Source organism: Vidua chalybeata, chromosome Z (assembly GCF_026979565.1).
Source record: "Vidua chalybeata isolate OUT-0048 chromosome Z, bVidCha1 merged haplotype, whole genome shotgun sequence".
NCBI classification, from domain to species: Eukaryota; Metazoa; Chordata; class Aves; order Passeriformes; family Viduidae; genus Vidua; species Vidua chalybeata.
Window position 1 is genome coordinate 33,204,484 of NC_071570.1, and position 122,982 is coordinate 33,327,465.

Here is a 122,982-nt window from a genome sequence, read left to right on the forward strand (position 1 = left end):
CCAGTCATGTTGACCCTGACCATTTTGAGGGGAAGAAAGGAAAACCAAAGAATTCTAAACTGCGACCTGAAAAGCTTCTACTTAGACTTTTTTTTTCAATAAATATTGAAATATTATGTTAGCTTACATTCCATTTCTCAAGAAAAGCGTAATTGAATAATGAACAGGTAAAAATTTGTTTCTTGAGCTGGCTGGGAAAACTCCTTCTTACAGCATTGCACATGCTCACAAATTATTAAAAAAAAAGTATGTCAGTTACCACATTAGAGCTATCAAGTTTACAGTGTATGAGTCAAAAAACCTAATCCTGATCTGGATTTGAATAATTAACTTCTTCCTGCCTGCAAAATTCCCCTACAGAATCAGCTGGATATAATTTAAAACTTCACATTTTTAAACAATTGTTACATTTGCTCCAGACATGGCTGAATTCAATCATCTGTAAAAGGGACTTCTTACACAGAGAAATGAGACTGAACTTTCTGTCTTCAACTCAGACTTTTTTTCTTAAGGCTGAGGACAAAGAATTGCTGCTTACAGAGAAAAGAATTGTGTGAACACAGATAATAGTTTCCTCTCATCCCCCAGATACAAGGGTCAGCAATTTGTCAAGGATTATATGTCAGATTGTGTTTTTCTTTTCTAACTCAGTGGTTGAACTTGCTGGAAGGAACTCAGCAGGAGCCAGGAACTGCTGCTTCCCAGGGGACAAGATCCCACCACCATACCGTCAATAGGTCATCTCTATGTGAGGTACTAGTTTCACATAATCACAGAATCATTTAGGTTGGAAAATACCTCTAAGATCATCAAATCCAATCTTTGACCGATCACCACTAAGTGTCACGAGCACTAAGTGCCATCTCCAGTCATTTCTTGAACACCTCCAGGAATGGTGACTTCACCATCTCCCTCAACAGTCATCCCAATATTTAATAACCCTTTCCATGAAAAATTTCATCCTGCTGTCCAATCTGAACCAACCTCGGCACAACTTGAGGCCATGTCTTCTCACTGGATGCTTGGGAGAAGGGGCTGACCCCCACCTGGCCACAGGCTCCTTTCAGGCAGTTGTAGAGAGTGATAAGGTCTCCCCTGAGCTTCCTTTTCTCCAGGATAAACACCCCCAACTCCCTCAGCTGCTCCTCACAGGACTTGTGTTCCAGACCCTGCCCCAGCTCCATTGCCCTTCTCTGGACTCACTCCAGCACTTCAATGTTTTTCTTGCAGCAAGGAGCCCAGAACTGGACACAGGACTCGAGGTGTGGCCTCACCAGTGCTGAATACAGCCACCATAAATTCCTAACTCAGGCACTGAGAATAGCACCTTGTTATTCACAGCTTCTTTTTCTCCCGTTTGTACCTGCTCCTAGTACTTCTATCAGTAGCAAGGGTTCCCCCCAATCATAGGCTGTGATACCAATCTATCTAACCAAATTTGCCTCTGGATGGTGAGTCATGCCCTGGACAACACTAAATAAATTCAGAGGCAAAAGTCAGGGGAAAGAAAGGTAGTGGAACAAGATTTAAAGAAGACAGGGCAGGAAAAGGACAGCATGACACTTCAAACACTGCAGGAGATCAGGCAGCTAACAGGTCATTCCTGAGAACACCAAGTGTTCTACAAAACCCTGAGCTGCGAACAATTATCAAAGGAAGGGACTAGGAAGGGTAATGCAAAGGCACTTATAGGATAGCTTTTTTCCAAAAATTCCAAAATTATATATGGAATACAACTTTACACTAAACATGAAATCACTCCAAAGGAGATGGTTGGTTATTATGAATGTATTGCTGTATTTCCAGGCATTAATGGTCATCTAAGTCTGTATAAAGTAGGTATGTTATTAGTGATGCACATTTAAACTTGTAATAAGGTATGCATAAATGTGACATTAAAAAAAATTAAGAGGACATGTTAATACATTTCAGTAATTCTGTAAGTAGTAAATGCATTGGACAGTATATGGGCTAATAGCCTGATCTTTAGTGGTAAGTTATTGATTTCCATAGAATTGTAAAATAATTTAGTAAATAATTTAGAAAGCAAACTCTGCAGGTGCTGTGGTTCTACCTTTCTCTCAAAGCTAGTATTACGCACTTATCAGCTTATGGGGGAACAGTGCACTCAACACATCCAAACATGAGATGATCCAATTACACACTACTGTTTTTCAAAAGTTTAGTTTAAAAGAACCTACATATATTTTCTATACCAACATGTTGCATGTTAACATGTATGCAATTTACTTCATGAAGCTGACTAAAAGAAGCTTGGAGGAGAATATCAACATAATCTGAGAAATTTTCCTCATATCCAATGCATTAGAAGTAATTTATTAATGACTCCTGTTGAATCAAGCTTATCAGGCAATAATTAGTGATATATGAATTTATAAGTATTTCTGAAATACACTTATTCACATGGTTAAAGACTGCATACAAATTATTCTGATAGTAAAATATTTAATGACTTTTCTGATTGGTGAATGAATTATTATTTTAGTTGATATTGATTGTCATGGACAGTCATATAATAAAATTCAAGTAATATGTAATGAACTATAACTTTGGAGGAAATATTAGCAAGCAGTTTCATAAAGGATCTATTTTAAAAAGACACTGAAATATTAAAAGTTTATATCTCTCAGGTTACACTGATGACGATGTGACTTGAACCTGATCTTGAGTATGTAGAACTCTTCAAGAGAATTCTCCTACTGCTTAATTAACTCTAGACAAAATAAGTTTAAGTAAAACCCTAACAGAATGAGTGACAAGTGGCTCCAATTACAGAATAAAAGAAAGGCAAAAGGAAAGAGACAGGAAAGTAAAAAATAAATGAGTAGACAATGACAAAGTAAGGAATGAGGGAGCACTAATCCATGTTTATGCAAATAGTTTGGTGTGTATGTTACATCTCTTACCACTAAAATTTTTCTGCCATTTTCATTTATCTTTCAGGATCTCCGATTCTGGGGAAGATCTACATTTTTTCCATACCTTTATACACCAGCAAGACAATGTACTCTCACTCCAGTCTGGAAAATGTGAGTGAGAGAACAAAACGGAAAAGAAATCACAAAACATAACAAGCTCTGTTTTTAGAAATTAAAGGTTGATTACAAATATTCATGACAGAATTTCAAGTAACAATGACAATTTCTACATTGGGGCCTTGGCTCTAAAAAGAATGCTTCACAGATCAGTGAAGGAGATGCACTCAGACTAGAATTCATATGTCTCTGGATTATCTCCTAAAGCAAGCTTTCAATGCTATTGGCACTATGGAAGAGTTTCAATACTGACAAACTGGGCTTGATTATGCACAACTGCCACCATTCTTGTTTGCTAAATTTTGACTACAAAGCACTTGTTATGCCATGTTGGTAAGGAACTCTGTCACTTTGGATTTTTGGCAGAGTTTGATTTGTTACATAGCTAAGTGATAGTATAAATTGAGAACAAAAGTATTTTTAGGCAATTAACTTTCTCCTAAAATAACTCTTAAAAGGAATTATTTTGACAGACTTATGCTGGAAAGCTTGTAAATACAACAGGTATTCTGCTAAAGGGAGCAGAAATAACAGGAAACAGGAAAATACATGAATGTGAGTTTGGCAATTGCAAAGGACAAAAAGAGCAAGAGGAGATGAAAGGAAAAGAAAAGCTCTTAACAAAAGGTAAAGAATGGTAAATAAGTGGTAGGGTAGTGGAAGAGAAGAAAGATCAGTAATACCAGAAATGTAAAATACAAAGTAGATCCTCAAAGGCAGTGAAACATATGGGGCAAAGATTTTTACCTGTCTCTTTGTAGCATATATGAAGTCACCACATGAATTGGCTAACACAAATCATTACTATTTCTTTGACTCTGTTAGTGAATGTGTAATTTTCTTAGGTACTTTTTCACTCCAGTTATTAATTAGTCTTGTAGCTGATGGGAGCTATACTCTATGTATATATATATATCTAGTATATTGTCTCAGCAATTAGAAATTATTACCAAAAGCCAATATTCTCCTTTGTTCCCTTTAGTTCTGTTGTTTACTTTATGCATGATAGAATTTCATGTAAAAAATCCTACATTACTTTCTGCATCTCTTAGTTGCTTGTTTACACACAAATATACCTGGCATGTTGAATTTTGTAGCTGCTTTTTCAATTTTTCTTATTCTGAGGTGTTCATTTCTTCATCACACAAAGTTGTCACTCTTTCTCACAAAGCATTCATTTTGGTGACATTATCAGTAAAGTACTCAGGGTTGAATGTATTTTACCATGTCTACATTGCTCTGAATAGCATTAGCCAATTTAACAATAAGGCAGCAGTCAGTGAGAGATTATCTAAAACTAACTTAGCTTCAGTGTTAGTGATGAGAATGTACTTCCCTGTGAATTCCAGTCTTTACTTGTAGCAACAGGCTTGAGCCTTTTGTGTTTCCTAACAGTTCAAGCAGAAAACTTGAAACATAATGCTCTTAAGGCCTCTTTTTTAAAACACGTTACTTCAAGACAATTACCTATCTATCACTGCTGATAGGTCTTTTCCTGCCAAACAAGTGGTATCTCACTGTATTGATTTCAGTGGTATAGTGCAGAACACTAGGTATAGCATGGAAAAATACAAAAAGGGCTTGTCAGTAGCTTGCCTGTAGCATATTTGCCCTCTGTAAGCTACATATACACTGTGTCTTAAATATATCTCTACGATCCTTTACTGAGAAGTCAGAAGCTGTAGTATCAGAAAGCCAACATTTCCAACCACAGCTTAACTCATACACACTCTTTTTGTTTAGAGTCATTCTACTGAGACCAGCTCTCATATAGACAAGTTTTAGCCATAGTCTGGAGAGGCTAAGGCTAAATGGAGCAACCACAGTGTGTTGTACAGATTAAGGCATCCCTGTGCTGTGCCTGCTACACTCTGCACTTGAGGGCCAAGAACACAAGCTCTATTTGTGATTCTATACCTTGTATGCCAGTCATCATACAACCTGAAAATGCACATCCATGGTGCTGTTCTGCACCAACTAGAACCTTGTTACAGCCTGCCCAAAACTCAAGGGAAGGCCTGGATAACTATGGCCAGTGCTAATTTGTCTGACTAGAACTATTCCTACACCCACTGGAAAGGACAGAATTGTCACCTGTGTGTTTTTTAAGAGGTCGACATCAGAAAGGAATCCACAATTACATTGATATAAGACAGACTGGCTTCCCATAACAGAGCAGACTGAACAACAGCCTTGGTTTCAGAATGCCTTTTTCTATTGCTAGCATGCTTTTTCCCAGCCCAAATAATTAGGCCCAGTTCAGCTGCTCTTCACACATTATTTTGTGCATATAGTTCAGTACTTTGGCAAAAAATTACTGACTTACATTTTCTGGCATATTTTTTATTGGATAAACTGCTCATGAAAGCCTTTGTAGCCAAGTAGGAAACATAATTCCAGTCAATCTGAGATGTCATTTTCTTCTTAATCGTCTTCTGCTACTCCTAGTTGGGTCTTCTTACTCACTGTCCAAGAGTTCTACCTTAAGAACACATCCACATTCGGGTCTGTGTGTGCAGAATTACTCCAAAGGCATTTTAGCTCCAGCAGCTGCCAAAAGCATACTAAATTCATGGGCAGCTCTCCCATGTGGTGTAAGAGACTGCAGCATAACACCTTCACCTCACCTTAGCTCTGAACAAGCATTTCTTCTCAGTGAATTACATTGCTTGTTCTGACTTAACAATTTTCCATGTTTGATCAATTTAATCCTTTACAGTATTTTTATCTTCACTGAAATTTAATATTTGCTTTCCTTTTTCTGATCTCACCTTTGGTCTTGTTCCTTCAGTGAAGACCAGACCACTTTTCTTCTCATTATCGTACCCACTATCTTTTCATAAAAAACACCCCCTAGCAACATGTTCTATCAGTCAAAGCTTCCAGTCTAGGTCTAAAATGTCATTAGGTCTGTAATTTCCACCACACAAAAACAAGTAGATTGCTAGACACACTCCTCCATTAGATGTGTCATTAATTTAAAGTGGGTTATAACCAATCTCTTTTCTATTCTATGTGCACCTTCATGGTGTTACCACTCTTACTCTTGGGAATCAGAAGGAAAGAACTAGGTCAAGCCTTCTTCAGCAATCCAAAGCTTTCCTATCAAGCATATCATATGTGGAGAAGTCAGCTGTCCCCATTCCTAGGTTCTTCCAATGATCACAAGATTCTCCTGAAGTTCTGAAGTCCTGAAGAAGCTCTACAGACCCTGGCTGAATTTTGCAAGGTCTAGTCCAGAGTTTTATGGTTTCAGGTTTTATGCCCTTTCACTGGACATAGCAATGGTAAGGAATGAGGTCAGTCCTGTTGCAATATGCATCATTCACCCCATTGTAAAGAGATGCCATCATGCATCCAGCTGTACATACGAAGTTGCCATAATGACTGCTTATGGCTCAGTGAACTTTACTCGTTTGTCACACAAATTGCAAACACCTACCTGCTCTCAAAAAATAGCAATATGCTCTCATCACCCTCAAGAGGAAGTAATGAATTATGAAGTCCATTTTTTGCTCCCACTGAGCTACTCGTGTTTTCTAAGTTAAAAGGTTGTAAGTTAAGACTGTAAGTTAAAAGACTTACAAAGCGCTGTAACTGTCACTAAATCATTTCCAGAAGTTACATTAGCCATTTTTCCCCTTGCTGTTATCTCCTCCCTACCTCTTCAGAGGACTTCACCATGACTTTTTGACCTACAAGGCTTCAATGCAACAGTCTGCTACTCTTCTGACTACTCAGGCCAAAGGGCGAAAAAATAAAATTACTCTTCTTCATGTTACAGAATGTCAGACATTGGAGATAATAAATTCAAGCTCAGGAGAAGTGATACAAGCTGCCACAACATTATCACTTTGGCAAGAGGCTTGGATCTTTTACTGAACCTCCCAGGCAAATAGTTCTATATAGTGATTCACCCATCTCACAGAAAGTGTCTTGGCATGGGTCAGAACATTGCTGTTAAAGGGTGGTGCTGTTCAGCTTCTCTCTTACTGTGAGAATCTTTCCCAACATCCCTGTTCTGAGAGTGACACATTACCAAAAAAACAACCCATGTGTAGTCAAGAGTGAGGAATCTTTCCACACCCCTGATGCATCTATAGGATGCTCCATGTCCTTATACCAAGATAATAATATCTTCCAGAAAGATTTTTCTTCTCTATGGCTCACCTATTGTAACATTCAGTAGATTATGTAGACTGCAAATTTTTTCCCAACTTGTTACAAAACCACTGAAAATACAAGTTGGTGTGGTACAAGTTGGTACAAGTTGGTACAACTTGGTTCCTCAGCAATCTCTAACAGCTTCTCCAAAAATATCTCTGCTCCCATGGTTGAACAGCTTTCTATTTTTACCAACAGCAAGATGTTTGTCAAGTGTCAGTGCTCATCTCTACACTTCCAGGCTATCTCCTTCTTTCTGGGACTAAGAAAGCAGAGGATGTGAAGGCATACATCACCAACTGATATCTTAACTGTGTATCATGAGAGCTTGGAAATATCCTATACAGCCCTGATACAATGAACACTATGTTGGAATATAAATTGCAGTGTGAATAAGCAGAGGGTAGTTGATGCAAAGACCTTCCAATTCCTGACAATTGGCTTTCTTTTATTCTTGCCTCATCTATTTATGGAATATATGACCAAACATTTAATTAAATATATAAAATAAACATTTCATATAATGTTTTATTTGGTATGCAGGTTAAAGTTCTAGCTGTCATGAATATTTTTAAAATGTGGTCAGAATTTTTCATTTCTCTCAGTATTTGAAAGTTTAAATAACTGGTGTTTTTGTTACCTATATACCAGTACTATATTGTATACACAGTAGAGTATAAAGCCATATAACAGAAAGGAAGACTAGGAAGCAGTAAATCAAACTAAAGAGTCTTTCCAGGAAATCATCCATGTGCAGAAAAGGCACTTCACAACATGCTTGAATGGCTTAATTCTCTTCTTTACTAGGGATCCCAAATATCCTGATTCTATCCAGTGGCAGTCATAATGCTATTAACTTTTTACCTGCTTGTACCAGAAAGTGGCTGGTGTCTAAGAATAATCAGATTTTGGCAACTGAATTGCTAATGAATAAATGGTACTTTGTGCCAATACAGAAAGATTAAGTACTGTTGCAAACAAATTATTCTGGTTTTTGACACAACTTCAGATATGTGTACATAGTTTTACACCGAGTCCATAGATAGTCTGTGAAATACACAATCTCTTGCTTATTTGAAAAGTTACAATGCATGTCATATGTAAGTGAAGCCTGTCACAGGACTGGTTTTGAAGGGAGATGGAAGGTTGTTCTACAAGTTCTGGCAATATACGAGGAATCGCTTCAGGCTATAGGGTTTCAGAATAAGAATGTCATAAGAGGCTTTCTGTTGGCTGGGGGAGGGAGGAGAGTGAAGAGTCTACTTCTGGAATGTCTGTTTAGCAGCACAACTCAAGTGATCTTACAAGAGATAGAAAATATGCTAAAACAAGAGAAAAACCATTATTTTTTTGGTCCTTCTAGCTACAGCCTGGTTCCAGTTAAAGTTTTGTTGCCCAACACCAACTTTTTGAGGATGCTGAAGCAGGCCTATCATATACACTGAAATTTACCAATTATACAAACTGTACTTGTAGAGTCTCAAACTGTAACCCAGAATCAATTAAACACAAATATACTAACCATTATCTGGCAAGAAAGCAAAAGTGACCAACTGTAATGCTTTTGTCGTACAGAAAAAAAACTGTGAAACTTATTCTGCAGATGCCATTTGTCATGATACCTTAGGAAGGGTTTGAACACCAGAAGTCCTGCAGGAGGAAATGGAAAGGACGGAGACTATTGAGTGCAGAGACCAGCAATGGGTGAAAACAGCAGCATCTACAGTATCTAAAGTTACTAGACAGCATCAGCTGCAAGCAAGGACATAAAGTAATGAATTTAATCTGCAGCCTAGATAAATAGCTATCAGAAATTATGTAAGTACAGACAATTTTGTAGTTAGGAAAGCAGAGCAACTAAATGACTATTTAAAAGTGTCCATCCAGCTTTACTCTGTTACATAAAAAAAATACAGCATTTTCAGAATTAGCAACATTTTTGTTGGCTATTAAGCCATCTGAGACAGTACACCAAGTATAATCACAGACTGGTACTAAACCCATGAGAAACAGACTATGTTCCACTATCTTTTTCCAAAGTTCCAAATCTTGTCTTATTAGGAGCTCATGTCAGTGCCTGAAACAGGGTATTGAACTAGATGGCTTTTTTATCTAGCCAATCTGCCCACTTGTCTAAAGATTTAATTAGTACTGTAATATACCTCATATCCTACTTGAGCCCAAATACAATTTAAGAACTAAAGGGGAAAAACCCCAAAGCATAAGGCAGGAAGAAACTCGGAAATGCATCAGTGATGTCTAGTACTTTCCTCACTAGGAACAGCCTCCTTTGACACTCTTAGCACCAAGGTTGTGGCATGGCACTGAAATGTGTTCTTTCTTACTCATGAACTGGAAAAAAAAATAATCTGGAATGAAGAAAGCATCTTAGAGCATATTATTCGGTCTGATTTACAAAAGTAATTTTTCAGTTGCTGAATGAAGAAATGTCTAAGGATAAGGTGGGTCATGATCGTATTAACGATCTATATTAAGGACTATTCCTTCGCAACCTAGCCTTCCACAAACACCTTTTTCAGGGACTGAAATATCGAGACTGCCCTGGATCTCAGCGCTTTGCTCGCACCGCAGCTGTTGACAAGAGCATTCTCCAGCCGCCCGTACTCCCAAGGGAGTCTTGCGAAACGCCGGGAAGGCCGCTGGCTCCTCAGGCCTGCTCAGGACGACATCCACGCCGGGCCGCTCGCGCAGGCCCGGCCGGTTAAGGGCCAGGAGAAGCTTCCAGAGGCCTGGCGGGCGGCGGCCCGAGTAGGGTCCGGCCGTCCACAGCCGGGCGTCCCGAGGCTGCCGCCCAGATCTAAAACACACCTTGATGGGAGAACCCTGCGAAGGGCGTGGGGCACGACGGACGGGACGGAGCGGTGCGGGAGAAGGACCCCGCCTCCCTCAGGGCCCCACCGCCGCTCCCGCCCCCCGCGCCCCCGGGATCCTGGCACCGGTCGCCGCGTTACGGGAAGCCCCGCCCCTTCCTTCAGGCACGCCTCTTTTAATGACGTCATTGGCACCGCGGGCCAATGGGGGCGTGGGTGGAGGAGGAGGGAAGGGCGCGTGGGGGCTGGGGCGGGGCGGGAGCGTGACCGGGCGCGGGGCCGCGCGTGCGGGACGGCGGCGCGATGGCGCGGGACGGCTGTGTCGATATTTAGGGGCAGGGGCCGCGGAGCGCGGGCGGCGGCGCTGCCGGGTAAGAGCTGGGGTGTGCGGGGCTCCCCTTCCCTTCCACCTCCCCAGCGTCCGCTCCCTGAGGGGCGTCCGCTGGTGGGGACCGTGATGGACCGTCCTTTTCCTCCGGGCCGTGAGCCGCAGGCGGGGGCACCGCGGCGTTCGTTCAGAGCTGACCGGGACACGGGCCGGGGCGGGCGGGTGAACAGCAGTGTTGCGCCACTCGGTTCCCGGGCCGATCGCCCGCCGTGCCCCGCGGCGGTGTCTCGTCTCGTCCAGCCTCCCCTCGCCGGCGCCGGCGGAGCTGCGCGTCGGTGACGCTCAGAGCGCAACATGGCCTCTCCCGGGGGCCTGGGGGTGCCGAGCCGCTCGCGGGGCCGCCCCGCCGGGCCCCATCCGCAACCCTGCCGCCGGCGTGGCGCCGAGGGTCAGGCTGAAGATTATCTGCCCTCTTCCCCAGAGCGGTGGTGGTTAGTGCCGGCCGTCCAAGTTGGCAAAGGTGTCGCGACCCTCGTGGGACTCGCGTCTTTCGGCTTTTTCGATTGTCACGTAAGCGTGGCTGTGCCACCGACACGCATTTCCTTGATGAAGAGATTTGCGTTTTGTTGCCGTCGCCTGGAGTATTCTGCTCTTGTTGCTTGTAGATGGTAAAAAACTGCTGCCATGAAAGATCCGCACACTCTGTCTAATTGCTGGTCCAAGTACTGGAGCGGATTCCCTGAGGAATTAGGGAAGAGTGGGTACAGTGGCCATCTGGTTACTTCCCATGTGGTCCTGAGCGCCAGTCATCCCCTGTAGTAGGGCTCCGATGCTTTCCCTAAAAAAAGAAAAAAAAAATCAGCATCGTTATTTTCATCTCTCGGATGATGAAACTGAGGCACAAAGGAAAGCAGACTGCCAAGTGTTTTGGCAGGATTGAGGGGAATAATTCCCAGTCTCAGTTTTCGTGCTTGTTTTAGGCTGACTAGGGATTTGCCAGCTGGTGGCTGCTTGTTACTGCTGAGGCATTCTGAAGGCATAGTTCTACACATCAGGTAGTAGAACTGTATGGATGATCGATTATAGTTCTGTCATTAGTGATATGTTCGTCACAGAGGGGCAGAGGGGGGAAGGGAATCCATAACCTTCCCAAGAAGTTGGATACTTTTGGGAGTTTAGATATTTTTTCTTACAACCTCTTTTCTGTAGAAATGTAACATTTGTGCTTCCTATGTTCTGTTACTTTCAGAGGCACGTAGAATATACTGTTCAAAGCACGTAACTTCTGAACAGGTTTATCTGTATGTTGGTGTAGCAAAAGAAGAATGTAAGTGTGGATGATGTAAATTTGAGATTACTTCCTAGAAGCTGAGCATTCAAAGTAATTATTTGGATGTTGTTTATCTGTCTGGAAATGTTGTGCTTCAAGTAAAGTCAATAGATAAATACTTCTGGCTGAGGAGAAAGATAGATATGCACATCTGTAAGTGAGTACACCAAGTGGAGATACTGTTCCCATGCTGCTCGTCTGGAGGATTAGCATTAGCACAGTTATATGAAATCAAATCACCTTTTTGGCCATTTTTAAAGCAATTATTCTTGTATTAGCAAGAACTGTCTAGATTAGAGAAGCAGCACTGCTTGTGATCAGTCTGGAAGGTTTGATTTCAAAATGAGAACACTGAGTGCTAAGACATTACTTTGTATAAATTAATTTGATTTTTTGACTTGCTAACTGTGAGAAAATTCTGAAGTATGCCAGAGAAATTGATTTACAGTTTTAAGAAGGTATCAGAAAGAACTCAATTATTGCAGGCAAATATTTGGTGCCTTTAATTAGGTATTTCAGTAATTTTAAGCTTTGTACCTGTTTTGGTTTTCTTTTTTTCAGTATATTTTTGTTCTGACAGTTCTACTAAAAGTGCAAGGATAAGCCTCCTTCTAGAGGCAGAGGAATAAGTACAGTAAAGAAAGTATGTGCTTAGATGGTGAAAGGGATAGGGATGTCATTTGTACATAGAGATTTTAAATACAAAAATGTATTTCAGAATATTCTGTTCATATAACATTACATAATATTCTCAAGTGCTTCTCTTAGAGGTGTCTGGTGTTTTTTGAGTCTCGTAATATTTCCAAGAAGGAAGTAAGCTTGGAGGAAGGAAGGAATCTTAGAGATAAAATACACTTAATTAGAAAGCAGTTACGGTTTGAGTAATCAAAATTCCTTGAGGATAGTTACAGCTTTTAGATGGCTTTAAGTACAGTCTGGCTTGTTATAAAAGCTCAAGCAGCAGCTGGTTCTGTCTGCCTGAGCTATGTGGATTCCTAGTGACAGATTACCTCTTGAATCTGTAAGCATAGGTCTTTGGGTTTTTTTGAGGAATTTCTGGAAATCCATTTTACCGCAACCTTTGGTTTCTTGTGACTGATGCGATAATGAGCCTTAATAGACTGAGCACCTTCCTGTGGTGGTTGTGGTGTTATCTATACTTCCTGACTTCCAAGCTGGCTTTGCTGGCAAGTACATGTTATTTTAGCTATAGTTTCTTAAACTGACATTGTGATTTGTAGGTCACTTGGACAGGAATTGCAGCTTCTCTGAAATGGAGAGGTAACCCATTATATAATGACATAAATCTGTGTTCATTTTGGGGCAGATCTCATGATCTATGAAATAAGATTGATTTTTAAGATTTCTCTCTTGCTCAGAACAAGTATTTGTTTCGTGTGAAAGCCTGATACTTCACGAACTGTTGGTCACAGGTTTATCTTAAAACTCAATACTTGCTACTTTGTACAAATAAGGTTTAATTTTAGAGTTTTTATTAGCTTTTCAGAAACACTGCATGAAGCATCAATTTATGGATCAGGCATAAAGGCTTAGTGCTTTCCTTCCAAAATGGCTGCAGGATGTGAAGAATAATAGAAATCCCATTTGATTTGGAGATTAAATAGGATGATCTCATGGCATGTGAGTTTTTTAAGTCTGTCTTCACAGAAATAATCAGAGCATTTTAACAGTTTTTTTCCTCTTCAAGGTAATTTATTTTCTGTGAGTTAAGGACTGTCATCAGCAGCATTCTAAATTGACCATGTTAGTTTTACTCAATAGTACTTTGATCTTTTGCCACTAAACCATGAGAACAACATGGCAAACTTCTAAAGTCAGTTTCTGTCTCCCTTGCCTCTCCACTTAGTGATCCACAACAACTGCATAGTATAAAGTGTTCGTTTGGCTCTTACACACACTGTACCAGTCAGTAAAACATAAAACTTGGGTTAAGCTGTGCCTGAAAGAAATTGAGTTTTCTGTTGTCTAGACAAACAGCTTAGTCTGACTTAAAATCGTGAATGGTGAACAATTAGAGTTTAGCATTACTGTTGAAAGATAGAAAGCCTATCTTTTAGATAGAAGGCTTGGTGTAGCTTATATGCAGGGTTTCTGCACTGTCTTTGCTTGAGCATTTTTACACACTCAGATAAGAAAACACCAGTTTGCATAGAAGTATTTTCCTCATTCTAATATGAAGTATGGCTCCTTGTTTTGGTTAAGTCCCACTATTTATTTTGGTTTTTTCTTTTCCTTTATGGTTTTCATGTAGGCAGGATGGATGGAAGCATCTAGTGTAACTCTGGATCTTTCCCCTAGAACTAAATTTCAATTAAGAATCAGTCCTGTAAAAGCCAGAGACACTAATGTTTTCAAAAACAGCACACATTAGAAGGGATTGTAATAGCCCCTTTGTGGGTCTAGAGGTGTGTTATTTCAATCTTCTTCAAACCGCATTGATCAGCGGGGGGTGGGGGTAAGTAACATACATCAGAACAGCCGAAAGCAGATATATGTTGAATTGTGGCATGGCTTTGACACAATAGCTTCAGCTACTTGGTTCCTATACTGGAGATCGGTGGCTTTCCACTTAACTCTCTTTTGCAGGTGATGGAGCATGAAACTCCATTCTCTTGCCTTTCAGGAGCTGACTGCAGTGGAATCAAGTAGTATTATTTGTGGAGGCTTATCTGCTCCCTCAAAACAATTGCTAAACTTTCCAAAGTGCAAAGTAGTAGAGATTTGAACTTCAGTCTGTTACATGTGCATGGAACAACTGAAATGTTGTTTTTCAAGTCTGGAGGACAGTTGAATATAGAAATGGCATTGATATGAAAATATAGTTTAATTAAATAATGAATTTAATAAATTTTAATTTCCAGTGAAAAAATCATACTTTAGGGCAAAATGTGATAATTATGTATTACTGTTTACTTATTAAGCTGGCTATTGCTTTTCATTTATTTTTTCAGTTGCTTTGCAGTATGTTTTTAATAGCCTGAGCCATACTTTATAACTGCTTGTGTGAAAATCAGTGAATAGTTTTGTGGAAATATTGTTTGAATTTAATAAATAATGACCCAAAAGAAAACCAGTAACTTTGTAATGGTGTAATAGCTTAGGTGACCCTGCCATTATTCTAAGGTGGCATGAATCATGATGGCAAGTGGGAGAGAAATTAAACAACATTCTAAAACCTTTCCTTTTTACATCTATTTCATTCTTTCCCCTTCAGTGTGAAAGGTGCTTCTGCTATTGTTTTGCAGCTTTTGGCAATTAGCAGTGAAGCAGAGCTCATGCTTCTTCCCACCTGGCTTGTAGTTGCCCTCAGACTTCTGATGAACTTCAGATTTCTGCAACAGAACTTGTTCCGATTAAATAATTTAAATTAATCTTGCTTGAAATAACAGATCCTAAGGTCTATCTGTAGTAGAGCTCAATAGGCTTTGGTTAACAAGCAGTATTCTGGTAAGTGTTAGCACAAGCCTAGTCATTAAAGTAGGTCCCTATGCACTGGTTTTATTTGGTGATTTAAACTAAAAGAGAATATTGTTTAGAATTTGTATTCACCATGCAAATTTATGAAAATTTTTTAAACTACTTGGGTTTTTTTTTAAAAAATGCAGAAATTCATGCGTGGGTAGAAACCTTATTTTTCAGATATTGGACACTTTACTTCCAAAATAAGCAAGAATCAATTGATATCGTTATTTCACTGTATTTGTGTAATAAATATCCAAATACACATTGCATTTAAAGCAGTATAGTGGTTCTTATATCCAGCCCAGTGAGAGTACTTAAGTAGAACACAGAAAAAATGTATAGCTTTTTGGTTCTCAATGCCATATAGCTACAGTCTAATGACAAACAACTTGTTATTTAGCCAAAAAATGAACTAACAAACTTCCAGTGTCAAACAAATGTTTGTTAATATATTTTTCAAGTTTTTCAATCAGCAATGTTCATACTGTGAAGTTTCTATACAAGAATTTTTGGTGGGCTTTGAGTAATGAGCTCACAAGTATAGAAGCAAATGAAGATACTGCTGTGTCATTCTGATCACTTTTTAGTTCTAACTGAAATACATCTAGGTTGGCAAACCCTACAAAGACAGCTATAAATGTTTGCGATCTACTTTCATTTAGTTGTTCCTGTGAATAGACATTTTCTTTACATAACACTGTTTATCTTGATTTGTAAAGAAAAAATGGCTTAGTTGTGTTGATGTGTAAGGAATGAGGTTCTGGCTTGGGGTGATCCATGCTTAAATGTGTGTCTAGTTTTACTTATATATATGTGAAATACCTTGTGTCTGTCACTACTATGAAGTTACATGCAATCAAAGCAAAGTCGTGTTTGCTGTCATAAATTGCAGTTTCTTCTGATAATAGTAAGTGTAGCTTATTAATTTTCCTGTCTGGGGAATACTGTGGAATTCTGTTAAAATTTTTAGCGAGTTTCCTTTTATGGGGCAAAGCTCAGAATACTAGTTTCCAAAGAAATTCTGTCAGGTTAGTGGAAAATAAAACTTCAGAAACAATGTTACTGTAGGCCATCTCACCTCAAATTTTAGTAAACCGAAAGAGCCTATGTTTACTTTCTAGGTGTAAGAATAATATGAAGTCTGCTTCTAGAAATCAGCTTGTGAACTAAATGCCTTATTTCACTAAGCCAGTCTACCTGTTCCTGTTAAGATGCGTAAATGTAGCTAAAAATAATATAGCTCATATGCTTAGTAGAGAGTGGTCACTTGCTTTTGGTAGTTTAAGGATGCTTTAAAACTGTAAGTTGAGAAAACCAGAACACACTTAGTGGCTTCATAACAATGGGGGTGGAAGCTATTGTGTGAATGCTTCAGTATCTCTAAAGTGTTTTCTAGAAATGTCGAAACTTGAGAATGAGTCGGCTCTGTTGCAATACAGAAATAAATAGCGTTATATAATATACTCCAGCTTTTGGGGAATTGCAAGCTCTGTTGTAAAATTTTGAAGAATTAATTAGTGTTTTTTCTATAGTAGACAGCAGTTCTTGATATAGACGCATTGTGCTTTGTAATTCCTGAGTATATTTTAAGTTACTCTTGTGAAAGAGACACGTGGTTTTGTGGCGAGTTGTTCTGAACCTTTTCTGAAGATTTTGTGTCAGTGCCCTTGAAAGTTAGGTACGTATGAAAACCATAATCAGATTCATAGGGTTGTATTTTAAAACCTGAACCACACTGTTACACCTTCTATTCTAACTGAACCTCCTACAGAGTTACCAGTGAAGTTTCTTTTCATGTACAGTGTGAAAACCCAAAGTTGATACATTTCTTAAACTTGTAATTAAATCACCTTTAAACAGCCTCAGTTTTTTTTAAGTAAACATTTGATTTTGTTTTAGCAGTGAGGAAAATGGAAACAATTTGCCCATTCTAACATGAGAAGATACAAACACTTCCAGGAAAATAAATGTGTATATGGGAGAAATTATCTTAGAGCAAATACAAATCTGATTTTGACATTGTTCTAAAGGAAAGAGTAATAGTTTAAATTTAAAAATATATATCTTTCTCTTGTTACAGAAATTATGTGCAGCATGTTTTCTAGGTGGAACTGGGTGGCCTGTGGCTTCTGTCTGTTGTTGAATATTTGTTCTCCTGACGGTAAGAGTTCTGTGTCTGAAATACAAGAGGATATAGAACTAGTTACATTGAATGTTTGAAGCACCTGCTTGCTTTTTGTCTAGATACTTGTTGGATGGGGACAGAAAGTAAGGTGTGTTAGGATAGACACACCCAGTCTTCTAACGCTAGTTCACTACAGCGCAGGTGCACACTTACCCCAATTTTCCTGTGGTAACTTTATTAATAGAAAATACTTTTTTATCATAAGAGTAACCTCAAATATAACAACTTCCTTCTTCAAAAGATAGAAACATGCACCCCTTGACTCTCCTGTCTCTCTTATGTGTCTCTATTTATTAATAGAGCTTTCCTAGCTTGGTGAAATGCTTTTGCAAAGCCTAAAGAACTCTATGCTGATTTTTGCCCTTAAATCTTCATTGTGGTCTACTAATGCATTTCAGTTTTATTATTGTCAGGTAACTACTTAACTTGCTTAGACACATGTAGTGTTTTTAACATTGCACCAGTGATGTATCGGCAATATTGGTTAGGGTATGTTGTGTAGTTCTTAATAAATGTGAAATTTGTTTTCTTTTTAGCATCAGGTGGACTTGTGCAGTCATGTGGTCACATCATCCCGGAGTCACCTGTACTGGCCCTCGGTTCCAATTTCACAGCATTATGCATTCTGAATGAGAGTTGTCTTGACTTTGGCAATATCTATGCCAGTCAGATTATCTGGAAGATTAAAAATAGACTGGTACCTAAAGAACAGTATCGCGAAATAAACAGAACAGTTTCCAGTGTCACATTCAATGACACTTCTTCACTAGCTACTCCTCTGACATGTAACATTTTAGCAGATGGGCAGATTGAACAGAACATTTATGGAATTACAGTTACAGTAGGCTGTGAGTACCATTTTTTTACATTTTATTCTGGTCTTAAGAAAATTGTTTCTGAGAAATGAGAAAATGCAAAAAATAGAAAGTGTGCATATCTTTAGGCAGTTAATTTTTATTCCCTCGGTTCCTGGATAATTGAGTAAAAATATTGTCAAATTACATGCCACCACAGCTGCTCAATATGCACTGAAGAAAGTTTTCTAAAAAGTAGAAAATATTCTGGAGTATTTCAGTGTTGAAATAGGAAAAAATTGAACAATAAAAAGTGGCAGATTTGAATTACAGAATAAAGATGTGGATTTAACTGAAATAGGAAGTAGGAAATTAACTTTTCCTTACTTCTTGATTCTGTATCAGAGTTGGAGGAAATACTTCTAGGTGACATGTTCTGGTTTCATACTAACATTTTGAAAATGTTTTCTTCATTAATGGGCTGAGAAACATTTAGTCCATCTGTATCACTAAAGCTAACCTGAATTGCCTTAAGGATGGAACATATTATTTGGTTTCCTTTACCTCTATACTGAAGAAAGTACTTTTAAGTACTTATAAACTTCATTTATTCTAGAATGATAGCACTTGCATGGTTCAGACCAAATGCTTTTAGACAAGACTGTCTTGAGAAAGTCACATGAATAAATGCTACTTCTTAATTATTTGGTCCTCCTAATAGGCCAGGTGTTATAGTGTCCTGAATATCATATGATATGGCTGATGAATTATGTTGTCTCCTAGTGATGGCAAGCAGTACTGCAGTTGTGAATGATATGCATGCCAAAGGCCTGCTTGAGTTCACAATTCAAAATTATATGCTTCTAACATGACTTACAAAATGCTATCACAAGAAAGTAATGCCTTCCATTTCAGTTTCTGAGGAGTAAATATTCTACCAGAAAAGATAAAATAAAAAAATATTTTTAAAAGGTAAAATACATGGAAAGGTGAGGACAGGTAAATTAAGATTATAAACGTAATGACAATACAGATGACATTCTGCATTTATAATTCATGTTACAAGTCTTGAGATGCATTTTTATTTAAAGCTATTGTATTTTGATACTGTCAATTAAAGAAAACTAAATAATGAGACTAGCAACAGGTTTGAGAAGAATACAATTATTCAGGAAGAAAGCAATAAGGTTCATAAGGTTGTTCTATTGAAATTAGCACTCTGCTTGCAAGCAAAATAAAATTCTCTAAGTACATTATACTGTTGTAAATAGTGATAATATAGGAGGTAGAAACAAATTCATATGCTATAATTTCAGTTTAAGAGGGAAAGAAAATAGTTTTGCTGCATTCTGAAGAAGTTCCTTACACACTACAGTGCATGGATGAAGATCCCTAAGCTTTCTGGGATGGATTTGCAGCTCAGGCATCTTCCATACCTCAGCTGGGGGACAACAGACCTATCAAACGGCTTATAGAGCTCAGATTACTGGCAAAGTCACTATGTGCCAATTCAGTAGTGGTTATTAATTTATTTTTCTTCTGTGTGAATTAAAATATATGTAGACAAGAGATGGTTAATACAAGGTTTCGTGTGTCAGAATGAAAAGTCTTTGTTATTCCTTACTAGCAGGTACTTAATCCTTATACAGCCTACTGTTTGTCAAAGCAGCTATTTAAGCTTCTTTAATTACAGGATTGTATCCAGCACTTTTTGCCACATCCTTTAGAGAAAAATTAATTAAATACTTCTAATGTTCACAGAAATCACTCTAGTGGGACACTTAAAAGGATTCTTGCTGGATTGAAATGTGTGTATAGATTAATTGTTGCTAACTCTTTCTGTGCAGTGGCTCCAGAGAAACCCAAGAACTTAAGTTGCATTGTGCATCAGGTATCAAGATTCACATATGTTATGACTTGTACCTGGAACCCTGGAAGGCATACATTCCTGGATACTCAGTTCAGATTGAGATACAGCTGGTAAGTAGCACTCTGTAGAATATCTAAATAATTCTGAAGAATATTTTTATGCTAAACCAACAGTCCTTGAAATTCCTGGTTCTTTGGGAGAGTTCTTAATATAAGTCCAGTTTTCTGAAACTCTGCGGTCTGTCTGGTATGAGGGGGAAGGGAAGAGTTAAAAAAGTTGGTATTTAAGTAATTCTAAGTCAGATAGAAAATATTAATGCTTTGCAAATTTCCTGATGCCCTCAGAACTATCTAGTGTTAGTGTAGCAGAAGATGGTGAACAGAAATTGTATTGCACCTCTAACACTGTACTCTTGAAATGTATGCAAGTAGCACTGACTACATTTTCTAATGCATTCTACTTACTGGCCATATTGCTTTTGATTAATTGTATCAGTTCTTGTTCTTTTCTTTTTTAAGCCAAGTCGGGTTTTTATACAAATTTATTTACAGTGCTGTAGCTTGTGCTTTTGAAGATATGTGACTGGAAGTCAAGAGATTTTGTTTTGGTTTCAATTCCAATGCAATTATGCATTTGTGGCTGAATAAGCCATTCCCACTTTTTCTTCCCCTCCCTCTGCTTACAAAATTAAGGCAGAGGGGAAACATACAAGATAAACTGATTGCTCACTCTGATCTACTTGAAAATATTCTCTAAAGGAAACCAAACTTACTGCTTTGAATCTTGTTTTTTTCTTTCTCTTTTATTTAGGCCAGAAGAGATCTTTCCTGACTGTATACCAAAAGATGTAAACAATTCTTGCACCATTACTGATATTCAGTTCTTTGTTAATACGGAGATCTGGGTGGAAGCAACAAATGCACTTGGGAAGGCTGAATCTGATCATCTTGTTGTTGATCCCATTGACATTGGTAACCATATGCCCTTTAAAGCTTTAATAGAACATTACTGCTGCTTCTGTGTATATTGCTGAACTGATACGTTAACATTTCCTCACTATGAAAATGGTCACTACATAAGCGTTGTTGACTAGAGCTTGTACTGTGCTGGGCAAAGGTAGAGATGATGAGAGATTTCTTCACAATTCAGATAGCAAGTTTGTGTTGAGTAGTCTTATTTAGAAGATGGTGTAAAGCAGCAGCCATTTTGGGTCCTGAAAGACTTTAATAGTAGTGCTGCAATATAGTGTGCCAGCTTCTAATGGCATGGTAAAGTATAGCTGTGGAGTTAACTTTAACTTCTTCTCTTTTAGTTAAACCACTGTCTCCACAGAATGTATCGCTCACCTCAGGAATACTGCCTACTGTTCTGCAGCTTTGCTGGGAGAATTGGATTTCAGATGCTGTGATGATGCTGAAATTCAATATTCGCTACAGAATTGTTGGCGACACAAACTGGTTGGAGGTAATACCACTAATGTCCCTTGCCATGATTCTGCTGTATTCCAGCCATCTGTCAAACTGGAGTTCCCCCCGTTGCACTTCAGGGCATTCAGTTTCATTTCATTATGTCTTCCATGGCCACCCAAGGAAGTTTATCTGGCCTGTTAGTGGAGGCTGTGATCTAGGTATTTTTTGGCACAGTCTGAGTATGGTGACCTTTTCATATCTTCGTGCACTTTTCTGCTGTCCTCCCTGTCACTGTGCAGTATGTTTATTTTAAATTTTATTTTGCACAATGTGTAAAACATTAATGAATTTCCATCTTCCCATGCATGTGCAAAATGAGTGATCTAAATGTCATTCAAAGATTGGATAAATACTGTATAATGCTGTAATGCTTTTTAGAAATTACTCTACCTCCAGGTGGGCTACAAGAGGTCCAGGCAGGGCCACAGGCTGGGTCAGAGTGGCCCAGTGGAAAAGGACCTGGCAGTGCTGGTGATGGCAGCTGAACATGAGCCAGTGTGTGCCCAGGTAGCCAAGAAGTCCAGTGGCATCCTGGCCTGGATCAGCAATGGTGTGGCCAGCAGGATCAGTGATTTATCCACCTGTATTTGTCACTGGTGAAACCACACCTTGATCCCTGCCCTGTGTGAGGGCCTCAAGTGTGAGGCAGTCAAGAACAGGAAAAATGTAATGAGTTAGCCTTACCTGTAATCTACTATGATATGTTCCTGTTATCAAGAGCTGTGGGTTTTTTTTTCCTTTATAAATCAATATTTATACATCAATCTGTTGACATATTTTTAATAGCTCTTCAGTTTTTCCTTACTTTAAAGCCTTCTCAGAGCAGTAGTACTCCAGCAGAGGTCCAAATGTATTCTCAGTTCTGTGAGTTCTTGGAAGGAAGACTGCTTTTGCTTTTACCAAAATACTCTTTTGGAGCAGGTAGCCTAACACAGCTCCTTGTGACTAATGTGGCTTTAGATGCAGAAACTATTTATTAAGGTCACCTGTATTGATACTTTAAAAGCACTGGCCTGTACAATCTAGTCTGCAACTCCAGGATGGTGTATATGTTGTCCTGATAGAACAATAGGACAAGTTCTTCTGACTGGTCTTGCCCTTTTAACATATGAAAATAAATGAAATAGGTTTTAAGTGAGCTGAACTTGCTTAGCTGTTGTAAAATTGGGCTATTTTGATAATTCTTTACCCTCAGGATTAACCTCTTAAGTGTTCTGCCTTTGTGTATAATCTGTAGTCATTACTGCCAGGGATCCTCACTGTAGAAAGCCCTTAGTTGCTAAGTGGAATAATGTGAAGAGTCAGTGTGTTACCTTTGTGTCCATTATCTTCTCCACCCTGCTTCCCTACATACATACTAAGAATACTTTTCTGGCATTTGATTACTCACCTAAGATTAAATCAAGGAGCTTATGAAAATAATTTATTAACAAAACTATAAACTACTCTAAAACTATTTTCAATTTCACTCAAGAAGTACTGTTCTGGATCAGTGGAAGCAATGATCCTGGACTTTTAACTTCTAGTAACCAATAATTTTGCAATCAATAATCAAGCAGGTTACCTAGAAAAGTTCTGAATTGAGGCAGGGTACTACAGATCAGTAAGCAGCAGAATTATGTTGAAAGGAAGAAGAGTGAAGTAAGCTAATTTTCAAAAGAAAGATAATGAAATTGTCCTGAGGTAGCTGCCTAACTGTTCTAGTGTATGTGTGTTCTTATACCTGGTAAAGACACACAACTGTGACTGAACCTTTACCAGACAATGTTTGAGAATTGAAGTTTTTGGAAATGAGAGGGAAGGAAAGCTTGTTTGTGTTATGTGTGTGTGTGTGTGGTGGGGAGCCTTCTGGATGACTGCTGAAGTAGCACAGAACTCAGCTCTATAGTATTTTGAACACTTTTAAAAATCTTGGTCACGTTTGTAGGTTCCTTCTGAAGATACAGCTTCCACAAGAACTTCATTCAGTGTTCAGGGTCTCAGACCCTACACAGAGTATGCCTTTTCCATTCGTTGCATGAAGGAAGATGGAGTGGGCTACTGGAGTGACTGGAGTGAAGAAAAGACTGGGATGACCATTGAAGATCGTAAGTAGTTTATAAAAGTAGGTCACTGACTTCTCAAGTGTGTGAGTGCTCTGCAGTTTGGCAACGGCCAGCTAAAATGGTGTATCCTTGCTTGAGCTGCTTGCTTGTGTAAGCAACAAAGCTCTCCTGAGTTACTTTCAGCACTGACTGACTAGACCCATGCATTCCAAGGAGCATAAGCATATAGCTTCCTGTTAAGCTAGTGTAGAGGTGCTCCCTGAAAACAGCTAGAACAGCAGCAGGGGAGAAGAGCCTTCTTCACAGAAAACTGTATTCTCAAAGTCTTCTGGAAGAAATCTAGGCTTTATGCTTGGCTTTTTATTCTGAAGGTTATTCTCTGTAACAGAAGTTATCCTGCCTAGAAAAGGTTTTCTTAGAAGACCAAGTGCCTTAGTTTATGAACAACTTGATGTTTAGGAGGCTAGTAAAAGTTACAGGTGAACAATCATGAACAGTGAAGTAACAGAAGATCTTAGTCATACCGGATGCATCGATTTCTTCACAAACTTAATAAAGCAATGATACAAAATAATGTGCATGTGGTAAGTGTAGCCTCTTATGCACTAAAGCATCCAAATAATACTTTGTTGAAACTTAAAAGATGTGTTCATTTTCATTTCTTTTTCACTCTGGTAGCCTGCAAGGTTGGCTTTGTTTCTGGCTTATGCTGGTACTACCCCATAGAGAGCCAGTGTTGTGTACGTGATACTCAGTAGAGGATCTATTCTTAAATTCAATTGCTATAAATAATTTGTTACAGCTATTTAGCTTCAGTGTCAAGCTGATTGGTATTTTTCTGGTTTTTAAATGTGCTTTAGCTTTTCCTGCTTGCACCTTTATAATCTTGTTTCTGTAATATCTTGTATGTCCCATCATATCTTCCAAGGCATGTCTTTTCTGAGCAGTCTGTTCACTGTAGCGTTTCAGTGCACACATCAAGTTAAATTAATACAAGTTCCATTATTAAAACAGATTGGAAATACTTCCTTTTTTATCCTGATTGAATTAATTTGTCATCTTAGATAAAAAATAAGAGGGATTATTGTAGTTTTTGTTTAAAACAAGTAGAGTTTGTATCTGTGATTGCATTGCTTCAGTTCTGTGCAAAATTTACTTTCTCTGGGGGAGATACTGTAAAATATATCAATATTCTAATCTCTGCTTTTCAACTCCTAATGATAGTATGACTTCATTTCCTGTGTTTCCTATCTCAGGCTGAGCAATAATGATTTCAGGACTGCCTGCCTATTTAGATTGCATTGCTGCTGTGCTGTGGTGACTGGCTTTGCAAAAATGTGCTAATATTAAGTACCCATGTCTTACTTTAGCCTCAGAACAAAAGTTTTACAGTAGCAAATGAACATGAGGCACGTCATGTTAGATTCATGATTTCTATTAGGCAAGATGTACAATTGCTTCTCTTTAATTTGAATCAAATTTGGATACTCAAATGAGTAAAAGAGCTCCCTTTTCCTCAATTCATACTTCTCCTCTCACAATGTAAAGCATAAAATATGAGATGCATGCTGTACACTTGGTACTGAAGGGTGTTTGAGGTTAAAAGCCAAAACTTCGTAGTACACTAAATACTATGAAAGAATTCTGAGAAAAAAATAGTCTTAAAAGATTAAAGATGTAATTAATTTTGAGATCAGCTTTCTCTTGGGGCGAAGACCCTCACAAAAGATTGGCCACCTTTTATCGCTTTGTGCAGCATAGTATTGGTTGGTTCATTTTACTTTGAAATGGAATTTGTTATGGAAGCACAACATTTTCATAGTACAGTTGCCAAAATGTGCTGTAGTATTGTAGACAAGTACTGCAGTTCTGTTATAATTTTAGAATCAAGGAGTCTTACTGCCAGGAGAAATTTGTCTCCTTGTTAACTCTTGTGCATTTTTCTTTTTTCAGGTAACTTGATATTGAGGGGTAGGAACAGTGTTGGATGCAGACTGTAGCAAGGTTTGCAGGATCAGGTGTGCAGGACTGTGCCTCTGAACACAGGCTGCACAGTGTAGGTCTGATCATGCCTCACTCAACATTGTCACCTTTAGTCTAATCTTGCAGATGCCCACCATTGTGACTCATACTTCTGTTGATACTGTCCACTTAAAGCAGAACTGGTGTCTTGCTCATCTCTTCAGGAAATTTTCCACTTTATATGTCAAGCATTATTTTCATTGAGAAATCAAGAAATGCTTTTTAATATGCTTTTATTTTTTTAAAGAAAGCAAGCATATAATGATAATCAAAGGATGAATTCAAATAGATTAAATAAAAATGATTCTACTCTCAAGCATTGTTTGTTTCATCAGAACCATCTAAAGGACCACCCATATGGAGGATCATTGATTCATCTCACTCACCAGCTTTCTGGACTGTGCATCTATTATGGAAGGTAAAGCAAATTGAAAAAAAATGAGCATTCTTTTAAAAACATGAGTTTTTAAGTAGAAAAATCTTCCCAATAGCCTTGATAGATGACTGGGATAATATGGGGTTTTTTGATACCAGAAGTGACTTTAGTATTGTTATGATAATAGTTATGAAAAATTAAATGTACACTTGTAATCATTTAACTCACACTCATCTGTGACCTAAAATGCACAGAATATACTCATATTCCTCATTTGTTGTCCTACTGTGGATTTGGAACTGCCACTTGAATAGAGCATAGCTTCATGTAGTGTCTTCTGTAAGCTAAAATGTGGCAACACTGTCTGGACAGTGATACCCCAGCTGCAAAATCCATTAAGTCTTGAGATACTGCGGAGTACAAGGTTATTAAAAACAGCACTGTGCATCTGTGCAGTAAGGCTGCTGTGTCTAACTGGATGATTGGTCCAGCTGGGAAGGGGAATGTGATTATGGTCCCCATATGTAATCACTCCCCAAACCCTGCTTTCTTTTGGTCCATGAACTGTGTCATATTTGTCGTATTAACACAACGAAAGGTGTGAGATCCCTTTTATGTCATTGTGCTGTAAAGTCACATAATTTGGAGGTTTTATCAACAAGTTCTGCAATCCTTACAGAATAGCTTTTATTAAATCACTAGGTATGATCAAAGAGTATTTAAACAAGAAATAGGCTTTGAAAGTGACTGCTTTATAGAAATATGCACAGATTATTTATGTTTTTCTTAAATGTACAGGTATTTGATCTATGGAACTTGCACTGTTCTCATATTTTTTAATTGTACCGTAAGGACAGTAAGGTACATCACATATGTTCAGTATCAGCTTAATCAAAGATGTGTTTCTGACAGGCATTGAAGCCATTTGAAGCCAATGGAGTAATCTTGCAATATGAAGTGACTGTCAGAGATAAATCATCTCTTTCCAGTCCAGTGAAAAAATACAACGTTACCAGCACCAACCATACTTTAGAGCTGCGGGAAGGAACTTATGAAGTAACTCTGGTTGCCCATAACAGTGTTGGGGCATCTCCTCCATCAGTTTTACTTATCCCAGCAAGTAATTCAAAAGGTGAGTGTCCTGGTAATGTCTCTATCAAGTAAATCTGCATGGCCCTTTTTATAAGAAATCTTCAGTGTTGTAAAATAATACCTTTTACATGGGTACATAATTAAAGTATTACTGAATTATCTACAGCCTCATGCTTTTTGTATATACTGCCATTTGTGTGCCAGGGTATATGTGGATTTGTGTATTCACAGTGTCATTTGAAGCTATATGTGTTGTTCTGCTGGGTTTTGATTCTTAGAGCTTCTGTGTACTATATTCCTTGTTGTTTCTTTTCTTAGCATAGCAGGCATTTTTGTGTCTTTCTTAAAAATAAAATCAAAAGGTTGGTATATATTTATATATATAACATTCTGCCATTATTCCTCCTTTAATTTCCTGATCTCCCTCCCATTCCTTTCCTTGTTTGTCCCAGTCTTATTGTCCTACATTTTCAGTATCTTACCTGGTTGTTTTGTCATCTGCTTCCACTATTTCCATATTGTTCATGTTCTTTATGTTCTATTCATTATGCAATAATAGTAAGGACAGGCTGGTTTATCCTTATTTCCAGCCTTTTCTTAGACAATCCGAACACTACTTGTATAGGTAGCAAAAAAAATAGGTATATGAATAGATGCAGGTAAACACCAAAGGAGAGCCACTGGTTCTAAAACTATTAGATTAATTAGTTAAGGGTATAAGGGTATAAATTCAAACAAAGTAGTATTGCAGCCAGGAGGAAGTACTTAATAAGGTATACATGTATGGTATATAAGCATATAATATGTATTACAGAATAAGCTAAGTTGGGAGGGATGCACAGGTATCTTGAAGTCCATCTACTGGCCCAGCACAGGTCACCCCAAGAGTCACACTGTGTGCCAGAGAGCATTGTCCTGCTGTGTCAAACACTACTTGAACTCTGTCAGACTTGGTGCTGTGACCACTTCCTTGGGGAGCCTGTTCAGTGCTCAACCACCCTCTGGGTGAAGAACCTTATCCAGCCTAAACCTCCCCTGACACAACTTCAGGCGAGTCCCTTGGATCCTGTCACTGGGCACTCAGAGAAGGGATCAGTGCCTGCCCCTCCTCTTCCCTTCACAAGGAATTTGTAGCTGCAATGAAGTCTCGCCTCAGTCTCCTCCAGGCTGAACAGACCAAGTGACCTCAGCTGCTCTTCATATGGCTTCCCCTCAAGGCCCTTCTCCATCTTTTTTACCCTCCTTTGGATGCTCACTAATAGTTTAATAACTTGATTATACTGTGGCACCCAAAAGTGCCGCCAGCACTTGAGGTGAAGCTGCCCCAGTGCAGAGCAGAGCAGGACAATCCTCCCTTGCCTGGCTGTGATGCTGTCCCTGATGCCCCCAGGACAGCTTTGGCCCTCCTGGCTGCCAGGGCACTTCTGGCTCATGTTCAGCTTGCCATGGACCAGAGCCCCAGGGCCCCTTCCATGGCACTGCTGTCCAGCCTCTCATTCCCCACTCTGTCTGTACATCCAGGGCTGCCCCATCCCAGGTGCAGAATCTGGCACCAGCCCTTGTTGAAGTTCATACGGTTGGTGATTGCCTGGCCCTCTACTTTGTCAGGGTCTCTCTGCAGGGCCTCCCTGCCTTCAAGGGAGTCAGCAGTTCCTCCCAGATTTGTATCACCTGGGAGCATGCTTAGTGTCCCTTCCAGTCCTAAGTCACTGTCAGGCCACAGGGCTGATGATGGAGCCCTGGGGAATGCCCCTGGAACAGGTCCCAGGTCCCCAGTCTGATGTCACCCCATTCACTGTAACCCTTTGTGCCTGACCCGTGAGCCAGTTGCTCCCCCATCACAGGATGTGTTTATCCAGCTCTGGGCTGGACATTATATATACTATTTACTTCTATATATACACACACTATACATAAAGTATAAGTACTTAGTAAAGTACTTAAGTATAACTGTACACTTGTAAATTCCCATTCTAATTTTGATTTCTCTGTTGAAATAAAGTGTTTTTTCAGAAGAAAGAAACATAGTGTCTGTGTGAATAGAGAAGTTGAGTCTGACTTCCAGTTTTTAAATAGCCTGATACTGCTATTGGATCTCTGATACAAAGATCCATGTGTAAACCTCCAAATTCCAGAAAATGGTACCTGCATTTACTTAAGTTCTGTCAAATAGCTACCATTACCTAAAAGTATCAACATTTGCCAGAACAGCGCCTATCCTGAAAGAATTGTCAATATTGATCACTTTTTCTTTCATTACAGCTCCTGTGAAGAATCTTAGAACATTACCTAAACATGACAAGTTGTGGGTAGGGTGGACTGCTCCTAACAGTTATGTTCTTAAATATGTGATCGAGTGGTGTCTGGTGTCCAGCAGCTCAGACTGCATCATAGAATGGCAGATTGCACTAGGAGATGTTCAAGGAATTGACTTAAAAGGTATTTAGCTCATAAATCTATATATAATTTGTAGGACACACTAATAACCTGCTTAGTGTTTGGAAGATGAGAAACATCCTCACAGTGATTAGAATTTTATGGTAGAACAGGGGTTTAATGCTGAGGGTTTCAATTAGTTTATTGGGAGTGTATGGAAGTATTTGTATATTTTTATCAAATACACAACTGTACGTGATCTTGAATTTTGAAATTTATGTAATGTAACAATAAGGGCTTTACCTCCATTTTGGTTTTAGTATTGTCATTCTTGGAAGCCATTAAAATAGTGAAAAGGCTGAGTTCTTTCAAAATCAAATTCTTTGACTACTCAACTCAAACAGTGAAACTTGATCAGCTTTATTCTTTTGACATTATGATCAGTATCTGAAATCAATAAATTGGGGACTTAATGCTACAGATAAATAAAGGCTTTCTATTTAAAATAAATTTCAAAAAAAAACCCTGACTTCTGTGAAGTCTACTTTTTAAATTTTACATTTGAATGTGAACCATTCCTTTAGTTAATATTTTGAAGCAGTAGTTTTCCTTTAGTTAATATTCTGGAGAAGTGTATCAATGAGCTCTAGAAAATACTCAGCTGCATTAAGTCCAAGTCCTAGTTAAACAGCAAAAACTCAGAAGCCTGTATCTGAAGTAAATAAGAAGGATAGTGAGCAATTTGACTGTCTGTGAAATACGACCTTTTAAATTCCTTTTTTTAGGTATATATTTTTTTATTCCTTTTATTAGGCATAAAGCCTTTCAAGTGTTACTTGATAACTGTGTACCCTCTGTATGCTGATGGTCAGGGAAGTGGACAGTCTGTGAAGGCTTATCTTAAGCAAGATCGTAAGTATAAAATCATCACCTTGAAGCACATACACTGACTCTTTTTGACAAAACAATGAAGAAATCTTTGCTTTAATGTAGACTATGTAATGAAAAATGGTTTAGTACTTGAGGATCGGGTGATATCATTGATCTTTTCCCATCCCATTCTGCTTTTTTACAGGGTTTGGGAACTAGACAGATGGCTGACTATGGCTGGCTCTTTGTTTTTCCAACCTTTATCAGATAATTAGACATGAATTTGTTATTCTAATGATATATTATATATATTATATATTTATAATAGTGATATTTATATGCTGATTTATTTTAAATTTCAAGTGTAAAATCAAGACTTAACTTCATTTGAAGAATCCCATAACTTGCTGATTTTTCTTTTCGTATCTGTTTCTGAATGTTTCTTTTTTAAAACATTTTTGTAGTTTTTATGTTGTTTGAAAACAATATTTCCAGATGAGTTAGTCGAACTATTCCATTGAAGATTTTATGCTGTTACAGTTCAGTGCTTGTTAATATGTTACTTCTGTGAATGCAAGGTTTCCAAGCAGAAACTAATCTTCATCTCCTATTACAGGTCCTTCAAAAGGACCTACTGTTCAGACAAAAAAAGTAGGAAAAGCTGAAGCTGTTTTGACATGGAACCATCTCACAGTTGAGGAACAAAATGGATTTATCCGAAATTACACCATACTTTACAAAACTATTGATGGAAATGAAACAGGTAGTAGAAAACAGAAATGTTTTGTGGCATTGAAGTGTTTCATCTGTCTCTTTCCTGATATTTGTTCCTGAAAAAAAACCACCGAATCAGTTATATCTGACAGTCTGTTCTGAGAATGTAAAGCAGGTGACTGAGCCACAGTTGTCTTCCATACAGAACAGAAAGTTCGTAGTAAAGAATTCAGAACATTCAGTCTGTATATAGCAGGGTACTGAGTTTAGTTTCTGAAAGGTGATTTGTGAGTATTGTGCTCCCATATACAGAATTAAATGATGGTATATCAAGATGATGGAAAAAGTTCAAGATACAAAAGGAGTTGACTGCATTTAATTATGATAAAGCCTTAAGGAAAGGAAGTGGGGAGGAGTTTTTTAATCCTTCTTGAGCTGTAGATCAGTATATTACTGATGTAAATCATCTTGTTTGAAGTAGATCTTAGTACACACTACTACATTCAGTAGTGCGTATGCTTCTGCAGGCATACAGGCAGCTGGCACCAACAAAACTTTAATATTTAGATTTGCTTAAATTGTAAGGGCCAGGTACTTATGTGCATACCTGTGTCTTACTATTCCTAGCCTTGTTTTTTTTTTCTAGTCAGTACTAGCAGTTCCTCATTAGCACTATGTATTTGGCTTACTAGACAGACTTTAAGCCTCAATTGTACTGCTAGTTTAGTTTGTAGGTGCATTCTGGGGAAAAAAAACTTCACAGGAAATGAAATATAGAAAGAGATTAAATCAGATACCTAAACAGAAACAAATTAATCTCAGCATTTTTTATACAAGTTTGCAGTCTTTGACTGTTGTATTTGCTAGCTGCTACATGTTCTATTAAAATTATCTTTCACATCTGAACTCTTGATGTCTTATGTTGCTATCTTTGTGGAGATGTAATTTTTTTGTAGAAAACTAGTATAAATTTCTTCTTCTCTATAGTTGTGACAGTGGATCCTTCCAAGACAGAGTATACCCTTTCCTCTCTAACCAGTGACACACTCTATACTGTGCGGATGATGGCATCCACAGATAATGGAAGCAGGACCGGTCCTGATTTCACATTTACTACACAAAAATTTGGTAAGGCTGAGTGGCATATTGGTAGAAGTAGGAATTAGTGTTGCAACAGTACAGCAGGGCTCTGTGAAAGATGTGGTAGAAGGGGAAGGTGATTTTATTTTAAAGTTTCAGTTACGGTCAGCTTGCAATGTTCATAATACCTGGGTGGCTTGTCTAGTGTTTTTTTACGAAGAGGTAGTTTAGTCAGAATTTTTCTGATTACATAGAGAACAAGATATCCTCTGCAAACCTCATGAATTGCATTTTTTCTGTTATTAGGCATGCTGGTTTGGATGTGTTTTATACTTCAGGTTATATAATGTTTTGCCCTGACCTTTAACGAGTCATTAGGATTTACCCAGTGCCCTTGTCTCTTTTGGTGTCCAGGGGCATCGACCCCTAGTCAGAGTCTTTGTTTTAATCCTGATAAAGTGTGCTGAAGAAGCTGTAGAGATGTGTGCTTGTATCTTAATCTCTGATTTAGGTACCAGTTGGCATATGTCATTCTCAGAGCCCTTTCATGTTCTTTCAGATCACTATGAAAGTTTTTTGCAGTTCTTTACAGAGACTCATTTTGAATAGTTAAATTTATTGTATGTTCAGCTTTAGGGTGCTTCTTATGTGTAAGGGTAACAGCAACATTACTAACTGAATTTAATTGTGGAAGACACTTACTTAAATTTAATGGAGGCTTTTTTTCTGTATAGTGTTGCTCTTCCCTAAGCATTCTCCAAGGTTTACTTAAGAATGTGTGTAACATTGGAAGGAATACATAACAATAATGCAAACTTCGGTGTTTGCAGGCAAAGGAGATCTTCATGTACAGAATAAGCTGATGGATGAGTAGTGACGTTGCTTACTTTACTTATTTGACCATGACTGTGTTATGACAGCCACTGGGGCACTGAAATACCTGGACAGCAGATGAATTGGCAAAGATGTTACTGTCATACCTGCCCAAGCTACAAAATTATTTGCTCTGTCAGTACGACAGCTTCTAGGTCAGCCCACCTTTTTTTGATGCAAAGCACTAGATTGTCACGGCAGAGCTTTTCATGTTTTCACCAGGAGACACTTTTTGTATAGTGAAAAGGTTCTTCTGAATGTGAAGCTTTAAGACTGAGCATTGAGGTATTTCAGTTTCAGGTTCTCCTTAACCTTTTGGAAATATGTACTGCTGTTGAGTTCCTTAAATGCCAAAGTGGGCTATAACTGCTTCTTTCACCTCCTTCAGGAAAAGGAGAAATTGAAGCCATAGTTGTACCTGTGTGTCTAGCATTCCTGTTGATTGTGCTCCTTGGAGTTCTGTTTTGCTTCAACAAACGTGACCTGTAAGTACAAATTAACTCTTCCTCATATTTCTGAGCATAACAGAAATGGCAGTAATTTATACCAACCCAGTTAAGTATTCTTCAGTTAGAGCAGAAAAAAAAGTTAAAACATGCATATATTGATTGGTGTTAAAAACTTCTGTGTTTTCCATGAGAAACCAGGGCCTCTTCTGATACTGTTAATTACACACATACTAAATGTTCTATAGTTCAATACTGCAAGAAAATTAATGCTTTTACTGCTGGACATAGTTAGGATTAGATCTATGTTTCTTAGTCATCCTGTGAGTGGAGTTTTGGTCCCTAGTTTATGAAGATTTGGAAATCTCTTCCTTGTATTTGGGCTATTTAATTACAGCATTAACAAACATGAAGCTTTATGACAAAAATAGGCAGACATCATGATCTCCAGTAACTCTGCCTGTTTACTGACTGCTGGGAAGCAATCTGCCTCCTCCTGCTACCCCACCCCAAAGCTCTTGTCTGTGGCTTTAACCACAGATGTCATTGCTGCAGTGTTTTCCCTGGCAAGGCATAACACCTCTCCTATATCCCCTGTCAACTATCCTTTCTTTCTAATTAAAGGCAGCATTTTATACCCTTTTCCTTTTGACCTCCCTGCTGCTCCTAAAATTAGTTCTTAATGGACATCAGTTAGAAAGCCCATCTTGAATTGTTCTTCAGGAGTTCTCCTTCAGAGAAGGAGGTTTGTTGGATCAGTTTATAAAGAGCAGGATAGGTGCATCAGTTTCAAAGCTGGTTTGGTTGGGGGGGTCATGTATCTACAGAAGCTTCTGGTTTTAAGTAACAGTACATTCTTAAGAGTTAAAAAGCAAGTTTTTCTTCCAGTTTTTTTTTATTATTTTTAATTGTGAAATTAGCTTAGATTTTGACCTTTACAGAGACGTTACAGGTATTCAGAGTTATATTAAAAATAAGCAGGATTGTATTTTCATACTGGCATGCATCATAAACTACCTAAGTAATAGAGTACCATACATTCTAGAGTGCTATAAATTTGAACATCTCTTACTGTTATCATTTGTTGTTTTGTGTTACATTGTTAGCTGCATCTAATGTGTGGAGGAGTTAAGTGCAGTGCTGTGTTTTAAGTAGTACAGTGTCATAGAAAGATGAAAAGTAGCCCAGACAGCATTCCTGTTTGGAATGCAAACTTTCTATGTAAAGGAGTAGTGTCCTGGATTCTGCTGTAGTTGCTGTGAACAGGGAATTTGGGGAGTACATCTTGTGACTTTATTCAATTTTTAATCCTTTACAGAATTAAAAAACATATCTGGCCTATTGTACCTGATCCATCCAAGAGTAACATTGCTCAGTGGTCTCCTCAAGTTCCAGCTAAGGTAATACTCACCTTTCTGCATCCTGTATCTTCATAGTCTGCAACATTTCAGAAAAAATAACCAGTGGGAGTCTTCTGTCTTCTAGCAGACATGGATTTCAAGAAAAAAACCTGAATGTTAAGTTTCACTGACATTGTGATACAATATGATTAGAAGGCTTCATTGCATCTGTAGATCCAGCATTAGATTTACATGGCTCTTAGCACAAATTCAGGGCTTTAAAGTTGTGAGTTTGTTTCAGTTTTACTAGTTGGAATGGTCAAGTACTCATTTCTTTGCTCATTCATGGGATATCAGCATTAAGTAAACAATTCATGATTCCTGTTCTTAAAACCTTGAAGTGATCTTTTTGCACAGTTCAGTCATGAATGAGAGAGAAGACTATAAACAGCTCCTCATGAATGAGAAGATTGCAGCAAAATTTATGCCACATCTGAGGTGAATTACCAGGCAAACTGTTCAACATTTCAACTGTGGCTAATTTCTTTGAAGAAATATTCTGATGTTAAGTACATTATTTGAAGTAATGTATGGTTCTCAGTATAGAATGTCCCTATGCAGCATAGCAAATGCTTCTATGTTTACAGCTCTTAAGAATAATTAAAATGAAAGCAAAGACTTGCTCACACATCCACTATGATTTTAGAATAGCTGCATAATTAAGACATTGTCTTGGAAACAAAGCTGTATCTTTCATTTTTTAACACATGCTTTGGAGATATTGCCGGACTTAGTAAAGAGAAAACTTACATGAGGAAATTCAAAGGCAGTATGAATAAAAATTTATATATTTATTGAGGCTTTTGATTTTTAACATAACCTTCCTCTTAGGCGATATACATCTCTTTCTTTCAGCATAACTTCAGTTCCAAAGATCAGATGTACCCAGAAGGCAGCTTTACAGATGTAAGCGTTGTAGAAATAGAAGCTGACGACAAGAAGTCTTTTTCAGAACAAGATCTAAAACCCTTTGACTTGCTTAAAAAAGAAAAAAGTACTTCAGAAGGGCACAGCAGTGGTATTGGAGGATCCTCGTGCATGTCTTCTCCTAGGCAAAGTGTCTCTGACAGCGATGAAGGTGAAACAACACAGAACACTTCAAGCACTGTACAGTATTCGACTGTAGTGCTTAATGGCTACAGAGACCAGACACCTGTACAAGTCTTTTCAAGGTCTGAGTCAACTCAGCCCCTGCTAGATTCAGAAGAGAGATCAGAGGATCATGCTGGAGGAGCTGACAGTACAGCACAGAGGCAGCAGTATTTCAGACAAAATGGTGGTCAGGATGAAACCAACACGGACAGGCCATGCTTTGAAAGAGCAAAGCAGATTACTCATGCTAATGAGGGAGATCTTGTTGGATTTGTTCAACTGCAGATCTCAGGTCAGAGTTCACAGCCATTGGGCCTTGGGATGGAAAAAAATACCCAGGAAGCTGCTGTATCAAATGTTTTACAGACATGTACTGAAGGGCAAACTGTGAGACCTGAAACAGTGGAAGAAAATCCACTTTCAGTTGATGAAATGCCAAAAAGTTACCTCCCACAGACTGTGAGACAAGGGGGCTATATGCCTCAGTGAGAGAAAAGACTGGCTCTGTTTAGGCCTTCATTAGTGCCTGTTCACATCTTCCCCTGTGTTTCTGATAAAGTAAGCTAGGTATTTTTATCTTACTGCAGATAGAAAAACTGAAATTAAGCAAAGAGTAATTTGACAAAAATATAATAAGAACTGTTTTTGTGGAAAATTTCCAGTCCAGACTTACTGGAGATTTACTTTTATGCACTACATAAAACCTTACACCTGGATAGCTGAACAAGCCTTTGTGCTACATTGGGCATTTTGTATCTCTTCATAACAGAATTTCACACGATTGAAAAGGTCAAGTTTTAAATATCCACATCAGCCAATAGATCTCAGAAGTGTTTCCCAGAAGAAACACTTGGATGCGTGGCAGTGTACAAGCCTAAAAAGCCAGCTCTAGTTGCACAGTGCAGCTTTGTGCAAAAGTAAGACTGAAGCTCAGTATTCTGACATGGAAGAATACTTGTGTGATATACTTTTCAGTAACTTAATTGACTTACTGAATTTTGACTTGGCCCAGTGCCTCAATTTTCAGCTTACCAGACCTGCAAATCATGTTCATCCCTATTTAAAAACATAAAAATTTAAATAGAACTTGCTATGTTGTACAAATAGGAAAGCACCAAGATCACTTGAATCTGAATACTACTGTAGTAACTGATACTTTACCTGCATTTAGATATGTGTACACATGAACTATAGAGTAATTTGGCCTAAAAAATGTGCCTTGCAACTTGACGCACAGTAATTCAGTCTCATATTCAAAAGTTTGGAAATCGGATGACAACACAGATCAGCAGTTATTTAAAGGTTTTGTATCCCAATCACTGTTTGATTATCTAAAACTTCTGTGATCATATCTGCCTTTGTTTAATAAGTGCACCTTTGCTGTGTACAGCTCAAGTAACAAGCTCTAAGCTTTTACCATTTTGCTGAATGTTCAGGAGAAAGGAAATATGACCTTCTTCCTGACAGACTGCAGCTACTAGTGTGCTGTAACCTCACTGCTAATACTGCGGGACATCCTTGAAACTGAAAACAGCCAAAGCATTGAAGTCATTGGTGCTCTTGGAACTAAAACCAAAATCTGTACTCTGAATTTGAACTTTGCTGGTAGTACGCCTCTATTAGCAATCATGAGCCACAAAACACACTTAGGTGATTGTTAAAATTCCTTACATTTTCTTAATGTCTCACTTTTTCCCTGCTCACACAGTATATATGTTTTGAGGAAGCTACATTTCTTGGAAAATTCCTCTACCAGTGTTTAAACAAAAATTAAATTACAGGACAATAAACCCCTTCTCCAGTAATAACCAGAAATTTTATGGTACTCTTAAAGATTTTTTTTTTAATTAATTCTAAATCTAATATAGGCTAGTCAGCTTTCTAATCTGACACTAACAAAAATGTATTTCAAAACACTAAATGCTGTTTTGTGAGACTAAAACAAGTGTTTTATTTCTCCTTCAGCAAAATAACTATGTATTTAAGACCACCTGAAACCTTTTGTGCTGTGACCTCTGGTACTGCTGTTCTGCAGAGCACTTGCTAAAAGCCCTTGAAAGGCCTGTGTCAGTATAATTTCATCTTCCCTTGTCTGCGAGCTTGTGTGGAAGGATGGGTGTACATGTAAATGTTCACGTGTCTTTTGGTTTTGTTATGAAACAATTAAGTGCAAGAGTAAATTTGTAAGATTACCTCTTGAAGTTCAGAATATTTAAAACAGATAAAGAATACAGAGTCTTTAATAACATTTCAGTATTCCACAGTTCCTTTCTCCTGACAGTATTTTTCTTTATTTAGGCACTTTTTTTAAAATTAAAAGGCTATGTTACAGCTTACTATAATTGCACCTTTCTTCAGACCAGTCCTCTTCCTTTTCACCTCACTGCACCCTTAGCACCTTTAAACTCCCTCCTAGAGGGCAAAGGTGTAATAAAAACTGCTGTCATGAGACAGCAGAGAGATCTTTCATTTTTCAGAGGTTGAAGGAGCATTCCTTTTTTGGAACATGTTCCTCTTAGGAAAAAATAGCAGTTACTTTACTGGAGGATGAGTTATCTTCTCTATGCAAACTTAACAGTGACTGTAGAAACCACAGGTAAAAGGGAAAGACGCTGTTGAGCAGTGTGCATGCTAATTAGAACTGTCCAGCAGCCATATGCATTCAATCCATCTTCTCATCTCTGAAATGTTATAGGCCACTACCTGGTTATGTAGTTGTCCTGGTTTAGGGCAAATTTGGGAGGAAACTTCCAAAAGGGTCCCTCTAGAAAGCAAATTCAAGCAGCCCCTCCCCCTACTGGTACAGGGAAAAATTTTCTTTGGAGAAAAGTGGAAAAAAACTTTATTTAACAGGCAAAGCATTCATAAGCATAAAAAATAAATAATATCAAACACTAAAACCTCTCAGTGTTCTGAAGAGATGGCAAATTCAGAAAGTCCTTGTCACGGGATGTATCTTGGCTCATTTGGTCTCTTATCAGTCCCTCCTATGCTGGACAATGCTGTCTCCTGGTCCCCGATAGGCCACAGGTGCGAGCTCCTGGTGTTTTTCTGGGTTTTCAGTCCAGAGCATCTCCAAGAAAAGGAAAAGCCACAATCCAGAGAACTTCTCTGCCCCAGCCAGCTAAAAACTAACTAAAAGCAAAGGAGAGCTGTGAGAAGGTTGCAGGGAATAAGTGCAGTTTGCAGTGCAAACTCTGTGCTTCTTCTCCCCCCCTTAGCTCTCCGAACCAGTCTTAAAGGTGCAGAACTTAACACCCACCATAAATAGAACAGATGACTGGGGATACAAGCATCATAAAGTCACACTAGGGCAGTAGTCTAAACAGTGTTGCAAATGTCCGAATGTTTTCAAGAACATGTTGATGATTTTTTTAAACTATGTTTTTCTGATTCAGTAATATTAAGTTTTGATAGTATATGTTATTTGAGAGAGAATGTCAGGTAGTCCTTAAGTTGCTACTTGCCTTTCTGTAAAGGGAAGGCATTTTCTTGTCAGTTGCTGTTAATTGTGGACTTTTCAAAACTTAACTGATGTTAAACAGCAGCAAGAGATTCTGATTTTTTAAATCTGTGCTAACAAGAATTCTGGCCTGTCATTTCTGGCATCTTTTATTGTTGTTTATGGGCCAGTGGTAATAAAGTCAAAGAATTGAGGGGGTGCTAGAGAAAGTTCTGGCTGGCTGGCAGTGCCCTCTGAGATGGTGCATTTATCTAGGGCTAAAATACTAAAAACTAAGCAGGAGCTCCTAGTGGGTGAACAGCTTGTAGAAGCCACAATACATAAACAACAGATTTACAGCTAGTTCATAAACCTATGTGCCAAATACATTGTGCAGTGTTCAGGGTTTAACAAGATTTTGTACTTTGGACTGTAAAATTCTAATTGTATCAAACAGTTGCATACAGGTTTTTAAGAGTATCTGCAGTGTAATTATAGCAATCCACTGAAATTTTCTGAGCTTGGCCCTAACATAGTAATTAAAGAAAAAGTTTTCTTCCACATCCCCTCCCCTGTTCCTCAATGGCTATTGGTGCACATAACAAAATAAAGGCATTATTAAAGTCATATTTCAGCATAGACACTTTCATGTCCATCTTGATTTCCTGGACTGGAATTTTTCAGGTACAGGTGGAAGAATAGTTGTAAGGACTGTTAATTTGGTGGTGGGTAAGGGAGGCTAGTAGAAATATATTAGCATATTTGAAAAACCTCTTAAATGCAGGCTGGTTAATGCTCCTCTGTTTAAAAGAGAAGTGAATATATTACCTTTTTAGTTCTATTGTGGTGGTTCTGTTAGACCAGGAGATGATTGGTATTGTTTTCTGGAGTGTGTTGGCTCACTTTAAAGGCCGATAGTCTAGGAATATCCTCTCCTGCTGTAGTGAAAATCTTGGGATTGTTTCATGTGTGCTATTGTAGAAAATTAAGCTGCCTGTTACGCCTGTAACATGGCAGTACAAGCACAGCAGAGGAAAAACTTTGTTAAACTTTGTTCTGGAGAGTTTATGACAAGTATGTGCTTGTCTGGTACAGAAGGCTAGCAAAAGCTGGAAAAAACCTTGGCCCTGGGAGGATGAGGAGTTTGCATGCTAGGGCTTAGTCCCACTCTTGGGCTCTGGAGAAGTCCCATAACCTAGGTGGGAGCTTCAGCTTTGTCAGGTGGTTAAAGCATACATCAGTATGATGAATATGTGGGGTCACCACTGCTGATTTAAATTAAGTAATAGTTTAATTAGAGCCAGGTCTCAGATACCCAAGATCTGAAACTCCAAAGACTGTCAGATTGTTAATAGTGTGCCCCATTCCAGGATGTACACATTTTGCATTGTAATTTATGTGCACTAAATGGGACTAAATACACTAGTTTATTTTCCCCATTAGACAGTGGTTGTAGTTGAGATTAACTGTTATTTGAGTACATTCCTTTACTGTGTTAAAAAGTTCTCTTGACTGAGACTGTAAGAGTTCCTTAATCCCCATAACCTTGTCTGTCTGCCAGGGTGGATACATATAGCCATTTTAAATTCCAGGAGTTGCTTGTAATATTATACAGGAGAAGTTTATATAAAAATGTTGAGTCTTCTGTCATGAAACAGCTGTTAGGGAATTGCAGCCAACCCGAGTCTTCAGCTTTGCTTTTGATCCAGAAAACTGCAGTAAAGTGGAGGTATAAGTGCAAAAATCTGGAGGAGATTGAAATTAAGTATCTTGTATTGGATTCGTGAATTTACATTTCTCTTCCTTTAAAGTGAAAGCATCAGTAAAACAAACAAACAAAAAAATATAAAAATCATGTGAATTTGCTTTCACCGTTGTTTCCTTTGTAGGACTTGTGCAATCTGAGCCATTCTTGAAAATAAAAGCAGTGCTGACTTAATGCACAAGGATGCATTTCTAAGCCCACAAGATTTGATAAAACAAATTTAAAATAATAATGAAGGGCCAGATTTCAACAATTGTCTGCTTCCCTGCCTCTTAACTCTAGTGTAGAGAGAGTGTGGGCAGCATGTACCTCCCAGAATGCAGCCTTAGCCAGTACTTGTATTTATTTGCAAAGACAACCTGAAGGGGGATATATGCAATAATGTCATTGCTACTCTGCAGAAGCACAGTAACAATAGATTAAAAACACTTATGGCACAACTGTTGACTGATGGCTGGAAAGCTCCACATCTCCTGCTCAGACTGAAGTGTCAGCTGTTCTTCTCTGGGGATCACGGGCGTGGGAAATGGGCATTCTCTGCAGTGTGAAACAACACCTATCAGTTTTCATATCAAAGCACATTTGTTAATGGATCCAGTCAACTTGCCGTGTTTTTTTAACACACCAGTTTTGTTTACAGTGTCACATCTAGCCTGACACTTTGATACAGCCAGGGATTGTCTAGTAACCAATTGCTTTTATTTGGGGATAAGAAGTTACTGGTCACCCAGTTTGCTGTGCCAATATATGCATCTAGGTGAGCGGAGGTGTGGGACGTGGGAACAGATGTAACAACAAGGAAAGTGCCTTGATGCTGGATTGGATGGCTAGTGAATGTAAGCATTAATTTAAATTTTGCTATGTACTTAAACTAAGTATGGCCGATTAAGCTAGTGGTAATTTGAATGCCAGCTTTAAAGGGCTTGCATACTCTGGCCAGAGGTTAAACTTGTAAATTGCTGCATAAGCTGTCTCTGTATGGAAATGTGTTTTAATATCTGTTCACTGTCTTTATTCTTTTGCAAGCTGCATGTGTATTGTCATATAAAATCTGCTTTCTACAATTTATTTTTATGGTCAGTTTTGAATGGCTTCCTATTTGTTACCTGACTGAGCCTGAATGTTGCATTTCTGTAGTACATAATATGCATAAAAAAACAAACCAAAATTCCATATTTACCTTTTCTGCTGGAGTCAGTGTTTTGTAAGGCTGACCAAGTAGTAACCACAGAAGAAGAGTCCAGGCCACTGCTTCACACGCAAGAAACAGAGAGACATGACCATGACATTTCTGGATAAAAGGCTACCTCACTGCACCTGTGGCCACGTTCAGCAGCAGGTGAATGGTCTTTAGTCCTGCCTTTGTAATTGCTCCTGGAAACAGAAACAATGCTCTCTACCTGCACAGTCTGATTTCCATGAGAGGCATCCCTGACCTGGCTATGTCTGGCACTGCTCTCTGTCTCGTCTGGGTTTAGTTCTTTTGTTTCTCATGGGTTGAAGATCCTCACAGATTTTTATCTCAGTACTAAAAAGTACTAACATATCACAGTACTGAAAAAGCAGAGTTGGGTCTTCAAAGGCTGGTCATCTTCACAAAAGGCTTTAAGGTGGGCAGCTGGGGAAAGACTGCTCCCCCTTCCTGGCTGAAGTCCTCATTTGAATAGATAGACTCAAACTCCTGTAAAGCTGAGGGGGCAGTGGGGTGGGGAAGGGGGTGTTCCATTATATGTCACCAGAAATTATTATTGCCACAGAAGAGCCATCCCAGTGGTGTCATGCATGGGTTAATGCTTGGTGGTGTTAGATGCAAAGACTCCTTTTCCAAAATTTTGGTTTAGTGCATAGTAGTTCACTGACCACTGTTTCACATAAGGCCCTTCACCTTTCTAGAGATGCATAGCATTTTTGTGTGTTCTGCTCCCCTGTGCTCCACACAGCTGATGAGCATTAGTGCAGTTGAGCTGCAGAGGACAAAGAGGACAAAGTGTGTGCAGAAGAGGAGGCAGCAGTTTGTCTTTTACAGGCTGTTCCCTGCTGCCAGAACGAGACAGGAAACATGTACTTGGGCACAGTGTGCTCAGAACACCAGAAGCAGCTCGATTCCTGGAAGGAAACAGTTCTCCATCCCCATGGCAGAGGACAGCACAGTCTGGAGCACAGGAGCAGGAGGTGTGCCTGACCACGGTCTACCTTTGTAGTAGCTAGGTTTGTCCAGCCAGGACTGGTACTGGACAGCAGCACAGCACTTCTGAGAGGTGCATGGGGGCCTTGCCAGCCCTGCCCAGTGCTGGACAATGCGGTTGTAGTGCAGTTACAAGGTCAGAACTGCTTTGTTCTGACCACTGATAATCACAGTAACACTGAACCCCTCTGCAAAATATGTATTTTCCAGTTATTTATGCTATTCATGGCAAAGTGATCAAGTGGCTTTCTGACTTCCCAGCAGACTCCATCTGCACGAAATAACTAGCAGAGCCAAAATATTCCTCCCACTCCCTACAAAATAGCTGGGAAGTTCCTGGATCAGCCAAGGAGGCTGAGCACTAATGACCCATCCGGGAGGCACAGTATGACTTTCCCAATGAGTAATCTGACTCCCAAGCTCGCCTGGAAATGGAAGTGTACTAGTGTACTAGGCGTCGCCCTGGCTTTCCTTTTGTGATGACTCCTGAGTCACACAGCCAGGCTGGGCACTGAGCTGGGTCAGGGGCCAGCAACAAGTTTTCGTGAGAGGACAGCTCTTCAGGAGCCACATAGCTCCAGCAGCTCTCAGCTGGTCTTCTGCTGCTGCTGGCACAGCCTATTATCCAGGCCTGTTACAGCTTCTGGGCACCAGAATCCCAAATAAAGATGCTCAGAGAATGTACCATAAGGCTGTGAGTGCCTAGGGCACTCATTGTTAGGATGTAGCTGAGCAGACACATGCTGGGACCAGCGAGGACCCCCGTCGTGTTGGGGCAGTGGGGCAGCCTGGGCAGCACCTCGGCACCCAGCGCGCTGCAGATTCGCTGCTCTCGGTAGCACAGCACAGCCCAGCACAGCACAGCGCAGGACCGTGCCAGGAGAGGGCAGCACATGTTGCTTGTAATAGCCTGCAGGCTGATTGCTCCAGCACCAGCTCCTGAAAGGTTTAAATATTTATTTTCTAGCAGTTTAGTAAGTCCCCTTGGTTTCTCCCTCTCTCTTTGTGAGCAAAAGCCCTGACCCTTGTTAAGGTTCTCCATCACCCGCAATCCTGAGTCATCAATCTAGGTCATGGGCAGGTTCAGCACTTGCCTGTTGCCAATCAGGTCAGTATCCCAGAGCCCACTTGGCACACCAGGCCCTCGGATGTAGCCTCACAACAGCCGGTCCACATGAAACAGGTCCAGTTACCGGTTCCTTGCCCCCACGGGCCGATGGACCTGCTGATAGATGTGCTGGGATTTGCTGGAAGAGACAGGAAGCCTGTTCTCATGCACTGCTGCAGCCTGAATCACTGCCCTGCTCTGCCCAGATAAGTAATCACCACTTACCCAAGTGCTTTGGGAAAAAACACGAGGCTCCTGAAGATCATTTCTGGACTAAATCTGTGGCAGCATAACTCTTCCTGCTTGAACAGATGCAGCTTTTTCCCGTTTTGAGGAGATGCATCATTGGTAAAAGAACATGCATGGCTGCACATGCACCAAAGACTCCCGGGGACCACCCCACCATGCACACTGCCTGTTTTCAGTACTAAGGCAACTTTCCTAAATGGAGTCACTGTAATGAACTTTAAAACATACTCTCACTGTCCTTTATCATGTATTACACAAAACTTGCTATGTTCAGCCAGACACCTGCAGAGTGTCCCTCCTTCCCTCCCCACCTTCTTCTCTCACACACAAGAGCTTGCCAAATAGCTCTAGAGCAATAGCAGATGTCTCTAGAGCCTGCTCAGGGCACAGCTCTTCTAGCACATCCCCATTATGCTCCATTTGCTGCATGTGTTTTTATTCCTCTGGAGTCTGCTGGATGTCTTCCTTAAGTGAAACTATTAACATTCTTGCATGTGTCAGAAAGCCTCTCCATTTTACTTATTTATATAAGTTAATGCCATTTAGTTAGATAATGCAGAGATCCACATCTGTAAATGGAAGCAAATTGAATAATTTTATGAGTTTGAAGAATAAGAGATCTTTTATCAGCCTTTAAAATTAGGTTGTCTGTAATGCAGGAAAAAGGTCAGACTCTGTGAAAGTGCACCATGTGAAATAACTTAAATAAAAATGTCAGCACAGAAACACCAAAAATATACAAACACTGACAGAGTAGAAATTCCTTTAAAGGCAGTGAAACTCAGACTTGGCCACAGAAACTCAAGTAAACAGATACCTTGCACAACATGTGGCTCTAGAGAGAATCTCTAGTTAGAAAGAAAAAAATCAAAATTAAACCTCAGTCATGGGAAAAGAACAACCACAAGCTGGAGACAAGCTGGAGACAAGCTGGACACAATGCATCCAAGAATTTATCTGAGGAGATGGCAACAAAACAAACCCAAGTCACCATAAAACAAGCAGTGTCGTGAGGGATTTACCCCACACAGCTGTGTTCTTTTCTATATTAGATGCAGCACTGCCAGCTCAGTCCCTGAGGATTGAGCTACCTTGCTGCTACCTTAGATCAGGTCCATATCTACAAATGAGCAGACCTGCTAATAAACGCAAGGCTTAGGTAATTTCACAGCAATTTGTTTGGTAGTTTTGCATTGAAACAGAGGGGTTGGGGAAGTGGGAATGTGCACAGGAAAGGTAAAGAGGGATGAGCTAAGGATGGTGTCAACCCCTATTTGAGCTCAAGCAGCTCCTCTCCTTCTCACCGTAGAGCATCAGAAGATGTAATGGATTATTCCCAGGATTGTCCTCTACTTAATAAAGGCAGTACTTACAGAGAACCAGCCCTGTGTGCTGGAAGAAAGGTGAAAAATAGCAAAATCTAAACTCCTGTGTGTTCCTTTTCACCCAAAATGATTCAACACTTCCCTGCTTCCTTCCTTGCAGATCATATCTTGGGAAACCTTGTCTGGCCCAGGAACTGTAGAAGCCTTTAATCAACTTTAAAGCTTTTGAAACAAGTAAGCTCTCCAGAAAATAAAAGCAAGAGCAGAAGAGAGATGCAGTCCCTAAAGACAAGCAATAATCCAAGCCTCTTTGTGAGCCAAGCTATAAAACAAAACAAAAAAAAATAGCTAGAGATGAAAGCAAATGCATGGAGCACATTTGAAGGAGGTGTAAGGTCATGGGAGAGAGAAGCAGGCAGCAAGGGCATCAAGCCATGAACACAGCTGGATATGAGCATTTCTGGGCAGTATGCTAGTGACAAAAAAGCTTTACATTCAAAGCAAAGACATCATCCCCCACTGTTCATACCTTTTTGTGTTCAGAGGATTTGGAAACATATTTTGTAAATAAAAATATCTGTAGCTCATAAATTATTGATGCTAGCATAAATTCCTACACTAAAAGGGAACAAAACATAACCAAATAGGAAAAAGAAACAAAAACCAAAAAGCCTCCCAACTCACACCCTCTCAGCTAACTTTTTAAGACAGTAACAGAAATAAAGCACAGAGTCCATGTCCAGACTTAGCAGACACTGGCTATGAGAAGATTCACTGCAAAATCACACTGAGCTCATTTGGTATAATAAAGAAATTTCTTACATTAGGACATAATTTGCCGTAGTAACATTTTAAAAAGTCTTTTATGCTCTTTTACTTCAGAACAAAGTGTTCGGTTCAGATCAGTGATGGTCTAAGTGGACATCCAGAGCATTAACTGTGATTATAATCTTATGCTCATTGTGTCTGACATCTCTAGATACTCTTGTATAATATTACTGTGACTATGATAAGTGTTACTTCTTTGTTAAATTCCATTAGACATGCAGTTGCTCATGTAGTAGTGAAAATTCTGCAGAAATTAGCCTTGGCTAGGCTATTACATTCTGAACAGAGCAATGACAAACCCAGGAAATATAAGGCTACTTTTCTAAGAAATAAGTTCTCAGAAACTTCAGTTCTATCAGGTCATACACTGAAACTGAAACAATATACTAGTTGGCTCAGCAGACTTGCTACTCATCAGTGTGGGGTTAAGCAATGCCTGGAAATCAAGGCAACCTAAGAGGCTGAGAAAGATATTGGTAGCAGACATTCAAACTCAAAAGTCTTGACCTCACTACTCAATTGAACTAGTCAATGTTAAAGCAGCATTTTAAAAATATAAACCACCATATTATAGCATAGTTTCTTTGACAGCTTGAATTGGGAAACAAGCCCACTGCAGCCTTAGATGTTCTGTTCTGTTACTGAGCACACATTGGGCAACTCTCCCAGAATCCTCATCCCCCAGTGAATGAGCTGTGGGCTAACCCTCCACCCTCCTCCATGCTCCCAAAGCTCACTTGAATAACCCGAGTAATTCAGGACCCTGGGAAAGGACATCCTTAATCTGTAGTTGGGGCATCTCAGGACAGCCTGTACCCTGGCGTATTAACCTCTCAGGTAAAGTTAGATACATGACTGATTTGAAAGTGCACCCTTTTCTGCCTGGTGAGAGCATTTTCTACACTTGTCTCTTTTAGAGCTGAAGGAAGTACAGCATAGGAATGGTATTATGTCCCCTGAACTCAGTCGTGGAGCATTTGAAAGGGCTGCAGTATTTCAAGACCCTCAGAAGACAACAAACTTCTCAGTAGGTTGAATAGCTTTTCTTTGAAAACTTTAGAGAATAAAGTACTTTGCAAATTTTAAAGCAACAGCCAATTAAAGTAAGGCGCTTCACAAAGCACTCACTTAGCAAACTCCAATTTTAAGTAACGCAGATTTTGAGAAAAGGAAGTTGTGGGGCAGGGGGCTGGGAGGTAGTGGCTTGGTAGCCACTTTGGGGCTGGGCCACAAGCTCCAGTGGGTGGGGGGTGGAGCAGTGGCTGCACCACCTACCCAGAACTTGCCCTGTTCCCTACTCTGAGCATGCACTTCAGTTGTTTTGAGCCATTAGTCTTTTCTCCAGTCTGCTACAAATGGGCAGCACTAAATAATCATGCTGTTTACTTTTCAAGTGTCCTGTTAGGGTACTGATAGGATAAATCTACAGCATAAGTATGCACATCTGTTTCTATTCATGTTTTGATATTCTTGAAAAATCAATATATTTTAAAAATCTTGTTTCACATAAGAATGTGTTAGTCAAACACCTGTTCCAGTTTTTTAATTGTTACTCTTCATATTAATGTTCTGAGTTCAAGAGACCTAGATAAAACAGTAGTTCTTAATTAAATAGTGAGGCAGCAGTAAAATGATTATTTACTCTTGAGAAAAAAACAAAATAATCATTAGAAAGCCTGGTAAAAGAGCAGGCAAATTAGTCCAAGTTCACTTGAGTAATAAATTTTTTGTCAAATACTGAGAAAAAAAATAGGCAAAGTAGAAGAAAGGAAGATGTAACAGATGAAATTGACAATATTTTGCTCAGAGCCTTCTTCATAAATTCTCAGACTGCAAAACACAACATATACACAAGAAGTATTTTGGAATTAATAACAGTATTTTGGAATAAATAAGTCTAATAAACAGTATGACTAAGAACAGGTCATGCTAGAAAAACAATAAAACAATGCTTAATGATTTTTTGTCAGCTCTGTTTACAAATGTCAGCCTTTGTTCACAGGACATATAAATTCCTTTAGTTTTGCAAGGAGGCAAGAGTAGGTAAGAAAGGCAAGGCATTTTCTAGCCTTTCTACAGAAACACCATAAGATGTTTGTATGTTTTACTTCTATTGTGCCAGGAAAGAGAAGAGGCTGCAGTTAACAACTACCTGTACTTGCAATAAGCTCATATTCTTATGGGCTCAAGATTCACCTGCAGTGAGAATATGCCTTGCTTTCTGTTATTAATATGCCAGACATCAACACAGAGCAGTAGAACAAAACTTTCGCTGTCTCTGTAGCAGATTGGTGCAAGAGCAAAGCAACTCAGACATTAGCTTAAATTAGTATCCATTTCATCTGTTTACAAAGAGCTTTCATATAGCCTTAAATAATTTATACTATATAAATTCTGTATTTTTTTCAAGTGACCTTTAGCAGGATATCTTATCTGACTATTTCAGAATAGCTACTAGCAAAAGATAAAATTATTGAATAAATATTCGTAAATTACCTCTTATAATCCTAAGGAGCATGATTTTTTTATTCAAAGCACTGTTTTGTGTGACCACTGAGATTTAGAGTTGCACTGCTTGCTACACAAACTACTTCCCAAACACTGTGGTGTTGAATCTTTGGTATTTTGTACTTTGACATCTAGATAAGCAAAGCTATAATCTTACAACCCAATACATGAAACCCCTCTTACAACAAAGGTCTCTTACTCTAATTCATCAAGGGAGCATTCAAAATTAAAATCTGATAGTTCTTTGAGGTAGAACTTCAATTGACTCATTATCTTTTCTCGTCATATTTCTAATCCCTGACAATGTAAGACCAAAGGATATGGTACTGTTCAACTGCAAAAAAACACCAGATCAAACCTCGCTTTCATGACAACATCACAATGTGTGCACTACAGTTCATCTGAGGCTGCACAGAGCACAGTCTCTGACATCTGTTCCCCCAGCCCTTCAGTGTCATTTTAAAATGTATGATACCTAGCCCAGAATTAATACCCTAAGGTCGCTGTGTTTGCACAGATCTACTCAACTTAACCATGGGAGTTGCTTGCCTAGCACAGATGCAATCACAAGACATCAAAGTTATCATCTTACTACTGATCTTAGCAATTTCCTGTATCATGGGAGTGAGCAATGGATGATATTCCTACCCTGTAGCTCTGGCCTTGAGCTTCCATGTGTCTAGAGTTTCCTGAGAATCCAGACTGTCCGAGTGTTGGTTTTCACTGAACTGTGAATGTAGGGAGCCAGTCACCTCCTCACACACTAAACTCAGCAATGAGGAATATCAATCTAAATCAACAGATACAGCACAAACGTGGCCTAGGTTTCTGGGCAAGAGCCAGGACCTTGTGGGCTCTTATGCCAGACTCCATGCACAATGCAAAACAGAGGATCCCAGCAGTGAAGCAGCCTGTAATGCCATGTGTGCTGGTGAATGACATGATGCAGCCACATAAATCACATAAACTCCTTCCTTCTTTGTGAGCAGTTCTGCACAAAGTAGGTTACTTATGACACCTCATTATGTCTGGGCTCAGGCACGTGCGCACATGGATATGCTCAGGTGTACATAAGCAATTCAACAGCCAGTTTTCAAAGGAATCAGTGTAGTTACATAGATGCATGTATGTATATGCACATGATGTATCTGTATATCTGCATAACTGCATCCCTTCTGATGAAGCTACAGCACCTTGCAGCAGTGACAGGGCCAACTCCTTTCCTTTTCTTAAAAGTCTGCATCTGGAGGTTCTCTGCTTCTGCAAATGCTAGAGAAAGAGAGTGAGTGCATTTCAACTTTCTTTAACTGTGCCTGTGCAACGTATTTTCTTCTCACAGCAAGGATGCATAATATATGGCAACTGAACAGCTCCTCATGTAAGGGAGGACAAGACAGAAGGAGACAAGAATGAAGGGACATTAGAGAGACAAGAAAGAAGTTGGAGGGGAGACCAGATACTAATACAAGTAATGGACAACTAGCTGAAAAGAAGCTCTGAACAAGCAAGAAATGAGTGTGTTCAGTAGGTTAGAACAGCACAGAGGTAATTCTAATGTAATCTTTGTGCTTAGGAATGGTATGCACGGCTGCATTTACAAAAAACTTTGATCAGATTTCAGATCTCATTAAGTTCTCAGCTCCTTTCTGCCCTGAGGAAAAAAGTAACATCAATAAAGTGGATTATGTTTTGAATGTGCCCTCTATAGTCACAGACTTCTTTAGGTTGGAAGGTACCTGTAAGATCATGGAGTCCAACTGTTAACCCAGTACTACCAAGTTCACTACGTAACTATGTCCCCAAGAGCCACACACACTCATATCTTTTAAATAACCCCAGGTTGGTAACTTCAACACTTCCCTGGGCAGCTTAGCCCAGTGCAAGACAAGCCTTTTGGTGGAGAAATTTTTCCTAATATCCAATCTAAACCCATCCTGTCACAACTTGAGGCCATTTCCTCTTATCCTACCATTTGTTCCTTAGGAGAAGAAGCCAACCCCCACCTGGCCACAGGCTCCTTTCAGGCTGTTGTAGAGAGTGATAAGGTCACCCCTGAACCTCCTTTTCTCCGGGATAAACACGCCCAGCTCCCTCAGCTGCTCCTCACAGGACTTGTGCTCTTCCCCAGCTCCATTGCCCTTCTCTGGACTCACTCCAGCTCCTCAGTGTCTTTCTTGCAGTGAGGGGCCCAGAGCTGGACACAGCACTGGAGGTGTGGCCTCACCAGTGCCCAGCACAGGGGGACAATCCCTGCCCTGCTCCTGCTGGCCACACCATTGCTGATCCAGGCCAGGCTGCCATTGGCCTTCTTGGCCACCTGGGCATACCCTGGCTCATGTTCAGCTGCTGTCACCAGCACCCCCAGGTCCTTTTCCATGGGGTAGCTTTCCAGCCACTCTGACCCAAGGCTGTAGTGCTGCCTGGGGTAGCATGCCCAGAGAAACTGACTTTAGTCATGGGGTGGATTGTGGTGGTGCATCCTACCCTTCCTCACCAGCCATGCTATAATCTAAGAAATGCTCATTATTCCTCAGCCTTGACAAACAGCACCTGGGCTGAGCTCCTCTTGATTTTTTCAGACCACTGTCTGCTCCCAGGAATTAGTGCTTATCTAATAAGTACCTGCTTCATTAACAAACTGACTTGGAAACATATTTTTCTTGCCTGAATAACAACCCAAGTGGAATAATACTTTTGTTGTTGAACATTCAAAGGAAGTTACCAACTCAAATTGTGGCTGTAGAGAAATACTATGACTAAAGCCCACTCTCCCTATAAACAGCAGTCCAAAGTGAGAACTCTTCTATATGTATATGAAAATCTAAAATGTCTAAATGGTGCATATTGTATAAGTCAATAACAAAATTTTTACACGTTTTCTCAGTTTTAATTTTTTAATGGTTCACAGTGTTAGTTTGAAAGACAAATTGTAAAAGGCAAGAAAGAGTACAACACTTACTGCAAAATAAACCAAGTACAAGATGCTTTCATTCCAAAGCATGTGCAAAAAGCAGCCTTACTTTCTGGAATATATTGAGCCCACTTCTAGCATTTTGCTTTTTCTGAGAAAATAATGGGGAAGGGAAGCAGAAAAATTAAGAGAGGAAAGCAGACTATCAATAGGGAAGGAAATAAAGTGGGATAAAAAAGAAGGATATACTTATCCTCCAGAACCTAAGAATTGTTACAAGGATAACCTAGCCAAGCCACCCAGCATGAACCTCCCCTTTCTAACGATCCCTTAAAGGTTGCATTATTTTCACTTTTTACCTGTCTCAAACACACAACTCAGAATATGTGGCTTTCATATGGCTGCTAAACAATTCCTAGAAAGGCCCAAAATATCTCTGCATGTGTTTATTTTTATATATTGTGATATTAAAACAAGCACTGGGATTTAAGGAAAAAAAATTGCTGTGATGGAATCAGTGAGTTCTGAGCCTGGGGAGACAACAATGTCACACTGTGAGTGAGAAGTCTAGAACCAACTGAAGAAGCAGAAAAAAAGCACTCACCTAACCAAACCTTTGTCCTAATTTCAGAGTATGACATACCTAAGTGAGCAAGGGCTTATAAAAGCAAACATATATGCATTTCATATTGGAGGTCTGTGGTTGAGAAAGTGATCCAACAAACATGAGAGGTGGAAATCAGTCTTGCTAGCTAAGGAACATTTGCAGAAATTGTTTTCCCATCCTTTCTTGGCAACTAGAGGAACATTGTTCTAAGTTAAAGCAGCTTCCAAACTATAGAAAAAGATCCTAAATGCAAAACTTTACACTGTTTTCACCAAAACAATGCACGTAATAGCCACTGCATCCAGTGAAAGGCTCAGCCTCCTCATTCATGCTTACAATGTATTTTCAATTCTTCTACTCCTCTTCCTGCACAGAAAGGAAACACTTTCTAATCGTATTCACATTTGTCTCTCATTTTTCTATCCCCATAACTCCTGTATCTTTTTTTACCCTGGAAGAAATCTGTAATTGTGTAAACTACAATTCTGTGTAAACAAGACTGATGACATCAAGCCTCTAAACACTGTAAGAATAGCTCGAAGTCTTAAAATTGCCATATACCCCATATGTGTCAAACTGAACACCCTCTTCTAATACAATTCATTTCACTCTCTATCTTTTTAAACCTGTTATTTAGCAGAGTATTTCACTAGGAGTTTTACAATAATGACCTCCTTCTTGTTAAAAAAATTAGTGTGATCAAGTGTTTCACTGCTTAATTACTGATTTGTAAAATGGAAACTATAATTAGATTTATGACTTAACAAAATTATAAAACAAATTACAAAAGTTATATCCTTCATGTAGAAATACCTAATCCTAAATCAATTACCAGAGAATATCTGGGAAGATTTTATAGACTTAGTGTTTTTTCATTATCTCCCTGAAAAATTACTTCCTAACACAGTGTTTATTATAACACAATATGACATATTTAGTTGATTTTTTTTCCAGTTCAAAATATCAAAATCTCAACTGAGAAACACAGTTTTAAACTGAAACAAATTAGAAGCACAGAACAAGAAGGTAGGAAGTTATCCTTCAATAAGCAGTTTTAAGTTTTTGTTTCTCCTGTTTGTTTTTAGGAAACAAACAGAAGAAACAAAAACAAACAGCACAAAATGCTGAGGACTGTTAAAACCACGAGAAAGGAAAGGAAGCAACATAGCAAGCATAACACATTTTCCAAAATAACAGATAACATAGCAAATATACTCTCATTAAAGACAAGAAACTATATGCCAAACTATTAATTCAAGAGTCAGGATACAAATGGACAACTCCTGAAATCTAGAAAATATTTGTAAAACAAGAGGAACATGATATATAACACCAGATGAAAAACAATCAAGGGAAATAAGAACAGGACAGTAGTTCTGCTTCATGTAACTGAAGGAACGATTCAGCAGATTCTGACTCTGTTCAAGTCTGTCCATGTTTCCCCATCAGAGCTGAGCCTTGGGAACTACTTGTGTGGGGAGAAAGAGATGAGCTGCTTGCACTGCTGGATGCTCCTGCAGCATCAGGATTGTTTTAGCAGGTTTGTTTTAGCAGGTTGATACAGGAGAGCTAAGAAGAAATAACAAAATCCATTTCTTTTGTCTCACTACTGGCATGTCTGGTAAAAAAAAAAACAAACCAAAACAAAAAAACAAACCAACAAAAACCTCAAACATCCACACTGAGATTGAACTCTGATGTGTACAACACACAATGTAAAAATTACTTCACAACTATTTGAAGGAAGAGGATGTTCCCGTCCAAATTAACTGAGATCAGCCACCTTAGAACATATGAATGTCTGTGAGCAGCAGTGCCAAGGGATGTCTCACAGGAGGATTTTATGATGAAGTTCTCTCATGCTACTGACCTTTGACCAGCCTGAACATGTCCACTGTTATGTAGGATTGTCCTGGAACATTTGGTTGAATAGGAGATAAGACACTTGACTGGCTTTTGCGTTCTTCCGTACTGTGTTCTGGCAAGCTCTCAGAAACAAGAAATTCCCTTGTTTTAACTGAATTTTTAAGATATGGATTGAACAGTGTTTTTTCACTGAAATCTTCCAGCTTTAAAACTTCCTCATCATCGTTTTCTTCATTTTTAATTGGATTCTGCTGGGATCCACACAAATCATTTGCCACCACTTCTATGGGCTGGACTTCCTTCACTGGTATCAAAGTTGAATGCATTTGACTTCTGGTAAATTGATCAGTAATTATATAAGGCATAGATGGGGGAAAACTTTTAGCAGCTTTGTTCTCTTCATTATGCAGTATCTTTTCATCTCTGTTGGTTATGTCTTTTGTATTAATATCAGTACATTCAGAAACATGGTTTTCATAATTTATTAGTAGTGATCCTTCCCGACTTCCTTCAGGAAAACAATATTCCAAAACATTTATGTCTTCAAAGTCTACAGTCTTAGTCTGAGATGACATTCTCTTCAAAAATGAATTATTCTGTCAAAACAAAGAGATAAATTGGAGAGTTATAAAGGGATAGATAATGTATCAGTTTGGTTTTTAATAAATAAATTATTGCTATTTAAGCTCTGTTTAACTAGCAATTTCAGACTTGCACTAGTAAAGAGTTCACGTGCTTTTCAGATGGGGTGCAGTTACATGTGAATGAGTACTAAAAAAGGCAATGTTATTTTGTCCATTTGCTAAACACTTTCATATTAGGTTTTCTGTACTTAATGAAATAATGAATTTCAGTGAAGGCTCAGAATCAGGTTTGGACTGTGTCCATCTTTTCTCATATAACCAGACATTTTCAAGTAAAAGGTATAAATCCCATCATCCACAAATTACACTTTCGTGTAAACCTGGTAAACTCCACTCCATTCAAATAAACATCTAAACTTTAATAAGGAATAAATATTCAAAAAATAAAAAGACAGAATTGTTAATACAACGATATACCAAATCTTACTGTATGCTACAATACATTTTGTGGAGAAGAGGGGAGGTATGCACGTGTGGAAACCTCAATAGCCTGTGTAAAATTTACTGAAATTAACCATGTCCACCTACCACTTTTTCGCTTTAAAACATTATTTCTCAATATCCTATAAGAACTAGATTAATAAACTTTATGAAGATGCATCTTCTCTATTATTTTGGAATATTACACAGAGCATTTTGTAGCACTTAAGAAGAATGAAACTCAGTAAAGGGGGGGTTTTGATTACTAAAACGACTGCCAGAAAACTATTTCTTGTCTCTCCATTTGATCCCTTTTTTAATGCATAAAATTGCAGCTATTACCACAGATGAAGAAAGTGGCCATTCCACTGCAAGGCTTTCTTCAGGATTTGGTATATCAGGCCAGCAAACCTTTTTAAACCTATAATTGAGAAAGGAATTTTAGCCAAATTATGAAAGAAATAGATTATTAAAAATCAACAAATCACCAGAAATTCCAAATACTGCTGAAGTGTCAAACTTTCAGAAAGGAAGTCTTTTCTACATCAACACAATACTTTTCAATAAAACTGTTTTCCTGTACACTGATTTTTATTACAAAAGATCTCAACAAGACCTCTTGGGTTACAGAGACATTGCAGAAATTATATATTGTATATTATATCATATATTATGTGTTATATTACTCAATTAAATATTATATGAAATAAGAGCATGCCAAAATAAGACGGTATACAAATTCTGTTGCGATCATTTTTCAGGGTGTTTCTTCTGTGAAAATCCACCTCAGGTGACCTTTGTTCAAGGAAAGTGACACTAGCACTATACCACATTAGAGCTACACTGTGTTCCTAAATGAACAGCAGATAAAGGATGCTCATTTATTTAATCACTCATTGACACTGGGCAGAGAGGCAAGGGAATGAAAACCAGTCCTTAGCTTGACTGTCAAATGACAATTTTATCTACATAAGAATATAAACATTCTACTGCATCTCAAAGTATCCTTCAGAATCAAAAAAAAGTTTTTACTGTTGTAAAAATTCCGTGTACTCAACACAGGTGAAGATGTAAAAGGGATGGAAATTACTGCTTCAGTTGTACTTATTATCTGATGCTTCTTCACTTGACAACAGTATTTGTTCCAATAGCTTAGAGTGCACCAAAATAGTTCAGATTTTTAACCTTCTCATCAGCCAAACAATTCAGTCACTTTTCTTGTGAAAATATTTTATAACCTTAAAAAAATCTTACAGTCATCTTTGGAATGTTACTGGATCCCCATGCTCAGAGAAAAACTTTAAAATCTAGGGGACAACTGTGAGATGAACAGATTATGAATCATGTGCAGATACAGATCCATACTCAATGATCAAGCATCCAAATGTTTTCACAGAATGCAACTTCTTGGTTTTTTCCTTACTCCTTTGCAGCTCAAGGGAGGCATCACAAACTAATAAGAGTCATAGTCATAAGTGAGATAAGCAATAGACACTGTGTGAAATATATCCTAGTACCATCCTAGCATATTAAAAATGTCTAGAAAGCTTTATTTCTTGGAATTATTAATTTTTCAGAAACTGACTTTAAGTTTGCTTCCTTCACTTAAATGACCATGGAACTGCAAATGGCATGTACATAGCATTTTACATAAACTGATGCAGGTGATATGTACATCTGTTTCTCTCATTTATTTTGTTTCAATTTACTAAACTTTCTGAAATTAATATTTATTTTTGGACTACAGCACATAAACTGCAGTCAAAGTATAACCTGTACACTTACTTATTTGTTACTTCAATTGCTTGTTTTCTATTTAGACATTGGTTTTGAACACAACAAAGACATTTATAAAATAAGTAAAAATTCCCATTTTACAGGCTAATTTTAAATGGTTGCATTCAGTTTTAGACAGTAGAAAATATACTCACGTGTGTTTTTTCAAAACGCACGTTATCCAAAGGCCTATCAGACACAAAATGCTTATTTCAACAGGTATAGCAATAAAAAAGACATCTTCTTTATCTTTAGACAAAAACAAAGAAATAAAAACCAAAACAAATTAGTCCACATTGTCATTTCTTCAGGTATTCCCTTAAGACAGATAATTTTTAATATCCGAGTCACTGAATTAGCACAATTCTAAAGAGCTCTGTCAAAACTAGCCAAAATTACTCAGAATATTGTAGGGTACCCATTCTGTGATAAGTCAAAAGATGAGTATTTGGAATCCAACAAGGCACAGTTACTGAGCCAGAAAACCAGGTCATGATGAGACTTTTAGGAACAGATTTATCACATTTTAAAATTTCCTTTATTTAACAGAATCACACAGTAATTTATATTGGAGGGGATCTCTGTAGATCACTTCATGCAACTTGAAACCTAGATCAAGCTGCTTAGGGTCATACCATGCCAACCTTTGAAAGCAACCTAGGATGAAGGCTCTACCACTTCTTGGTCATATGTTATTTTACGCTCACCTAAATCCGCTGGTCTGAGCCACTTCTACCAGTTACAAAAAGATAAATAGCAAATTGAGTGCAGAAGATAGATTTTAAATCACACACACACAGACACACACACAAAAAAATACAGTTACTCTGACTGAAACACTGTTCAGATTTCTGAGCTAGTTTCCAAGTACCAGAGTACTGGAGGCATTTAGAAATATACTGAGAACATTCTTCCTGAAGTTGAAATGAGGAGATGTCTGAGCTTCTGATCTGCTGCCTTATACTTTGTCAAATCTGGCTAAAACAAGTAGTACAAAATAGGAAAAGGTATTTCCCTACACACTCACTGACCACAACCTCTGCACTTGTTTACCAGTTAAGCTTATATACCCAAAGAGATGCAACACAATGTGTGGTTACTGTCAATCTGTCAGATGGAAAAGTCTACTTTTTAATGAACTGTTAGGCATCTCATCACATAGCTGATAGCATACACACTGCTGCTTTCACAAATAACCATAGTACTCCACTGCTTTACTGACAAGGAAATAAAGATTTTTGGGGTTGACTTCTAATTCTGAGGGATTTTTTTAGTCTGTGAGATTGTCAGTGAAATTAAGTTCAATTCAACTACTGTTGCAAATTCTTCCTTGTTTAGATCAAGACTACTTAAAAAAACAAACAAAAGTTAACAAATGCCTAGACAACAATGTCCTGTATTTCTTACTTCCAAGTCCATTTTTTAAAATAGAAGTAACCTAGATTATTACTTACCCAATTTTAAAGTCTTGAAGGTTTTTGGCTCTCCAATGGTTCCACCAGCTTTGTTGCTTGCCATGATCTGAACAGTATACTGTGTATTAGCCTGTAAGGGCTTCAGTCTGTATTGTAGAACATCAGAGTTCACTGTTTCATCTTTTTAGGAGAAAATTTATGTAAACACACAAAAGTAATGTTATATCAGGGAACTGTACAATTACTTAGCAACTTCTACAATAACAGATCACAAACTAATTTAAAAGTAACTTGAAATACAAAGCAACCTTACCAGTCCTTTAAAAGACAAAACCTAAATTACTGAACAATATTTATCAATACTACTTAAAAGTTTGAGGCAAAAACCTGAACCATTATGTATTTACTTTTAAAAACAAATACAAATATTTTTGCTAATAAAAAGATAGGTGAACTATGTTCTCCTGCAGATTACTACTGAAAACAGTGCTTTGAGAACTTTATTTCCTCAAAATAGTTGGCTCAGAAATTAAGAACTTCAAATAATTTCTGTAGCTTGTGAAATTCAACTATATTTCTACTATATGCTGTTAGACACTGATCAACCAAAAGAATGTCATCTCTCAGCACTGGAATACCACCCCAGTAAAGTCAAAGGAAAGTCAAAATCAAAAGGAATTTTTTTCCAAGTTTCAAAGTGCTTTTATGAATAGAACTCAGTGTTTCCAATACATTCTCCAGTATTGGAGTTAATGCAATGTGCTTCCCCTTTAAATTTTTTAAGCAGGGTATGAATCCTATGTCTACTAATAGTACCAAATGTATCTGTACATAAGAAATTACAGTCACTAAAATATTTTCTGGTGCATAAAGTCAAAGGCAACTCATTTCCTCAGATAGTTCTCTCAAGAAACACCCAGGAAATAGTTATCCTGCTATACATCCCAAGTTAAAATAAATTGAGTTTCTCTTAAGTCAAGGGTGGGAAAGTGAAGTTCTAGTGCTAGAAGGCCAACAGTGAAGTCACCTTGGCACACACCCCCACATCTTACTATTATCAAGAGCTCATGACATCAGAGAAGCCTCAAAAAACATCAGTATAGGACATTTTGCCATTTAAATTTAACTCCCTTGCATTGGTATTTACAACTAATTCTCTAAAGAAAATAATGGGAAGTCCTAAAAGGGACACAGCCTGCTTTACATTACAAGTAATATGGAGAAATACAGCTCTGTGACATGAGGCTCCATGTCTCACAGATGACTCTGCACAAAACAGTCAGCATTAAATTACTCAGAAACCAACATAATAGGGAAAACTATGTGCAGATGACTAAATATCACAGAAATAATTAGCTTTCTCTTTCACATCTAAAAATTACCAGGAATTGCCCTGGTCTGAACTGGATATCCATAAGAAACAAGCATCACAGGATTTGTAAGTCTGAAAACTTTGCAAAAGAGATCATGTTAGGTGCCTGATAATGATGTCTAAAAAAGGGAGGAAAAAAACCAATTCTGAAGCACTGAATGATCCAACAGCTTTCTTCATAAACTATATAGGAAGAAAAGTTTAGGTGACCCAAACACTTTTCATGAAAGCTTCTGCTGAGATTTAACCTAAAGAAGTTTTGGACAGATACCATTACACTGCCAGATTCTATGGACACTATTCCTGAGGTAGAGATTAGGCGTTTGCTCAAATTTAGGCTATCAGCCTCCAGACCAGAAAAGCAATGGCAAGCACAGAAAATCAAACACATCTGAAGAAACTGATCTAAAATGATGTCCATAGAAACTATTGGCAATTTATTTTACTGTTATTTCCAAATTTGCTTTTAATATAAAATTGACAATAAAAATAGTCTAACAGAAAATTTCCACCATACTTTTCCAGAAGCTGAAGACATATCCTTCCAAGGACATGCATGAAACTTATAAATTCACTGAACCCTCATGATCTATGGCTTTACACAGAATCTGTGATTCTCCAGTATATTTTAGCTCCTCTACTCCTGTCATAACTTTTTTCCTTGACTTTAAAGGTGAATCAAGATAGAAGAAAGATTGAAAATTTCATAACCCTGTTGGAAGTATTGTTGTTTAATGTGTACTTACTCAATTCTTTTCCATCTTCAGGTTTATAAAATATTGTATAGTTAGTGATAAATCCATTTCTTTTAGCCTTTGAAATCTCATTCCATTTTATTGTAACTTCATTTTTCCCCAGAATGCCTGTATCAGCCACAGGTCCTTCTGATGGCTCTACAGAGAAGCATTATGAAATAGCAAAAGTAATAAAATAGTCAGTGTACCACAATGTTATCTGCCTCTGTTATTTTACACATATTAGCAACATTAGGGGAAACATATGCATGAGAAAATATGTAACCTCAGTGCTATGACACAGTCCTTAACTTTTCTCACTCTCTTTAATGTAGGAATTCTTCTGATAAAACTTCCCCTCACATATTCTGGCATTTGCATAGTTTTAGGTGTTACTGTATTCAAATACTTAGACATCACTAAAAGGCTTTATTCTTACAACGTCAGGGAGACATCAAGAGGAAAATTATCCTTTGTGCACTCCTGGAGGAGACTCGGGTGCTAGGCCACTGCCTTTCCAGAAGGTCTCTGGCTGAGCTGGGATTCAAGTGGCATCTCCTGCCCACCCCCCTCCCCAGCATCCCCAGCCTAATCCTCACCACACTAAACAAAGCCTTTCTGCTTACACAATACCACCTCACACACATTGCTCATAACTTTGTGGGGACTTTTTGAAGAAAGAGGTCCCTGTGTTGCAGTTTTAAAATTTCCTTCCCATTCTCTAACAACCTTGAGTGTTGTCACAGCTACCTATAAACACTCAAGGAAAGCACTCAAAACACAGTTCTGACTGTGCTAGTAATTATTACTCAAACATAAAATACTCCATTGCCTCCCCCAGTAATTAATGCTCTTTAGTGGTGCATTGTACTGTGTATGCATGCACATTTGCATAGACACACACACGCCAATCAACATTTTCACATGGAATCTTAAAATTACTGGTAAACTACATTCTTATGGTTGGTTGTACAAATCACTGAATTCACAATAAACTTCTACAAATAAAGAAACTTCACCCCTTCCCCTGCAAAACACTATTTCATCCAAAGTTTCTTTCCAATTACAAACGTCATGTGTTCTTAACATTTTTTATTTGTAAGTCTGCAAATATTTTATTACATTATAAAATCTAACAAAAAGCAGGCTTTTCAAATCAGCCATTTTATTTTATGGGTAGAATTTCCTCATATATTAAGACTGATAAATGTGATCAAGCTTTAAAATCAAGAATATATAAATGAGCTTTTAAACATTAAAAAGATAGCTAGTTCAAAAATACTTTCATGTTTGTAGCTATACTCTTTCCAAATGCTTTGTATACAATATGTAAACTTCACAAAAAATTAGTGGATGCAAGCAGCAATGTACCTGTATCACAAGAACCCTGAAACCTGGGGGTTTTTCACCACCTTCCTCTCCTTTTCAAATAATGATAGTACCAAATCAGTCAAAGATAATACATCCTGAGAAACAGACTACAACACACATTTCACAACATGATTACTTTAAAATACCTACTTTTTTCTTGAGCATAGATTTGTATGTAAGATGGAGCTGCTACATTATTTCCATAAAGAGGATACACCAAGATGTTATAGCATACAAATGGTTTAAAATTTTCTATAAAGGAAAGAAAAGAATATTGACATACAATCTCTATGTGATATTAATACAATGAAAATAGACTAAATCACAAGGCAATTCTAAATATAGTGTTACTGACTATTTGCTTCAACTCCCTAGCAAGCGCAATATGCAATTATTGATTTGAATGCTCATTACTGGCTCCCCAGTAATTACACATTTTTTTTCACAGTAGTATTTGTAAGAGCACATGGTTTCTGGCTCATTTTTCACTAGAAGTGGTTTGAATGGGTAATTATACTTCAGTATCATACAACTTCTCTGTATTAATCCATTTACTCATCTTGAAACTCTCTATGGTTTTAGAAGTCTCTATTTTCAAATAACCAGTATAAAATTACACTTGAAGGTAGCATTTTTAACTTCACATATCTTTATGTTTACTGCTTTGCAGGAGACAACTTTTTCTCATGCATCAGATTAAAAAGCAGTGGAGTCCCCCACTCTTAACACTCAGGACCTGAGGGAATGGCAAGTAACTGTGTCAGGGAGGCTTATGCTGGATATTAGGAAAAGGGTCGTCACCACGTCAGTGGCTGGGCATTGGAACAGGCTCCCCAGGTAAATGGTCACAGCAGCAAGCCTGGTGAAGTTCAAGAAGGGTTTGGACAATGCTCTCAGATACACAGTGTGATTTTTGGGGTCTCCTGTGCAGGGGCCAGGAGTCAGACTTCAGTGATTCTTCTGGGCCACTTACACAACAGAATATTCTATTATTCTAGTACTTCTACAGTGATGTTCTAGTCATGCCAACTGCAGCTCTTCTGACCACCCTGACTCAAGGGCACAATTGTCGCAAGTGAGATCTCTCCAGTAGAATTTTATGTTTCAAGACAAAGTTTCAGCTTCTGGAAATTAAGTTTTGAACTCTGAACAATCCAGGAGCCAAGTAATCACCCACTACTTACAACAACTCACATCAACTCTGAGAGGACATAGCTGTAGCTTTACATACCCTGGAATGAAACCAGTGTAAAGGGATTCCTAGACCATTTCTCTCAAGCTCTGCAGCTTGCTCAGCAAGAATAATGGCTATCAACAGATTCCTGCATTATATCAGCTGTCTGCTGCTCTTGCAGTCCCTTACACCTATTTCAATGGCCATTATATATCCATTATCCCAGCTAGTTTTAGCTAGGGTAGAGTTGATTTTCTTCCCAGTGGCTGGCACGGGCAGTGCTTTGGATTTGTGCTGAACAGAGGGCTGACAATACAGAGATGTTTTTCTTATGGCTGAGCAGGGCTCACACAGAGCCAAGGCCTTTTCTGCTTCTTCTACTGCCATGGTGGTGAGGGGACTGGGAGTGCCTAGGAAGCTGGGAGGACACACAGCCAGGACAGGTGACCCCAGCTGAGCAAAGGGAGATTCCAGACCATGTGACATCATTCTCACTATATAAAGTGGGGGAAGAAGGAAGAAGGGAGGACATTTGGAGTGAGGAGTTTGTCTTCCCAAGTCACCGTTACATGCAGTGGGGGCCCTGCTCTCCTGGAGATGGCTGAACTCCTGCCTGCCCATGGCAAGCAGTGAAGTCATGCCTTGTTTTGCTTTGCTTGTGCGCAGGGCTTTTGTTTTCCCTATTAAACTGCCTCCATCTCAACCCACGAGTCTTCCTGCTTTTACCCTGCTGATTCTCTCCCTGATCTCACTGGCAGGGCAGTGAGTGAGCAATTGCCTGGGCTTGGCTGTTTGCTGGGGTTAAATGACATGAGTCCTTTTTCAGGAGCCAGGCAGCAGTCAAACCATTGAGGTGATGACAGATTTGATTGGTAGGTACTAGGCTGAACTCATAGCTGTTCTTGCTGTTCAGCTAGTGATAAGCAGGCTCCTGCATTTGCCACAGGGCTCGCTTGCCTGCTTGGTATTAGAGTCTAGTTATAGTTAGTGGGCACTTTCTGCTTTTCTTGCTTGCTGTAGTGCTGCACTGCTTGACACCTTACTGATTTGTGCCTGAGAACATTTTGATAACAGCCATGGGGATGTGCCTGGGCTGGCCAGGGCAGTGCTGTTGTTTCTGTGCTGATGTACTGGACAGGCTGGAACTCCAGCATGAACTTGAGTTGAAGGGAATGTGATGCGTGATTGAGTCCACAACAAAGCCTGCAGCCTGTGGAGGACTCCACACTGGAGCAGGTGGAGGCCTGTGACCTCACAGGGGAGCCATACTAGAGCAGTTGTGAGTTACTGCAGCCAGTGGGAAGGACCCATGTCAAAGAAGTTCAGTAAGGACTGTCTCCCATAGGTGGGAACCTACACTGGAACAGGGAATGTAAAGTTTCCTTTGCAACCTTAGTGAAGATCATGGTGAAGCAGGCCATCCCCCTGCAGCCTATGGACAACTATGATGTCCTTTCTCTAAAACACATGAAGGAGCATGAGCTTTTCCCATATTCAATCTTTTTTTTTTGTTGTTCTAGATTTCTCTGATAGAAGAGTCACAACAGTCACAGGCCTCCTCTACTGGTGTAAGATCAAGCCACAGAACTGCTTTAACACAAATTCTCTAGCCTAATCTTATATGAGAGCAAGCACTACCTTGCATGTTGCATGAAAATTTGTAAGACTAAAAAATGCTATTACATTAGTGGCAGAGATTTCAGTGAAGCATGTAATAATACTGTTATATTTAAAAACAGTCTGAGGGAAGCTGAATGAGTTCATCCTTGTTTATTCTTTCCAATCTACCTATAAATACGTGTACATCTGTACATTGTTACAGCTGTGACTGATAAACATACTTTTATTATTTTTCCACTTTGTAGAATTTGACACATATTGCCATGATCTACCAAAAGGGTCCATCTCCAACTCCTCATACCACTCAACCACATATTTGGTTGTTTCTGGTTCAGAGGTTATCCATTGCACCACCACTTCTTCATTTGTTGTAGAGGTCACCACTTTTTCAATCATCTGAGAGGCTAAAAATTTAACAGAAAAGATCAGCAATTTTGTCTTCAAAAATGCTTGAAAAACACATACAGAATTCAAGAACTAGTCTCTCTTTCAGAATCCAAATTTTGTATGTGTAGAACTTTATAAACCAAATTACTACCAATTTTGCAGGTAGCTCATAAGAAATTTTGATTGAGATGACAAAGGCAATAGAACAGGAAAGCAAATCAGCAAGGTCAAGAATGACACTGAAGCAAAGGTGAATTCTGCATCAGCCTGCAGAATAGAGGTAATGTGAGTCTGAGTGAAAACCCAACTTGGCAAAGCAGAGGCAAAAAAAGACCTGATGAAGCGGAGAAAAAAAGAGATGCATCTGGTGGGGGGAAAGCACATCACAGCATGGAAAAATCAGAAAAACCTTTGTGGTGTGATACAAAAGTGGATAGGGAGGTAGTCAGTAACCTTTAGGACAAAATTACATTAAATCTACATATCCAGTTTTCTGATTAGAAATGGAATTTGATTAAGCAGTTCCAGGAGGACACTTGCACTTACATCATGAACAACTCTTTTTGGATGCGATTCAAGTGTGTCAAATACAACCTCTCTGTCAGATTATGGCTGGCAGCAGGATGTTGCAACACATCCTGCAAAGGCTCAAAAGGCTCAAAAGGCTCAAAGCAGTATCAGAATTAAATGTAAGAGCCAGAAAGCAACTCTTGTGCTAGAGCAGACCAGCTTCCTAACCCTGGCAGTGGGTGGGATGGGTACTCTGGGAATGCATATGAAATGAGAATAAACACAAGGCTTCTCTCCCTGCTTCCACTAACACAACTTAAGAGACTTCTATTTATCATATCTTTGAATGATGTTGTTGAACACTCTGCAATAGTGCCCTGTGGTAACCAATCTTCTGAGCTAACAAAGGGATGCAAGAGAATCGGGTAGTATTCCATAAATTTATTTGGGAGGTGGAAAGTTAGGAAAAAATCTAAACCAACCAAAAAAACCCTCAGAAAGTAATACAATAGAAAATCAATAAGACATCACAAGGTATTCATATCTTAACAACTGTATCTCGAAACAAAAGCCCCAACAATAATTGTCTATAACAGAAATATGATACATGATGGCAAAATATGACAAGATATACATAGATACATATGACAGAAGTCCTTAGCACAATTTTGCTTCCACTATATCAAAACTTAAACAGATGTAATGAAAATCACTTTTTCATTAATGAGAAAAATATGACATTGAGAAATCTTACATTTTTCATCAGGGGATGGAATCCTCAAAATAGCTTCAGGAGACTCTCCAGCAGAGTTATAGGCAGTGACAGATATTATATGTGCCTCTTCATTTAAAAATAAGGTAATTTTCTGTTCAGTAGAGTTGTTTGTCCTTTTATGTGCAGCCTTTTTTTCTGGAAAATACTGTATTTTGTAGCCTAGAATTTTCCCAGAAGGCGGAAAGCTTTTTAATGGCTATTAAAAAAATATACAGTAGTAAGTGTTTGGCAGTATTATCTGCACAAGCAAAAATATATGCTGTATTAAAGATCAAATTACAAAACTATTATACTGTATTTAGAAAAGCAAGGTATTTTCTTCAGGCCCATCTTCTGGACAGACAGCCACGACAATTTCCTTGATGGATTTCAAAAGTCAAATGCTGAGATTTGAAATGTAAAGAGCCTTTGGACACTTTACTAGAAGATTAAGGTGAATTTAAAGACAGCTTTGGTAAACTGGATTATTTAAATGCAGTTTAAGGACTTTTAATGAGATTTTCCAGTAATCTGAACACAATTAAATGCTCCCTTTCCACACAGATTAGAAAACTCCATTTGTCTACCATTCAGTAAACAAAAACCTTTTCAATCCTAATTTAGTTCAGTGAGCATTTTTCTTCTGATAACAGCAAATGCCTCTGGCAGTTGTTTGTCCTACAAAACTGAAATACTTAAATATAACATCAGCTACAGGATATCAATATGATTACCAATTCACAAAAAAATGTATATACCTTCCACATAAGATGTACAGATCTATTTCTAGATGAGCGTGAAGACTCAATTACTCTCCACAAATCCACTTTTCCTGAAGGAGCTGTTTAAAGACAAAAAAAAAAAACCACTTGCAATTTATTGCTGTATTAAAAAGATAGTTTAATATGGTGAAAACAATCAAAAGGTTTCTCTAATATGGTGAAAAAAAACCAAAAGGTTTCAAACAGAGTCTAAGAGAAACTTACTAAAAGTAAGTTTTATCTTCTGTAGTGCTATGCCTTTTTTTCCCTAATTAGGTACTTCTTTCTTTCCAAAAGTTTCCTGCTGCTCGCTTTTATTTGTTAAATTATAGTCTACCAGAAGAGACTTTCTAGTCTTGTTTTAAAACTGGCATTTTGATTTCTCTGCTTATAATTTATTTCATTGAACACACATGCTGCACTACTTTTCTGCTACTATCTTACTTTGCATTGTTAAATCTTCATCTACACTCTTAATTTTCCCTCTCTTCAGTGTCTACTCATCTGTTTTCTTCCTTAGTCCTATGTTGTTTGAATCACTTTTCAAATCTCCTCCAATACTTGCTGCTGTCTTTCAGTTTTCCTCTTCTATCTTTAAACAAAATACATATGTTCTGTTTAAGCAACAGGATTCTAAATTCAATAAAGGATCATACACCATAACACAGTTTTTTCCTACTAAATCCTAATACCTCAAACTATAACAGAAGAAAACGTTTACAGGTAGGCAGCTTACCTTTTTCTTCTGTGCTTTCACTTTTCTCTCCACTCCATCCACTCCAAAATGCTGACTCATTATTGACACACCGAATGGCAACAGAATAGTCTGTGGAGTCCCACAGACCTGTGATATTACATGATCCTATATTCTTCTTAGAATTCAGTGAGACATTGACAAATTCCTGGAAATACGTACATGAACTAAAATGATTTGATATGAAATTGAGTGTAGATATATTACTTATTTTCTTAAAAATCCTCAGAAGATGCAGTTTTTGTGTATACCACCTCACTCCTCCAAAACTCAAGATTGCTTGTTTTATACTTCATTTTAGTGCGTAGCACCTTTGTTCCTCCTGTAAAACTCCAGGGTCTGAAAAACTTGATCCCAAACTAGGTCTCTACTGACTGACCTGTCACTTGAACAGTGTGCAGCTCACATGTGATTCTAGAGCAGCTGTGCACAGAAGCTGCTGGAGGAATGCAGTTCCCACTGGTGGGAAGCAAATGGCTATTGCTAAAGCCATTACTACAATAATGTCCCACAACAGCATCCTCGGGGAAGCAGTGATTCCCCCAGTGATTTCTCACAGTTTGTGAGTTAGCTGGGTACTTGTTTCCTGTCTTGTTCATCTTTCCTGAGTTACAAGGCCTTCTAGCTGTTAGCCATACAATAGTGGGGTTGTGGGCTGCCCAGACATTATCAGCATAGGATTAAAATGAAAAGGTAAATGAAAAGACAAAAAAATTCTGGTACTAAGAGGTAAAAACAAGATGAAGCCTGTTAGTGGTGAAGGAAGATGGGAGTATAACAAATAAATTATGTGGTATCTGTTCAGAAAAGTAATGACAATGTGAGTCATTTCTTCATCTTAAAAGGAACCTCAGTCACTTCAACACCCACAACAGGGCTAAAACACAGTGAAGATATTCTTGGCTTCCATCAGTTGAACCTTCAAATGAAAAGTGAATCAGTCTATAACAATGCAGACTGTATTGTAATAACTACAACAAATGCAGGCATCCACTCACATGAACATCATAATGGGAAGTGCACTGCCTAATGTAACTGAAGATTTTAGTCTGTTTTGATCTCAAGAAACTCACTGTCAAAAAAATACCTGCTTCTACAAGAGTGAATTCAGGAGTCTCCAAACCACTGTAGGTGACAGACTCTGCAACAAATCTAAAATTAAAAAGGCTCCAAAACTATTATCAACCTCTGGCAGAATCTGACATAGCAATTGAAACACCTCATACTAGGCTTTAGTTACTTGCCAAAAGGCTGTTAACGATATGGTATTATGATCAGAAACTTAGAAATTTAGTATATGCAAGTACAAAAATATGTCACATGTTTTTCACTCAGTAAAAACAGTTCACACCAAACTATTTATACTATTTTGGTCAGATGACTTTAAAGGCCAAGAAGATATTTGTCTTTTGTGCAAACATTTTTTAGTTAGGGTTTTGTTTGGTTTTTTTTGTTTTGGTTTGGTTTGTTTTTTTGTTGTATTTTTTGTTTGTTTGGTTTTTTGGTTTTTTGTGTTTGTTTTTTTTTTTTTTTTGCATATATGTGCTGACAGAGAAACAGCTCCTATATCTTTTCTAGTCATGGATAGCTCCTGTTTCTTCTGAAATATATGTGTGAAAATGCAGGTGTGAGCTGAGGAAGCAAATGGACATAGGCTGTATTTGATAGCAAAAAAAAAACCAGACGATTTCTAATGTAGGTGCTGAAAACTAGACACAATACACAATAAAGCTGTAGCTCTCCAAGGACTATGAGTTCCTTTCCAAATGCTGAAAACATAAGGACCTCATAGAAGGTGTTACAAGGACACCAGTGCCTTGGCTCCAAAGAGATAAACATCTCAAACAGGTCTTTTAAACAATCAGTAGTTCCATTTCTAACACCCCATCTGGACCTGAGCCATCCTGCCCATCCAATCATCTTGAATCCTGAATCCAAGGACTAGTATGTCATTTTTACAGTAATGATGCTTGAAAATGTAAGAAGGATGCTAGCAAGAAACATCTTTAATATTAGAAATGTTTCTAAAGCTCTGATTACTACTTTGATGAATTTTTCTCTCCCAAAATTATACATGTGCTGCATAAAATAGTAATATCAATATCTCAGTTCAATGAACTTAAGAAAACAATCCAAGTAACTTGGCCAGTTCTTTAATTTGGAAGAAGAAATAGTAAAACTACAAATACAATCCCTTCCATATTGAAGACCATAGGAATAGATAATCTGAAATATACAAATACTGGGGGGTTTACAACCATTCCATTTAAGTGTCAGAAAGACGAACTATGAAAAGAACTTCCCTTATTTTTCATCTTGCAAAATTTGTATTTTCATTCACTTTAAAATAAATTTAACATCATTCCATATTGATCAGATTAAAATACTGTGGTTCTGAGTGAGCCCTGTTTTCAACACCAGAATGCAAGGGAAACACAAAATATTGTTACTGACTGCATGTGTAATCCCTTGGCCAAGGGTCATCCCTCATCCTTCCACAGAGTAATACTGAAAAGCATGATATGTACCAAAACAGATAATGACCAAAAGGAAAAGGACAATTAACCCTAGAAAACCAGACCATGTTCTTAAGATCATGTACCCCTGATAACATTCCACTAAAATAACAAGGTTATTATCATTATTTCAAACAACTTGTTGCCTTTTTTCTACTTAAATTCTTATAATATTAAGAAGTTAGTCACAAAGAAACTGCCATGCAAAAGAAAAATTATGTAACTTACAGTAAAGTTTGAATACAAGTTTCTGTATTGAACCTGGCAAATTATATGTTTTACAGGGATAATCTTCTCAGGCATTTTCCAGGTTACCGTAAGTAACTGCTTTACACCAGGGATTCTTTTAACTGAAAGTATTTCAGGAGGGGCAAATTTCTCTAGAATGAAGAAACAAAAACATTAAGAGAGGAAAATGCTTTTATAAAAGTTCAGGATTTCTCTGTCTGTATTTGTTCCAAGAAGTTAAATCCTTATCCCAATAACACACATCCTATCAGAGTATTCATGTGATGGTTTATTTTATAAACATAATTCTACATATGGGAAATTATCTGTAAGAGAAATTTCACACATAACTGATTTAATTACATGGCATTTTGGACAACCTGGTCTAGTAGAAGGTGTCCCTGCCCACCCAAGCCTTTCTATGATTCTGGGATTCTACTCACAAATCTGCTCTCAAATAGATGTGCAGATGTCTTTCATTTGTATCAGCACTGAAAAATATTACCCAGAGACAGCAGCAGAGAAAACAAATGAAGCAGAGCTGGTATGCCAAAGACAGGACTGAACTACAGATGAGGAAAGAATTCAGCTGAAAATGATCTGAGGGAAAGAGAAGTGTAAAGGAGATGATGGGAAAAGAATGGACTAGCAATGAGAAAATATATATCTGGCATAGAAAGTAATGAGGAGTCACAGTAGATCTGAATACAAGAATAAAGGATGTGACTGATGATGAGTGCTGCAACAGAAAGTTAGTTATAAGGGTTACTGCTTTACTACACCACCAAAATGAACAGAGGAGAAGCACAGGACAGAGGGAGAAGAGGTAGACAAAACATTATTATTGTTCCTGTGTGCAATTATTACTGATCATAGAACAGGTGGCTTTTTTTAGCATTCCTAACCAGAAAGTGGAATAGCAGAGCATATGATGGGTGGTCCTTGAGAAATTATAGTATCACTATCCATTGCAGCCAGGTGTTGCACTTATACTTGGTATCACTCAGAAATGTTAGAGTCCAAGTACCAATTATATTGGTTGACAAAAAGTTGGAATATATGGCCTTTACTTCTCAATAATTAAAAACAGTCATTTATAATGGATATATCAGACATCACCTTAAAGAAATATTGTTGCAGTTAGATGTTGCATAGCATGAAACAACACCCTGTCATTTCTCACCGCCTCACAAGAGGTGGTGAAACTGAGAAAAGAAACTGATGAAAATTACTGCTGTAACACCAACCAGTTGGAAGAATTTTACATGGAAAAGTCATAAATTAAATCTTTACTGATTCTATTTTTTAATTACCTATTTTTTGCAAAGATATAGGGACACACTCTGTTAAGGATGCACCCAAAACATTTTTAGCTTCTACTTGAAAACAAAAATCATTACTATAGTCATTGTCAGGATAAAGAAATGAACACAACTCTGTTGTATTCTGGCAGGATCTGACTGTATCTGGAGAAGTCATCCTAAAAAAGAAAAAAATAAAAGCAGTTAGAAACTAGAGTACTTTCTTAGAATAATTCAAACAAATTGCTATTATTTATATATCTTTGAGGTTGCAAGACTTTTTTACCAGTGAACATTTAGCTGACATGTTTGTGCAAACAAATACCCTTTCCTAATTTCCCTGCCCCCTTGTACCAGTGCTTTTGTGGTCACATGCTAAACTCGGCTAGGGTGATACCTGGATTAAAACTTATGTTTAGATTTGGCTGGAAACAGTTCTGCAATCCAATTCATTTTGTGGTTAATAAAAAGTCTGTGCTTATACAGGAAGGAAAAATACTGAAATGTGCTTTCAATGGCTGTTTTAACTTCTGGCTTCACAAATGCAGCTAAGTTAAAAAATATAGAAACACCAGAAGTAGCTAGAAAGTTCCACATTAAAAAGATGGAAGCCTAAAACGTCAAAGCTAAAATGGAAATAAAATTTAAAAAGTTTTCCTACCCTACAATTTAAATTACAAAGATAGTATACACTAGTGCAATATGAAAAAGTACCCTCCAGAATCTGAATTCCTTCCCATTCTCAAGAATAACTTTAGGCATTTTAGAAGTCTCCTCATGAAACAATATTACCTGGAGTCTTGGTTAGGCAGAAAAAGAGCACTACTAGAAGAAGCACTATGAAGGACAGATTGACAAGTGCATCTGGGACAAATCTGTACTATCACCTTCAAAATCCTATCTGAGATCTGCTTTGAGACAACACTGATTTCACCATTTTCACAGTCACTTATGAAACAGCAAGCTCCTAGCCACCATTTAAAATCTAACTGAAATTGAAAGAACCAAGTATCTGTGCTTCTACACTGGAAAGTATGAGACCATATAATTTGTATTTGTAAATAGAAATCCCCAAGCAATCCAGAAGGACAACTCTGGATTTTTTGACTGAAACTTTATGACTCCAAGGGTCCTTAGGTTAAATACTACTGGAGTCAAGCAGAATACTGCAGTAAAGCAGTAGTGTAATGAATTTTGATGGGAATTTTTTAAAGTAGATGAGGAAGCAGTATTTCTTATGCCCCCAAAGCGAGGTTAGTTCATTACATAGAAAGTTTCTGGGAAACTCTCCCATAAAATGCCTCCATTCACCATTTGTGCATATGGTCACTCAACTTTCAATCTTATTAGTAATGTTACTTCAAAGAACAAGTGAATATCAGCTGTGATATAAATATTTCTCTACTGAATATTGGTTGAGAATGCTTATTTCCTTTATACAGCACACTAAAAAGATATCAGACTGCAAGTATTTTCAACAATTACCAACCCTGAATTAATCAATTTAAATTACTGAGAAATGCCAAGACTCCAAATTCCATGATGATTTAAAGTTTTCTTTAAACAGAAGTCAGGATGAGAGAGGAAGAGGACTGGTTGCCACATCCCAGCAACCCAGTGCCCAGTATATCTAGTACTTACAGTTTTCGGTAAAGAGTATAGTTTGTTGTAAAACTTGTTTCTCTTCCTGCATTCCAGGTACAGGTAAGGTTAACATCATAGAAATAAATGCAAGAAATATTTTCTGGCATGTCTGGACGAACTACAGTGACAAAGGTTAAAAAAAATCCAGTAAAAATATGTAACTTTATGTACACCTGATTTTGTTGGTCAAAAAGCAATTAAGGCAAACTTCATTCAGTGTCCTCATAGCGCTTCATTTTATCATCCCTCACTGCCCTCAGAACTCCTCATAAAACAAAAGTCAAAACCACTCTTTCTTACCCTGAGGAGACAGCAAGATTTTCCCCAACTATTTCTCAGAAATACTGTACTAAGTGTGTCTAAAGGCAGTAACTCTAACTATCATATATCAAACCATTGCATACACTGTCTTGAACATCTAAGCATATGCACACCCTGTCTCCCCTCTGCAACACACCTGTAGTTTCAGGTGAGTCCAGAAAGTAAGAGGAAAACAAAAAAAAACCAGCAAAAGCACAAAAAAAAAGACATTCTGACTGAGAGAACTCTTTTTGGTTCTCTCCCAGAATATCTAATTGTTTACGCTATGAAAAACCCAAATCTGAGAAATCTGCACAGCGTAAAGAGTGCAGAGGACAAGTTCCTGGGAAACAGATCTGTGTGACCCCGAAGAAAGCACTAATTATCTCTCTTTATCTTATAAGCAAGATAGCACAAAGGAAACAATCTTCTGCAATCTCTGTGGTCTGAAGTCATCCATAAAAATGTAACACTAAGAGACTTTTTTGTTACAGCTCAATTTCTTCACTGTTAGAAGAAATTGGAGTAGAAGAGAAATGTGTCCAGTGAAATGAACTGGTTGACAAAGCCCTCTTTTAAAAACAGTATTTTTCTGTCTCATTTAATAGTACTGTCAAAAGATCTTTCCTTTATCAACAAGCTTACAGCACATTAAGCTTTGCAGACATGCAAGACCTTTTGCTGGATTTTTTTCTACAGATGTTTTGGTTTTATTGCTTCTTTATTAGAATGGGACCCCCAGGCATATGTTAGTATACTCTGGACTTAATCTGTTCAATAAATTAGAGAATTCAAATACATATTTTAATGTTCTGCATAAGAAAGCGTAATTATAATTTCTTTAGAAGAGAGGATTAGAAAGGAAATCCTCTCTAGAGAAAGTTGAAGTTGGCTAGGCTAGAAAGAAGACATAACCAAAGGAACAGATCCACTACCTTTGGAACTCAACAAAAACTTCAGCTGTGCATAAGTCAGGGTCAAAGAGGTTACAGACCTGTGTCAGTAAGGAATGCTAGCAATTTCATGCTTTGTTTCAGAAAAAAATACATATGTGTACATATATATATATGTGTGTGTGTGTGTATATGTATAAATACATGTGTTAAATACATGTGTTTTAAAATAACACAACCAAAAGTAGCTTTTTTTAAAGTAAAATTATTATAGTAAGTTGTTAAAAAGAGTTAAGATTATTTTTTCTGCCTTTCTACTTACAGCCAGATTTAACTTCTGTGTGAACTAAAGGTAGTTCCGTGTCCAAGTACTTCATGAAACATTCCACATAAGCTGTGCTGTAAGTGAAATTATAGATGGTTATATTAGATACAGTCTCATTCACAATGTTATAGTTTTCTGGAGCAATGAATTCATCATTCAATTTCCAGATGATGTGGCTTGCATTTCTCTGTGGCATGTAGCTCTTCCTAAGAACACAGGATAGTTCCAGGGAGGATCCTCTTTCAATTTCAGGAGATGAAGGAAAAATGTCAGCATCTCTGATAGAGTTTTCATCTAAAAATAAAATCAAAGACATTACATAGCCATATTCCTCTTAAAATACCAGTGGCAAAATGGTAAGTTGTTTTGTTGTCTACAGATAATTTAATTTTTTTTTTCATACAGAAGTCAAATAAAATGCCCAGTTAGTCATTCAAATCAGACAATCCTGTTTAAAATGCAGTTCACATTAATTACCGTATTACACTAGGTTTTACATTAGAGTGATATTTCAACAACTTCACAGAAATAATGAGGAAGCTTCCACTCAGATTCTTTTCTTCATTTAGGGCTATTAAAAAAGTAAGTCTGGTACTTTAAGCCAGTTTTTTCTAAAACACTTGTATCTGTAAAAGATATGCATGTAATTTACATGTATTTATCATTACTACTTATGATATCCAAAAATATGTTAAACTAATAAGGCTAAAATTTACAATAAGCTGCAATATATTTCAGAACTCTACAAAATTTCATTTGGAGAATGTTACCTTTTCTTATGGCAAGACAGGTGCTAATAATCTAGAAACATACCTGCCACAGAGCTGCAGAACAGGACAAACATCCAAATCAAATTGCTGAACATTTCCTTCTCAGTAAGTATGGGCAGAAAATGCTGTCATAAAATAAAAATTAAAATTACATTTTTTATTTTTAAAAGTAAAGATGCCCTTTTAATACTTTGTTAGCATTTGTGTCAGAGTTAATAATGTTATTCAGCTTTCCTCACTGGTATTCAAGTGAAGTATTGCTTTGTCTAAGTGTTACTTTCCTGAACAATGGAGAAATTTGATGCAGTTTTACTAATACAAGTTGCATGCATTTCCAATAGGAAATAGAAAGATAAGTGTACCTAAAACACTGCTGAGGGCAATCCAATCCACACATGTGTTTAACCTTCCAAGAATCATGGTAAGAAATGTATCTCCATTCACTTGACATTCAGCCTAGTCTTTTCTAAGCAGCTTCATCTAGCAAATTGTTTTGAAAATGAAGGCTCTTGAAGGAGAAGGAATGATCTGCCTAACTTGTTCATCACCTCCTAGAAAAGAAATTGTTCAGGAAGTGAACAACAGTCCAGGTCACCTTTCATCCAAAAGAGGGTGAATTCATATTGGATTTTTCCAGTTTTGCCCCTGACAGCAGACCTGAGTGCAGTCTGCAAAGACAAAAGAAGTCACCTGTCTTTGCCTTTCTTTTTGAAGAACTACTGAACTACTGTGCAGTCAAATAACCTCAGACTCTATGTAAAGAAGGAGGAAAGCAAAGTAGTAGACTGATTTCTTCTAAAAGGACAGGGTTCCTTCCAGAATCTAGAGTTCCATATGAAAATAATTACAAAAATCGTTCTCCTTGCCTTGAGTACTGCTTTTAGCACTTACAGAATCACAGAATGTTTGTTTGGAAGGGACCCCTACAGACTATCTGATCCAAACTTACACAGGGCCTCCTAGAGCCAGCTCCCCAGGACCATGTCCAAACAGCTTTTGAAGATCTCCCATGATGGAGAGTCCACAAACTCCCTGGGTAACCTGCTCCACTACTCACTCACTCTCACAGCAAAAGAAATATTTCCGGATGTTCAGAAGGAACATCCTATGTTTCAGCTTGTGCCTACTGCCTCTGGTCCAATCACTGGGAAGATTCTGGCTCTTTGCACCCTCCCCTCAGGTACCGATGAGACCTCCTCTGAGCTTTCTCTTCTCCAAGCTGAATAGTTCCAGCTCCTATTTGGCAGATGCTTCAGTGCACAAATCATCGTTGCAGCTGTTCCCTGAGCTCTCCCTGGTATGTCCATGTCTCTCTTGCTATCGGGAGTCCAGAACTGGACTAAACACTCCAAGCGTGGGCTCAGCATTGCTGAACAGAGGGACAGGATCACCTCCTGCTGGTTTCAGTCCTGCTGGTTTCAGTCCTAACACAGCTCAGGAAATCAACGTTCTTTGTCACAAGGGCACATTGCTGGCTCATGCTCTATTGGGTGTCAGGGACTGCCAGAGCATTTTCTGCAAAGCTGCCCTCCACCTGGTACTGGTCTAGGGTTGTACCTTCCCAGATGAAGGATTTGGCACTTCTCCTTAATGAACTTCATGTAGTCCCTGCCAGCCCATTGCTCCAGCTTGCCAAGGTTACTGTGGACAGTAGCTGAACCCTCTGGCTTGTTAGTCACCCCTTCCAGTTTTGTTGTCATCAGCAAACTCACTGAAGGCAGGCTCTGCCAGAGCATTCTAATACATAACATTAATGAACATGTTGAATGGGAGAGGATTCAGTATTGCCTGCTGGGGTACATCACCAGTGATTGGCCTCCAGATGGACTTCACCACTGATCACCACCCTGTGGGTCCATTTATTAAGCCAGTTTTCAATTCACCTCACTGCTCATCCAGCCCACGCTTCATCAGCTTGTCTGTAAGAACCCGTCTAACAGTGGCCCAACTCCAGCATGAATGGCAACCCACACTACTCCTTTGGCTAGTAAGTGTAAGATTTGCCTGTAGAAAATAGAGGTGTCCCCTTCACCACATGAGAGCCTAGAGCTCAGTATTCCTACTTCCTGGACAAGTAGTTCTAGTTACTATGCTCATAAGCAACAGGTAGGTATTTTGCAGCTAGTTGGGGTCCATGTTTCACATTAGGTTTTCAGATTTGTCTGGAATTTCAGCTCTCCATCAAACCTGTGTCTCAGGAGAGCTCCAGGTAGGAGGCAAGTACTGTCTCCCTAAAACAGGCACAGCAGTAGCTGTGTAAAGTATCTCATCCTCCCCCAGGTTTAGATAATGCCAGGAAGCAGGAGTGCACCAGGTCACTGGACAGAGATCTAAGTGGGATATAGGCAGTAGGGGTTATGCCTATACAACCTATATAACACCTATGCGGGGTTCTTCCCACAAAAACTTGGATTTGCTAAAAAATTAAACTTTACAGCAATCTAAAAGAGGAAAACATGGTAAAAACAATGCATTAAGCTCAGTTTCTGTCAGAAATCAACTTAAATATTATTTTAAGTTTGTCTTGGGAAGCATTTTATATAGTTTAAGGCTCTGACAGTAAAAAACAGGAGAAAAAATTAAAAGGACATGTGGGATACAAAGAAAAATGAGGAGGGGTTTGTCCAGTGACATACTCCTAAAATATAGCAGTAGCAAGATGTGTACCAACAAGAAACAAAGCCAGTACATAAAGAGAATATATTAGTACGTATTCATGTAGGGTGTATGTTCTTGTTCTCAAAGAAGTAAAGATGAATTACACTATTGATGGCAATAAAAAAAAAAAAATTGTTCCAAGTATTCTGTACCAGCACAACACCAGAAGCTTTTCTCATTGCCCTTGATGTCTCTGGCCAGATTTAATTCCATCAGGACTTTTAGCTTTCCTAACCTGATCCCTGACCGCTCTTTGTATTCCTCCCAGGCTACCTGTCCCTGCTTCCACCCTGTACAGACCTACTTTTTGTGTTTGAGCTCATCCAAGCAGCCCTCCCAGTGTTTTTGACCAACTTCTTCTTTGTTGGAATGCATCAATCTTCCTCAATGCTTGAGGAAGATGATCCTTGAATACTACTCAGCTCTTTTGGGCCCCTCTTCCCTCCAGAGCTTTATCCCATGGTATTCTACCAAGCATGTTCCTGCAGAGGCCGAAGTCTGCTCCCCTGAGTCCAGGATAATGAGCCTATTGTCCTTGCTGCCCTAAGGACCTCAATCAAACTCCAGCATTTCACAGTCATGGCAGCCAAGATTGCGCCTGGGCTTCACCTTCCCACCAGCCCCTCCTTGTTGGTGACAACACAGTCCATCACAGCACTTCTCCTCATTGACTTCACTGTCACTTAGAGAAGGAAGTTACCACCGACACATTCCAAAAATCTCTTGGATTGCCTATGCCCAGCTTTGTTGTCCCTCCAACAGATACTGGCAAGGCTGAAGTCACCCTCATATCTGTCTGTAGAGAGTCTCATCTGCTCAGCCCTCCTGGTCAGGTGGCCTGTAGCAGACCTCTACTGTAATGTCCCCTGTCCTCTGTCCCTTCCCTCCCTTTAACCCTGACCCATCCGCTGTCTGTCAGCTCCTCACCCACCCCAGGCAGAGCGCTGTGCTCTCCAGCTGGTCACTGACATAGAAGGTGACACCATCTCCTCATCTGCCTGCCTGCCCTTCCTAAAGAACCTTTATCCTTCCATTCCAGCACTCCAACCACAGGAACCATCCCACCACACCTCCATTGAGACAAGAAGATCACAGCCCTGCAGGCACCTGTGTGTCTCTAACTCCTTGTTTATTCCCCATAATAAGAGATAGAGCTTCTGCTGATATCCTACATGCAGATTTGCTATTTTTGAGGGGATATGAGACAGAAGAGGCCTCATTTCAGCCAAAATAGTTCTGCATTTTCCATGAATAAAGCAAACAAAATTTTTATCACATTCCTTTAACTAGCTCCAGCAATCCCATACTTTTTTAGGAAGGAAATTAAACTCAGAAGCATTGGCAAATCATGAAAACATTTCTGAATAATGCTTAAGCTGAAAATACCACATACCATGACATATCCCATCACAGTGGAGTACAGAACTGCAAGAACAGGATGACCAAGCTGGCTGCAACGTCAAGTTAGAAGCCTTTGAAAAATTCTAGTTTCACATGCACACCAGAAAGCTTAAATAGTCGAAGATTCCATCCTCACTCAGTGGGTGCTCTTCATCCTGTATCTTTTCCCCCATCTTCTAGTTCTTCTCTAGTACTAAGCCATACAATAAGTCACTTCCACTTGCCAAAATAGCAGAAGACTAAAAAAAGTATTTGTACTACAATAGCAAATGTAAGGCATCTGAGTTGGTGAAACAGAGGAGATAACTGGGGAGAGAGACCTCCATGACTTTTCCCAGATGTGAGCTGTTCATTTGGTTCAATCCTCTTGCTTACACTTTGTTCAGTATCAATTAGCAGCTGTTTATTTGGCATGGCAGCTGGTAGTTACTACTTGCCAGAAACCAAGGTAGTGACTTAGCAGGTCACAATGCTGTTCAAATCTTATGTTCTTGTCAGGACACTGATATATGATATGTGATAAAATAGCTCTTAGGCTGTTTACTGAAGAGGTTGTATATGTAAAAGTGATCAAAGAACATGTCTGAGTGAAAATTGCACCATATATGCATAAGTGTTTCACTTAAAGATGCCTATAAAAGCTATCTTCTTCAAGTGATTAAAAAATTGATTCATCAAAGCAAGACCTTTCCCTATATTGTATTTAAGGCCATTTATTAATTGCCCTTCTTCCCCATTTCAGGACATGAAATGTTTTTCCATTCAGATTCTATTCTAGGATTGCTTTTAACTACATGAACTACATGCCTCTGCATACAGTGTAGATGTTACACCAAGAATAAATAACATGCCACATCTATAAATGTAAAGACAACATGTCATGGAGTCATAAAATCACAGAATGTTAAGGGTTGGAAGCCATCTTAAAGACCATCTAATCCTAACCCTCCTTTCCATGTCCAGGAAAGACATGTCCCAGTACACCAGGTTGCTCAAGGTCTTATCCAACCTGGTCTCAAACACTTCCAGGGACTGGGCATCCACAACTTCCCTGAGCAACTTGTTCCACCACCCTCACAGTAAATAATTTCTTCCCAATACCTAATCTAAATTTCCCCTCTTTCAGTGTGTACCCATTCCTCCTTGCCCTGTCAGTCCTGTTCCTGTCAGAGAATCCCTCTTCAGCTTCCCTGTAGGCCCCTTCAGATACTGGAAGGTGTCTGTGAGGTCTCCACACAAATCCTCTCTTCTCCAGGCTGAACAGCCCCAACTTGCTCAGCCTATCCTCATAGCAGGGGTGCTCCAGCCCTCTTACCAACCTCCTGGCCCTTCTCTGGACTTGTTTTAACAACTCCTTGTCAACGTGCTGGGGACCCCAGGGCTGGATGCAGTGCTCCAGTGGGAGCTCATCAGAGCAGAGCAGAGGGGTAGAACCCCTCTCTCAATCTGCTGGCCAAAGCTGCTTTGGATGCAGCCCAGGATTCCCATGGCTTTCTGGGCTGGGAGCACTCACTGCAGGCTCATGGTGAGTTTTTCATCAGCCACTACCCCCAAGTCCTTCCCCACAGGGCTGCTCTCAGTCACTTCTCTGCCCAGCCTGTGGGTGTGTCTGGGACTGCCCCAGTGCAGGTGTAGGACCTTGCACTTGGCCTTGCTGAACTCCCTGAGGTTTGCATGGTCCCACCTCTCAAGCCTGTCCAGGTCCCTGTCATCCCTTCTCTCCCCTGTGTTGATTGCCCCACCCAGCTCAGTGTCATCAGTAAACTTGCTGAGACTGCCCTCGATCCCACTGTCCACGTCACTGACAAAGATATGGAGCAGTATCAGTGCCAGGACTGACCCCTGAGGGACACCACTCATCACTGCTCTCCATGTGGACAAGGAGCTATGACCACAACTCTTTGTGTGTGGCTATCCAGCCAGCTCTTTATTCATAGTGGTCCATCCATCAAATCCATGTCTCTCCAACATAGAGACAAGGATGGCAAGTGTGACAGCATCAAATTCTTTGCTTAAGTCCAGGTAGACAACGGGAGTTGCTCTGCCCTTGTCCACCAAAGCTGCAGCACCCCATCATAGAAGACCACCAAATTTGCCAGGCAAGGTTTGCCCTGAGTAAAGCCATGTTGACTGTCACCAATCACCTCCTTGTTTTCCATGTGCCTTAGCAAAGTTTCAGGAGAATCTGCTCCATGATCTTTCCTGGCACAGAGAAGAGACTGACTGGTCTGTAGTTCCACGGGGCTTCTGCATTCCCCTTTCTTAAAATGGGGGTTATAGTTCCCTTTTTTCAGTTAACAGGGACTTCATTTGACAGCCACAATTTTTCAAAAAATATGTATAGTGGTTTAGCAGCAGCTTCTGCCATCTCCCTCAGGACCCACAGATGAATCTTATTGGATCCCATAGATTTGCATACATTCAGGTTCCTTAGATGGTCTCAGACTTGATCCTCTCCTACAGTGGGTTTAGGGTCTTCATTCTACCAGTCTCTGCATTTGCCTTTCTTCACTTGATTGACATGCCTGGAACTTTGCTGTTAAAGACTGAGGCACAGAAGTTGTGGAGAACCTCAACGTTCTCTTTGCCCAGGGTATCTATGTCTCCCATTTCCTTTTGAAGAGGGCCTAACCTTTCTCTTCCTTGCAACATATCTGTGGACACAAGGTGCACAGTGCCCAGCACAGGGGGACAATCCCTGCCCTGCTCCTGCTGGCCACACCATTGCTGATCCAGGCCAGGCTGCCATTGGCCTTCTTGGCCACCTGGGCACACCCTGGCTCATGTTCAGCTGCTGTCACCAGCACCCCCAGGGCCTTTCCAGCCACTCTGTCCCAGCCTGTGGCTGTTGTGACCCAAGGGCAGGACCCAGCACTGGCCTTAAGTTGAACCTCACACCATTTGCCTCAGCCCATCAGTGCAGCCTGTCCAGATCCCTCTGCAGAGCCTTCCTGCCCTCCAGCAGACCATCTCCTGCCCAACTTGGTTTCACCTGCAAACTGACTGAGGGTGCCCTTGGATCCCATTGTGAGGATCAGCAACAAAGATCCTGAATAGGATGAGGCCCCATAGTGAGCTCTAGGAAACCTCATTAGCAACCAGCTGCCAACTGGATGTGGCACCACTCAGCACTATTCTTTGTTCCAGTCATCCTCAAGACTTGTTAACATCTTTGCTGGACTGTGACAGGAAATTCTTTCCTGCTAAGTCTGACACTCTTCTAACAACTATGAAGGAAGAAGCTGAATAGACACTCCTTTTATTTAGTCTTTACCACCCATTGCTACAGCTCTCCCATGATGGCTGCCATATGGAGAGACAGACCTTGCCCTATCCACAACCAGCAAATGCTGAAAGACAGAAGCCTAAGCCTCTGCTCTAGCCCATTGGGCCACCCAACTGCAATGTTCTACCAAATGAACCTGGAAAATCAATAACCATGAGTTTTCAGAACTCCAAGATTCAAACCCATCAGCACTTACACAAATCCTAGAGGGAAAGAGAAAGGGAAAATGATTCATATATATACTTCAGCATCCTTTTTGGTAACAGGGTGCATCAGATTCATGATCGGTCGGGACTGCATCAAAGGTGAGTACCAGTGAACATCCAAAGAGGAAAACAGAGGCTTTCCTACACTGGTCAGAGAAGACAATTACATGTAAACATAATGGAAGAAGCAGTAAATTTGAGGGACAGCTAATGGGTTTTCTCAACTCTCTAACTCAGACTTATGCACTGACAAGCCCATCCATGGGAAAAATGGCAGACACTGTGATGAAAGATCCTGGGCACACTGATTTCATAATCCACAGTATTTAAGTGAGCTAAAAATAGTCAGTTGAACCTCAGAGCAGGATGAATAGGATTCATATATTTACCTTTAAATAGAACTTGAATGAAACAGGTGTTAGGTGCACTTTCTTCTGGAAAATAAACCTATATGTGTTTTAAATTATGATGGCCTACCAGAAAACTCAATGGTATCATAACCTACTAACACCATTTAAAGTAAATAAATTCAAGCAATGCACATCTATTCAGAAAACTACTAAGATTTCAGAGATATCTGAAGAAGCCGCATCGTGAGGGTCACAAAATTCTGTATCAACTGTTGACCCCAGAAACTTGTTCTAAAAACACAGTAACATCCAAAAAAAAAAAAAAAAAAGAAAAGAAAAGGAAAAAAAATAGAAAAGGAAAAAAAATCATCATCATGTAAAACAGCTTATTAATTTAAAAACTTCAAACCAACTGGAAACTTAAAAGCAGGAAAGCCATTTTTCCTCTTTCAGTCTCTAAATAGCCAGTGTAGGCACAAAAGGATAAGATACTTTTGTTCCAAAATTCTGAAGGACATAGTGACCAGGAAAAGTCAGTTCTGCTAATAACTGCTGATAATAGTTATTTTGCTTACTATATCCTGGAGTTACAGATGCAAAACATGTTTTGAGAAAGCCTTTTTTTTCTTATAATTCAACACACTGAATATTCATACATTATATTATAAAATACTGTTACATTGAAAATTAAATAAAATTTTTAACTACATGAGCTTGATACTAATAGGAGAAAATAGAATATAACTCATTATTCTCTGAACAAGCATAACAAATAAGTCTCTATATAAATCTAAAGGTATAAAATGCTCAGATAAAAAAACTGCAAAAGAGGTGGTTTTTTACTAATTAATGTATTGTACCTCATAAAAACACCCCAGAATTTTTATGGAAAAAGCTAAAGTTAAAAAACAGAAAACAAGATTTACTTGCTTTAAATATGGGTCAGTTCCTTAATTTCAACTATATGATTGCATCCAATTTGCTAATGCTCACTAAAAGAAAGTTCAGGCCATCATAATCACTAGAATTAAATGTTGGTTATATTACCAGACATAATTTTGCTTTCAGGCACTATCCTCCCCTGTTCTTTTTTCACTGACAGAGGAAAAACAGACAAGCTATGGTTTAAAGAGAGTTCCTGTACAGGACTGGTCTTGGAGTAAACCTCCTTCAGCTCATTGTCTGAGTGACTACAAAGTCTATTTGGGCTGCAAGGGTCTACTTTGAGAGATGATTTTGCATCAGATGTTTCAGCAAGTAAGACATTATTAGACAATGGTTGCCTTCATGCTCATTCTTGGTGGAGAACAAACTGTCTTGGTGAGCAAAATGGATGGGCAGAGTAGGAGGATCCATGCACTGAGCTCTAAAGAAACATAGAGCTCTCACTGAAAAGCGGGTTGCCAGATCAAAATCTTTTACATTTGTCAGATTTAGGTGGCTTCAATCTGTATTGTACAGAATACACACCTGTCAGAAAACCAGAAGGAAGACTCTCTCTACTACTTCAGAGCATTAGTTTACCCTTGCCAGTCTTGTCTTTCAAACTAAGAGTAGAACTAGAAATAAAACACACATCTACTTAAATAATGTTAATAAAACATATTTTGGAAGAAAGAAAATATTTTTCTGGACTGTTCTGGAATCAACTACAGCCTCAAAATACAGAATATAGTTATAATCTCTGTACTACTGCAGTGCTGCAAGTAGAAGAACAACAACACAGTGCAGGTAATGCCATGCTCCACACACATGAGAAGGCAAAAGAACAAAAAAAGCACAAAACTTCACTTCCATACTTTCTTCACACTCAAAAAAGATGGCCACGACCCTGAAATGTACCTGTACATGTAATATATTAAATGTCTGAAAAAGATATTTAATCATGTATTTTAGAAAACATTAAAACTCAGACTCATTGCAGCACCATAACCCTGCTGCTTCAGATCAGCTCCTAACTGTTTATATCCTGCTTTTCTTTACAATCTATACTGCAAACTTTATTAACAATACTTTTGTATCTTAGTCAAAACTGCAAGGCAAAACATGGCATGGTAGTGAGAGATCAGGCTCAAAAGACTACTGAACACATTTATGTTTTAACTTCTCTCAGTATGGCATTTTTAAATTGAAAATACCCCCTACAAACACCAAATCATGCAAAAATGCCTCAGGTTTAAATGATTCTAGAAAAATCAAGATCATCTTCAATACTGCAACCTCTGTGATATAAACCCAAAGCTTCCTTCTCCTTTTTTATCCCTTTTGAGACCTCTTTTGTTATGGATTAGCCTCTGACAGAAAAATCTGATCGGACCACTCCATTCTTCCACCCAATACATGAAGCTTCCTTCAAGCACGAAAACATTATCTTGCCCAATCAGTTTCTTAATTCACAAATAGAGTCCAGAATTTGGATTTCAACTATTTCAGACAATCATAGAATCATTTTGGTTCCAGAAAACCATCAAGTGCAACCATTAACACAGTACTGCCAAGTCCAGCACTAACCCCTGTTCCCAAGTGCCACATCTACAAGCCTTTTAAATACCCCCAGGGACAATGACTCCACCACTTTCCCAGGCAGCGTGTTCCAGTGCTTGACAACTTTTTCTGACAAGAAAGCTTTTCCAATATCCAATCTAAACCTTTCCTGGTACAACTTGCAGCTATTTCCTTGTCCGTTGCTTATAACTTGGGAGAAGAGACTGATCCTCATCTCACCACTTCCTTTCAGGCAGTGGTGGAGAGTGTTAAAGTCTCCCCTGAGCCTCCTTTTCTCCAGAATAAACACCCCCACCTCCCTCAGCTGCTCCTCACAGGCCTTGTGCTCCAGACCCTCTACTCCCAAAAGACAAGTCATGCAATCCATTACAGGTGAGAAGGCAAGTGAGACTTCCCCAGTTTAAGCATGAGTGCGTGAAGATGATACTCATGATGGATACATACACAAACACATTACAAAAATATTTTTCCTCAGAAGGCAGAAATTGCAAACACTGAAGAAACCTGGGGCCAGTACATTTAAATCTGATTCAACACTTCAAGAGAATCTGAGTGAATACAAATTAAGCAGAGAGCAATTAAGTAAGAGCTTTTCCTTCTTTTGATGATTGCATAAAATGCAAACATTTTGAGAACTGATTCTTAACCATTACACAGAGAAGGAAAGCCAGTGCCAAGCATCTGTATTGCATTCTTTACAAAATGAGACAAATGCAATGAGCTAAACAGAAAGTTTCAATTCTTCCTATCTCACAAACTTGAAAGAAAGAAACCAAAAGGATCTTTTTTGGCCCGAAGAGACACAGAAGCATGTCCTGCCCCAAGTCTGGGACGAACGCCTGGAGAGATGCGAATGCAAGCAAGCTTCACTGCTAGAGATCCACGCGAGTAACAGTCCGGGGAAGAGTTTCACACTCTCCCACACTTCATATAAATGAACATGAGCAGAGACATTTTCTGCTGAAAATATCTTTTTCACTTACCTCAGCTGCAGAACGGGCGCTTGTTTTAACAGGGGCCTCCCCGCGACGGCGAAGGGACGTACAAAAAAGGAAGTTGTCCGGCTGAGCACAAATAACTCTTTTTCCTGTAATTCTGAAGACCAGAACCCCCCACACCCGCCGCCAGATTTAGCGGTGTCGGACTCAGCTGCAGCTGCCCGCAGGGCGCCGGCCGCCCGCGGGCAGATGCTCTGCCCTACCCGGAGTCCCGACAGGCGCCCGTCCCCGGAACCACCCCGCCGGCCCCTCCGCACCCCGACCGTCCCCCGCCCGGCCCTGCGGCCCCCCCAGCTCCCGGGATGGGGCGGAGCGGGACGCAGCCCCGCCACCGCACACCGCTGTGAGGCGCGCCCGCAGCAGCCTCGCCGCTCTTTTAGCCGGCCGTGCCGGAGTGTACGCAGCGACATTTTGGTGCCGATGAATCAGGTCAAGAGGGTCTTTAAATCGCATTTACACGCGCAGCGAAACAAGGGTGTTGGGTAACAGCCACCGCTGAGGAGCACTCACGCGTAAGCACCTCATGCATCATTTAGGGCACAGGTGGGGGAATAAATCAAGTGGTGATCCCTTTTAAAAGTAATAAATGTATTCCACTTAATGGCTTGGAAGAAGACTGCAGCCATCAGCAACATAACTGACTGCACCAACGGGACTGAAGGAACTTTGCAATTAAGATGCTGTGAAGTTAGTAAATGGAAATCCAAAGTCCCTAGTTAATGTACTCCTACTAAGCACTGACGCTCCTTGCTAAGCAGACACTCTTCAAGAACAGATACTGAATTTTAATAACGCAATCAGTACATCAAGACATCTTGGCCCCAATTCAGGAAGAGATCCATTACAGACAGCAAGTTGTTTATCCTGCACTAGTGTCACACACAACAGAAGCTGTAGATTGACTCGTGTCAACTTCCATGACTTGCGCAACTCAGTTTTTTTCAGGCTATTTTAACACGTAAGCTCAACACCCACTCCAACTTCCAGATCACTCATTAGCCTTCACCCTCTTTAGCTAATCATCAGATTCAGGCAGTTAGGCCGTTTGCTTCCCTTTTTATTTTTGAATGATGTTGCCATCTCCCCATCACCCATAAACTCTGTGTGAAGCTGCATTGTAAACTGCTTTATTGTTTTTAAATTCCCCTTGCTATTTAGAAGTATACATTAGCATGCATAATGATATTTTGAAAACTTGCATTTATTTTACTAAGTTAATAGATATTTTACTTATTTTACTAAGTTAATAGATCTATTACTAAGGTAATAGATGAAACAAATGTGGTTCAAAAGAAGCAGACGTAAACTGTAACCTAAGTGCTCTTTGGTATATCAGATTTTTTTCTTCTTTATTTAGAACATAAGAAAGGGCAGGACCAGACCCTTAATTATGTTTAATTATTGAACCTCTATCCTAGACTTGATCTGATTAGTTGCCTGTTCTCACACATTAATATGTGGATTTCACTGACACGCTGAAAGCTGGCTGCTCAATCTTTCAAAATCATTAAAAGCTGCACCAGGCCTAAGAGACTAGTTAAACATTTGTTTAACTTTCAAAAACCTGGAGTCATCCCTCTGCCAGCCTCGGGGCTATGTACATGCTTACATTAAGGCTTCCACAGTCTTAAACGTTTGTTTGTGGACTGGCCAGTAGCACTCAGGAGATTCCAGGATGCAGAGGGCACTTAATGATAGCATCAGTAACTGCTTCAGCTACTACCATTTGTAGCAAGTTAATAGTAAAGAGAAAAACATCTTACAAAAGTAATGTCATTTACCAGAAGTGATTTGGCACAGAACATGGGAAACCTTTAGAGTACAATAGATATTCTTCCAAGAAATGTGTTCCATATCCACATTTACAGACACTTTCATCCACTATGCACATGAATGCTCTAGAAGAACTAACATTTCAGTCCTGTGGGTGGGAGCAAAGTGAAGCTACTATTCCTGAAACATAAGGAAGGAAGTGCCTTCCACAGAAAGACTCGACTGTTTTCATTGCTGATGCTTCCCTATTCTTTGGGCTGGTGATTCAGGGGTAATTGCTCCAGAGATTGGTTGATCCCAGATGCTACCCCTTCTTAAAGAGAGGCATTTCCACTGTCTCTGTTGGCAGGGTGAGACAGGAAACTGCAGAACTACTGCTAAAAATCTGACCCTCATTGCAAATTGATTTGTTAGCCGTAGTAGTTCAGATTTGAAAAACACTTATCTTCTGTATTATGTATGACCATATCCTATAAAATTACTGACCACTGTATAATTACAGTGAGCCTGTATTAATTAACACTGGCACAGAATAGAGCATTTTGTAGTTCAGTGGAAAAATTAGGCGCGTTTTCATTGACCAGTTGCAAATAGACCTTGCAGCATTTAATCGTGCAGTCTTAGCAAAGGCAGTAAAATTTTACCTCAGGAAGTTGCAGAGTTGGTTTTAACCAAGAAATTCATTAGGCTGATTTCTACCTGTGCCAATGAGTCGACCCACTACATTCCTCTAAGCATAAAGATGAGGGCATGACAACAGACTTTCGTTGACTTATAGCACTGCAAAACACAAATAAAAACCACGAGTGTCCTTCTATTCCCTACTGATTTCACTTGTGGGGAAGAAAAATCCAGTGAAACCAGTCTGATTTTGATCTCAATTTCCAAATATGCCTAATTCCATTTTTCAGTGAGTAGCTTGTCATTAAAAATCTACTAGCATCAACCTCCATGCAAGGCTGCATTCAACAGGTAAAAAAAATTAACTATGCCATTCTTAAATTTCACTTTAGGGTAATATAAAAATTCAACAACAGCAGTATCTTCAAAACCATGCTCTTAAATTACTGGTTTATGACTAAAGCCTTCGTTTAAATGCATTGTCCAAGCTTATGTAACATATCACTGAATAAGCAACAATAATGGGTGTGACAACCTACTGTTAAGGGGAAGGAAGCACCTAATATTTGTAAATGCTCACTGGTCAAAAGGAACTGTGAGTCAAAGGGTACAAAATCAAACAGAAAGTTTTATTAGTAAATTACACATTTGGCATGGAAATTGGTGCTAGTCCCTGACCTACTATGTAAGGATACAGCACTGGGGTTTTGATAAAGGCATAGGGGGAGAGAGAAAGGTCCACCACAATCCATCGTGTGCCTAAAGTCAGCATCCCTACAATGGGCACATATAAAATTGTCAAAATTTTACACATATGTCAAATTAGAGTCAGACTCTCCAAACTGCTCAAACCTAACAAAAGGCATAAGAAACGTACCAATTACTATGTTGTACAGTGTGCAACTACCAACATTTAATACACACAGAAAGGTTTTAATTCCTAAGTGCAATTATGTGAGCATCTTTTTTCATCCATACTCTAGAGAAGATTTATTCCACAAGAAAAGCATCAGGTGTTTTGCTAAGAAGGCCACAAAGTCGTTATCAATTTCAGAATAGAGCACTATGCAATACTTCCTTCCTTCACAGCATTGCAACATCACAACAGCTGTAATTGCAATCCGGTAAAATGCTGGCACAGAAGGGATGCTTTACTCCCAGAGTAATGTCTTTTGTGGTTTATTACTGAATTTTTTTACATGTTTTCATCCTATGGTAATTCAAGATTCACAAGCCTTTTACTACAATTGCAAAGGCAGCTAAATATAATTAAACCCATTTGTACAAACAATCTAAAGGATTTTTTCAAAATTCCATGTGGCTTTAATAGCTGGATGACAAAATGCCAGTTCTTGTAATTTTCCACATTAAGACCATAGTGAACAGACTCTTTATGACAACTTCAATCAGCATGAGTTAGGTGTTGGCAGAGAGTCACTGTGAAGGCAGAGCTGCACTAGGTTTGTAGTAACCACCTGCAATGAAGGAAGTTTCTCACATACACTTCAACAAAACACAGGAAAAATAAGAGAATATGTAGATGAGAACAGCTTATCATACAGATATTCTTCTCTTACACCTACCACTGCCTACTAAATCGTATCACAAAATGCCATGTTGACTCATTTTTTGAACAATGCCAGGGATTGCAACTCCACCACCAACCTGGGAAGCCAGATCCAATTCTTAATAATTTGTTTCTTAAGTTTTTCCTAATATCCAATATAAACCTCCCCTGATGCAACTTAAGGCCTTTTCCACTTGTCATAGAACCACAGAATCATTAATGTTGGAAAAGACCTCCAATACTGAGTCCAACCTTCAATCAAGCACCACTCTGTCAACTAAACCACAGCACTAAGGGCCAACTCCAGGTGTTTTTTGAAATCTTCCACACATGGTGACTCCATCCTCTCCCTAGGCAGCCCATTCCAATGCCTAATCACCCTTTCTGTGAAGAATTTCTCACTGATACTCAACCTAAATGCCCCCTGGTATTAAGGCCACTTCCTCTCATCCTGTGAGTGGTTGCCTGGGAGAAGAGACTGACCCCCATCTTGATACAACCTCTTTTTAGGCCACCCTGAGCCTCCTTTTCTCCGGGATAAATCAACCCCAGCTCCCTCAGCTGCTTCTCACAGGACTTGTGCTCCAGACCCTTCCCCAGCTCCATTGCCCTTCTCTGTTCTCCCTCCAGCTCCTCAGTGTCTTTCTTGGAGTGAGGGGCCTAGAGCTGGACACAGCACTGGAGGTGTGGCCTCACCAGTGCCCAGCACAGAGGGACAATCCCTGCCCTGCTCCTGCTGGCCACACCATTGCTGATCCAGGCCAGGCTGCCATTGGCCTTCTTGGCCACCTGGGCACACCCTGGCTCATGTTCAGCTGCTGTCACCAGCACCCCCAGGTCCTTTCCAGCCACTCTGTCCCAGCCTGTGGCACTGCCTGGGGCTGTTGTGACACAAGGGCAGGACCTGGCACTTGGCCTTGTTGAACCATTGGCCTCAGCCCATCGATGCAGCCTGTCCAGATCCCTCTGCAGAGCCTTCCTGCCCTCCAGCAGATCAACACTCTGATACAGTTTGGTTTCAGCTATGAACTGACTGAGGGTACACTCAATCCCCTCATCCAGGTCATTAATAAAGATACAAAACAAAAGTTCTCCCAGTACTGACTGAGCCCAGGGAACCCCACCTGTGACTGGCCACCAGCTGGAAAATTACTCACTCACCACCACTCTCAAGGTCTGGACATCCTGAAAGTTTTTACCCACTGAACAGTGCACCTGTCCAAGCCTGGGCTGCCAGATTTTCCATGAGAATGCTGCGGGAAACTGTGTCAGGGGCTTTATTACACGTAGCCAACACTAAGTTCTTTGTGAAACTGTTCAGAGTGGAAAACAGTGAGAAGTAAAATACTTCACTAACAAATCTCTCAGCTGCAAATCTGAGGTACATCTTGGTGACTGAAGAACAAAATATGGAAGTACAACTGCTTTTTATAAAATGAAATATCCATAGCTTGGAAAGGTGTTAAAGTACAAAGCATGACCAACCTGAATTTAGACGTTGAAGGTACTCACTCACTAGGGCACCACACTTCTGGAGTAGGAAAAACACTTTAGGAAATGTTTTAGACATTACTTGTTTCCAAGTCTCTGAAATTCCTATGAAGATTCATAGACTGATTTGTGCTCCTTTCTTTCCTACCTGCCTTCCCGCAATTGTACCTTCCAAGGAGTAAGGAGACCAAGTCTTCACTTGGTGAGGCTGGGCTTTTTTGTTGCTGTGGTCTAAGGTCAGGTTTTTCCTTATAACTCCTCAGATGTCTTATGAAGGATACACTAGTATTTAGTTAAGACTAATGTGCTGCCAGTTATCTACACCTTCTAATAAACCACTGCTTTGTATTCTTAAATTGCATATATTGTACTTGCAGTCTACATGCACAAAAATTCTCTAAGTGGTTCAGAGAGGGTGGATTACATATTCACCACTCTAGACAGCAAATGTTAATAAAGCAAGTATATTAATTTCTAGAAGTAATCTCTAAATGAGCTGATCAACTACTACAAAAAAGTTTCTATTGCAAGCTCAAATTCATTTGTTCTGGTAAAGAATATTCCTTTGCTTAGTACATTTATGTATGCTGCATATGACCTTATAATTAAGAACCTCTTAAGAAAACATAGGTCTTCAATATAATTTAATTTGACTGGCATATTTAGACCAAGAATCCCACAAAATCCAGTACTTTTAAGCAGCAGGAATGGAGGGGCAGAGTTGATGTAGACAAAGAATTATTGAGAAAGAATTACGACAAATCATCTGCCTGTTTTCATCTCCCTGCTATTAGTGGTAAAGGGAAAGGCACTAAGAGGTCGAAGTTGAGTCAACTACTTTCAGTATAAACCTCATTCATATTACCAGGACACAGTCTTTGTCAACAACCATCCCATCTCCTATGACCACGAATGTATAATTTTGAACAGTGGAGGATGAGTGAAGCACAGCATTCTTTAAAGTTGGGAGATATTTAAGGATTGGGTATTAAACTATTTAAAAGAAGGAGGGAAAAGAAACAGTGCAAGGAAATCCTGCTTGATAGTATTGCACTACAGGAAAAATGACAAGTTTATATAACACTGGAATTAGCTGACTACAGCCATTGTCCATAGCTCTGACAGTGTCACAGTGTCTAAGACAGTGTCAGCAGGCAACATATACATTCGCAGTGAGAAAATAAAATATTCTTACCAATGTATGGATATCAGGTTCTGAAAGACAAGTCAGATTTATTTAGAAGCATAAAGAGATATTTTCAGCAATTTGACTCCTAAATAATTTTGCAGGGACACAACAGAAGCTGCTGCGATCACTGCCTTCCCAAGAATGCCTCCCTTCGGGGAAGACAGATAGCTCAGGATGAGCACCAGAAGCTCGTGCCACCAGGTGTAGAGTGCAGGTCGATGAATAAAGAGGCAGGAGGGGTTCCTTGTATGAAGTTCCAGTGGCAGTTTAGTAATAGGCACACCAAAGGGATTCAGGGACAGAGGAAGAATTCAGGGACAGAGGAAGAATTCAGGGACAGAGGAAGAAGGGAGGATCCAGGGGGTTATATGTGGGATGGTGGAGGCAGAGCATCAAATCTGAGGGCCAATGGGTAGAGGGACCAGAAGTGGTACAAAGGCAGGGCCAGGGAAAACAACTAACAGAGATGCAGAGGAGGGGTTGCAAGGAATGGAAACCAATGGGGAAAACAGGAACAGTGAATATTCTAGAACTCGGGAGGAGGATGGGGTGATGTAATCAAGGTCATTAACATAAAGAAGCAGAGAACTGTGGGAAAGTGTCTCACTGTGTCACCCTATCTCAAGCAGGCGTCCTCGCAAGGCATCCGTTTCTACATCTCCCTCACCAACCTGGGATGCAACATAATTTGTCAACTCTGAACAGAGATGACTCCCCAGTCTTGAATACAAAGTAGTTCTTCTAAGTGTCCTTTGGCAACACATTTTTTTCTGCTTAATAAAAAGAAACATAAGCTAAACTCAATACCTTCAGAAGTGCCAAAGACTGTACCATAGTTACTTTGAAGGAAATAAACAGCATGAAATAAAAAACACTCAATGTTTTTATTTCAAGCGCTACTGAACTATTGTCCCAAATTAGTTCTACTGATTTCAACATTTCCCTTAAGCTAGCTACAAAAAAAATACAAGTATCAGACAAATTTGAAGAGAATGTGCTAAAATGTAAGATTCCCACAAGATTCCTTGGTCCAAACTCCGTAGCTAAATGATTTCATCTACTGTTACTTCTTAGTTAGTGGAATTAAGACATGGAGAGTGTCACACCATAAAACCCTCAGATAACTGAGGGTTTATAAGAAATATTATTGACAAAGACTGACACTAACCACACACAGTGGAAGTCAAAAGAAAAGTGAAATTTGCAAGAGTACTATATCTACCTTTCAATATTTTTGAAGTACAGGACAATGTACAGACATGCACATTTGACCTGTCCATTTATGGTGTCACTGAAGAAGTTGTGACAGATGTCAAATATCCTCCTGAGTAACCAGGGAATTCCTGGAACTGCTGGACAGCACATTAAAATCACTAAACTTGGCTAACAGAAAAAAAAATCTCCGTATTATTACCTAACATTGAAGCTTTACACTTTGTCTTAAATCAAAGAGGAATACAGGTTTTGCATGAAGCCAGCTGACACACTGAAAATATTCAGCAAGCTTCCTTTTTATTCCCAGTCCTTTAACTGAGGTCAAGGAAAACAGACAGGTCCATTCTTTGGCATTCTTAAAGCTAATTTGTAGGTCAATGTAAATTCCTATGAGCGTTATCAACAATGAAAGAGATGTTTTCAGAACAGACTTTATTATGTCTTCAACAGACTATAGCCTGCTTTCCTATCTGCCAAAACACTCTGCAAGATTTTAATCAACCTGGCATAAGTTTTGCAGATGTTCTATTTTCTTTGTTTTTCAGAACTCTTGTTTACAGTCCTTCAATTCTTATGGCCATAATTTTTGAGTTGGGATGCAGCCCTTAATCACAAAAGCTAAGCATTCTGTGAAAGCTTTGCTTTATTCAGCTACTACCTGAAGATTCCTTACAACTTGTCCATAGCACATGAACACATGAAAGGTTGTAAATTACTCATTGCCATGGTTTGACACCAGCCAAACACCAGTCACCCAAGAAAGTTGCTCACTTACCCTCCCCAGTCACGGCTGGGTAGATGAGAGGGAAAAATTAATGAAGGCTTCCTGAGTTAAGGACTAGGAGAAAACACTCCAAGGACATAACAGGCTTGACTTAGAGGTCCAAAGTGGATTTACTAACAAAATCAGAGGAGGATAATGAGAAGTAAGCCCTTAAAACACTTTTCTTCCCCCAACCCCTCCCTCCCACTGACAGTGCAGGAGATGGGGCGTCGGGGTTTTGGTCAGTTCATCACCCAAGATTGTCTTCTGCTGCTGTGGGAGAGTTGTCCTTCTCCTACTACCCTGTGGGGTCCCTCCTATGGGAGACAGTTCTCTAAACTTCTCCACTGTGGGTCCATTCTCACGAGAGCAGTCCTGCCAAAGTTGCTGCACCACGAGTCCCTCCCATGGGCAGACAGTCCTCCCAAAACTGCTGTGGCATGGGTCACTCTACCACAGGATGCAGTCCTCCAAGGACAGGCTGTTCCAGCCTGGAAGCTGGGTCCTCTCTCTACCATGTCTCCCACTGAATCACAGCCTCCTCCAGGCATCCACCTGCTCTGGCATGGGCACTTCCTCCATGGGCTGTGGATGTATCTCTGCATCCCCCATGGATCCCCATGGGCTGCAGGGGCAAAGCTGCTTCACCAGGGTCTCACCACGTCCTGAAGAGGAATCTCAGCTCCAGCGCCTGCAGCACCTCCTGCCCCTCCTTCTCCAATGTCCTTGGTGTCTCCATGTTGTTTCCATCACATGTTCTCACCTCCTCCTCTTCGCTGACTGGGAACAACACCCACTTCGTTTTGATTTTCTTAATTCAGAGATGCTTTACCATCACCTATAATTGACCCAGCCTTTACCAGCAGCACATCCATCTTCAGAGTCATCAGGGACTGGCTCTGCTGGGTATGGTGGAAGCCTGCAGCAGCTTCTCACAGAAGCCATCTCTGTGTCTCCGCCACTACCATGGCCATGCAAAACCAACACATTAATTTAGGTTTTCCTTTAGTGAAAGGAATTGGACATAATTTTTGCTCAAACTGGCATTAAAAGAAAACACATTGTCAATGTTGTTTTATACATCCCATAAAAACTGAATTTAGCTTGAAAAAAATCCATGTTCATTGCTCAATTAAAGGTTTGATGTCATTTCTCAACACTGGTCTGTCAAGAAGCTTCAACCTAATATTGAACTGAAGTCCCAATACAAATAGCATCTTTACATAAACCTGAAGGTAGACAATGGGGAAAAAAAAAAAAAAATCAGTGACCCCAGTTGAGCACTAACTACAGGTAGTAGAATCACAGATATGTGGTTACACAGTTTTCAGGTTAAAATCAGTTCCACAAAAGCTTTTAAGAACACTTTCCCTGACTCGCCACCAGGACAACCAGATTCTCTTGAAGAAGAAGGCACTGTACTTGGAATTTTCCAGTAAGTTTTTCAACATGTTCTCCATGTAAGACTAATTGAACGCAAAAATAAAATAAACAGGCAGTTGACAGTGCACTTCATTCCCCACCTTAACTTCCCTTGGCAGTGTTTTCCTCCAGCTGAAAATTACACTGAAATATTTTCCTGCAGATTTAAGTATTTATTTAAATAATAACAAAGCTTAAAGCAGAACTGAATATCGTATCTTTCTGCAAATACTGCTCTTCAAGTTCGTATTTCTTCTTCCCAGCAGACTTAGTCCTTCCAACTCTCACCCTCTCATAAAAAGTAGCAAAGATGACTTTTCGTCTATAATACTATTCTAGGGACTGGTTTGTTGGTTTGATTTTTTTTTATGAGAGCTTGCAGCTCTATGCTAGAAAAACCATCATTTATTTACCTTTCTGTGTACATGATTACAAAGAATGGGGCCAGAAAAGTTGTTTTATAGAAAAATCTAACAATTGCAGAACTCCATCTGTCGCCTAACCACAACTCACAAGTCATATGATGGGAGGAGACAAAGCAACAAACACCCAGTGGTCCTTTAAACAATGCTAAACCGGGTTCCCTTAAAATGTTTACTCTAGGTTACAAGTGACTCTTTTCTTTGACTTCTCTGCACAGAAATGGACAAGTTTTATGAGCTCACAGCTTCTTCCAACAGTTACAGTTCACTCACACTTATTGCAGCCAGATATCAAAAGCACCCTCCATTTACCCGAAATTCAGAATGGATGTAAAAATCTTCAAGGATACTTGTCAGGAAAAGGAACCATACTGCCCAGAGTATTTTACTCTGAATTATTAACATAATGCTTAAATACATCCGCTACTTATGATTTGTAATTTAAGTATACTGTCCATTCAGCTCACTTTCAAGTACACAATTAAGACTTTACTCTTTTTGCATAATATATAGCAGTAAAATTACAGTCTAACAAGATTAACAATATTTCTCTAAGTAGATATTTAAGTAAATAGTTTTGCAAAGATATTCATACAAAGAATGAAAGCCCGTTTGTCCACAATGAGAAATTCCCTAGTATTACCCACTCAGTTCTGATTCTCACTAACTTGGGTACTAAGGCTCCTATCCTGTAAGCAGGTGTTAGAAGTATTACCTCCCTGGATTTAGTGGGAAGACTGTACAAGACACGGTGGTCAGAACTGTGTGCTAAATAGCAAGCTGTGAGAAGCCTGTAAGCGTGTTCAGCTGTGCAAAACCTAATGACCTCGCCCTTTTCCTTGGGGACCCAAGTGATACGCATCTTTGTAGCATACTGTATTGATAAGAAAAAAAAATTCAATGAAAAAGGAACTTTAAAGAAATCTAGAGTAAATAGAAATCTTTACAGACTGCTTACCTCCTACAGTTTGTGCAAGCCTGGGAAAATTCTTGGCTACAAGGCACCAAACTTGTTCTAAAGCAAACTTTTCCACAAGAGATAGCAGAAGTGGATTTATATCAGTCAAAGCTAAAAACATTCTACTAGATGCAACACAGGGCTCCATCCTTCTCTGAAGATGGCTCTGTAAAAAACATGTATTTTCACTAAGTTGTGGGTGTAGCCACTGACCTTTAACTCGTGAAACTGCAATGACATGTAGCTAATACAGAGGCAACAATCCAAGTGCACTTTTCAAACTTTTATTAATTGCTTCAGAGCTGTTTAACAGATCCTTAAAACATCATAACACAAGATTGAAACTTTTTAACTGACATGTTACAAAAAAAAGGAACAAAGTTTAGGTGAACCCTTACATAAAGCTCCTTCCCGAACTGGGTCTTCACAAAATTATCTTCTCATGCAACATTTAACTTACAGGAAAACACAGTACAAACTAGCTTGGTATAAAGCAGTTTAATCCCATGACTCAATTTCTCTTGCAGAACAGTCCATCTCTACTTCTCCTGCATTCACGTTGCCTCTGTATTTCTAGGAAACACAACAGGTCCTAGTTTAGAATTATTAACACTTTCAATCATTTAATGGTAAGTCATCACAATACAATTATAGCTTTCTGCATGCATCTATCTCAATGTAATCTGAACACTCAGGAAGTTTTCATCATTAATCTCCTATACACAAGGGGTTTTGTATGCTGGTGTGAAATTACCGCAGTTTAAGTCAACCTCAGATTTTATCACACTTCCCCACAGTTCACATCCCAACTTCTTTTCTTACCCGACACAAATCAGTTCATACAACTGTGGGAAGAAAACTTTCTTCTCCACTACATACTAAAGAATGACTGTCTGCATTACCTTCCCAGTAAAATCCTTTTCCTTTGGAAAAAGGATAAAGCTCAGTAATTTCTAAGACTGCCTCAAAATAATCACATAAGATCCTCCAGCAGATTCCCCTTTCAAGTTCATAATTTGATTAATCAAACGGACTTATCATGAAAAATTGGGCTGATTACAAATTAAGAGTTTCTGTCAGACTGACATGGGGTGGTCTCATAATTAGAACCTCACATTCTTCAACTCACAGAGCTGGTGCACTGTCTGTATGTGATATTAAGGGCAGTATTCCCAATGCAAGCAGACAGATTTCACACGAAAATCTATTCTATTCTGGATGAAGAGTCATAGGCAAATTTGGTTGTGAAGGAGGTTGTGAAGAACACAGATGGACTTGGACCTAGAAATGATGGATTTCATGAAATGCTGGGAGACGCTACACAAAGGCTGGAGATGTGCATTTGGAAGCAATCTAGTGAGATCCACCTCTGAAAGCAATCCAGTAAAAAAGCAAAAATAAAGTGTCCTTGAACTAGAACATACAAGAAAAATCTACTGAGTCAAGAATTACTCTGCAAGAAAAGGTTTGTGCAAACACACACAACAGCCGTAATGTGAAGCTGTGAGTTTGAGAAGGAAGCAACGTTTGTGTAACTGACATCTCATGAAGTCCCTCACCCCCAGAAAAATTATTCAGATCTAGTAAGGGGACTAGCCAGCTAGGTAAAAATACCCAAACCACCCAAAGCTTTCAGTAACTATGGTATGGGAAAAGATAATTAATGAAAGAAAGGTCAGAGCTTGAAGTGAAGCTTCAGACATTGTGTAAGCACTGAGAGCAGTTATTTCTACTATGGTCTCAAAGGAAGAACATTTGTAACATTTGGAAGCAACTGATCTGTGATAAACTTCTTATGCAATGAAGACATGAAGGAAAGGCTTTCAAATAGGAGTAAGCACAGAATCTAAAATTACCAACAGTAAGAGACTAGAGAAGGCTTCTCCCCATCACAGACATTAAGAATTCTGACACAGACCAGACCAGACCATTTACCTAACTATAATTAGCTGAAATTTTCAGTCAACTGAGTTGCTTCACTAGGTGATTCATAACAAGCAGTAACTGCATAATCGGGAACTATTTACTCCCACCCTACATGTGTAGCACAGAAATTTCTGAACTACTGCTTTTGTTTATGTTTGCATGAATATTTTCTTCCAGAGGAATCCTGACCTTACAGATCAAGACCACAGCAGCTAGTAAGAGACCAAGTCAAGGAATTTATCTGAAATTGGTTTCAGTAATATTGAATTCTTTGAAGATGCACAACTAAGAAAAAGGACACAATTACAGTCAAAACAGTTTCAGTGGCGTTAGTCTGCATATATACCACTAAACACAGTTTTAAACTGAGAAAAAGTTCTAATGGCCAAGACTCTCAGTTAATTTCCAGACCTACCTTTTGGGTATTAACTGGGAGTCGTCCTCCTTCAGCCTCACAAACAACTTCCATCAACCAAAGCGGAACTTCCTGCTGAGCCTATGCAATTAGGAAAATCGGTTTAGAGACTTTGATTGCTTTACCAATTCAGATTAAGAGTTCCAAAACTGTACCAAAAATGTCACAGTTGCTCAGTACATTCAAGTAAAATCTTAAAAGAACAGAAAAAGTTCAACACTAAGATCTGAAACTTACATCTGAAAGCACTTTAATTAAAGGTTTTGCAAGATGACCATCTGAATTGTTATCAAAGAAGCCAACAGCTTTCCCTGTATTTCCACAACGACCAGTTCGCCCAATTCGGTGTACATACTCTTCAATGGTGGAAGGAAGATCAAAATTAATAACGTGCTGAACATTTTCAATGTCCAGACCTCTTGCTGCCACTGAGGTTGCCACAAGAACTGGACACTTTCCAGAACGAAAATCCCGAAGTGCTATTTCTCTCTCTCTCTGTCCTCTAGCTCTATAAAGAAAGTAAGGGTTAGAATGGATGTCTCTAAAATTTACAGTATTATCTGAGATATTATTTAAGTGCCATATTTCACGGAAAGAAGCTCTTGGGGGGGGGGGTGGGAAATGGATGCAAAATGAAAAAAGACCCAAACCACTCATATGCTGCCTAGTTTAGGTTTTCTGAACCTTTTTTTTAACTGAGGAGCAGCAACACAGAGCAACTGTTTAAACTTAAGTCTCTAGAGAAATTGAGGTTCTTAAAAAGAACTGGAGATAATTCTGCATCAAACTCACTGCCTCTCTAAGAAAATCCACTTGCTTAATTGATTACAAGTGCTTTTCCTACAGCTTTGTAGCAGGGAGCCAGAATAGCAAAGACAAAGTCTACACAGGCTCCTGCACAGGCCATTTTTCAGATATACTAAAAAAACCTGTGGCCAGTCAACAGTACAGAATTTGTCTTCTGTTTATCATCATGACAAGAAAACTAGATGTGCTCTGATGTTTCCATATTTGAAGAATATTTACAGATTATAAAGTGCTGAACTACAGTGGGTCAGAATTTCTCTCATGTTCTTTATTGTCCAACTAAGAAAACAAATTAGAAAGTTAAATAGTGCTCCTTAGGATATTAACATGGGATACTTAAGTGAATCCTGGTATGACCACTATTCCAGAGAAGAGTAAGTATCCTAACTTCAAGTCATAAAGGTAAAATTAATCAGAAACCAGTAACATTCATGACACTTTAACAGCTTCCAATGAACCAGTTTTTCTACCTATACTTCAATTCACAATATAGTAATTCCACAGAAATGGAATTAAGAACCTCCTCCCACACAAGGGGGTTGTGGGCTAGCAATTCAGGCTTGCCAGGAATGGAAGGCCAGATCTTCTCAAAAGGTGTGTGGCTTCCACACACCTACAAATCCAACAGCCACAGAATATACAAAAACATTCTGCATCTGCATGCTAAGACCTTTTTAGCCCTTCTTCAATCTTGATGGTGGCTGTCAGAACACATGGCAAGCTAAACTACACAGATATGGCCAAACATGAGTTCTCAGTAACAGTTCTAACAAAACACAAGTGACTTTCACTTTAAAAATACTTACCCATGGATACTAGTGGCTGGTATGTTTTCTTGACAAAGAAAGCATGCAATGAAATCTGCTTTTTGCTTTGTGTCCACAAAGACCAGGGTTCGTTCATTACCTATGTTGAACAGAAGTTTAAAGTCATTGCAGTTTGAAACATGACACCATTTTCACTATTTAGAGTAGCGCTTACCTATATTAGAACCTAATGCAGGCACACATTTTGAATAAAGTCTTTAAAGTATGACTGTGATTTCTTGCCTATTCTGAGCTTATTAAATTCAATTCATCAATTTCTGTATCAATAAGGAAACTGAATGAAAACACATACATTCTTTTTCTCCTCAATAAAAGCAGAAAATATTATTCCCTGTGACAGGTACACATTTCCTTTCTACATCATGTGGCTCAAAGCAGTACATTATCCTGAGCACTGAACAGCAAGATTTCACAGACCATTTTTTAATTCCAAACTCATATTCAGTCTTCAGCATTAAAACTTAAGACATAGAGAACAAATATGGAAAAATCCCAGACACTAATAAAACACAGGCCCAAACATTCACACAATTTTAATACACCTGTAGTCCTGAAATAATACCCCCAGAAGCTGAAGTATTGTAACTGACCATATAAAGTAGAAAGTCATCTAGGATGGTTGTCTCATAGTACTTAATAGAAATTAATCATTGACAAATACTGGACATTAGACTAGATTCAATGACATTTACAAGTCCCTTCCAACCCAAACTATCCTATGACTCTATGAAATACCCCTACAAAAATATGCCTAAAAACCCGCAGCTCCCAAAGTTCTGCTTCAAGCTTCATCACCAGTCTTGTAAAGCATGCAACACAATAAAATCATACAGCCATGACCTTTTAAACACAAGTTTAAAGCCAGGCAAGTCTGACTTCTCTGGTGAATAAGTGCCATTAAGTTACCTATGCTGTGTAGAATTTCTATCAGTTTATCCCTCTTGAAACACTGAGAAACTTGAAGAATATTTTGCTGAACATCACTGCATGCTCCACCCGCATGTCCGACAACAACAAATAAAAAATCAGTTTTCAAAAATTCACAAGCTAGCCTGAAAAAGAGACAAAATTGAGCAACATGAAAAATGCTATGTAATTATTCTTGCTTTAAAAGCACATATTTTCATATATGTTTAAGCAACACAAAAAATATTTTTATCCTCCATTTTGTGAGGAACAATACAAGTAGTCTTGTATATATACATTTTTAAAAAGCCAGAAGAGACTACATAGTTTGGGTCCTGCATACAAACCACATCTTGGGCTGCATCAAGTGTGACCAGCAGGTCAAGGGATTTTAACTCTGCTTTGTAAGACCTCAGCTGGAGTACTACATCCAGCTGTGGCATGTTCAGGAGAAGACAGACACGTTAGAGACAATTCAGGCCACAATGATGATCAGAGGGCTGGAGCCCCTCTACTCTGAAGACAAGCTGAGAGAGTTGAGGAGTGGGGATTATTAAGCCTGGAATGACCTTATTGCAGCCTTCCAGTACCTAAAGGGGGTTTACAAAAAATACTGAGAGAAACTTTTTACACAGGAAATGACAGGACAAGTACAAGCTGGACAAAGAATGGATCCAGACTAGACCTGGAGGGAAAGACTTGGGGGTGCTGGTGGATGAGGGGCTAGACATGACCCAGCAAGATGCACTTGCAGCCCAGAAAGCCAGCTGTGACCTGGGCTGCCTCCAAAGCAATGTGGCTGGCAGGGCCAGGGAGGCAATTCTGCCTCTCTGCTCTGATATTTTGAGACCCCCACTGTTGCATCCCAGGTTCCACCGCACCCTACCTGTGTTCAGCTCTGGGATCCCCAGTATAAGAACTATGTGGACCTGTTAGAATGAGTTCATGGAGGCCACTAACCTAATAACAGAGCTGGAGCACCTCTCTCCTATGAAGACAGACTACAAGAGGTAGGGTTGTTCAGCCTGGGGAAGAGTAGGCTTCAGGGAGACCCTGGAGTAGCCTTCTAGGATAAGCAGCTGTACAGTACTTAGTTGCTAGCTGGGATTAAACCACAGCCTTTTAGTGGAAGATACAAAGCCTCAAATGCTAAATTTAAGTTCTCCAGTCAACTAGAAAAATGTATGGTTCTCTCAACTCACATGTACAGAAAGAGCTTCAACTATCAAAGGTCTATGTAATAGCGGAAAGAAGTTCAGGTATAAAACCAAATGTTAAGTTAAAACTAAATCTGATTATATTCACTTAACAGAAGTGCAGGATGATCTGAACCGAAGAGTTCTAAAGAAAGCACCTTTGTGTCCAACACTACCAAAATAGTATACTGTTTAAGTTCTCCTGGTAGCACAGTATGGGGAAATCATTAGCTTTCCTGACTTCAGCACCAGAAAAGTATTAAATCCAGGAATGAACTGACTCCAGAAAAGAAGGGTTTTCACAATGTCAACTTTAGGCATTTCAGTTTCAAAAGGTTACAAGAACGACAGGGGCAAAAGAAAACTGCCTCAAAGCTGCACCAGGGGAGGCTTAAACCAGCTATTAGGAAAAAAAAATCTTCAATGAAAAGTTTTCAAGTATTGGACCAGGCTGGCCTGGAAAGCAGTGGCATCACCACCCCAGAAGGTACTTAAAAGATGTGCATATGTGGCACTTGGGGTATTGGTTCAGTGGTTCACTTGCTGGTGCTGGGTTAATGGTTGGATTTAATCAGCTCATGGGTCTTTTCCAACCTAAATGCTTCTAGGACCCTAATGTTATTATGCACTTCCAAGCCATGATCCAAGCACTCAGGTTTCTGAAGTCTTCCACCAGCACCTATAAATCCTGCAAGACTCACAGTAGAAAGGTAGGTCTGCTGGGGCTTTTTTATTAAAGAGAAGAAGACAAATATCTTTTAACAGCTCAAGGAATCTCTTCACAGTTGCTAGTAGTTACAGCACTCTTGATTCATCCTCCAGTATGCAAGAAAAATACATAGCAAAAGCATGAGCAAAACCACAATGATAAAAACAGACCCAGAGATGAAGGAACCCAGATTCTTCTTTCAAACCCAAAACCTGAGTGAATCAGAGCACACTGAGTATCTTACAGGGAGATACACACTGATCTTTTCCCACGATATAAACACATGGAATGAACAAAAACTGTACTTGTGTACAGTATCATCTGAATGCTTGATTACCACCTAAGCAAACAAGGTCATTTTTAACTGACTACAAGATTATTTTCCACAAGAAGAACCCTATGAAAAAAACTCTGGACAAGGAACGAAAGCCACAACAGGTGAGAGGAACTTTAAAGATAATGAGTAGTAAACACGTAAGATGCATCATAAACCCATCTGTAGAAGCTCTAAAACTACTGAAAATAAATACCAATTATCTACATAAAAATTGAGTACTATAACGCTGGTAAGTGAGCGTTATATATGAGACATATTTGCTATGTCTCATTAGTCAAAGATGGTGTTATCAGCAACATCACTGGTTTTGAGCTTCCACAGATGTGGTGGGGGAGGAATAAGAAACCAACAGGGGGAACATGAGGACCTCTGCAGAAGTAGAATTTAAAAGCTTTCAGACAACTTTCTAAATTGCTTAGGAGTCCCCACCTAAATTAAGCAGTTAATGTTTAGAGTACCTGCTTAAATTAAGGAAGAAATATTAATATCATAGCTTTCAGTATTTTCAAGCTTTTAGAAATAAGGAGTGTTCTTAACTCTTCAGATATTTAGTTCTATACAAGTACATCTTCAGATTTATTTCTAATTTTATTCTACTCACCTCTGAACTTCTTCAGGAAAAGTGGCACTAAACATTACTGTTTGGCGTTTGTCTTTTTGTGGCATATCTGGGAAAGATACCAGCTTCTTCATATCTGCACCAAAACCCATATCAAGCATGCGGTCTGCTTCATCTAGCACCAAGTATTTCACATTATGCAAACCAATCTGCAAGTATTTCAGTCAAAGAAAAACACTATTTGTTCACTGACAGAATGCACTTACAAAATATCCTAATTGCCAAAATCCACCTTTTACTTCTTTCAAGTTAATAAAGAGTTTACATCTCAACCTCTAGTTAGTCTTTTATTCTGCGCAATTCACACCACAGTGCTGCAGAACTTAGTTCAGCAATGTAAACACAGAGCTTAGAGACCAACTATAATTCAGCCCAACTATTTTGGAATTATGCCTTGAGTTTTAGAAAGGTTCTCTCATAACCCTCAAAGATTCTCAAAAACCTATTTTTATTTATAAAGAATTATGTCAGAATATATTAAGAATATTACAACTTAACCCCTGCTGACCAAGACTATCATTTTTGACTAAAAGCCTGACAACTGCAGAAAACTGATCTCCAGTTTACTACCAAGTGTTTTTCCAAACTTTGTTTGTTCAGTGAATATCACTCAGTCATCACACTAACACGTAAAAGTTTTAATATGAATTTACAATGACCGGGGAATATAAAAACTCAAATATATTATTATACAACCTGGAGTTTTTTGTATTTTGTATATGACAATAAAGTGCCAGACAGATACAGCCACTGCAGCAAAACAAACAGGACATCAAGTGAAGATCTATTACAGAATATGCCACAAGAACTATGTCAAAGTGTTCCAGGTATTTAAGCTATAAAACTTTATTGCCATAACCACTGCAGCCACTTTGATTTAGACTAATATTATCCAGCTGCCTCTTAAAGGAACTGAAGAGATCTAGACTCAGGTTACTCCTTCAAAAACTTCATGGAATTTAGACAGTCTAAGAAAACCTCACTTGTATTTCAGTGCCTGTACAAAGGCAGCATACTGAAAGAGCACTGAAAACCAATCCCTTTTTCTATTAATTTTAAAGAATGAAAAATAGTATTTTGTCTTTTAGCTAAAGAGTATTTAGGGAATTCAGATGAAGTGTTAAGATGTTACCTTTCCTCTTCCAATGATGTCTAGAAGCCTTCCTGGAGTGGCACACAGTATATTACAGCCTTGTTTTACCTGACGAATCGAATAGTCTGTTTGTGTACCTCCATAGATCACAACAGGCCTTATACAAGTTCTATTATGTAGAAAAAGGTTTGGATTAATTTTAAGTATGTTAACAGTATTGTTTCATGCAAGTTCATATAAAATAATCACATCTACCACAAATCAGTTTAAGAGTGGTTTAACTCCTTCAGCATACAGCTCAGTCCAAAAACAGTGCTCAAAACTAGAAACCCACTGAGTAAGCTTAAAGTTCCTCACATACTACATAACAGAGGCTGCCCAAGTGGCTTGCTAGGAAGAAACACTTGATTTCGCCTGCATTCTCCCCTCTCTTCAACTGAGACCTACGAACACTAATAGTCAAAAGAGTGTTAAGACTTTGTCCCCTTTTATACAGCATCCACAGAAAAAGCAGAACCACCATTACATATGCCTCTAGAGCTTCAGAAGTAATCTTCACAGACCTCAAAAGGGGCAGAATAATAAACACACATGGCATCTTTGTAAAGCAGCTGATCACACTGGCCATACAGTGCATGACTCAAGGATTAGACAGCAAATCCAGACTCAGTGCTCTTCCCACCAAGTTTTTTGGTTAGATCCGTCAAGTAGCTAGATCAGATATTCTGCTGTAGAAAACCACTTCTCTAAGCAAGAACTACCTTACACAGCTCTGAATCATGTTTACAAGCTCATCTTTATAACCTTCTGCTAATATCTTTACATGCATGCAATGAGTAACACCCAAATTCAAATGGTCTTTTACTGAAGATATTAATTCAGCTTCATATGCAACAATGGTGATCAGATAGATCTGGTAAATTTTTACCAAAAGTTAAACACAACTTTTCAGAAAGCTTTAGTCAAGAATAGAAATTCCCTCTTGAATCCCACAATTTCAGTATTTATCCATGATTAGTATACATACATATTTCATATTCCTAACTGCAAATTAAATCAAAGAGACAGAGATCATAAATCTCAACTGATCAATACGCAAGTTCTTCTTTAGACACTACAGATCCACATCCTGATATTGTTTAACTTGTTCTCATTTTTACTACAAGCCAGCTGTAAGAGAAACTTTCTAGATTTAGATGTTATTTCATGATGAAATCATCTGTATCTAGTTTAAAACAGCATAACCGAATCAGCTACAAAGTTATGTACAGTTTTAGAGATTAAGAAGCTGTTCTTAGGGACATATTCAGTAAGTTAGATATGCAAACATGATCATTCTTCCTCAAGACAGCCAGCCTTCAAGTGTAAGTTTGCTTGAATAAAGGCAAGTATGATTCACCAGATTCTGCAGCGATTATGTTCTGTATTTCACCTCTGAACAGTAACAAATTGCTACATTACATAGATTTAGTTCTCTTCTGTACCCTGGTAAAACCTATTACTTAGTAAAAAGATTAATGAAGAATCTAGTATAAATGTACTCTCACACAACATTCAAGGACTTAGTGAGAAGTTTAGATCTCTTGCTCTGTTTTGAAAGCTCAAAGAGTTTCTCTGAGCTGTAACAAGTCTGTCTAAGACCAGGAACACCAGAAATTCAGAGTAATTAGAAACCATCACTGGAAATTAACTAAAACCCGTAACACTCACCTCCATTTTGCCAAGATGAAAGTAAAGCAAGTATAAATTACTTAAGACAAGCTATTAAGTTTCTTCATATTGAATACATCTAGTGCAGGTAGCTCAGTGTACAGCTGCAGTGCAGCTCTCTGTGGCAAGAAATCGCTGGAGCCCAGGCAAAAGACCATGAAGTGGCGCTGACCCTTTACTTAATAAAGGGCACATGGACCTGAATCACTAGCCAGGTCACCAGATGCTCAGACTCTGCAGGAGCAAATAACTTGTTCAGAGGTCCCTTCAGGAGACACCCTGTTTGAGCTGTTACGTGTTGCTGCAAAACAATGAAATCACTTGAAGGAAACAGAGGTCTGACATTCTGCTGTGGGAAACCTGAGGTCGAGTCAGTGAGGAAACCTCATCTGACTCTCTGAGTGGTGTGTGTAGGAAGTTAAGTCAGGCAGCAAGCAGATCACTAGAGCCACCTGCTGCAAAGGGACTTTGGTCCCAACAGCTGAAGTCCCTGGTGGTGTCGGAGTGACTGCCAGAGTGGCTCCTGGACAGTCAGAAAAACTTGCTTAGCAAGTCGTTTAAGAAACTTCACTTTTCTCATCAGTGATAAGCTGAATACTTATCTCCTCTTCAAGCTGGAGTAAGCCTTCCATTCACCCACCCCAATATCAGAAAGATTAGGCACCAGTCATATAGTAAGAAACCCACTAAGCAGTACTATAACCGGAACTCATTATACTCTAAACTCAAGTGTTTGTAATGTGATTGGCCCAAAAAAATTTGCAAGTATTTATGAAAAAAATAAAGCACTGCTGATTCAAGCAAAGTAATCATCAATATCAGGCAACTGTGCAAAAGCTTACCCATACACGAATTTTCTTGCTTCTAGGAAGATCTGATTTATCAATTCTCTAGTTGGGGCAGTAATGATACATTCTGGTTCTTGCTGCTCTTTAAATCTACTGGCAGTTACACCCTCCCTCATCATTTGGGCCACAACTGGTACAAGAAAGGCTGCCTGGGGAAAAAAACACACAGCAGTATTTGGGCTGTTTAATCTTAAAATCTTTCATCAGTCCCATTAAGATCTGTGTATCAATCTTAAAGCTTGAATGATAGTGTACACAATGATCAAGGACATCAAACTGCAGAAGGATTGACCTGAATGCACAAGAGAACATTTAAGCTCATTTCTCTTTGTTAACCAGTATGAAAGCATATCTCTGGCTCTTAACAGTCTAGTAACACAGGAACACAATCATGCCAAGGCTAACTCCCCATACAGTTCCATACACTGATGACATACCCTGATAGTTAAGTAACCCAAGACCAAAACCTACTTAAATGGCAGATCAGTTTGCAACACAGCTGCACCACACCAGCACATTTACTTCCACATAAGACTAGATACCCACAAACCAGCATCTGTATAGTTCCAAAAGCATTCAGAATATTTAGAGCACAGACTTTGAATGTTTCCCCTTCTGCAAACAGAAGAGGTCTTTCAAAAGAACTAGCAAGTTACATTAAAACTAAACTAGGATTCCACACTAAGCTAAACAGCAAAAAGCTACACTTCATAACCAAACATCCATATCCACCAGCTATCAGTCCTTAGGTTTGGGTACATTAGTTTAAAAAATTGAGACAACTTTCAGCTTAGTATCAACTCTCAACACTGTTCTATGATTAAAAGCAAATCACCTAAAACCAAGACAGGTGCACATCAGATTTCATTAAACCAAGTATGACAAACCTGCACACCACAGCTACACTCTGGCTGGCGTAAGCTTGAAAAAACCCAAAACCAAAACACACACAAAACTCATACACACACAATAGAAAACTAAAGAAACAAACACACACAAAAAGAAAACAAGACAAAAAAACCAAAACCACAACTATCAAAAATAACTGCTAACAAACAAAACCAAACAAACAAAAAAACCACACAAACAAAAAAACCCACTAAATAAGACAAAACTCCACACAACACAGACGTATCCTTACTTTCAACTGCTGAGTCCTGTCATCAGCAGTTTCTAGGACTGCCTGCCTATACTTCTGAATCCACAGCTGTATCTCTGAAGGCTGGCCTGCTTACCGAGATACTAGTTTACTGAAAAAAAGAGTAAAGCCCAAAATGCGACAACCCTATCATCATTTGTATCTGTACCTGAAACCTGCCATTGCTGTGCAAGTAAAATTACTGGACAACAAGCAGTCAAGTATGTGACATATGGAAGACTGAGGCATCCCCCTGAAAACTCTTAGTCAAATACTTTCTGTAGAATAAATACTGCACAAAATGCTCACAGTTTTTCCTGATCCTGTCTGGGCACATGCCATTAAATCCCGTCCTGCCAGTATAATAGGAATGCTGTACTTCTGCACTGGAGTAGGCTTAGAGTATCCAGCTTTAGCAATGTTCACAGTTAAAGTATCACACATGTTAGTGTCTGCAAAACTCTGTAAGAGAAAAAATTATTAAGTTATTGCACAATCACAGAAGGTAAAAGTTTAAAACCCAAAATGCTTACTGTAGGATAGACACATCCAAATACTAAAGAGGGTTAACTTTAAAAGTAGTCTCACCAGTCATTTAGGTTGCCAAAGCTCCTAAAGGTAAAAGCCCCAAAGGTCTCTAAAACCTGCTCATGCCCATTCAAGTAACATTGTATGCAGGACAGTGAATGCTTTCAGCTGGTCTTACTAGTTTTAAGAGAGAATTGCTCAAAGTCATATATCTGGATTCAAGCAAGTAAACTCACATAGCATGCCATGAAAAAAACCTGAAACTCTGTAGTTTCATTTCATGTAGGAGTTACACACAGTCTCTGTGCTAAAACCAGTAAGGGGAGCTAAAACAACATTCCTAGCCAGAACCAAAAAGCAACAACAGGTGACAAAAATCAGTTTAACTTCAGTGAGAACACTTTCACAAGATGGATGGGGAGAACACCTCTGCATGTTCTCTTTCAAGACAGGTACTACTAACCCCTCTCCACTTCTCATTCTTTTCCCTAAAAAGTGCTTTTTAAATTTTTAAACACTGGCCACCCATTATAGATAAAAAACTAAGTTTTATGTTAAACAAAGAACTGCAACCACAGAGAACAGACTACAAATTACTTTAAAACACCCCTCTGTCTAAATGAATAGTACCCAAACAGGTGTTCATTTACATTTTTGAAGACTCCCCAGTAATTGACTTCAATAAGGTAATTATACCAGCCTGCCCAGAAACTGCTGCCAAAGACCTCTTTCTTTCAGTATCTAAACTGGTATTCTTCTAAAAATTTAATGACTATTATTCCTATATATCCAGTATTACTTTCTCTGGACCACTTCTGTAGTTTGTTAGTTACTGTGAATTCAAATTTTTATCTTTCCAATGGGGAGCACCTCCTTCCAACATCACACTATCTGCAAGATTTGATATTTTTTATTAGTATTTTCATTAGCTGCAAATACTGAACACACTACAATTCTCATAAATCATGCTTCACATAAACTGTGAAAATAAACAATTTACTAACCCTTAATGCTGCTGGAGGGTCCAGTCCTGACACTTGAACAACATTTTCATCATACTTGTCAAAATTTATTCCTGTCTGATAACGTGCAAAGATGGCTTGCTCATCATCAGGTGGAGGAGGGGGCACATAAGTCACCTTTGGACCTTAAGAACACAACCACTTAAGTTCACAAACAATATAAGGAGAAGTTAAAATAAAACTATTTTAAGTATGAAGCTATGGAAGTTAAATTCAGTGAGATGTCATGTGGATTTCCCTCCATTTTTCAGGAAGGCATCAAAGTTCCATACATTCCTTCTATCAGAACTTAATTTTATACTACGAGACCTAAAATTTACCTCCATATGAAGTCAGACTCGTAAAGCATTCATGACTCATGTTCACTCAAGGACCCCACTTTCAAGAGGTATCACAAAAATTAAATTAGTGTCTTCTTCATCATCTAGACAGACAGATGTTCTTATGACACAAGGAAGGACATGCTTCCCACATCACAAATTAATCTTTCTGAAGAGCTCTCTTTCCACATAAAATTCCATACAGATAGATGCAACTGTTGCATACCAGTACCCAGAATGGTTTTTAATACACTAATACTTCACGCTATAGTAATGAAAAAGGAATTACTATTCTGTGTTAAGGATGCAGCTATGTCCACTATAAGCATTAGGATTTTCCTCTATAAGGACTTCAATTCCTAAAAATCATTATTTGAACTAAAAATATGAAAAAAATTAGTTGAACTAAGTCAAATAGAGGCAAATCAATTGTTTTTCAGATATTAAGTATCACTTCTGTACATGTATACTAATCACTGGATCACAAAAGGGTTTGAGTTGGAAGGAACCTTTAAGATGATCCATTTCCAACCCCCATGCTGCAGGACAGACATCTTCCACTAGACCACATTGCTCAAAACCCAACTGAATGTACCCTTGAACACTTCCAGGGATGAGGCATCCACAAGCTTTCTGGTCAGTTCCAATCCTTCACTGCAACTCACCCTCTGAGCAAAGAGCCATTTAGCCATCTTTTCTACAATGAAGTTTTTCACTATTATCACACAAAATGTTCTTATATGGAAAATATCAGCCATCCACTAACCATGACACTGGTTTAATTCCATGCCTAATTTGAATTATAGTACTTCCATCAATAATATATTACTATGCTCTATGTAGGACAACATATACGTAGGCAGGTACAGTAGCATCAGTGGCAGAAGAATACAGCAGGACTATGGGGGGGAAAATCACTAGCAAACAACAAAAAAAACCCAAAATTAAAACAAAGTTAAATCAGGAACAAGTGGCCTGTCAGAGCTATACACCCTACTTGTCAGCACTGACAATAAAATATTTTCTCTTACAGAGTAGAAGGATAAAAGTCTAGATCAACTCTTTCAAAACTTAGCAAGTTCTTTAAGGCTTACTTTCACTTTTGGGGTTAGCACCTCTGCTTCACTGTACATTAATGGAACCAGCCTCAGCATGACAAAGAAAAAAGATTATGTAACACTACAGCTTTGAAAAGCCAGTAACTAAAATTGAAATGAGTTACAAACATGTCTGCTGGATCAGTCCGTGTCAAACGGGATGGGACTCTGGTTGCAGACTTAGGATTTATTTGTCTGTATCATACAAGCAAAAAGCAAGAGACACAGGGAAATAACATCCATGCAAATTTAGATCAGATACAAGATGGCAGCTTATGCAAAGCCTCTTCCTATATATTCTTTGAACTAATACCATAAAAGAAAAGGTGTAAAGTCATTGTACTCTAACCAATAAGAAAAGGACAAACATGGGTTTAACATTAACCAAAGTACTTCTATGAACCTCAAACAATACACAGCAATTCATTATTTAAGATTGAAACATTTTCTATCTTTACAAAGCATATATCTAGGACTTCCCACATCTTGAACTATCAATAAGTTCTTGTTCTTTCTTGTTCCTTATGATAAATAGAAATGTATTCACTTGGTTCTTAACTTTTTAGCTTCCCATGAGAAGGTTTTGAAAATTTCCAGCCTTTCTCAGCTTTATGTCTACTTTCTGGGGCCGTTTTGCACTTTCTAAAGTCTTTCACCTTTTTATATTCCTACAATTCCCCCTCTCTTTTTTAACTTTAAATAAACTAATTTTGACTTGTTATTTATTTACTAATTTGTGTTACATAGTTTTCCTATTGTATATATTTTTTTATTTTAGGAAAAAAATGTTATAAACTTTGAAAAAAATGAAAACTCCCTATAAAAACTTTGAAAAGACTACTACGAAAACTTTGGAAAAACTCCCTATAAAAATGTTATAAACCAGCCTTTCTCAACTTTATGTCTACTTTCTAGAGCCTTTTTACACCTCCTAAAGTCTTTTACATTTTACATTCCTACACATGTCTTTTCCAGGCATAAAACCAAGATACCTAGCATTTGCAGAAGATTCTTAATAGGGAGAAAAATTAGTAACAGTATTTGTCAGAATTAAGACGGAACTGCTTTGTCATTGATCACCAATGAGTAAATCCATGCAGTTCACCCCACCACTAAAAAGCCTCACCTGTACCATCTGTGAGTATTCCTCTTTCTCTAGAATCAGGAGTTCCAGACTGAGGTATGTCCCTTTGCCTACTTCTACTACCTGTAAGTAACAGATATATAGCACACAGAGGGTATAAAATTAGTATCATGAAATACTAAAATTGAAGTCAGTATGATTTATTCCAACAAATCTGCAGAGCAACAGTCCCAAGAACTCCAACCTATACTGTATTATAACCAGTAATACTCATTTTTTAAAGACACAATTCATATTCCACAACACAGCTGAAGAACAGAACTGGTAGTAGCAGTTCTCAGCTCTTCATGGTAGTTCTCAGGGAGCAAAAAAACCCCGGAAGATCACCAACCATACACTGTACCCATACAAAGCACTCAGTATGCAAAAAAGACCAAACCTTCAAACTTACTCTCACCTCCTCCAAAGCCACCATGAAATCCTTTAAACCCTCTGTTTTGTGTACTAGCACCATCTACAGCGTTTCGTTCTTGAAAACCTGCAATAATACAGCATAGCAGACAGTACAGTAACTCACTTTGCCCACTTCTGCATCAGCACATCAAGTGCCTTTCATCTGGATGAAGAAAAGAAGTCATTTCAACACTTTCACTCTTCACTGCTCGTTCTCAGGGAACAGGCAAAGCCAGAAAGAATGACCAGTGTATGCTGCCATCACACAAACCAGTCAATGCAACAAACTTACCTTGTCCGAACCCACCATGAAATCCTTTAAACCCTCTGTTTTGTGTAGTAGCATCTTCTCCTCTTCCTTCTTGAAAACCTGCAGTACAACATAAAGTAACAGTTTGCTCAATTTTGCATGTACAGATCAAATGCCAATTATCGGGCTGAAGAACAGAAGCCATTTCACTGATTTCACCCTTGTACTGGTAGTTCTCAGGGAGCAAAAAAACCCCAGAAGATCACCAACCATACACTGTACCCATACAAAGCACTCAGTATGCAAAAAAGACCAAACCTTCAAACTTACTCTCACCTCCTCCAAAGCCACCATGAAATCCTTTAAACCCTCTGTTTTGTGTACTAGCTACAGCGTTTCGTTCTTGAAAACCTGCAATAATACAGCATAGCAGACAGTACAGTAACTCACTTTGCCCACTTCTGCATCAGCACATCAAGTGCCTTTCATCTGGATGAAGAAAAGAAGTCATTTCAACACTTTCACTCTTCACTGCTCATTCTCAGGGAACAGGCAAAGCCAGAAAGAATGACCAGTGTATGTTGCCATCACACAAACCAATCAATACAAAAACTACACTCACCTTGTCCAAACCCCTTAAACCCTCTGTTTTGTGTAGTGGCATCTTCTTTGATTCCTTCTTGAAAACCTGCAGTACAGCATAGCACACAATCACTGAAGTTTGCCTATTCTGATGTCCAGGTCTGGCCCCTTATAGCTGGTAATTGTTGATCTCAGTCCTTGTTTAATGATTTCACAAGAACTTCAATATACAATTGAGTGATTTGCCTAAACATATGAAAAAATGAAGACAAGAGTACTTTTTGCCAAGTAGTCTGGCAGAAAACAGTACTGCTCTCCTGTACAATTTCAAGTAAATCAAACGTTGGGTCTTTAAGTATTTGCCTTTATACGTGTATATGCTCATCAAGCCACTAACTTCAACTCTTCAGGAAGGACACAGATCAATTAAGACTTCTGGTTCCAGGGCAACTGACAGCATTTGTCCCTTCACAGTTTTCATAGCTGGTACTACAGAGTAAGGGGGCAAAGGCAGTTGCTGCCTGCTATGAAGTGAGGACTCAAAAACATGTCTTTCAGATCTACAAAAATCTATTTTTTATTATTCAGAATTGCTTATTCAGTTGACAGTAAGTATGTAGTGTATTTTTATTTCTAATGCTTATCCTTAGTCACTCTTCTCAGGGGAAGAGAAATGAAATAAACATATACATAAACATAAGTCATATGCATAATCAAGGTATTCCTCAATTTAGACTCAAGTTTCAGGAGTTATCTAAGGTCCAAAGAATCAGCTTAGATCATAATTTACTCCTTAGTCCTTATTTTTCAGCTGAATACCTGTTCTATCATATTGTAATGACAAAGAGCATCATCTGGTACAGGACACCATGAAGTTCTCCTAGCACAGTATCTGTGGCTCCTTCACCACCAAAGCCTGGTGTGTATACGAGTATGTCAGTCAGTTTGGTTTTACCAAATTATAGACATAAAAATTACATCTTAAGGGCTGATATGCAAATGGCAGCACTCTAAGTATCCACAAAATAGAATAGACCTTAAATACAACTTGCAAGTTACTTCATAATTGCTGCTGGAGAGTCTACAACAAAACTGCTTGACATTAGTGCCCTGCACCAAATAAGCCTAGCGTTCACCCACTATAACAGGGTTCAAGAAAAAGGATGCAGAACTGGTATAGAACTTTTTTTCAAAGAATCAGCTGTGCTGTTTTTGACTAGGATAGAGTCAATTTACTTCACAGCAGCTGGCACTGGGCTGTGCCTTGGTTTTATTGGAAACAGTATTGATAATAAAGAGATGTTTTTAGTTAGTGCTGAGTAGTGTTCACACTGAACTGCGGCCTTTTCTGCTCCACACCACACCAGCAAGAGGGGCTGAGGGAGCACAAGACAGGATGGGACAGAGACAGGAAAGCTGATCCCATCCCATGTCACATGAAGCTTAGGATATAAATCCAGGGAAAGAAGGAGGAAGAGGAGGGCACTTGACTCTGGTGTTTGACTCCCCAAAATATGGTCATGCATGACAGAACTCTACTTTCATGGAGCTGAACCTGCCTGCTGATTGAAAGCGAATGGCAAAATTTAATGTATCATACACAACTAGCCATTAGAAATACAATCACTACTGGAAGTTACCTTTGGCTGCAAAATTCCTTTTTCTACCAAAACGATTCACTGGCTGATGTTGTGAGTTCACAAATTCATCAGTACCTATAATTTAAAAAAATAATTAAGTTAAAACTCAAAGCTATCTTTGACTTAGTAGTAGCTACATGCTACTATATAATTGCAGGAAATAAGGAAGCTCTGACAGTCAAAAAGAAAGCCTATTCATTATGTTCTTTATATAATTTGAAGCTGCTATTCTATGGGGGGGTCCCATGAAAATATCAAAATATTATTGTATTTCCCTTTAATTTTGTACAATGCTCAAGGGACCAACTCTTCCAAACATCAGTAAAGTCAAAAGTGCCTTTCACATACCAAATGAGTCTACACTTGAACTAAAGACAGATGAGGGGTCATTTGGTCTCTCAAGCAAGCTAACCTGCAGAAAGAAAAAAGGCACAACAATATGACGACTTCAGGCCTAGTAAAGCATGTAAATACAAACACAGCTACCAAGTCATGCACTTGAAAAAAGCTACCTTCTGCATCTTCTGAAAAATGAATTTCACACTAAATGGCACACTGGCAGCATCTGAATATTACCAAAAATCACAATACACAGCTGACGTGTCAAACCCACTTAAGCACACATCACTAGTATCTGAACAAAACAGCAGCAAGTAAATTGCTAGTGCAGAGAAACCTCCTCTCTTCAGTAACAGTGAACTCCTATGGCTGCCTACCATATTTCCAAAGATCACGAGAACAGGGAACACCACAGCCAAGCAGGGACACGGGCTGGAAGGAGGAAAGGGAAAAGACACAAACATACTCCATCGCCATAGCTGCCCCTCCCACTCATACCTTCTCAAGGGATGGGAGTAACGCCTCGTCCCCTATCTCCGTATTCCAGTCTTCTTCCATCATGCTGCGCCCTGCCAGACCTGCTTGCAGGAGACAGACATATCAGCGCCCGCCTCCCGCCAGGCTTCGGAGCGTACCGCGAAATAAGAGAAAATGGCGCCCCGCACCGAGGCTTGCCGACACGGTGCGCCGCCGATGCCTGCGGGCGGGGCTGAGCGCGCCCGGCCCGAGCGCTGCGCTGGTGGGGACGGAGGAGGTGAGGGTCCTGCCGCAGAAAAGCACCCCGCTTCTCTCAGGCAGCGCGCAGCCCCCCTCCTACCTCCTTCCCACGGTCGCCAGCACAGCACGCCGAATGAAGATGGCGGCTAACGCCGACAGCCCTCCATACGGCCACATGTGCCGCTGCCGCCACGTCACGTGTCGCGCCCGACGGCCAATGGGCGCGCGGCGCGGGCGGGCTCCGCGGGCGCGCCCCCGCCTTTCACGTGCGGCCACTGAGGGGGGAATGGCGCTGCGAAGGCCAGCCGGGCCTGGAGCCGCCGAGCCGCACGCCGTGCAGAGACTATTTCACTGCGCACAGCTTTTCCAAGCATTAGCGTAATACCCAAGGAGACATGTGCTTCTACTGGAATATTAAAAAAAAAAAAAGGGAAAAAGTGTGTAAAATAAGAAAAACAAAACAAAATTAACTCCCTCGGAACACCACTTCTCTTTCCCACTGTTTTTTTGTTATACCAGACTTGTCAGAGATAAGGAAGGTACCTGAATTTCTGGCTCAGGATGTGATGCTGGAGTGGAGGAGAACATGGATTGCACTTCTGTTAGTTCATCTACTAAAATCAGTAGCAAGTAGTCTGACACTGCAGCTTGGGTTTCCAAGCTACCAATGCAGTATCTGTCTTCTCTGTACCTCTTTTCATGCTGTGAGGTAACATAGCAATGCTTATTCATAAAAACATTTGGGAATGTCCTATGTAATTTCATAAACACAGTAAAACACGTTAAAACCTGCTCCACCATGTTCAACAGATTTTCCTTGTCAGAAAAACAATTTGAAAAATGGTGTGTCTGTTCAAGAACTTTAATGCCTTCTGTTGCAGAGAGAGGTGACACCAGATCTGTGTTTCCACAGTAAATATCTGAATGTTTAGCAGGTGCTTTGAGCATCAAGGCAAATTCCTGCAGCAGTTGGGAAATTTCGGAAAATGGTCTTTGAACTAATGCTTTTGTTATTTTCTCATTAGCCATCATCTGTTAACCCCTACCCTTTGTAGTTGTTCATTTTTCAGAAGCATTAAGACGGGACTCAGGTTAGACTGAAAAGTGGGTAAGAGACATAACCAGCTTCTCTGTCTCACAGTGAGGTTAAATCTGCACCTCTAGATTTTATGTATGTGTGTGTACAATGTGTATAGTGCTGGGAATTACTAGCTTTTAGTAAGTGTTCAGTCAGACACATAATGTCCAAGGGTGAAGAATCTGCAGTGGGAGCATCTGTGTGTGAAGTGTGTTAAGCTGTTCACAAGTTCCCAAAGCAGCATCTGAAACCAGCAGTGAGGCTCATGAGTAAAATTTCACCCACTGTGGTAACCTTTTTACTTTTTGCCTAAACAAGGAAGCAGAGTAAGTTGCTTCATGAGACAAAATGGCTTCTGTTTGCATCACACTGGAGCTATGTTTTCTATGGTCAGAAAGAAAAAGAGCAGTACATCTGTTCTCCTGATAAATTTATGGTTAGTGGCAGATGTGCTACTCTGACACATCTAAGCCAAAGTGTAAGCTTTGAAATTGTTCCTCCTACTTTCCAGGAGCAGGTTACTATTCCCTCAGCTTTGCTAGTGTAACTTCATGTTCAGCTCTCCATACAGTTTAAGTTAATACTTTTAATAGTAGACATGGGGAGCTACTATGAATGCAGTCATAGCAGCAGATCTATAATCCCTGGTGGGTGATCTCAGTTAATTTTAATTACAATCAAATGTCACAGCCTCTAACTAGTAGATAGACTTGGATAGTTATTTTCTTTCCTTATTCCTTTCATTCATTTGACTCTTTGTAGAACACTCTCTACTACCTCCAGATTACTTTCCACTACACTAGGAGAAGCCAAACTATGACATTTTGTGAATGGCAAGAAATTCTATGGTAATGGTAACTAATTTCTTCAACTCAGAGGATTATTTGGAGAGCAAAATATTTTTCCCCCCTACAGCTGCTAACAATTCAATCTAAACTATGGTGGCAGCGTATAAGTTGCACAAGATGTTTACAGACTATCCTCAAGGTAATTTTATCCAACCAGCCCTACTCAAGCAGAGTAATTTGCTTGAGAAAAACCAGAACCAAGTATTATCCAACATATGTAAACAGCATCTTATGTATTACATTCAAACACAATATAGACTTGCAGCTAACCAGAAAAAGATATAGAAGTATTTTACAAAAACTTGTAAGAATTTGTCCCAAGTGTGAGTGCAACCCCTTAAAGTAAGGAAGAAGAAATCAGCAATGTAAACATCATATTCCTCTCAGAGATGGGCTCCAGATGCCGATAACCTGCTGTAATGTCCTTTCCTCTCACCACTGCCCAAGAATGAAACCAGCAACCTCACAGTCCACAGCAGCTGCAGAAGGGTGACCACAGCACCAAGAACAGGGGAAGGAAGCAAATATGTGCATAAACCTCATTATTCTTTCTTTTTGTGTAACAGTGCTGAATTAATAATGATCTGACATATAGAATTTTGGTTATACTTCCAACAAATTATTGCCATACTTAAATAGGAGGTATACTTTCTCTTTGCCAACAAACAAGATTTTGAGCATAGCATACTTTCTATATCTTAAATGCTATCCTGATGTATTGTCAGTACCTTTCAGAAAGAAACCTGAAGTTTTCTCTAACAAAATGCAACACCCCTCCAAGTTTGTTAGCTATGTGACCATGCTCTGTTTCATCAACGGGGAAGGCTATTAATTTATCTACTATAATGTTCCATAATGCCTCAATTTTATTATTTTGTGCATATTATAATTATAACTGCAAGTGCAGAGTAAAGTATGCCTTGAGGCAGTAAAAAAAAGATTCAACATAGCATGAGATGGAAATTTCTTAGAGCTGGATTTAATACTCCCTTTATCTTACAGATTTGCCAAGAGCTTCAAAATTAGTTTAGGCTCCCATTTTTCTAGGTCTTGTCCAAGCATGTAGGAAGAGACACTCTTTGCCCAGGAGGGTGATCAGAAGAGAAAGCCAGAACACAAACACTGCAGGACAGAGACTGAACAGCCTTTTGTGAAGTCAGCTCTGGCAGTAGATTTCATGATGGGGCAGGAGGAATCTACTTCCGCCAGGCTTACAGTTCTTACAATAAAATACTTTCCCTAAGCATAACTCAAGAACTGTAGTGGGTGACCAAGAATGCAATGAAATACAGATCATCTACCTGCTATA

At 39.1% G+C, this 122,982-nt stretch overlaps 3 protein-coding genes and 1 long non-coding RNA gene across 17 annotated transcripts; 2 read left to right on the forward strand and 2 right to left on the reverse strand.

The window, feature by feature from the left end:
* Nucleotides 1-10,353: 10,353 nt before the first annotated feature.
* IL6ST (interleukin 6 cytokine family signal transducer) lies at nucleotides 10,354-51,004 on the forward strand. 9 transcript variants are annotated; one of them, XR_008435422.1, is made up of 19 exons: nucleotides 10,358-10,422; nucleotides 17,273-17,353; nucleotides 17,914-18,225; nucleotides 20,019-20,151; nucleotides 20,852-21,012; nucleotides 21,354-21,505; nucleotides 23,438-23,597; nucleotides 25,913-25,995; nucleotides 26,866-27,085; nucleotides 29,308-29,484; nucleotides 30,235-30,333; nucleotides 30,908-31,054; nucleotides 31,993-32,133; nucleotides 33,347-33,443; nucleotides 34,723-34,804; nucleotides 35,660-35,976; nucleotides 46,131-46,204; nucleotides 47,716-47,825; nucleotides 50,646-51,004. XR_008435422.1 is itself a non-coding variant. In XM_053968798.1 (18 exons), the coding sequence occupies exons 2-17, from the start codon at nucleotides 17,278-17,280 to the stop codon at nucleotides 46,168-46,170; spliced, it is 2,397 nt and encodes a 798-aa protein (XP_053824773.1). In that variant the 5' UTR covers nucleotides 10,358-10,422; nucleotides 17,273-17,277; the 3' UTR covers nucleotides 46,171-46,204; nucleotides 50,646-51,004. The 9 variants fall into 9 exon arrangements, 5 of the variants coding, with proteins under 5 accessions (XP_053824772.1, XP_053824773.1, XP_053824774.1 ...); XR_008435423.1 differs by lacking the exon at nucleotides 50,646-51,004 and adding an exon at nucleotides 48,921-49,241; XR_008435424.1 differs by lacking the exon at nucleotides 35,660-35,976.
* A 1,175-nt stretch (nucleotides 51,005-52,179) lies between these two features.
* Nucleotides 52,180-87,824, reverse strand: IL31RA (interleukin 31 receptor A). Of its 2 annotated transcripts, none has more exons than XM_053931856.1 (16): nucleotides 87,749-87,824; nucleotides 76,403-76,484; nucleotides 75,587-75,883; nucleotides 74,069-74,189; nucleotides 72,440-72,606; nucleotides 71,127-71,278; nucleotides 68,365-68,530; nucleotides 67,626-67,708; nucleotides 66,868-67,084; nucleotides 65,438-65,620; nucleotides 62,573-62,674; nucleotides 61,064-61,210; nucleotides 58,985-59,125; nucleotides 57,686-57,779; nucleotides 56,100-56,175; nucleotides 52,180-55,286 (listed from the first exon to the last, which is right to left on the reverse strand). In XM_053931856.1, the coding sequence occupies exons 2-16, from the start codon at nucleotides 76,452-76,454 to the stop codon at nucleotides 54,687-54,689; spliced, it is 2,598 nt and encodes an 865-aa protein (XP_053787831.1). In that variant the 5' UTR covers nucleotides 76,455-76,484; nucleotides 87,749-87,824; the 3' UTR covers nucleotides 52,180-54,686. The 2 variants fall into 2 exon arrangements, with proteins under 2 accessions (XP_053787831.1, XP_053787830.1); XM_053931855.1 differs by having other exon boundaries at nucleotides 56,097-56,175.
* On the forward strand, nucleotides 64,917-65,283 carry LOC128781857 (uncharacterized). The gene is made up of 2 exons (XR_008428534.1): nucleotides 64,917-65,003; nucleotides 65,117-65,283. It is a non-coding gene; the product is annotated as an uncharacterized LOC128781857 (long non-coding RNA).
* Nucleotides 87,825-99,452: 11,628 nt separating the features above from the next.
* On the reverse strand, nucleotides 99,453-119,935 carry DDX4 (DEAD-box helicase 4). Of its 5 annotated transcripts, none has more exons than XM_053931561.1 (19): nucleotides 119,848-119,935; nucleotides 119,529-119,608; nucleotides 119,040-119,103; nucleotides 118,692-118,766; nucleotides 117,092-117,157; nucleotides 116,800-116,880; nucleotides 116,512-116,589; nucleotides 116,218-116,304; nucleotides 115,809-115,889; nucleotides 113,248-113,390; nucleotides 112,025-112,177; nucleotides 110,572-110,726; nucleotides 108,059-108,188; nucleotides 106,909-107,075; nucleotides 104,066-104,211; nucleotides 103,139-103,238; nucleotides 101,763-102,033; nucleotides 101,526-101,606; nucleotides 99,453-99,757 (listed from the first exon to the last, which is right to left on the reverse strand). In XM_053931561.1, exons 2-19 carry the CDS (start codon nucleotides 119,589-119,591, stop codon nucleotides 99,683-99,685), a joined length of 2,016 nt encoding a protein of 671 aa, XP_053787536.1. In that variant the 5' UTR covers nucleotides 119,592-119,608; nucleotides 119,848-119,935; the 3' UTR covers nucleotides 99,453-99,682. The 5 variants fall into 5 exon arrangements, with proteins under 5 accessions (XP_053787536.1, XP_053787537.1, XP_053787541.1 ...); XM_053931562.1 differs by having other exon boundaries at nucleotides 119,529-119,611; nucleotides 119,848-119,866; XM_053931566.1 differs by lacking the exon at nucleotides 119,848-119,935 and adding an exon at nucleotides 119,696-119,821.
* Between the last annotated feature and the right edge of the window lie 3,047 nt (nucleotides 119,936-122,982).

What these genes read in the sequence shown, in the direction of transcription:
- IL6ST (XM_053968797.1), top strand. Translation starts at nt 17,278, where the DNA reads ATGTGCAGCATGTTTTCTAGGTGGAACTGGGTGGCCTGTGGCTTCTGT. An exon ending in TATTGATGGAAATGAAACAG is followed by an intron (nt 31,055 to 31,992) that starts GTAGTAGAAAAC and finishes TCTTCTCTATAG; the next exon opens with TTGTGACAGTGGATCCTTCC. An exon ending in CTCCTCAAGTTCCAGCTAAG is followed by an intron (nt 34,805 to 35,659) that starts GTAATACTCACC and finishes TCTTTCTTTCAG; the next exon opens with CATAACTTCAGTTCCAAAGA.
- IL31RA (XM_053931855.1), bottom strand. Translation starts at nt 76,454, where the DNA reads ATGTTCAGCAATTTGATTTGGATGTTTGTCCTGTTCTGCAGCTCTGTG. An exon ending in CACAGAAGTTAAATCTGGCT is followed by an intron (nt 74,190 to 75,586) that starts GTAAGTAGAAAG and finishes TTGTCACTGTAG; the next exon opens with TTCGTCCAGACATGCCAGAA. An exon ending in AATCTATGCTCAAGAAAAAA is followed by an intron (nt 61,211 to 62,572) that starts GTAGGTATTTTA and finishes GCTTCTCTGTAG; the next exon opens with AGCCATCAGAAGGACCTGTG.
- DDX4 (XM_053931561.1), bottom strand. Translation starts at nt 119,591, where the DNA reads ATGATGGAAGAAGACTGGAATACGGAGATAGGGGACGAGGCGTTACTC. An exon ending in AAGGAATTTTGCAGCCAAAG is followed by an intron (nt 117,158 to 118,691) that starts GTAACTTCCAGT and finishes GCTGTACTGCAG; the next exon opens with GTTTTCAAGAAGGAATCAAA. An exon ending in TTTCCTGAAGAAGTTCAGAG is followed by an intron (nt 104,212 to 106,908) that starts GTGAGTAGAATA and finishes TCTCTTTTTCAG; the next exon opens with GCTAGCTTGTGAATTTTTGA.